This window comes from Amblyomma mixtum, chromosome 1 (assembly GCF_055824585.1).
Source record: "Amblyomma mixtum isolate Tamu chromosome 1, ASM5582458v1, whole genome shotgun sequence".
In the NCBI taxonomy this organism is placed as follows: Eukaryota; Metazoa; Arthropoda; class Arachnida; order Ixodida; family Ixodidae; genus Amblyomma; species Amblyomma mixtum.
The window spans coordinates 324,051,308-324,194,176 of record NC_143012.1 but is presented as its reverse complement, the minus strand read 5'-3'; the positions used below and the strand labels follow the sequence as shown (position 1 = coordinate 324,194,176).

Below are 142,869 nucleotides of genomic sequence, written 5' to 3'. Positions count from 1 at the left end.
ATATATATATATATATATATATATATATATATATATATATATAGACGCGTGTTAGATTCCGGTCGCATTTCGATGGCGGCGAAATGAGAGGTCTGTGTACTGTGCAATGTCAGTGCTCGTTAAAGGGCCCCAAGTGGTCGAAATTTCCGGCGCCCCTCACTAACATTACACACTCATAAACCTCTTTCCGGTGTATACTGCCTTTGATTTCGCTCCTCGTGAATAAATAGTTCCAAGAGTGCGCCCGGGGTGTCGTTCTCATGTCTTCTTCAGCCCCTTGTTTGCGCAGATTTTACTTTCCTGGGCCTTTTGTCATGGCGACAACCTTCATCCTGCATCACTACCCTTTTTTCAACAAAGCTTTCTTTATCCTGTTCACGTCTCTGATCTTCAGACACTCGCACATCCTCTCAAGCAGCTCGTGATAACTGCATCTCAACTTGAGCAGATTACGCAAGACTTTTCTTCGTGTGAGAACCTGTCCCTCTAACCGTTATTTGCACCAGCCGCGCCCTTATTCGGCGCCACGGGAAACATGTGTTCAAGGACGGCGCGAAGAGATACTGCGGACAAAACGAATACGAATGACACTGACGGCATCTTGGCATTTACCACGTTGTCTCATCTAGGTTTCCTTCATTTTGACTCCATTTGTGAGTCCTTCTCCCTTTCCCCAGTCCGCTACCCCTTTTAGGGCTGTGCAACCTATGAGAATCAACTTAGTAAAGACCTAAGCCAGGCATCGCGTGCTAAAAGCTTACAGGGCAATTTTGGATATTGTAAAACGCGAGCGAGAGGCTTTTCCCTCTTTTTTCCTTCTTGGGAATTCGTCGGTCCACTCTGTCGCGTCCATGCAACGAAACTGAAACGCGCCCGGTGTGCTAAGAGAACTCGGCTTTTGACAATATCTTCAAAACTTCACCGAGTGTATCGAACAGGGGATATGCCGGGCTCTTGCATCGAACAAGCAATAAACACAAATATTCTTTTTATTTTGTTTTGTAACCTTCAAAGAAATTAAACAAAAACATGCAAAGAACGTTGAGCTCATCACTTGAGCCGGACAGTACAGGTTACAAGTTTAGAGAAGCCTTGCCCTTGAGTCATCACCTTAGCCCGTATTACCCGATTCGGGTATTTTATCTCATAAAATCTCAATAATGCAGCACTGACGCCACATGCACTCGCATTGTTCTTTTTTTTTCTCTCTCTCCTCCATGGTTTGCCCTCGGGCTCGCTCAATTACCTGGATAAAAGTCGGGTGTTCGGCTAGTTTAGCCTCCTCCGAGCTACATAGAACATCTGCTGCGACCGTACGTAGGCTTTCGCCACCTGCAAGCCTCGCAGCGACACGTGTGTCCCTCGACATTCGTGCTATTGTAAAGTTGAAATTGAGTCATGTCACCCAAGGCGTTCATTTTTTTTTTTTTTTTTTGCTGCCATTCTTGTCTCGCGCTTCCGCTGACAGGAACCACGTTCCTTCATAAGCTGTGACTCTTAGCAGTCATTTCTTGCTTTTCTAAACCACAACTAACATATTTTTAAAAAGACAGTGTTGTATTATATGTTGATACGCACTGTATACTGGTTGGTTGGTTTATGGGGTTTAACGTCCCAAAGCGACTAAGGCTATGAGAGACGCCGTAGTGGAGGGCTCCGGAAATTTCGACCACCTGGGGTTCTTTAACGTGCACTGACATCGCACAGTACACGGGCCTCTAGAATTTCTCCTCCAAAGAAATTCAACCGCCGCGGCCGGGATCGAACCCGCGTCTTTCGGGTAAGCAGCCGAGCACCATAACCTGTGCATTTTCGTTCTTTTCGTCACCACTATAGAGTCTAAATAAAGTGTAATCAGCAAATAAACTAATATTTTCAAGCACGTGCAATGTACCATTAATTTGCTGCTTAGAGCGATACCTCCCCACTTCCCTTTCAGGTTAAAGTAAGAGGTCGTCCGCTCATGAATGAGTCAGCAAAAGCCACGTGTTTATAAACGGGAAGTTTATTTGAACTCGAAACAAGAACCTCCAGTACAAGCGGTGATGCTTCCATATCAATGTTTAAACCGTTTCTCAAGTGGAAAAAAGATGAAAATCGCAGACGCACTGTACAACTGTGCCGAAATGGAACAACTGTTTCCTCTTCGCGAAACACATACAAGGTGATAACAAGTTAATGTGGCATCGCTCGCTTCGTATATCGCTATACGAGCGGGCGCAACAACAACACGCGAAAGCCACGCAGCGCAGTCTTCAAGTCCACATTGACAGGTTTGTCAAGGCGACCAGAGACGCGGACATAGAAAGCATACACAACATAGCGGTACACGTGTGAAGGCACAGCAAAGCGAAAGGCACAACTTCGGACAAAGTGGTAACAAACTTTGTACAACAGCGGCGTCCGAAGAACACCTTACAGGCAAGAGTGGGACATCGTGAATTTTCAAGACACGATCTCAAGAAAAGTTCGGAGAAGTGCTCTGGCATTCTGGTGGCTCTACAAATCTTGAAAGTGTAGAGCCCTTTAAAAACCATCTTTTGTGAGAGTAGTTTCACTTGAAACTGCGTACGTAAACATCTCTACTAGAATGTTGATATGGCTTGATAGATTATTTTATGTAATGCATTGGTAATGAGAGCGTCACACAAGCACAGGTATGGAGTGCTCTGCGTGCTTCATTACGCCTAGGCATACGTTTAAAACGCTCAGAACAAGATTTTCGTTTTTTGAAGGGGATTTTATTTTTCAAGAAACCTTTTCACACAAATGCCAGCGCTCTTCTCACAAATCGTCCATGCAACGCATTACAGTGCGAACTGGCGAAGAAGAAATGAAAATCAAACAACAGTACAAAACAGCTCGGCGTAAGAAAAATCTTAAAAGCAGAGCAGACACCTTTGCGAACCCATTCCTATTTTCACCGCAAGTGGATTGACGACAGCGACATTACGATATATTTAAAATATATATTAAAAAAGGGGGTGGGGGTTGTTCTCAGAACATACTGCCCGCTATATCACGGATATACGGGATCCACTTTCACGTCGGCGCGGGGGGGCTTCAAGAGTCCTCGAGCGCCGCTTAGCTGGCGATCCGCATCCCCACATAGGGCGCGTTCGCGGGACGCTCGGGACCTGAACCTCCCCCTGTCGGAGGACCGAGGGAACTCGGGGACGACCTCGTGATTCACCGCAGGTGACTCCTGCCACGGGTCGCTCGGCCCGCGTCACCGCTCCCTCGGGTCCATCCGCCGCCTAGGCGAAAGACTTTGTGCATACATGAAATATGGTATAATGGGGAGGAGCTACACACATAACGAAAAACACTGCGTTCATGGTGAGGTCTGCATGCGTCGGCTGGAAACAGGCGTGAGACGGTCGTCGGGATTCCGCACAGAGCGCACAGCTCTCGTTCGACACACCGCTAATCTTTTCCTCTCTCCCTCTTTTACTCTCTTTTCCTTTTTCTCACAAGAATAAAAACTGGTGAATGAGGTGGTGGTGGTGGTGGTGGAGGCGATGATTGCGCGGTGGCTAACCGTCAATCCCATGGTCTGACTGATGGTGGGAAATAAATAAATGCTCGAGAACAACGAATGCAGCGGGGTGACATTTTCTTCTTTCTTCCCTCGCTCACTTCTGTGCTTCGCGAGCGTGGAACGGACGTATTGACGTCTACAGACAAAAGAAAAACGGAACCAGGCGACTCGAGAAACAAGGGGGAAAAAAATGCGTTTCCAAGTCTAACTTGCTCCTTTGTTTTTCTTTCTTTAAAAAAAGATCGCGATCCTCAGGCATCACCACAGTGTGTGTCTGTGTGACGAGAGCAAGAGATCTACATACAAAGTGTCCGCGCCGTCAACAACAGTTCGAGGAGCGGACAAATAAATAGTAAAGTCAAAAATAAAAAACGGGATAAAAAAACGGAGGATACACGACATCAGTTAAATAGCAGCGTTTGGACAGGGAGAGAAAACAAGCGTCGCGGGCGCGCAATCAGTGCAGCTCGCCGGCGCAGGAAGACCTCAGCATGCACGCTCTGAGAGAAAGAGACCCCCGCGCGATCCCGGACCAGCCGGGCGGTTGCGCGGGAGTTGGCTGGGGAGGGAAAGTGAGAAGACAGGAGCAAAAGCGCGAGAATGCGAAGAAAGTGCGTGGGAACATGGCCACATGGGGCGCAAAAAAAAAAAAAGAGAGAAAAAGCTGAACAAATAGCGGAGCTTTTAAAGTAAGAAAGAAATGAAAGCCTCAGCATCTCTGTTTCTCCGAGTAGTCCGTTGTGCCATAGGCGGTGCGGGCTGGGCAATGTTATTTTTATCTGTTTTTATTTTGCCCACTTTGACTAATGTATCCCGGAGTGCAGATTGAAGACTTTGGATTATAGATTCCACCTGAGCCTTTGTGTGACATCGATACAGCGCAGTTGTTGAATGCCACGAGAGCTCGAGTGCGACAACGCAAGCTGCCCTCGAACGCCGTGCTCGCGAGGCGGAGGGATCTAGCGGCATCCCTAGTCTGGGATGCCGCTAGGGACCTAGAAGACGCCGACATTGGCTATCTGCGCCCGTTCATCTTCTATATTTGTTTATTAAAGGTTTGCACTCTTCTCTCTACTGAAACTTCGCGAAAGGCGACAGATGAAATCAAGATTTTTAACGACTTAATCTTTTCTGTACCTAACGAGATTGCTGCTTTTTCTATACTGCACCCCTGTCTGCACTAGATTTTTTTTTCCCCTTGGCTGGTTTTGGTTTACTGGGGTTTAACGTCCCAAAGCGACTCAGGCTATAAGGGACGCCGTAGTGAAGGGCTCCGGAAATTTCGACCACCTGGGGTTCTTCAACGTCCACTGACAACGTACAGTACACGGGACTTTAGGGGTTCGCCTCCATCGAAATTCCACCGCCGCGGCAGGGATCAAACCCGCGTTTTTCGGGTCAGCAGCCGAGCGCCGTAACCACTGAGCCACCGCGGCGCACCTAACTCAGACTCCGGATAGTAAGTTCAAACCCAGTTCATGGCGATGGGTCCGCTTAGCGGTTTTGGTCACACAAATGCACGCCACGAGCACATCTAGAGGAGAGATGGAGGCTTTCAAGGTACGGAGAGCGACAGATAGCTCAAAGCATGAGCAGTGGGAGGGAGTACAGCAGAGCTGGAAGCAAGAAGGAAGCAGGGAGAGAGAGCGTGACAGTCGGGGGAAAGGGGGCAGGAAATGATAAGCGACGACGTACGACAAACAACAACGCACACTGTTTGCGTTTTGTTCAAAAACGGGGGGGAACCCAGGCGGCCGCGGCACCGGCCGAGGCCCAGAACCAGCTGAGCAAGCCTCGGGTGCCGGGCCGCCCTTACAGGGAACCGGGATCAACAGCTGTAGGGCGCGCAGAACTGGTAGACGAGCCGCTGGGAGCGCTCCGTCTTCTTCATGATGCCCTTCTTGTAGTACTGGCGGATGGAGCGGCTCAGCTTGTCGTAGTTCATGGCGGGCCGGTTCTTGCGCTTGCCCCACAGCCGGGCCACACGCACCGAGTCCTCGATCTTGAAGACGCCCCGGTTGCGGTCCAGCCAGCGGATGCAGCTGCCGTACATCTGGGGCTGCGACAGGAGCTCCTTGAGGAACTGCCACAGGTGGATGTGCGACGAGGACGGGGCGCGACCGGCCGCCGCGCCGGCAGCGCCAACAACACCAGGCGCCACGACGCCGCCCGTGGCCAAGCAGCGCTCGTTGATGTCGCTGCTCGTGTCACTCCCTTCGTCTGCGGGGAGAAGAGGAGACGAAGGTCAGAAACACGAACGCTGTCGGTACATGAACATGCTCACACGAAGATAAAAAGTTCCAGGGTTTTTTAGCAAGAAAAGCCCGCAAGACTCCAGCACGCGATGATGCAGCCAGGACGTTGTTTTCGCACGATTTTTCTCCCTGAATGCGGAGGTGAAGGGGTGGCTATTTCACTTAGTTGAAAAGGAAATTAGAATGTCCGTCCAATATGCGAGAAGGAGAAAAGTAAGAATTTCGTGAGGGTTGACATTTCTAATCTAGCCTCTTGGTCACTCCAGTCCCCTACCTAAAGTGGCCCCCATAGGACAAGCCGCTCCTGGTCCCAAAAAGGTCTTCTGCAACTATGAATGAGAGGCACGGCATATATACCGGTTATTTGTTGCAGACGAAATAACGCAGACGAATGTAATCCATTTGCAAAAAAGTTTTTTTCCAGAAGTCATAGATAAAGATGAAAATGAGATAACTTTTAAATCTTCGTTTTTGATCAGTGTTCTATGCTGGCTACTTATTAGCCTTAAGAGCCCTACTTGAAGCAGCGCATTGGCAAGTGCAGCGTCGTCTAAGAGTTCTGATCACTGCTAATCTTCTGCACCCCCACTTCATAAGCCGCAGTGAAAGCTCTAACGGGTCAAGCTATGCGCATCCAGACAGCAGCGTAGACGAAGGAATGGAAACAGGTGCCGCGGAGATAGCGAAAGATAAGGGCAAGCCCGTGGAAGAAGAGACGCGAACGTGCTGAGGACGGTCATCGTCGAGATAGCCAGAAGGGTTTTCCTAGGATCAACGTGTATTGCTCCTCGTGCCTGGTATATTGCCGCAAGAAGTCGGGCCATGAGAATAAAACCAACGGAAAACAGCCTTCGCGTCGTCCCAGAGGCGCAGGGACGAGCTTCTCCCAGCTGCGCAGCAAGCCCAATAGTTCAAGCACATAGCATGAGAAAACAAGGCCGAGTGAAAGTTATCCAGTCGATGTGCAAGCAAAACCTCTAACATCAATGCTACTATACATTAATAGCCGACTTACTCAATAGTTTGGCGCTTTTACTTCCAAAGGGAAGAGAAAACTATTAATTTCGAAAGGAGAGGGCACCGCAAAGCTAAGAGCGAGAAAAGGTAATAAAACTTGTTCCCGCCATAAACTTATCCTTGCGGGATGGGCTGCAAACATATGGTACTCAATATCAGATCAAATAAACACAGACGCGTGTGAATAAGCGAGAAACCACACGGTGAACAGTGTTCTACAGGGCTACAAAAGCGATGACGATATCGGTAGTTATGTTTAAGCAGCAATACCGTTAAAATAGCTTGGATTTCACTCACGGCATAGCTTATTGGAATGCAGGAGTTGTGTCTTTCCGCTAACATTTCTTGGCAGTAGGGATATAAAAAGCAAGAAAGAAGAAAACTTTGCAAAAGAAAGATAAAAGGCGAAGCACAAGGCTGACCCTCGACATCGTAAGGGCGATTCCCAGCCTAAAGTACACGCATAGTTCCATTTCAAAGCCGCTGCTAAACAGAGCTATAGGTCACTACCCCAACGTGAGAATCCGTGCAACATCAACGGTTTTCCTCGGCAACCGCAGCAGCGCTTACAGTCGAGCGCAACCGCACCGGGGCACGCGAAGCAACGGTTCAAGAACGTTTCGGCGGCAGGTGTGCTACCGTTCAAGGTTCGCTGCTCGACGCGGCGAACCGTGAGCGGCTTGCACACGTGCTGTGGTGGCTTCTACCAGTTCTAGCCTCGCCTCGCCGGCCATTCTTCCCTTTTCCGGTCGCCCCTGCAACTTCTCGCGTCTCTACCAGTCAAGCTTGGCTCCTTTCTTTTTTTCTGATTGCGTCTAAATAAAACCGCGCTTATCACTCGATTACAATAAGGGCTCAAAGGTGAGTTGTTGAAGATCGGTTGAGTTCCCGAATTGGGGCAATTCAAACGATTGTGTCTTAGACGCAATAGGCCCCTTCTTGTTGCTTTTTTAGCTATGGAAAGTCAACATTTCGGTGCCACCATTACCGCGCTAAACGCTAAATATGAGGCGGTTTTAGTAATTCAGACCACTAGGATCCGATTCGGAACACCTTGAGCGGATAAGCTAGTAGCAGCACGCTGCGCGCCACCGAAATAGGCGATGCAGTCTGCTCCAACGGCGACGGCAGAATTGGCAAAAGCATGCACCAAGCGCGCTAATGACGCCATGCCCTCTGCGAAGCTCTAGTGCCTCAGTACACGGTGCCTGCGAGTCTCAAAGCCCTTATCACCGCTCTGGATGTGTCGTGAAAGTATACGGTTTCGTAAACTAGGCTCTTCTTGTTCTCTCTGAAACAGCACCGTCCGACAGACGCAGCAGCGGCCGCAGCACTCGACCAAAAATAAAGCGGTGAAAAAAGCGACGAAGCTGGAGAGAAATGAGCGGGTGCAGTAACCACTATCCACCCGAAGCCGTGGCGAACAGAGGGGGAGCCGCTGTGTACGTGCCTGTATGTATATTCATTCCTTTCGAAGCCAAGCGGGGCAGAAGAGATAATGAAAGTCCGCTCCCGCTTGTTTCGGGGCCTGCCGAGAAGAGGCACCACCATCGGACAGGCAGGTGCGCCGCCAGCCAAAACCTGAAAGCCAACGATCAATTCGGCTCGGCCTGTCCCGGGACAGGCCGCAGGAAAGGGGGGGGAGAAGAGGCGGCGATGAACGGAACGGGAGGAGGCCAGAAAAAACACAAGGAGCAACGACGACGACGACCACGGGGGAAGCAAGAGGGGAGAGAGAGAAAGGAGGAAGGAGATGGGACCGGCCGCCGCTCCAGACCGTTGCCCCTGCGACTGAATCAACGAGCAGCATACAGGCAGGTAAGGAAAGGAAGAAAAAACTCGGCGGCGGCCAGGACTGAGTGCGCGCGCGCGCGCCGAACGCACCCCGAAATGAAACTTTTCTTCTTTCTCGCCCTCCGCCGCCTCGCACCGGCAACACCCGAAAAGGTAGGCGGAGGAGAGGGCGAGCAGGCTCGAGTAGCTCCGGAGTAATCCACCACGCCCTGTTCCATCCGCGCTCTGGAGAAGAGACGACGCGGAGAGGTCGAAACAAGAGGGGGGAGATGCCTCGGAGAGGGGGCTCGGCTCGAAAAGTGGAAGAAGCCAAGCGAGAGGAGCCGACGCCCATCGCCGCCGCCGAGGGGGAGGCGAGCCTGAAGCGGCGGCGGCGGCGGCTATAAAGATTCCAGGCCCAATCGCCGGTAGAACGGCCGCATTCCAGCGTCGGGGCCTCCTCTGCGCGTCCAGCGAACTTCTTGGCTCGGTCCCCAGCAGCAGCAGCAGCAGCAGCAGTACGAGCATCGTTCGAGCCAGTTTCCAGCTGCCCCTCACCACCTCTCTCTCCTCCTCTCGCCGCGATGGGCGGGAAGTGGAAGAACAGGTTGCCGTTCGGGAAGAAGGTAGTAGCAGCGGCGGCGGCTCTGACCCGAGTCAGGTTAGGCTTCTGGAGAAGCCGATGCCTTTTCCAGGCGCTGTTGCACCGGTTCCTCTACCGGAGGGAGGCAGGGGGGGGAGCAAGCCAGTTCTTTCTTTCCCCCTTTGTTGCTGCTTTGCCGGTCGCCGCCACTGCCTCCGAGGCTCGAAAAGCTCGCCGGCTCCAAATTGGGAAATTTTCGTGCCTCTCTGGCCTGCGTGTGTTTGTTTTTGCATGGGAGAGCGCGCGCACGAGGGATACCTTTTGAGGGGCAATAGCTTTCGCCCTCTCTCGTCGTCGCACTGCAGCCCGCTGCCAAGTACCAATTCCACCTGCCTCTCTCCTTCCCCCCGATCGAACAGGCCTACGGGGCTCGCGTTATCTCATCCCTGCAGTTTCGAAGCCACCCTCCCCCACACCAGCCTGCTTTCTCAAGGCATCCACCGCCCACCTATAGTAGCCTCTTTCTCTGCATCTGCTGACTTTAGCGGCCTTTTGTTGAGAGAGCAAAACAAAAAGAAGCTACGAACGCAGAACCGGCGTGACTGGTAGCCCGTGTTGGGCGGCGTTGAATGTGTAATTTGGAAGGCCTCGAGAAAGCGGCCGAAACGCTGAAAAAAAAAAAAAAAGGCACCGCGCGCGTGTACGCATCCGAGAAAGCAAAGCCCAGCAGCAACGTCAACCACCGAGTGTGGTAGTAGTGGCGGCGCGGCTCACTACGTCTACGCGGACGCGACAGCGAGCGGCCGCGCCATCAGCGCGCTATACACTACTATCAGCGGAAACGTAGAGGGCTGCTGCCGCCGGCGCTGAGCCATGCGCAATTCTTCTCTTTCATTGTTGTTTTGTTCCTGCCGTTCCGTCGCCGTTGTGGTAGCAACAGCCACGCAGCCGTAGGGACGCCGGCGGAAAGGCGTCATCTAGTGGGTTGCGTCAATACCTCCTAGAAAGACTTGAAGTCTTTCTAGGAGGTATTGGTTGCGTCCGCGGAGCGGGGGTTTTATGGCGCGTGGCGCGACCCACGTCGCCGTCGATGGAAAGGGTCCTTTCGTCTCGAGTCCGCTGATGAGTCACGTCAAGACGGTTGTCCGCGCGCTGGAGGAATTCGAGGTGTCCAGTAGAGTAGGCAGACAACCCGCTCTGTCCTGCTACCTTTGGTAGAGCCATCTGCGAGTAAACTATTCCCTTAGCCCCGGTGTCCCTTGTCCCTTCTTAATAGCTTGATGGCCTGTATTTCTCTCCTGACAGTGAGGGCTTCTTACTTCATAACCACACCCTCTCTCCTGACCGTAAAAAAGGGTGTAATAAAGCAGAAACTTCGTAATCTTTGCGAGTTTGTTGTGTGCAAGCTGCAAAACCTTAGAAGAAAGGAAACGGATATGACCTCCGTTGGAACGGCTTACGAGTACATAGGCTTGTAATTCTGGCCGGAATGATACAAGGATTCTATTCCAATGCTCTCTTCTGCCCTTCGTGACTATGCAGGCTCTAACACGCCCTCGTTATGACCGGAAACAGCCACTAGGCGCGGAGAGCATAAATAAAAGAAGATACTGTGAAGGAAAGCAACTGCTGTGTTACACAGGCTTGGCTTCGAGACTGCTAGCTTGACGCTCTTCGCCGTTAAGCGCATTTCTCTGAATAAACCTCAGCAAAAAAAAAAAAAGGACCACTGCGTCAAACAGCACAGAAACGCGAGCCGTGGCAATCTGTCTTACAAGTCCAGCTTACACAGAGCGACGACTGCTGCAGCGGTGGACAGAGCAGTCAAGCTGAGATAAGATCGGTCGCCCTTTGCTCAACAGCGCGTTGCTCGAAAGAGTGCAATGCCGTGTCGCTTGCTGTGACGTCAAAAATAACTGCGACACGTAGATAGTCAGGAGACTTGCGAGCTCGCCGCGGTTTGTCGAGGTACAAACAGGAGCTCATTTCTATCGCTAACGGAGGGGAATGCAGAAAACGAACTACCTTGGTCAGGCGCATGCAAACTGGAGGCCTCTCAAATTGGGGCAAGCTCGGTTCGCGCCAACAGTACAGTGAATCAGCCAACATCTCACTCCTTTGCTGATGTGTCGAGAAGAGTCCTCCTCACGTAGTGCGTTCGAAAGCGTTCCCGTCTTCAAACAAGTTTTTTCATCTGTTGCGGAAGTTGCAGTAGTCATTTTCATCTTGAATATGTTGTTTGTTGCTCTCACTCGCCAAATTTTGCAGATTGCTTGCTCCCTTGAGTAACAACGTGAAGAAAATTCTAGCTGCTCCTTGTTTGAGCAGCATTTTAATAGTTCAGTCTTGTGAATAACTACAGAAGATACTGAGCGCTGCATGACTGAGAGCAGGTGTAAATTGTACATGTGCTTTATTTTCTGAAAGTATGAACATATGCGAGCCAATCCTGCAGCATTTACTCTGTTCGTCCATAGCTTGGAGTGGACAAAGGGTCATTCGCGCAATGCCCGCTAGCGGAGTTCCAAGGCGCCGCCACTCACCGTCGCTGTGGGTGGCGTCGCTGTGACTGTCGCTGTGGTGGCTGAGCGGAGACGTGCGTGGCGGCGAGGCGTCCGGCGCCCCGCTGCCCGAGATGGTCTGGCCCAAGAGGCTCGCCAGGTCGAGCACGCTGTCCTCGGGGCAGAACTCCGCAGGTGACCGCTGGCTCGGCTGTTGCTGATGATGATGGCTTTGCTCTGATGTCCTCAGGTGCGCTGCTGCACGGAGACAGAGGAAGAACGGCACAGCAGCGTCAGTCAACGCCCCTGAGTTCGCGGATTTCTGTCGCCAAATTTATCCGTTCGCGACCACCTCCGATAGGTTCCATGTAAGTAAAGAAGTCCTACTCAGAATACAGAATATAGTAAACACCCCCCCCCTAACCACGATACGCACAGACAATTCTCAACTGAGCATGTGACATCAGGGACGCCATTTTTGGACGCACAGGCTAGCTTCCCCAATACGCGGGAGCCGGTTGGCGATAAGGGGCTTAGTTAAACACCCAGGCATTCACCGTGCTTTCGGCGCCCAAAGATGGCGGCCGCTATGACGTCTGTATACACTTTGTACCCGTAGCCCCCCGTCGTGCAAATCATAAGGCATTGTCTGGCCCACACGATGTAGTCTCGTAAAAGCAGAGCGGCCGTTCGCCTTGTTCCGTCCGCATCTATACTCTCTATATAGTTATGTACTTCTGGCGAACTTTTTCTACTTATCTGCTTTATCCAAGTCGGCGTACAACCTGGCGTTACCCGAGCCGGGGTGTCTTTCTTGTCAGAGTGCCACTCGCTGTTTTATGACAGACAACGGCATGAATACCCCGCACGTGACGTCACAAGTGCCACGAAAGGGCCCTACTGTATGCTGTCGGCAGCGACGTTATGGGCCTGTTTGGAGTTCACCCACCGATTAAGTGGCGGCGTTGACGTCTTTCCGAGACAGCCCGTTACAATCTCGTTTGGCATCTGGTGCTGTGTACACACATTTAAGCTGATCATAAAAAGGAACGCCGTCTGTGTTGTCTTTTCAGCAGGCGCACGTGGCATGAGCGGAGCAGAAAAAAAAAAAAAAAACGAAAGACACTGAACGGGGATGGACCCGGACACTTTGCTTTCCTTCACGTCTGTTCTCATCAGTACCATACTACTTCTGAACCCTAAGCCTGTTTTCAAGATAACAAAACACTTTTTGGCATTTCAACTAATACTCCATGAAGCACCTAACTTCCAACGAGCACCCAGCTGGTGTGCAGTGGCTAACTTCTCTCAGTAGAAGCAGATCCTGCTCCAAAAGGAGCAGCGTTTTAAAGCTCGACAACATCAACACGTCCATGTTCATTTTAGAGCGCTACTATGTCTTTTCAAAATCTGCACCAAAAAGCCCAGCTCCAAGTACCCTATTTAATACAAGAAACAACAGCTACCAAACGACAACGCCGACAGAGTAAATGAGGGCAGTAAGTGAACTACGAACACAGTAACGCTAAAGTTCCCTTGAAATGTAGAACGCGAAAGTTCTGTCACTTTCCCACATGCTTTCTCCTGCAAAGTTGTATTTATGGATAGGGCACCACCCCTTCTTCCAATTCAACAGAGAGACCTTTTCGGGTTGGTTAGATGGTCAGTGTTATCGCCGACACTTAACGAAGCTGCCAGGCTACTGACACTGGATAAAAAGAACTCTCTTCTATCGGGCGGCAGCAGACGCGTTGAGTCGGAGGGACTTCTCCCAATAAAATATGCTTTTTTGGAAAAGGACACTATGCGTTAGCGAATATTTTAGTCCTCATTTGAATCAAGCCTGCTGCTCCGGAACGAGCATCTGCAAAATACATGACCTACGATACAACGGGAAATAGTTTTTACCCAAAGTAGAAGGGTGGAGAATCCGCCATATGTCGCAGCTTATCTGATGACAGATGTCGACAGGTGGAGTAAGTATGACTGCAGCTGTGTCGGCGCTGCATCGTAAGCAGTACCAACGCCTCTAAAGAGGCGATGAAGACAGTTTTTTTCTTTGGGTCCACGGTTGACATAAGCATGAGGCATGGCACACATCAATGCAAGGGCCGAGTTGATTGCGAAGTAAAGTTAAGCGTGCTTTTTTTTTTTGCATAGAATGATGCCCCTTCGTTTCTCACAACTTGAGGAGCACAAGTGAAGCCAGCCAGCAATATAAGGTTTCTCACCGGACTTCCATATCTCCAGCTGGGCGCACAAGATGTCACCCGACCCAGGGGCGCGAAGTCTGAAGTCTTCTTCGCTGAGCGAGCACAGTGCGGCGCCGTTCATGTTGAAGTACTCCGCTCTGAACGATGGGCAGCCATACTGCTGCTGAGTCCAGACCAACCAGGAGTGGACATTGGCCACGCTCCACTGGTACGGGTCTGAGTGGGCGATACAGAAAAAAAGACAGAGAGGCCAGGGTTATGGCGCCTTAACTGCACAAAGATCGCATTTTGTCACAATAAACGTCTGAAGATGCACTTCTGAAGAGACCAAAGCGAAAGTCAGAGTACAGTTTATGCTTCGTTCTTTGCGATATTCAAGAAGCGACGGAACCTTGCTGACACGAGGGAGGTCTTCCGTGCTGTTCTGAGAAGGCGCCACACGTCTTTTGTAACTGTACAAACGGGCGCAGAGAGATTGACAAACTGACTGGAAAGCTGACGTAGTCGGCCTTTCCAGCATGCGACCTCCGAGCATGGCACGGGGATGTAAAACATTCTTGAAGGTGTACCACACCTGCGATACGGGTCAACGATAATCAATGCAAATAGAGGGAACGCATTGACATTTCGAAAGTCTTTACCACGGGGACGCCCAGTAGGGCGTTACCCAGTGAAATGAAACACGACAGAGCAAGCTTGCTGAAGAAGGCGTCGCTTGTAAGAAAAGATGCGTGTGTCGCAGAAATGCAAGCTCTGTGCCTTTCTTTTAACTGTCTTGACTTTCGAGTCATTTTGTAAAACGCTACAGGCATCTAGAGTCAGCAACGACTATATATACATATAAAGATTAGGAAAGCGGGAACCCGTCGTTGTTCTGTATTCACCAGTAGTTTATATGCACTGATAATGAAGTTTGGAAAGATATCAAAGTGAGGCACCCAGCTTCTTTAAAGCTACTACCCAAAACACTTAGCTCCATCACTTCGACGGTTTCATGCCATTTCGGTTGCTTTACAGCAAGATACACTCTTTCTCATCACCTATGGTCTGAGGGAAAGCTTCTCCGCAGGAAAAGCTCATCTCACTATCTACGTCAATATTGAGAAGAAAAAGAATCAGCAGAAGGTTTCAGAGAAGGGTGGAAACTTCGCATACTCCGACGCCTACTTTGGGGGGGCAAATACGCATAATTTGCGCGCGATGGTCAAAACCGGTGTTGATAAACTAGAACTGGTTGTACATGATACAGGCAACTGAGCAAATGGTTCGTCATCAAGACTGTACGTGGTCCTTACAGCTTCGGCAACAGAAAGGGGCTTGAGTCTGCGGAGGCGTCATGGCGTCCGCGTACAGAACGAAATCAAAATGTCCCGCAATGTGTTGCCCAATGTCGACCCTTCATAAACAGCATTAATCGTTCCTGAGACATCCCAACTAGAATGCGGTTCACAGACTGTGTAGGGCAACCAGCCGCCTTATAAAGTAGTCATCGTTATAAAATTACTAATAATAATGGAACTGCAGCATGCATGATTTAGTGCTGGTTTAGGAAGTTAAGAACGTCAGTAACTTGAAAAAGTAGTAGCCATATCTTCGGTATCCGTTCATTGATTGAAAAACTACACAGGAGAGCAGCAGCGTCCTCTTGCTGAGTTAGTGACGCTGTTTTCGGTTCTGGTATGCTATGAAGTCAATGAAGCCATTTTTCAAGTGTCTAGGAAGGACAGTGGAACCGGTAAAAACTAAATGTGGTGTTGGTTTTTATGGCGCACAAACGGCTAAATCTCGCGAAGAAAAAACTAAGCGCTTAGTTGCATGACCACAATTAGCACGCTGCCCTTATGTAGCTGTTTACGCAAGAGCTACGAGTTCTCTTTTTTACTGCCTTTAATTCAGACAAAGTGGATCGTTTTGCATGCGCATGCATACAAGAAGCGTTACGACTTTGAAATTTCATTTAAAGTAAAGCAACTGGCAGGCGAACTCCAGGACCTCGGCAGACATCCAGAACACGCACAAAAATATCTGATGAGCGTAATTAAATCCCCTGTCTGCTCAAGAAATTATTTATGCACTCAATGTGCAAGTACCGCCTGAGAAAAGCCATCGCAAAATATGGAATCTTTGCAAGTGCAGCAAAAGTTCAGACGATGACAGTTGGCACCGAACACGGTGTCCCCATACGCCACGTTTTCTGAGGAACAAACAGAATTACCGCGGCAAAGTTGCAAAGGTTAATCACTTGCTTTCGTATCCTAATCATAATTTTGCCCGTATCATGTGTTCTGCTAGGTTCCTTCTCATTCATGATGCGCAAAATCTTCCTCCCTAGCTCGAGCGTTGTTGTTTAATTAACAAAGCCCATGCTCCGGGCACATTTCTCAGCATGTGATCTGGCTGGCATTCGCGGTGTTCTAAAGCCCCTGCTAAGCTCTCATGGCACCGCGGGAGAGCATGGACAGCGGTTAAGAAGAACACATGACACTCACTCGGCGAGATGTTGAGGATCTGGCAGGCGACGTCGATGTCTTTAGACGCCTGTTGCATGGCGAGCCGACGAATCTGGTCGAGCTTGTCAGCTGACAGGGACGTGCAACAATCCGCAGCCGCGTCACTCTCTGCACACTCCTCTGTCTTGATGGCGAGCCGCTGGTCGTACGAAGGCGGCGGTGGACGGCACGGCTTGACGGAGCCGGCCGCTCCAGCCGCGCCATACATGGGCGCGCCGTGGCAACGCACTAATCCGGAGCAAGGCTCATCGTACATGCTGGGACTGCCCGGCTGGGCCACCACCGTTGTGTTGGGAGGCGCGGCGGCAGCTGGGGCTGCGGCGGCTGCTGCCGTAGGCGCCGAACGCGCAGGCGCCACGTAGTTCTTGGTCACACTCACGAAGTCTTCGAGTAAGATGGGATAGTCCATCACGCTGGCGCCGCCGTGGTTCATCATGCACGACGACTGGGGCGACGAAGGAGCCGACTGCGGCTCCTGCTTGATCCTGCACGGGAGAGTCCCGGCGTTGTTCTCGGAGTCGTCGAACCACACGCCCAGCTCGTTCATGCCCCACGTATCGGCCATGGAGACGGGACTGGCGATGCCCGTGGAGTGGCTCGGACTCGGGACCAGTTGGTGACGCTGCGAGAAAGGAACACAGTGAAACATCAGATTACAAGCATTACAAGCAGATTACAAGATTTTTGCAGAATCATCCGCGAACATCCCCTCACTCTAGGCGCCTGATGGTGCTACCGAAGACACCAGAGCTGTCCTGTCGACCACTGCCTTCATGCGGGCTAGTTCTACCGACGAAGAGGGACGTTAGCGTAGGGAGGAGTTTTACCAGGCTCGTCATTGAGGACACTTGGCGCAAAGGTGGTGGTGATCAGAGAGTGCGTCTTCTGGGCGCGTTCAGCACAGCATCGGGTGGTCTGGGCTGGCCGGCGCGGAGGGAACGACGGTTCGCAGGCAGTCTGGCAGCCGCCGGCTAGCGACGAAGGGAATGGGTGTGCGCGCGAGACGAATTCGCCATTAGGAGGAGGCCTCGCGAGCAGCCTCTTCACGAGCTGTAACGCCGCCGCGCCACTGTGGGCACATCCTCGCCAAACCGGTTGCCACGGCCCTCGTCGTGTAGTCGTGTGATGCTTGCTAAGCTGTTGCTGCCACTCTCAGCACACGGCGGGGGGAGGACGATGAGAAGAAAAGACTAGCAAAAACCAAAGGAGGGCGTAAAAATGGGCTCCGCTTATTCCGGACGGGACGATGGCAAACAAACAGGTGCAAATAACGCGATCGCGACGGCGCATACGAAAGATCTTTCCAGGGGGTCCGCTGCTGTTGGCGTCGCCTCCCGCCGGCGGCACTGCCCACACGTCTACTGCGGAGAAGTCATCGCTCACCTGACTGCAGAGTTTGTATCCAATGGTGCCATTTGTTAGCAGAAGTTCGCACGGCAGAAAGAATTAGGGAAGATGTAATGACTCGCTTCATGAATGCGCGAAGCCGCCAAGTGGACACCTCATAAGAAGTGTCCGCACCATAGGTAACCGTGGCTGTGATTACACCAGCAATTAAAGTCCAGAAACTGAAGCAAACACGTAACTCTTGCCACACGTAGACTAACAACGAAACAACAATAAACCGTCAGTGTTAGTTAGGCGTCTCTTTAGGCAAAAAAAAAAATGATTTATGCACACTGCATGTATGTGCGGAGAACCCAACCGTTAATTAAAATGCCTCAAAACTACTTCGACGGTCGCTTAATTTGCGACAGCGGCACCTCAAATGAGCGCGCCACAAACTGTTCCGATCCAACCGAACAAACGCCGCAGCTGTCGCACGCGTGTCCGCAAGCGATGTACTTACGGGTTCCACGGCTGGGTAGTGCGGCGAAACGAGCGACTTTAACATTGCTACCTCACGCACACATCACGCAAAAGAACTATGACGCCGGAGAGCCGAGCAGGTTTTATACGAGGTGGCTGCGCACGTGACTCCAACACGGCGTGACGTCACGCCTATCGACGTCGCCACCGACTGCCGCGCGCGCGAAAGACTCGGCGGGAGGGCGCGCTCTCTCTCGGCGCGGGGAACGCACTACTTGGGGGAGGCAGTGGATCCCGCTGAGACCAAGCGCCCCATTGTCGGCGCTCCGTAATGCCACGGTAAAAGTCCTCGCATAGAGTGGGAAAGTTTACGACGGTGGTCACGCGATCTGGGAGGATCCCCCTGAGAAAGAAGACTTTAAAGAGAGCAGAACAACAGCGAGGAAAAGAGTAATAAATTCTCCCGCGCGCTTTGAAATTTCTTCGAGTCCCTCAGAAGCAGCAGTGATCTTCGTGAAATCAGGAGTATGTTTCGGGCGTAACAGACAAGCTGTGTATCTTGCTTATTCATTTCATTCTTAGTACTCTGAAGTTGAGAGCTTGAGTCATTACCATGTTTTGCGTTTTTTTTTATCGCATGAAGACTTTGCTCTCTTTCTCTCCTAGCAGTGGCTACGGATGAAAAATTGTTGCTTGTATCGACATGTGGACATTTTTTTTTTTCATTCCTTCTGTGTGTAAAGCAGTACAAGACCAAGAATCTGATCACAGGTATTTAGTTCTGTAATTGAACGTTAACTTAGGCATTGAATTTAAATTTAATTTCAGGTCCACAGCTTGTACGACTGCAGTTCTGAAACAGAATGTTAGAGCAGACTGTGGAAAAACACATCGGAAAACAGCAAGAGCGCAGTGATTTTTCTAGAAAATGAGAATGATCATTCATTTAACTTTGACACTGAGTTTCTAACGTATCATGAGCTCCACCCGCTCTTTTTTTTTGTTTGTTTGTTTCAAGGGGCTTATGACGTGGTTTCGTCGTATTCCGAGTACGAACAGCAGCGCACGGACTATCGGCATCGAACTAACTAGCAAATAAGAGACTGCAAACAGCGCGTCGGTTATACTTCTTAATACATCACACGCGACAGGTCTGCATTTTCTGGTCGCTAGGAAAACATGAGCAGGCGCGCTGGCCGCAACGTTTGCAGCGCGCCGTCCAGCGCGCTTGCGAGAGCAGTGGCGCCACCTGTTCTCTGCGGCGAGAACGAGCGCAGTGATAAGATCGGCGCTTCCGCTACTCCGATGCTTCACGCTCGCTCCGCGCGTTGCGGTGTTACGCGCATTTAATTATAGTCGCGTGACTTAGACGCCTTGCGAAGCCCAGGATATCGTCTTCAAGACTAAAGGTTTCGCGCTACTATGCGGTGCACGACTGTGCGGCACAAATGCATCGGCGAGTAGTTCGTCGCCTCCTGAGAGGCGAAGAGGGGTTGGATAGTACGAGGATATTTTGCGCACTGCAGAGTTAGCATATAGGGAAGGGCATACTGTGCAGGTGCGCTAGAAGGCAATCGAAGATTTTCAACTGAGAAACAGGGACAAGTTGAAGCACGGACTCATAAACAAGCTGACTGCTAGAACAAAAAAGTGTACAGAGAGTTTCAGAATCACAAGGTCGTACCAGCGGTGACAAATAATTTATCCGAGGTCAGCATTAAAGCTCCCGACAGCTATCAGGAGCACACTTTTAATGGTCCTCATTCGTGGTGGTGGTAGTGGTTTATTTAAAAAAATAAATAAATAAATAAATAAATAAATAAATAAATAAATAAAAAGTGAAGCAAAAGAGTGTTGCCGGCCGCGGCAATTGCTATCTAATATCTTAAGCACCCGAGCTGCAACCGGCGGAAATGAAAGGGAAAGGGAGAGGATAGTGAGGAAAAATGCATTACGTGATATCCTATAATTCTTTTCCTGCGCCAGCCGCGGCTACCATATCGCCACAGGCTTTTAAATCTAATCTACCCACCTGACTCCCAAAACTATACCTTTCCCTTCGCTTCGTGTCCACTCTGTCTCTCTAAGAGACAAGTGGTTACCGTCCATGCATATTGCGTGTGCCTCCTAAATTCATTTCCTCCTTCTAAAGATCGCCAACTAGCGTTCATTCTTTAATCCCTGCTGCCTTCTTTCTGAATAATCATGTCAGCCCGTTCCGTCACAGACGGCGTGGGCAGGCCATTATTTTTTCCTATCTACGTTTATTGTCCACCCTTAGCAATATATATTGACGTCGCGTCAATCATTTTCTTATCCGTAATTAAGAAAGGAATAATTACTCAATACTTTGTTTTGAAAGCTTGAAAGTTTTAAAAGTTTATTCGGCCGTACTTCCAATATGCCCCCGCGGAGAGGCAAAAGGAGGCAGGCAAAGCATGCCTCCTGACGTGGCCTGCGCCCCGGCTTACACATCAGGACACAGGTGAGTACACGGCAAATCACATATGCAATGAAAAAAAAAAAAATCACTTTACAAGAAAAGAACAGCATACTTTAGGGTAGCAAGCCTAATCACAAAGAAAAAGCGGAAGACATTCCTAAAATCATATCAAAAAACAGAAACATGACACCGTTACCCCCCAACTGTCTAACCAGAAAAAGACAACACAGCTAATAACTAGCAAAACGAAAATCATTTGCAAAATTGATAACAGACACTGTAGAATAAGTATACAGGTAACAGAAAATCCACAACACTTATAGAAAGAAACAGTGCCAGCTAACTCAAATAAAAACAAAATTACAAAACAGGAAAGAGCAACTTCAATTTCTTCTTAACGGCAACAGAGCTCGTAGCTTCTTGAGCTATTTCCAGTAAAGATTGATGTGCATTACATAAAGCTGCAGTTTGATTAATTATACTTTGCTTTCAATAATTAATTCTGCATCTAGTGGTGGGTAGGTAAAACATGCACAATTCATATTTAATGTTTAATTTAATTCATATTTTAACATATTTTAACATATCTTAACATATTTTAAAATATTTTAGGTCATGCTCCTTCATGCTCCGGTGGCGTACAGAAACGCGGCGGATTAGGTGGGATACCGACACCGTCGTCTGCTTGAGTTTCCGTATGGTAAGTGTGTTTTTCCCGTTGTTCTGGATGTGGAGGCCCAGTACCCGGAGAGTGTTTACCTCCGGGATGTGCCGGTTCTCCAGTGTCACGGTGATGGGGGCTGTGGGGCAGTTTCGGGCTGTGGGGCGGATTATGAGGATCTCCGACTTCTCCGGAGAGCAGGAGAGTCCGATACTCCGCGCATGTGTTTGTGTTTGGGTGAGGGTAGCTGCCGACTGTAGAATATTCTCTATGTCTCCATCACTGCCATGGGTGGTCCATAGCGTGATATCATCGGCACAGAGTGTATGTCGAAGGTGAGGGATGGTTTGTAGATTGCGGGCAAGGGGAATGAGTGTGACATTGAAGAAAAAAGAGGAGAGGACAGACCCCTGGAAGGTGCCAACCCCACTAAGGGTGTATGGGGGGATATGTGGGGACCGAAGTGAATTTCGGCCGTTCCAAGGCTAGGACAGCTTTGGTGTGACCCGGAATGAGGGGGTCCAAAATGTCCTGCGTGAGTTGGAGCATAGCGTCCTGTGCCGACAGATGGGGACGGAAGCCTACCATGCTGTGCGGGTAGAGGTCTTGCTCCGCCATGTGTTGTGTGAGTCGAGCAAGTGCGACGTGTTCAAAAGCTTGCCTAGGCATGAGGTTAGTGAAATGGGACGGAGATTTGAGGGTGTAAGAGGTTTGTGGGGCTTTGGTATGAATAAGATTTTAGCGTGTCGCCAGGACTGGGGAAGAGTGCCCTCCTGCCAGCATTTGTTGAAGTAGCCCGTGAGCTGGGCGATCGATTTATCTCCCAAATTGCGGAGCATGGTATTGGAGATCCGGTCAACTCCTGGGGCGGAGTTAGAGCGGAGAGTCAGGAGGGCCGCTCTGACTTCTGCTTCCGTCATCTCTGCGTCGAGGTTGGCATTCGGGTCACCTGTATAGGGGGGCAGGGGGTTTGAGGCGCCGGGAGTTGTATGCGTGTTTCTAAGTACATTGATGAGTGGTCTTGTGTATAAGGCGTGTGACGGGGTGTTGTGTGGCAGTTTTGGATTCGTAAAATAACCCGCATACACATTTCACCGTTTTGTTACGCTTTGACCAGCTTCACTCTGACAGCGTCTGCGCTGCTAATGACTCAGATCCGCAGGCCATTCTGGGCTCGGTCACTCCTGTTGCTAGTGTCGCATTCACCCCTGCCGCTTTCGCCCCATCTCATGCGCGACAGGAAAGAAACGCCCTATTCAGGGTACTAGACTTCAGGTGCTTTTTGGTTGTATCGGGAAAACGAAGACGTTTTCGCGCTGTCTTCTCGACAATGCAAATCCGGCATGCTGCCTTCAACGGTTAAAAGTGTGCGAGATTCTTTTAGTGGCGTCACGGCTGCTGCGTTGCATCATCCGACGTGAGATCACAGCAGCTCAGTCGGTAGGATGTTATGTGGATCGCAAGACTTTAGTCTATTCGAGATATCTTTTTGGATAAAGTGAAAGTTGAAGCACTCGGAAGTATCGGTGCATGTGTTGCGCACGGATTCATTTTCCATAGGATGATATAGTAACTCATCGAGTACGTGCTTTGTGGATGTTGAAGGGCAGGGCTTGGTCATTTGAGCGTATCCGAGCCTGGGATGTGCATGTGGCAAAGAGGGCCCGCGATGCAACAGCCAGATCTCGTAGGATGGCAGATGGCATTCATTTGAAGCAGTGCGTCCTACTCACATCACGCAGGCAGTGTTTGGAGCACAGTCCACTGGCATTCGTACTGAGCGCTGAAGAGCCGCTGATGGTGCATAAACTGTCCTTTCCAGCTCCGTCCAGAGTTCTTCAGCGCTATAGTTTTGCGTCTTTTTCTAGGGCAGGGTGGACCCAGCCACCCATAAAGCATTTATGCGTTCCACTGCGTTTAAACCTTGAGGAGAAAACATCGTCTTAACCTGCTGCAATCCAAGCGGCAAAAGTGCGGTCTGCAGAAGACTGGCCCGTGCAGTCTGGCTGATTATAAACTCCGCGAACCGAGCTCGGCCGCTTAGCTCTGTCAGCCAACGAAACAAAACTTACTTGCTTTTTCTTGGCTCCCGTTAGTTTCTCTTTATCAAAAAATGAAAAATTTGTCATTCAATCTGTCAATCTTGGTTCATGCCCTCTGGGACTAATTCGTGGCAGCTTTGGTCATTTAAACTAATGTTACGAAATGATCGGAAACATTTCAGTCGTTTTGCTCTGGCTAGCACCCTTTTATTCGCCTCAAGTTACTAAATTATACTCTTTCAGCGTATACCCGTGTGAAAGTATGTGTATTTCATTTTACCCCGGATTATAACGGATACTGACTTTATGCATGCAGCTTCCAGTTAGCCTGGTTTGCCCTTGAGGCGGGCCCAGTGTCGCGCCTACCGCTTTTCGACGCCGCCTTACAACTACAGTCGGCACTCAGTCGGGAACCCGTGTTTGGGCCGTGCACACTAGTCGGCCTCAGCCCATCTTGGTAATTTGCCATTCCTAGGCCAATGGACCGAAGCCCATTGGTTGATCATGTTGGCTGGCGACCAAAAATAAACTTTTCCCTATCGCTTGGCATCTGGCCAGTGCCGCTTGGTAAGATAGAAGGGTTACGTTATGTGAGCTTGCAAAAGAAAGATCTTGGCTATCTTTTAAGCTTTCCGGATTTTTCAGTAGACATTATGTTAGGATCCAGCGAAAAATAGTGTTGTGGCTTCTTTACTGGTGCTATTTGAAGATAAATATTTGATTCCCCTCCATATCAGAAACTTTCAGCCATCTCTTCTTTGAGTCAAAAGCAATCAGCATGACTTTTTTTTTTCGGCATAACTTTGCTTAGTTTGTTTACTTGTGGCGCACAGCCGACGCGTTTCGAGAAGTGTTACATGATCTCCGCGTTAGAAAACAAACATATTGGCAGGCTCTTTAGTTAACTATTTAAAAGCGTTTACTGCTTCGAAAATTGCATGGGAAGAAACCTTACTTAACTTACTTAAAAGATACCTGGAGCAGACTGGTGTGTGAGGGTTGTTTCTGTGGGTGTGCCGGTAGTGCTTTATCGAAACCGAATCGAAAATGAAGAGGCTTGCTTTGGTTCCGAATTGAATACAAATAGCGTAGTTAAAAACCAAGTCAAATATGAATCGAATAGTGAAATAAGTTAAGGGAATACTCATACCAGAGTTCCTCATGCTAATACTAAGTAACTGTTCGCTACTTGTGCGAATATTTATACAGAACGAATATTCATACGAAACAGTGAGGCGCTAGCGGCAATGCTATAGGTCGTGAAGTTAAACTGTGGCTGTCGAAATACACAGCACAGATTTCCACTAGGGGACACGAAACACGGAATCAGTATATTCACTCTATGACTGTCAAATTATACGCTTAAAGGGAAACTGCATAGGTTTTAGAAATCAACGAGCTTACGAGGGTCGAATGTGTGAAACTTACAGGTAAAGCATGCGAAGTCTTTTTGGGCTAGCGCTTTAAATAGTGAAGTAGTCACTGATTAAAATCCGGACGCCCTTCAAGCGTCTCTGCCGCGCCAACGCCAAGTGGGGGGCATGATGACGTCATCGAAGGTATCGGTATAACGCGCAAACGCCTGCTTTGAAGGAAAAAAGCAATGCCACCGAAGGCAAACCCTGCCGAGAGTTGTTTGGCAGCGTCTAACGAGTCAGGGCAGGGTGTGGCTGACGACAGCGGTAATTGGAAATTTATACCTTCCGTGACGTCACGCTGAACTTTCTTGCACACCTCCATTGCATTGAGCAGAAGCGCAACATTTAATCGTCGATTACGACACTATTTCAAATGCTAGTGCAAAAACACTTGGCATGCTTTACCTACAGCCTATATAGATTTGAATCCTTGAATATCGCCAAATTCTCAAAAAAGTACTGCAGTTGCCCTTTAAGAAAATTGCCTTTACTACTGATGACGACAGCGAACAAATTTCGATAGGACTGAACCTTGTCAAGCCGACCAGTCTTGAAGGTCATATGTATGTTAATTAGGAACGCCGCCACACGAATGGGCCACGACGCGGCTCTGACCCCTCCTTCCTATGCAGCATGAGGTTGAGCGGCGTCGGTGTGGGTCCTGTTTTTGAACAACCTCCGGAGAGAACTATGGCGTTCCCCATTCGAACTTTGTTCCGATGAAAACTATTCGAAAACTTGACAATGGATTCGATTCGTTCGGAATAATCTTGAATACGCGCTATTTGATTCGTTAAGGGAGTCGAATAGAATTATATTGGATTTGCTATTCGAAAATTTCAATCATTCGCACTGTTTCTGAATAAAAGAAAAGAGAGAGAAAATAGCTGTGAAAGAAAAAGGGGTTGCTCTGAGAAACTCTCTCGTGTTCTTGGATTTTTAAAAAAATATGGCGTCACGATTAATGTATCCGGTTAAAGAATTCGAAAGTAATTAGTTATTACTATCTACATGAGCGCAGCCAACGGTTACAAAGGAGTGCTATACAGCTTCCTCAGAAACTTTGCAGCTGAAGCAAAATTCAGACCAGGACGAATTGTTCTCCCACTGTGAAACTTCTGAGAAAGCGGTATTGTATATTGTTTCTGAGAAAGCTGTAGGAGGATACTAATGAATGATTACTCCCTATTTGAAATCTACTCCACACTGGGGTTTTCCCCTAACTACATTGACTATTGGGTCCAACAGCAAGACTAAAGAAACCTTTTTGCTAACTAGAATTTCCTCTATATTTCAACAATTCTGGAAGCACACATAAGTTGGTGCGCCAGTACAAAATATTCAATCTTTAAGGAATTCTATGAATGGGTATTATCGTGAACTGTGACACTTTATGTGTGATTGCTAGATGTAAACCGTATGCACGAAACCAAGACATTTACATATGTCTGCTGCCTTTTGTTTCCGCCCGGTCTCTAATTAGCATTTTCTTAACCTGACTCCAGATTACAAGCGACGGCAGAAAGGGGTGAAACTAACGTTAAACTTTAAAAGTCTACTTTGTACGCATGACAAAAAAAAAGGAGCGGGGGGGGGGGGGGGGGGGGCGGGTTAGATGCTTGGGTACAGATACACAGGCCACGTACAGAGTTTGGAGACAGCCGATGATACACAAGCGCGTGAAAGAGTTTGCCAATGCGTCCCGTGGCTAGTTCTGCATGCCTATGAACTTCTTTGAAGATGTCGGTTTCGCTTCTGTTGAGCGGTCTGTTCGTCTCGACTTTTTTCCCCTTTCGCCGACTGTTGCAATGCAGCGCCGACATTTCTCGCCATGGACAAAGACCTTGGATATTCTATCGTGCACATCCACCGAGACGGCGCCGGCACGTCCACCTCTTAGAACAAGCGATTACCACAGCCCACGTTCCACAGCGAGATATGATGGTACAGACGAGCGTGTTCGGCGTTCAGAAGACGCTCTCACTCAACCAAAAGCTTGCGCGTCTGAAGCGCGCACGTGAATTTCAGTAAAATATTGCGCGTCTAATAGTTTTTCTTTTCTTTCTCGTTGTTACTTTCGGCTAAGGCTGTAGCTTCTTAACACGCTCGCAACTTTTATTACACGTTTGTGATCCTCCTTTCCGCGCAGAGAAAATTCATCGAGTTCGAATTTCCCCGCCGCAATAGATAGCGAAATAATATTACCTCTTTTTTGTACGCTTGCACTGTAACAGAGGTTGAGAAGTTGGTTAGCTGCATAAAAGACGAAAGGACGGAGGGTTCTTTTTTTTCTTTAGTATAGAAAAAGATTGCCACGGTAGTTCACATTGAAACAAGCCAGTGAAACCGCACCCGCCGTCTGGCTCTCCGTAAGCCGTCAGCACTTCACTGCGGCTGCGACATCTTTCCAGAGCCCATAAAAAAACGCGGACAGAGGAGAGCAGAGACCACGGATGCTGGACATTAACTGTATATTATTCCCCCCAAAAAACAGGCCCTTATATACAATAAGCGGCGCTGGTGGCCCCTAGCGCTCGAATATGTCAGAAAAAAAGTTTTTACAAGAGGTGCTACTCGACAAAAAGTATTGTACAGCGCAGAGAAAAGCAAACATGTCATGATGCGCGTAGTTCATGAAGCCTTAAAGGAAGTAATTACTCATTATCATCCACCGGCGGTCTTAAAAAATATCTGGCTACAAAAGAAGCTATGCAGCTTCCTCGGAAACTTAGAAGATGAATAAAAATCCGTACTTGCCCGGGAATCATACCCGGGACCGCCACCTTTAGGGGGAGTTGCCTTGGTGGATGCTAATGAGTAACTGCTCTCTTAATTGAAATCTACTCTTCTTTAGGTCCTCAGTACATTGGGGACTCTAAAGACGCGTCTTGGACTACGTCAAATTTAGTTGACCTTGAAGAAGTTCAACAAAAAAAAAGTAAATTTTCAAATAGACGCCCACACTGTTTCCTCTGTGCTTCGGCACGAGCGGGGCGCGTGAGCTAGTACACAGCTCTGGCGACATAGCGTGCGGTGTCGGCCACCCGCTAATGGTCTATGCATGCCAGAGAGGCTCTCTGGACTTTCCAGTGCAGAGCAAGGAAAATCAGTTATGAGTCAACGCAAGAGGAGGCGGGCGTTTCTCATTGCAGCGCCGGTTGGATGGCAAAGCGCAAATTGTGAAACTTGCGGCGTAACGACGACAAGCGTAGGTGTGGCTAAAGGGAAAAGGAAAGCAATATACTCTGAGCATTAGGAGGACAACCACCTATGGGTCTCGATAACATGAGTTATGTTGCAGGAGACGTTGTAGTCAGTCCCATGAGTGCCGCGTAGAAATATTTGTAAAATATGGTGAAATGAGCTCGAAGGTCACGCCCGTGATCAAGCTGTGCCCTCGAGCAGAGCCCACACTCTGGACTGCTTAGTGCTGTTAGTCTTTTTTTTTCTGATTTAATGTCTATGAAATGTTACGACTGATTCTCTCAGGTATTGGGAAAGGCTTTCCTTCTATTCCCTCAAGCAGACATCTCTTGTGAGCATCTTTTTGTTACGGTTGTTCTTATCGGTGCTGCTGATGATACGAATCATAGTGACGTATAAGGGAAGCTTGGCATTTTGCTGTGAATGAGGTATGGAATAAGGAACAATTTGATCGAGAGCTTTGCAGGAAACTGCTGTCTCGCCGTATTCGGGAGTGCTTGACGCTACATAAGCATAGAATATGTTAGTTCCTTTTCGTGGAATGCATGAACGCACATGTAGTCGGCACACGAAAAAAACCTTTCTGGCTTTCCTCATATGGGAAAGTTCAGCAAGGTAGCAGCTGTCGGTGTTTTATATTGTTCTTTGCTTTGTTTTGACGATAAAAACAAGGGCGACTGCACTACAGATGATGTAAACTTTGCTATAACATAACAATGTGGCGTCAAATTTTGCACACCAATAAGAAAAGAAAATGAGCAGGCAAGGCTGGGATGTACAAAAATCAGAACACAGCAAGTCCAGTGTACCTCTCGATATTGTGTTCCATTCTAGTCACCTCATTACATGCTTCAAAGTTTTTGTTACAGCAAAATCGAAGATCACTGTCACTGCAAGTAAATCGTATTGCATGTCCTAATATCAATGCCAGCACACGGTCTATCAAGTACTGAAATCTCAGCATACACATTTTTGAAGAGATATCTGGGTCTGTACATCAGAAGAATTATTTTTTCATTTTGTTAAGGCGAAAGCCTTACTAGCCTGATTACGACGAAAGCCTGCAGCGTGTATTAGTATGTTAGTGTTTGTGCGTGGCAGTACTCGCAGATGGTACAGAAAATCCCAACGATGGCAAGAAAAATAGGGCGACGTCATCAAGCGGCCGAATAGGCGCATACAGCACGCCAAGCCCCGCAAATTCAGACAATAATATACATGTTCGTACGACTATACAGGGTGTTTTTTTTTTTTTTAACCGTTTACAGATGTCTAAAAAAGAAGGCGCAGATAGTATCGTGAATGCCGCCTTCACGGAATGTATATTCGGCTCGGCGGACAAAAGCTAAGGAAATAGCGGTCAAAGTTAATTAGTTAGCAAATTTCGTTCATTATTTTTTAACTCTTGACATTACGCTGCATATTGCAATCGCAGTTTTGGAGGTTGTAATGATTCAAAGCAAACAAAATTTGCAGCATGCCCTTAAGTGCAACTGGTACTGAGATATTCACGATTGAATTTTCAGCTTTTTCGCATCCGATTCGGGAACTGAACGCTCAGAGTGCGCCGGAAATCCTGACCAAGATACTACGTAAGAGATTGACGAAACAACGACAACCGACGGCACCAAGCCTATAGCTGCTACTTCGACTGGCAGGCGCTCGAGAAGAGCCCATAGTCACTGGCCGCATTTGTTTTTCCAGTCCCGGACTACTTGCTGGCAGGTCTCGGCTTCCGCTCGGACAGGAAAAGCGTCATGGTCACATGACCCACTTGCCATAGGCTGCTTTCGAACACGGCGCCAGAGTCGGGCTCCCCCTCGGTTACCGTACAAGGACGCTGTCATCTGCTAGCAGACGATGCAAGCCACGGCCACTACGACGCCGAAGCAACGCCGTGCGCTCGATCATGATACTGAGTCGATTTAAAGACTGTACTGTCAGCTTAGCGTAGGTGCATTACAGAACTCAGCTTCGGAGGTATGCTCGCCGCTACTGCTTGCGGCGAAGTTCGCACAAAGTAGCCCAACTCGTTGCGGAAAGGCGGATAGACGAAAGCCTCCGCAAAAATGTTGACAACAAGCTCTATAGCTGCTCCAGTATACGAGTGGTTCACCTGCGATGCTTTCAGGTAAGCGTACAGACAGCATGTGGCAAAACAAGCGAACAAGAACCTCTTGACGACACGAGCAAACAATACGCGCTCGCAGCTCCGAACGCGCGTCCGTGTGCGGTGGATTTCAAGAAAATAAACGAAGATGCAAGAACAAAAAGTCTTGCGATGGCTCAGAGAGGAGCTACGGAGCTCATGTGACGGTTTAACGCATGATATCGACCTCCAGGGACACGAAAAGCACTCAAAATGCACACGGAGTCTAACTTAATATGGCTGCCAGCGCGGCGCGCAGCTATCGTCTGCTGCCTTCTCAGCAGCCCCAAGCAGCCCGCGGACTGCCATAGGCTAAAAACGAACGCGTTGCTATGGCGATGCAAGCAGGTGGGCGGAGCTTTCGGGCTGCCCGAGAAAAACAAATACCGGACTCGAGTCCGCAAGTAGTCCCGGACAGTCCGGGACTGAAAAACAAATGCGCCCACTGCCTCCGTGAGCAGCACGCGCTCTTTTTTCGTCATTGGCATTGAACTTGCAGGCACGTTTCCTGCCGTCAGCGGCTTCGAAAAAGCAGCACGGTGATAGCACGCAAGATTTGCCTTTCCGCTCTGGCTCGGCCAAGAGAGGAACGGTGTGCAAGTTGTTTGCTTGTGCTTTATTATTTTTTATCCAAAGTAATTTTAAAAGACGTGAACTGATGACTGTTGCCCCGTCGTATCTCGGTGGCTAGGTTTTACGAATCAGTAATGTTCAAAGTGCTTGCCTTCAACCGCCACGCATGCCATGAATCTCTCCTTCATGGACTGCAGCACTCCTTTCACAACCAGCGGGGGTATACTCGTACGTGCCTTGATTCTCTGAGGTCTGCCACGTCTTCGGGTCCAGTTGCATAGACTTCGTTCTTGATGTAAACACAAAGAAAGAAGTCTAATGGAGTTAGGTTGGGTGACCTAGGTGGCTAGTACATGATTCCACCGCGCCCTATCCACTGACCGGGTAAGTTGCTGTCGAGCCAATCCCTTGCACGCGACGAGAAGTGCGCAGGCGCCCCGTCGTGCTAAAACCACGCACCGTGGACTTGACTTAATGGCATCAAATCGCTGACAGCGCCACTTAGAATGCTCGCTGTGTATGAGTTTGCTGTTAGATTTTTTTCCAGAAAGTACGGCTCGACTACTCGATTGAGTGAATGCCACACCAAACATTCACTGACCACCGGACTTTGTGGTCGTGTTCCCAAAGCCAGTCCGGGTTCTGATCAGACCAGTAGTCGGCGTTGTGTACATTGACTACCCCATTACGGCAAAAGTGGGTCTCGTCCGTCCACGGAACTTTCCTAAAAAAGTCTGAGTCATCGTCACATTTGATCAACGCTCAGTTGCTGAATTCATGCCGCTTTTTATAATCGTCTTCACTGAGTTCCTGATGCAGCGATATGTGGTAAGGATAAGCACTATGCTTCTTGAGCACTCTCCAGACAGAATAGCAGGGGGATCCAACAGCCTCGATGATTTCACGGATGCTGGCTTCGGGGTATGCACGAATGTAGGCGAGAACACTTATCTCGAATTACTCACTCAGGATAACTCTCTTGGCCTTCCTTGAATGAAGCACAGACCCTGTGGTCCGGAACAGTTTGTGCATTTTAGCGAACATCGTATGTGATGGAACCGGGCGGCCAGGATTCTCGTAGGCGTATCTTGAAGCAAGACGAGCGTTGCCATGCGTTTTTACACAAGCGACACCCATCTGCACCTTCTCGGTCAAAGAGTATACCGCGGTTGCAGCTGCCCTGCCATTCCAGCTCGCATTCAGAGTTCATATGTAAAGTACTGCCGCAGCCTAGTTCGTTCTATTATCAGAATCGACAGCCGGCATCGGACCAGTGGAGATTCCGGTGAGAAATAATAAATCGCAAGCCGATAAGCCACCAGTCCTTTCTTGTCCTAGCCAGAGCGGAAAGGGTTATTTTGCGCGTTATCACCATGCTGCTTTTTCGAAGCCGCGTGCTGCTCACGGAGGCTATGCGCTCTTTTCGAGCGCCTTCCTGCCGTAGACGCAGCTATAGCCTTGGTGCCGTCGGTTGGCGTCATCATTTTGTCCATCTCTTACGTAGTATCATGGGCGGGATTTCCGGAGCACTCTGAGCGTTCATTGGTTTATGGGTTTATTGCGGTTTAACGTCCAAAGCAATTTGGTTATAAGGCACGCCGTAGTGAAATTTCGACCACCTGGGGTTCTTTAACGAGCACTTACAACGCACAGCACACGGACCTCTAGAATTTCGCCTTCATCGAAATTCGGCCCCCGCGTCCGGGATCGAACCCACGTCTTTCGGGTCAGCAGCCAAGCGCCATAACCACTGAGCCACCACGGTGGGTTCTGACTCTGAGCGTTCACTTCCTGAATCGGATCCGAAAAGACTGAAAATTTCATGCGAATATTTCAACATATGTTGCACTTAGCTACATGCAGCAAATTATATTAGCTCGGAATCTTTACAGTCTTCAATGTTGCGATTGCAGTATGCAACGTAAAGTGAAAAGTTAAAAAGGTACCTAACGAAATTTGGGTAATAAATTAAATAAATTTGACTGCTATGTCCTTATCTTGTGTCCGCCGAGCCGAATATACATTCCATGAAGGCGGCATTCACGATACTATCAGCGCTTTCTTTTTAAAGATCTGTAAACGGTTAAAAAAACACCCTATATACTCCCCACTAAATGGCGTCGATGTGGTGCCAGTTTTCCCGACTATATTCGTACCAAAATTGTGTCGCAAGCGTTTGTCGCACAGCCTTCCGGGTGGTGTCACACGATTTCTCGTAGCATTTAGCTTACTGTGCTAGTCAAGTTGCAGGCCAACTTATGACAGTGATTCGAACCGACGACATATGCACATTCAATTGTAGGCCTTCCCAGACTACCTCTTCCCTTAAGGCGCGGTTGAAGTGCTCACAGGGATGTGAGACAGTTACTGTGCCATTTCCTTTCGTCAAAAACCAGTTTTCGTATCAAAATTGTGACGCAGCCTTTCATCGTACACAGTTGTGGGTGGTATTATATGGTTTCTCGTTCCATATAGCATACATTTCTTAGTCATGTTTGAGGCTAAGTCACAGATATTCGAGCAGAGTTTCCGAGTGCTTCTTTCGGACCTTTGTAGATTCAACTTTGGTGGAATCAGCGTGTGGAATCAATCTTAACGTGTGCAATTTTTTTTTCAGTCGGCAGCGTTGTAATATAAGCACGTCTCAAGAATGATCTCATTTTCACCGGTCCATATGATCACCTTCTGGCGTGTGAATGTGTGCCAGGTCGTCGGTTTGAAGGACAGGGTGTGGGAGTGAAGAGGTGCACTAGGGATTATCGTTGTTACATGTTCGCCTCAAAGGCAGGAAAAATTAGGCAGTGGCTTAGCTCTGGTTAAGCCTGGATATACAAGCGAAAAGTTTCAGTTCTGCTTGGTTTGACGGCCGTCCACACACTGCCTGTACGGAGGCGGAGGAGGAGACGGAAACCGGTGCGGTTAAAACTGCCCGCAGGAATGCGGAGAGGAGGGTTGCCGGCTGCGACGCGGGCAACACGCGGCTGCAACGAGAGGTTACAGAGGCTAGAAGGTTTTGTAGAGAGGTCAAACCGTGGGCGAGGAGGAGAAGCGCGCAGTTGTAGCGATAGCGAGGAGGCGACGCACATGCGCAGTAGCGCGCGGCTGCGCCGAAAGGTCAGGCGACCATGGAGGAAAAAAAAATCTGCAGGCGACGGAGCAGAGTCGGCGGCGGCGACGGCTGCGGCAGCGGCGAGGAGCGACCACCTGCGCGGCGCGTGACGTCACTCGGTTTCGCGCATGCGCATAACTCACCAGTTCGGCTCACGCGAAGCTCGGCTCTGACCCGCGTAGTGAAGCTTTTCGCTTGAAAAGTACTCGCGTTTCTTCTTCGCTTTGTTATCATCCCCATATTAATCATGTTTTAGTTCTCCCGGTGGTGATATTTTCGCAAGAACTCAAGGTACTTCGAGCTCTGCAGTATTGGCCTGTAAACGCACTCTCTCCACTTATCTCCGTAGATCAGCCAGTGTTAGTCACAAAAAACGGTTCATGCAAGACCATTCCTCCTAAGGAAACATCGGCAACAGTTGTCCAATATTTAATAGAAAACCACTTGTGAAAACATTGCCTGAGCGTATACCATCACATATAGGAACAACACGGATTTTCGCAAAAAAATAACCTGATTCTTCCAGCCGTCAAAAGAAATTAGGATAAACAAGCGTTGGCTTTTGCTGGGATATCTATTAGGAATAATTGTAGTTATGTTGTTGTTGTTGTGTTGGGTTTTATGGCACATAGGCAGCTAAGGCCATCATGCGCCAAGCACAATTGTAGTTATAATAAGAACGTAGAATCAGTGCCTTTTATCTAGTATACTGTAATATATTTGTCACTAGTTGAAATCACGAGCATGACTCTGGCATGTGGTCCCCGGAGAGCAACTTAGGAGGTAGGTGGGCCACCTAGGTCACGTGACCCTGCGCCGTCATCACAGCCTGCCCAACGTGGCAGGTGGCAGTTGAGATAATGATTGGCCGCTCGGGAAGTGCAACCTGGGTCGCACAGGCCCACCGGTGGGAGCACCTGCCATTGCAGAGTGGTGGCGCGTAACCTCTCCACCACTGCTCCAGGAGGGGCATGAAGACTCCCAGGGATATATGAATGCCAAATGGAGACTGACATTCTGCATATGTGAGAACTAACCCAATGCGCTATCGCGTCATACGCATAAAACGAAGCTTAGGTGTCCCCTCCAATATTTTGTCTACAGTATTGTATTAAGATTATTGGTCGTTTGCGGGAACGAATTGTTTTGTGCCTTTTTCGTGCTGTTGGGTGTCTTCTTCGATTTGAGAAAAGTGAGCTTAAACGCGTAAATATTCTGTTTATGTTCGAGCAATGTATTGTGCGTTCACATATCCAACTTGCTTAAGAGGTCCTCCGCAATTCCACGTTGGGAGCTCCTCCTCAGTATTATCCTCATATCTATTTCAAGTCACGCAAACAAAAACAACTGATTGATTGACATACTGAACAGGGGCGACAACTCTAGAGGAGCCTCGCCATAGAAGTTTACGCCCAGCACACATAAAGCAGGTCATAAAGGCGCCTTACTCCCTGACTTACGATACAAGGAATGCAAGATGTGTAATATGCCTGTACGTGGGAGGGAAGCATGTACAGGGTCAATCACACTTAGAGGGAACACGGCTCCGCGTGTCTCCGCACACGTGGAGCACTTGCGACCAAGCAGGTGGCAAACCCGTACAAAGGGGCAGATGACACGAAGTACCACGACGAGGTCCCTATTCTCGCGCGCCACTCTGCATTGATTCATGAACGGGTTAGATGCAATGGCACTCTGCATGCAGGTACGTGGCCACGCGGAGCTGTGTTCCTTCTAAGTGTGATTGACCCTGTACAACGGCTGAGGCAAAGGAAATGGCCGCACCGCAAACAGCAAGAAGCTCCGTTCACGCAGTAAGGTATCACATCACCTCGTTCCGTGTCAACGGAAAAAAGGGGTCCAATCCTACGTCTTCTTACTACGTCGTCATTTAGGTAGCAGGTCGCCGCCTACGCTGCCTATGTCGCGTGGTGCCCGTGGAAAAGAACCCACAGCGAGCCGACCATCGTGGAAGAGGGGAACCGGCCGGCCGCTCCTGTACGGTGTGCGTATATGTACAGGCAAGCTCCCTCCTTATCTACCAACGCGGTGACGCCAGTGCATTATCGCTGGGCAAACGCAGAGGGCTAGAAACAGGAAAAACAAAGTATACGAGGCTCCGCAGTTTTTTATGTACAGTGAAGGGGCGGCAACCTTACGCGCCTCGTCAACGGGAGCCGCGCTGGCGCACACGAAAGGCGTACAAGGATTTCAAGCTGCGCTGAATGAAACGTCGATAAAGTGTCGCTCGCATTGTTTGTTGACCCGTGCCTTTGTTTGTTCTCGTTTACGCGCAAAACAATTGCGGGAAGCTTAATAGGTGCGTGCGCGCTCTTTTTAAACGATGTGATGAGAAACCATAATGCAGTCATGAAGTAAAAGCACGGGCAACTCGGCTGTTCATATTGGGGATTAGCACTCCTGTCGGTAACACTTTTTGTCGGCTCCGAAAGAGGGTGCACTCTGTGAATGGAACAGAGGGGTGAGAGGAGATCTATGAGATACTAATCTTGCGGCTTAGTAAACTCATATCTTTTTTTTTTTACAACTGCCTGTAATTAGTTCACCCTCGCCCTTTTGCATTCTAAACATGGATGAGTTGTCCAGAACAGCTTGGCTGCCGGGCATAGATAAGAAATAATATTTTCATGTTAAAATATCAAGCTGCATGTCTTCGCATATGACATGCAGGATGTTTTTTTTTTAAAACCGTTTACAGGTTTTTGAAAAGAAGGCGCTGATAGTATCGTGAATGCCGCCTTCACGGCTCGGCGCACACAATATAAAATAGCGGTAAATGTTAATTAATTAATTAATTGGTCAAATTTCGTTCATTAATTTTATAACTCCTCACTTCACGCTGCATATTGCAATCGCAATTTTGGAGACTGTAATGATTCAAAGCAAATACAATTTGCAGCATGTCCCTAAGCGCAACTGGTATTGAGATTGAATTTTCAGCCTTCTCGGATCCGATTCGGAAACTAAACGCTGAGAGTGTGCCGGAAACCCCGCCCGCGATACTGCGAAAGAGATTGAGGAAATTATGACGGCAACCGACGGCACCAAGGCTATAGCTGCTACTGCGGCAGGCAGGCGCTCGAGAAGAGCGCATAGTCACTGCCTCCGTGAGCAGCACGCGCTCTTTTTGAGCCAGATGACTCGGTCTTCCTTTTATGGGCTGCCAGAATTTTCTCAGCATGGTACTTAGGCAAACGTGGTACAAGCCAGAACAGCGCTTGTTTCAGTACATTCGTCCGTTTTGTTCAAGCGATTCGTCCAGCGTGGCTCAACACGACGTCAATGAAACCAGTGACCCCCTTCGTGCACCCTCAAAGTGCAGTATTTTCAATCCAGAGTAAAAAAAAAAAAAAACTGGAGCAGGCACGTAAGCTCCGCTTTAAAGATATAACGCGGTACTTCCCCGTGAATGTGCCTGAACTACATGCGGCTGTCCGGTTTCACGGAAGCGCTGCTGTCATTGACTGCTATCCGAGCTTCTATCCCAGAATCGAGGGGAACTACACACGCGACCAACTTTCGTCGCTGCGCCTGTTTTCTCGGCCGGCTCGAGCAGCGCTAACAAGCACAGCTTCCCAATTAAATTGGCATTCGTTTGCGACGTAGTTTCGTGTGGCTCTAGAGCTAGGTGACTTATCGGCCGAATTTCCGATGCACGCGGATTCCAAACGGCAGTGTGAATGCGACACGCGAAGAAAACGTGCTTGCGGAGCAGATCGTCTGCTAAGTGCACCTAAATCATGGCGTCCGGCGGCGGCGCACCCTTGTCCCCCCTCGTTTCGCTGCGACACGCTTTTTGGTTTACACTCTTTCTTCTTATCTTTAACTCTCCTCTGTCTGCACGTGGCAGCGGTGGTGGCTCGGCTAGAGCCAGTCGGCAGGCCCGTGCACTTTCCTTTCTCTCAGTCGCAACAACAACAACACGCATTTCTAAAAGGCGCAGTCGGGACTCGGTCCACCCGATGTCGACGTGAGAAAAACCGGTCTCGCTGCGACTCTGTCGAATCCATGTAAACCCCACTCATGTAAACGCCGCTGCTGCATCCCTTCGGTGAAATACTTTTGTTCCACACCGTACAACCGCGAGTGCTCAGAGCAGGGCATTTTGTACACAACGCCTAGGGCCTTTACTTTAGGATGACGGTCTTTCGGGCGGCCCAGGAGGCGTCCGATAGTGTGAATCGACTTGAGTATTGTTCGCACAGCTTCCTTTCCGAGAATACGAGCCGAGGCTTCGCAGACGCCTTTTACGCATGGAATGCATTACACGCTGGCGTGTGCTTGGACCTCGCCATTGAAGGACTATGGCCACGCGTAGAATTTTCGTCGCGTCTTTTTTTGGTTTCAGGTGACACGTAGAATGAACGAACTGAGGTAATCTTTTCTTTGGAGGTCAGCGAAAATACAGTCGTCATAATCGTTGTTACAACACCCGAGAGAGCTCTAATCTGCACTCAACGCCGCGCCGGATCCATATCGGCAGCTTCTGCTGTGGTCAGTGTGTCGTCACGACCTCTTGACAAATCACAGGCGGCGACGCGACCCATGGTGTGCCCCACGACGCCGGCTGCAAATTTCTGCTAAAAAAGACAATTGTTGCTTGTTTTTGCCTAATTTGGGTTCGATATTCGAGTACTCAGAATGAAAAACTGTAGGATGCCGCTGCAAGCCTGCTTTTCACAAAAAGTCCTTCAGTGTCCCTTTAACGTCATGCTGTTAAAAATATGCGGTGCCGCACAACGTACACACACACGTAAAACGTAGAACAGGCACTCATGAAAGATATGCCTGTACATACTTCTATTTATGTGCTTCAAGTGAACTGCGTAGCACAACGTACGGAAAAGGGCTTGATGTGTAAGTTTTGAGCTCCGTGGAGGTGGCAATGAAAATTATTTTTTGCCCCAACAATGCATCTCAAGCCGCAACTTTGCCGCTCCCCGTTATGTCCCAAAAATTTACGCTGCAAATTTCACCGCAAAGTGCACAAGCGGTGGTCTCTATTTTTTGTCGAACATCTAATGGGTTTTCTTCGCAATAACATATATCTCTTGCTGCAGTGATTCTCACATGCCCAATGGCTGCAGTTGTCTCGAAACAGCGAGTGCATGTGCACTTTTGCCAGTGCAAATCCCGGATAACATTTTCGAGAGCACCCTCGGTCCTGGCACTGCGGCGTTTGAGTAATAGATTGCGCGACAAGACCGATACACACTCGACCACGTGTACAATCGCTGGGCAACTTGTGCAATAAGTGTGCGTGCACTCGTGTGGTCGGGCAAACCAGACGGCCATATCTCACGGTCACAGGAATAGAGGGCGAGAGAAAAATTAGGTTATCGACGAATCTAGACGAACACAAGCGTGGTTTATAAAAATTGTGTACGTCGCCTTCACGGCAAACCAGACATGCTCTAAAAAGAGCAATATTTTCTGTTGCTTACGCAATCATGTGCTAGCATTAGTGTCTCAGTGGTGCACTCGTTTCCCTATTGTCTGCTAGTATAAATGTACTGTCTTGGGCAGTCGTCTTTTTTGTTAAGCTATCGTCTTCAGTCGCACCTCCTGAGCCTCTCGTAGTTTCAAACGGTACGGACAAATAGAACGAAACGGAAATGTATTCTCCGCGATACTTCTGCGAGCCTCCCGCTCTCTTTTTGCATATGCTGGCAGCTTAATCGACCAATATAAAACATCATCATTATCAGCCTCATAACGTCCGCTACAGAACAAAGGCCACTTTTATATTCCTCCAAATGACCCTGTATTGTGCCAGCTGTAGCCACCTTGTCCCTGCAGACTTCCTAATCTCATCCGCCTACACTAACACATGCAGCACATATGCCTTGCTTTTCACACCTCACACTCTCTCAATCTCACACTTTTCACACCCTCCTGGGTGGAACACGCCGGGCTACCAGATGAGTCCAAGGACAGACCGCGAAGCGATTTGAAAAAATAGCCGAAATGTAGCCTATAGATGTGAAATATTTATGTAACCCCAAAATAGCTTGACATAAATTCTGTGTTGCAAGGCAATATTGCACACTTCGAAACAACAAGTGGAAAATTCGGAGAAGAATTTACAATATTTTTTTTTTTACTTTGTTCTACATTGCGTTTCTGCGCTTTCAGTTGGGTCCCCTTATCTGTATAGCCTACAAATCTGCTGTATGTGCGCTGAAATCGCTAGCTAGTGATACGCGCTAACAGTGACTGTACATCGTATACCGTACTTGATCTGAATAGCAGTGTGAGTGACGCATGGCGGGAAACTGCAGGTTCATTTCCCGTGCAACAATGTTAACGACAATAATTCAGCAGATATGACGTACCGCAGCGTCACGGGCTCAGAGTACACTTTCGACTGTGTGGACCTGAGTCAATGAGAGGTTATTATTGCGTGCAAAGCAAACGAAAATCACTCTTCTGTTTCTGCAACGACGATACGATAGGCTACAATCCAAAAGGGAGTTCAGTAACTTTTAGCCCTTCAATTTATTCAAAATAAAAACAGCGCATTATATCTGGAATGTGTACAGTGAAGGTTGCGCAATATCGTTCGTGCTCGGCGCGAAAGGTAACGTTTCGTTTTCGACCTAAGCTTCGCCTCATATGCGCGATGAAAGCATTCGGAGTTTTCCGTTATCCCCAGGTTGGACGTCAAAGACAGACAGACGGGGAGGCCGTAGCTTTAAATTTTCCCATAGTCATGTGCATAATATCCCTCCGCGCGTCGCATTGATTCCTAGAGTGCATTGAGATACATTCCGGAAATAAGAAAGGCACCCATTGCCGCTGGTGGCTCTAGCTGACCTACCCGCCGGAGTCATTCCGGGCCTGAACATGGAGGAAATGCAAAAGACACGCATCCCTGTGGGTCTAAGACAAAGAAAGTATAGACCCACGTCTATACTAAATAATCCCCAAACACATAAGCCTCTCTGTCCCAAAGCACAGATGCCATCCCCTGGCGGGTGACCGAAGGCTTTTAGGTCTCGGGATCATGCTTAAATAACTTTTTCTCAACCAATGCCTGAAGGTTAACCAAAGAACTCGCTTGACCTGTCGCAAAATGCTGAAAAATGGCCTGAGAAGTCGCCACGCGTTCATGCTTCCGGTTAGCATAGAGGCATTTGGGGACCCCGCGCTTTGCAGAATCCTTCGTCATGACTAGCACATCATTTAATAAGTAACTCATGCGCTCTCGTGAAATGTTTAGAGGTTCTGTTATGCAGTTAGCCGATATCCCCCTGTTCTCAAAAACTGCTCGCACAGACGCAAAAATAAACTCAGCCTACAGTGGCGCCATCTGGTTGTCAGGACGGGCACCATTACTGTAAGCAAACCGACTCTCCTCTTTCGCCTAGTAGCGGCAAAATCGCCACTCTTAATAAAAAAATAAAGCAAATATATCACTAATACGTTTTCTTAGAGGTGAGGTGAGACGAAGCGAAAGACCGGTGCCCCATCCATTTCTGGCCAGTGAACACAATGAAAAAGGCAGCGACAACGAGAATTCAGTCCGAAGCGAGGGGTCCGGCTTCGAAGAGCGCCGTCATGTTTGTCGCCGCGCGGCGGAAGTCGGTCTGGGCCGATTGGCTTCTGTGATGGAGAGCATAAAAATAATTCGCTTTAAACCAGACCAATACAATTGTTAAATTATTGTGCAGACCAATGGTTTACTGCTTGCATTAAACTTTGAGAGAATAATGTTTGTTCATGTTTATTTATCGTGCACAAAAGTGCGTGTTGGTGCCGTTCGAAGCAATACTAGCAACCTTGGGCAACGCTCGAAGGTCCTCGAAATCTCGATAGGGTTCCGGGCTGCTCCGTTGACTCGATAGACTATTGACTCGATGGCCATTAAACTGGCCGTGTAGCAGCGCTCGATCACCTTTGAGTCGATAGACTATAGGTTCGAGGGCCCTCGAAATGCCCTCCTCCTTCCACGGTAACCACCCTCGTTATGATTCCTATGGCAGCACACCAACCGGTTAAGCCGACGAATACTACGACAAACTTCTACTTACTACTACACCCACGCGAAAGCCAGGAACGGGTGCTTAACAGCTGTCACTATAAAATTCCTCACTTGCCACACACTGCCCAAATCCTGGCGACGTTCAGCTGCAAAGGCTGAATGGATAAAGTAGGTTTTTTTAATCACGCACGAGAGAGCAGCTTTGTTTCACAAGAAGAGTAAATTTACATGGGTGTTCAAATCTTGCGCAGATGGGAAGAAGGCAAACGAAGAGAGGCAAACAAAGAGTATGTTCCGCACCGTACATGTGTACTTGTTGCCATTCGTTTGTCCTCGTTCATTTGCTCAATACTCGCCTCCTAGACTGAATCGACTAACGCTGGCGAAAGTAATGTTCGAACCTACATCACGTAGCTGTCACTGTCAAATGAAATGGAGGCGAAGAAGCGCTGTTTTGCCATTGCTCTTCCTCATGCACTGTGGCCTCGCTTTGTGCTGCATATGTTAGAAATGAATGTTTTGCGAAAAGTACCATTTGCCTTTCTCTCAACGCCGCCCATTCACTTCGTGTAGACGCATGTAAGGAGGAACGCACACGGGCTGTTTGCAGACGCCATTTCAGCATCCAGTGTCGGCGACAGAACGAGGTTGTGTCCTTATCGCTTCCGTATGTTGACAAGCTGCGCCCCGCATTCATGCCGAGTGAGTCTCCTGACGGCGCAGTAAAAGTCGTCGGAGGCACAGGCTGTAGATAGCGCTCAATGCCGTCTGGAATTGTACGTATGACGATTGCTGCCTACGCCTGGCGACGAATACCCTACTGTTATTTTGTTTACTAAACGTCGGAGGTTCTGTACATGCGAACGACGCATGAAGAACCCTATACGAGCGTTGCGTTTTCATGGTGCTAGCTAGCCCTTGAACTCTCGAAGGTTGAAAGCCTCGTCGGCTGTGTGACACGCACGCGGAATTCTCTTTCGCCGCCCGTTTCATACGCACACCTCAGCGTTCCATAGTTGGCTGGGGTCGCCGCCGCGTGAAACCCTCACCGGTTTTTTTCTTAGGCCTAGGTTTTCGATTACTAGCATGAAGCTGTGCACAGCTTGCGCGAGAAGCGCAAAGGCCACATAGACCATGAGAGGGGAGGGGGCATTACATCAGCCTTAAAGAAAATTGTGATTACTTAAGTTTGCAGCCTTGAAACGTTCTAACCAAGCGTCAGCATATGTAAAGCACTGAACAGTAGTGGTAGTAATAGTAGTGGCAAGTGTGAAGATGACGGGCACGTGGCCAAGAAGTTCGCAGAAAAGAATAGACTCCTGTCTTGCGGTTAACTATTGAAAAACCCTAGAGTCACCCTTCGCAAGAGAAAAGCGCGGAGTAGGCGCGGTGTATGAAGGCGAATAATGTTTATTTAAAGTAACTGGCTCCTCGCTTATTGACCGGAAGAATCCTGGACAAATAAAACACAATTCCACTGATATTTCGGGATTTTGGTGGCGTACGTTAGAGCACTGCGAACCTGGGGGCTCGGCCCGTAAGAGGCCGCCCGAAAGCAGCACTTATTTACCAGAGAAGTGCGCGCTGATGTGACCCTGGTTTCATCCGGGTTGCCTTGGTGCTCGAAGAGACCTACGTCTGGCAAGACACGGGAGACCGAATAATCCCCCTGTTCACCACCACCTGCTAGGTCTGGAGTTCAACAAAAGAACCACGCAAGTGCCTTCCCAGACCTGGCGAGTCTTCGAGCAACCCAGCCAAGACGCACAACAGGTGTCCGGGTTGGGAAAACCCGACACCCACACCCCCTCTTCGGGAGCCCGCTGTCACCTGGCCGTCCTGCAGCTGTGGTTTCGTCGAACCACCCATGGCCTTGCTTCGACAACCTCAGTTCCGCCGTTCCTGGAGGCTAGAGGCGGATGCAAGAACCGGGCATGCATCTCCTTGTCCCTGGTGCTGGCTCGCTCCCCCTCATGAGTCGAGGAAAAGAATTTCTAGCCGTGGAGAAAATTTTTTTTTTTTTTTTTTTGGGGGGGGGGGGGGGGGGGTCTGGAAGGACCAATTAAACCGCGAAGAAAAGTCCGGGGAACCCGAAAGAGGCTCAAGCCATGAACAAGAGTCACCGAGACTCCTGCGGTCCTCCGATTGTTACAAACCGGACCCGGCTTCCGACGTGTACGCGAGCGCCAGTACCAGCGCCTCCTGCACGGACAAATATTAACGGCTCGCCGAGGTTCACTGGCGTCTCCTGCAGTGCGCATACGCAGATCGGTTCTGGCGTACGTCAAGCGCGCAGACGATGGGCGCATACGCCCATGAAGTCCCCCAGCAACATCTTTGGGACAATTTTCAGCGTCACGAACTCTAAAGGCAGCGCCCACGAAGAAGCCCCGCTCATTAGCCGCGGTCACATGGCAGCGACAGAGTCGCAGCGGCCGCTGCGATAAGGCAATGTTTACATCGGAGCGCATCGAAGCTTTCGCGATGGTAGTGCCGCCTTGTGTCGCAGTGGGAGATAAGCCCCACCTCGATGGACACTTCCGAGGCGTACGGGCGGAGCGCCTATGCGCACGGGCGTACGCTGGAGCCTGTCTGCGCATGCGCAAGGCGCGAAGCGCTAGCAGGCGCGAGCGGGGCGCAGATATCTGTGCATGTCATATATCGGCTCTTGCGCACGGGCGCTAGCGCGTGCGTCGGAAGCGGGGTCCGGTTTACAACAATCGGACGACCACGGGGGTCTCGGGGACTCTTTTCTTCATGGCTTAAAGTTCTTTCAGGTTCCCCCAAATTTTCTTGGAATCCTTGAAGCTCCACAACCATCTTCTGTTCACGGCTTGACATTTTTTTCACACGGCTCGCGAGGCGGAGCGAGCCACCACCAGGAGCATGGAGGTGCATGCCACTTTTCGACGCCCGTTGCTGTGCCTGCTGGCCGCGCAGGCGCTTAGCGTGTACGCCTCGGAAGTGTCCATCGAGGTGGGGCTTTAGGCCGCTGCGGCTCCCCCCCCCCCGTTTCGGGCATCTGCGTTTTCGGAAACGCCACTATGCGCTTACAAGTGTTACTACTTTTGTCCACCGCCCCAACAATGCCCGCAAGGCCCCCTCGCTTCGCTGTAACGCGCTTTCGGTTCACCTGCATTTCTGGAAGGCGCAGTTGGGACTCGATACACCGCCTGCTGGCGCAGCCACTTCGCTGCAACTCCGTTACGACATGACACGAGCCTGTATGAAGCGAGCCACGTACATGACGCCGATGCGGGGAAAACCGGCCTTGCTGCTACTCTATCGGAGCTGCAAGAAGGCGCGAAACTGGAGGCGAAACTATTTCGTCCATAGTATCCCCCTAATTGTTGTATTTTAAACTGTATCTTCTTTCTCTCTGTATGTAAATAATCTAGATAATGTGAATATATTTGTCTTGTTCTTTTTCCTAAACTTCCTTGCCTCCTCGTCCTTAATCCTGAGGGCACACCACTGCGGACCCGAGCCACACCTGCTGGCAGCGGTGAGATAGAAGCCTAATACCAACGGTGCGCCGCGAGGCACCCCCACAGTGAAGTAACAGTGAAGACGCATGCAGCGCCACCACACTAATCCGTCCTTTTGCGATGTTGGCGACGTCTCTCGAGTGAGGTCTATGAACACATTACCCATTATTCTAAAAAGTTCCTGATGATATTAAAAACGTTAGTTAGAAAAAAAAATATGTGAGCCTGCCGAGTGGAGATCTGAAGATATACTGACTGTTATACAATCGTATACAACTCATGAACGAAGCAGCAGATGCCCCTCAAAGCGGGCCCTTCAGCCGATGGCGGCGACCGATATTCATGACTCCGCGGTTTATTTAGCGCTAGCCGGACCACGGGGGAGAATCTGCCGACGCCATTGGCAGGAGGGCCTTTTGTTGCGAAAGCAACGCTACGCGAATCGCCGAGCCATTTCGCGGTGCTGGCGCAAGGCCATACTGCGCATGCGCGAGGACGGCGGACAGCTGGTGCGCCGCCGCCGCGCTCGCCAGTTCCGCATGCGCAGTAGCGGCGCATAGCTAGCGTGCCGGGGCCGCCGCCGCTGCCGCGCGCTCTCCATCGCCTCTCTCTCCTCGTTGCTTTCGCAATCCTCCAGGTTTAACCAGAGCTAAACCACTGTCAAATTTTTTTGAGTGGCATCTGCTGCTTCGTTCTTTAGTTGTATCTGACGATAGCGGAATCTTAGCATATATACTATAAAAAAAAACTTGAATCCACAAAGAATTTCTCGTTGAAGAATATCCTTGTCCAGAATTTCTGGGTATGATAGCAAATTATCGCTTTAAACGGTGCATATATCCGCGCTTTTGTTGTTGCATATGGTGGTGGAATCATTTTCTCGGTGAGTTTGGTGAACCTCGGTCAGGTACTTTTTCTGTCTCTCTCTCTTTCTTAAGTTCGCGCAAATGATCAAATGCCTAAGCTGCGGTATAACCCCTTATGCGCGTGAAACAGGCAAGCGAGTAATAAACAGTCAGCGAGAGGCGAACATGGCCTTCAAGCGCTTCTTCAAAATGTACTCCTTTGACGCAGTTTTTTCTAGCTTCAGCCTCGACCGAATTTTTAGTTCTGACCAAACGCGCAAGAACAGCATAAATCATTTTGCTAAGCAAATACTAACCCTATTTCCGTCAAATTTTGGTGCTTTTAAAAGAAAAAAAAATGCCGCACGATCAAGCGTGGCTCGGACAATGCGAATCAGGAGTGCTAAGCTACTTCCGTTTCGGTTCCAGGCTTGGCTTTCAAGGTCAAGTAAGCTCCAGACAAAGATCGGCGAGGTCGAACTCGAGCTCCGTCTTAAGGGTATGGTGAGACAGTGTTGATGGGTTAATGCCCGTGTATGCAGAACTGGTCGTTCTGGACTTTGCTTTCATAAATACCTGGGAGTCCCCTCGTGGTGCAGTGGAGAAGCGGTCTCTCCTCGGCAGGCTTAATTAACCCATTAATGCTATTGCGTCATACAAGTGTCCCCTTCAATTTTTTTTTCTACCTGAATTTCGTAACTTACTTCTGTACAAGGGCTGAAAATATGCAATGGCGAAACCTCAGTGCACTGAAATTCCATCGTTTTCAGTCCCTGCTTATTGACGGGTTAAAGAATTACCGAGACGTTGCTTTCGGCTGCGTTTGTGCATCTTGTTATAAGCGTTTGTATTAGCAGCAAATGATCCAAAATCTGGTTCAGCGCCCGCTGAGGAAGAAACGACAGGACGTTCGCGATAAACCACGTGATGTGCATCAGCAACAGCTGTCAGCACGCGCATCACGCCGATTGTGACTTTTGTTATTTCCCGAGCATGTGCTCTCGCCCCATGCTCTCTAGCGCGCTCTGTTAGCGGCAGTGATGTTAGCGGCTGCGCGCACCCCGGCCCGCTTCCCCTACAGCCGCCGCTAATAAATTCTAACTGCAGCACCGGGGCGTTGCTTTGGACACCAGCTATCCGACTGCGAGCGCAACAGATATATCATTACCTGCTCTTTTCCCAACGGTGTAAAAGATGCCTTCTGGTCGCCCTTTGAAACAGTAGGATTATCACATGCATGCGCGCCCATATATATATATATATATATATATATATATATATATATATATATAGGTTGCGAAATCATAAAGTACTTGACTGCTTACAAGAGTATATAGCGAAGTATACGCTTCATTAAAGGAAACATATTTATTCGACTCGACGTTTCGATCGGCAGACCGATCTTCTTCAGGAGTGATTTTACTTTGTTAATGCATCCCCTTTTATAGGGGTGGGCACAGTACAGGTAAGTGGGAAACACTAAGCACATAGCAGGAAAATACACATAAAAAATTATTAGAGGCAGTGCGACGCACACAAGAAAAAATTGCTGAGGCTCAGCTTGGCTAAGCCTGGGGAATGCGAAGCATATTAGTGGCTAGGCTTGGTAATACATGGCTTTCCTTGGTTGAATACTTGGTCATTTTAATACAACCACTAGAAGCCTTCGTCGTGGGGGAAGACAACGGCATGGCTACAGCGGAACGCCGACTAACCCCGAGACGCGCGTTGGGTGAGCGTCTGCCTGCCCGGTGGAGCGAGCGTTTCACCTACACCGCTAATGCGCGGGAATGCGCGGGTGTGACGGCTAGGGGTCCCACGGCGACGGCGCGAGGTGCAGGCCGGCTCTCATCCGATGTCACGTGGTGTGACGTCACGGTGTCACGTGGCGTGACGGCTAGGGGTCCCACGGCGACGGCGCGAGGTGGAGGCCGGCTCTCTCATCCGATGTCACGTGGTGTGAAGTCACGGTGTCACGTGGTGTGACGTCACGGTGTCACGTGGGGGTCCCACGGCGACGGCGTGAGTGGTAGCTCTAGCAATATGCTTCGCATAAAAAAAAGAAGTAAGAAAATACAACGGCCTCTGCTTTGTTAAGCACCACAGGCTTGCTTATTGACAGGCGTGTCCAGCTCGGAGGTGCTCGACAGGTGCGCGGAAGTGCAGCAACTTTCGTTGAAAAATGCGAAAACATGTTCCTTCTCCTGGCTGCGAGGGCAAGAAAAAAAATAAAAAATTAAAAAATATATAAATCTGACCCTCCAACAGAGAGGGCAGACAAGAGAAAACGAGAAAATGAAAAGAGCAGGGAAGAAACCTCGGAAGGAAAAAAAAAAGTGAAATAGGTTACAAAAAAAAAAAACCTTTTAAAGAAGCGCTTTTTCTTCGCACCCAGCAGTAATGCACCCACGCCCGGTTGAGCGGAAGTATTGGAAGGAATGTAAAAAAATGCAAGCTTACATAGTAAAAATAAAAAGGAAGAAAAAAATTATTATGTGGCATTCGCGGGACGACAGGTGAGCACACCCGTGGGGGGGGGGGAGGAACGGCACAGGTGTGGCATGCAGAAAGGGGTAGGACCTCAGACGACATAGTCAGTGGCGCTTTGTTTAATTTCGTAGGCCTCTGACCTCGGAAGAGAGGTGAGAGTGCCGTAAGTTTCATTAATGCCATTTTGCACTGTGTTAAATTTAAAAATAAAATAGGATTCTCGTTGCTCGCGCTCACGAGTGTTTTTGAAGCCACTTTGTAGTATTGTTACTTTAAGTTTGTCAAACGCGTGGCCTTTCTCGCGGAGGTGTTTCGAAAGAGGGAGGTTGGGGAGGGATTGGGTATGTGAGCGGTGGTTATTAAATCTGAATCGGAAGGAATTGTCTGTTTGGCCTATGTATTGCATTCGACAGTCGCCACACTCGAGCATGTAAACCACGCTGCTGTAATCGCAATTTAAGTCTTCCTGGATAGAATGCTTGAAATTTGAGTGGGTGCTTTTAGCCAGTGCCGTGGTTTCCATGTGTTTGCAGACTTGGCATCGGCTTTTTCCGCATGGTGTGCAACCTACAGCTCTCGATTTATTGACTGTCGAATGGACAACATGGTTTTGCAGATTTTTTGGTCGTCTATAGGGTGTATGCACGAAAGCCGGCGGCGCGGTGCATTGTGGGTGAGCGGCCATCTTTTAGTACTCCTTAGCAGACGCCCGCTGCAGTCTCCGCACCCGCTACTGCAGCACGCTGCCACGGTGCGCGTATAAATGTGATAACCGCTCCAGTGACGCGCTACAAGTTGCCTGTTCGCCAAGACAATGGCTTCAGTTCTTGAAGATTATGCAGCAACGTTATCCGAAGTTGACAGACAACGTTACGAGGACAAGACAAAAGCGATCGGCATGGACCCATTCACGATGCCTGCGAGCGACTGCGTCAAAGACATTGACTTGTGGCCATGCGTGGATGGTTCAGACATCTACGAATTCTTGGTTCTGAGGACCAGCTTCACGACGCGTAAACAACTGAAGTCGCGGAAGGCACTGGAGGCCCATAATTTTGTGACGAGCGGCTGGGTGCACGAGCCGTCTGTGAAGGTGGTGTCGGCCGATACCGTAATCATGATAACAAAGGTAAGAAGGCGGCTTCTTTTGCATCAATAACATGTGCTGATTGCGCCTTTTATTCGCAAGTAAACCACTCGCAGAGCCTCAACCAGGCTCCGCTTACAGTGTGGGTGCTGGCCAAGAGCGACGGCGACATAAACGCTGCGCACTGCACTTGCATGGCAGGGAACGGCGAGGCCTGCGCTCATGTTGCCGCCGTTCTTTTCTTCATAGAGTACGGTGTGCGTGCGCGGCAAGAGCGTTCTTGCACCGACAGCGCGAATGCCTGGCTTCCAGCCCACGTGCGAAAAGTGCAAGTGCGGCCCATTGCGGCCATGGATTTCGCGTCCAGTGCGCTGAAGAAACGTCGGCTTGACTGTGAAGGCACCTCAGTTTCTGCGCCCAGTGTGACCGCGCGTACTAGGGCCTCTGCTCCAACCAAAGAAGAGTGGAACGGCTTCTTCGACGATCTTTTAAAGTCCGGACATCGGCCAGTTGTGACTACCACGGATCCTATGTACAGTGACATGTATGTGCCTGCGGCAAGAGCCTGCAGTGGTGCAGACCTGCGTCGACTGTACGCCCGCAGTGCACAGAGCTTGTCATACGACCAGCTATTACAACACTGCAGTGATGTTTACAGCAAGCTGCAGATTAGTAATGATGCAGTCAGCAGCATAGAGGCAAGGACTAGGCAACAGTCGATGAGTCCTCGGTGGTTCGCATACAGGGCTGGCCGTATCACAGCATCAACATTGTACGACGTCTGTCATACAAGACTGGAGATGCCTTCAATCAGCTTACTGAAGCGCATTTGCTACCCACATGAAAACAAGGCATCATCACCTGCTCTTAGGTATGGCCGGCAAAATGAATCAAATGCACTCGGAGAGTACAAACTGACTGCCGCACAGTTTCACCAGCAAGTACAGTTTAAGGAGGCAGGGCTGCTAGTTTCACAAGACCACATTTACCTTGGTGCCACTCCTGACATGCTGGTAGAATGTGCATGCTGTGGTGAGGGCCTAGTTGAAGTGAAGTGTCCCTGGAAAGTCAGGGATGGGAACTTAAATGACCTCCTGTGGGATGCAAACAGCTGTGTCGTCCAATGTGATGGTGCACTTCAGCTGAAAAGTAATCACCGGTACCATTACCAAGTTCAGCTCCAGATGTTTGTGTGGCAGAGAACTTACTGTGACTTTGTGTTGTGGAACAAGAATGAAATGAGCGTGCAAAGGGTGAAGGCGGATTTTTCTTTTGTTGTACCTTTATTGGCAACAGCAGAGAAATTTTTCTGCAAGGTGCTTCTGCTTGAGCTGGTAGGGCGTTGGTATACAAGGCAAGAGGAAAATCGACCTCCAACACTGGGTCAGTCTGCTGCAGCCTCAACTGCTAACATGCCTCAGGACAAACTGGATCAGTCCGCTGCAGCCTCAACTGCTGACATGCCTCAGGCCACACAAACCCAAAACCTGTCGAAGAGGACTGAAGGCACTGACAGTACGGAGTACTGCATATGCAAGGGACCAGAGAAAGGCAAAATGATTGCCTGTGATGGCTCGAACTGCCCCATTACGTGGTTCCATTTTAAGTGCATAGGTATTACAAGAGCACCAAAGGCTGACCAATGGTTTTGTCAGTTTTGCAAGCAGTGAGGCCTGCCTCACTTTTGGGAAGCGCAATGTGTATATACAAATTATGCATCTCAATAATCCTGTCCATATTTCTTATTATGTATATAGTATTTGTGTATATTACCTCTCCCCCTATCCTCTTTTCCTGTCCCGTAACCTCTTTCATTTCATTTCTCCATTCTGCCTGCTATCCTTTATTTCCGCTGCCCCAGCTCAGGTGCTTCAGTACCGATGGCAGATGCTGGGGCAAGCAAAAACCTTTTCTTCCTTTTTATTTTTATTTATTAAACTACTACTACAATAAATACGTGCAAATGAACTGGTCGTATTTGGCAGTACTTTTAGTTCAGTGCAACATCGAGCGATGCTAGCCCATACCCTCTTTCTAGGGAATTGCCACAGCTAAGTCAAAAACACATTAGACCTGAGTACAGAAGTTTCTGTGTGCGCAACTTCCCCATCCAGGTTTTACAAGTTTGATCTCTACCTACGACAAACTGCATGCACCTTATTTTTGTCATGTAAACTGACTAAAGACGACTGTTTTGGATTTTAGAAACCTATTTTTGGCAACTGTGTCAGATATAAGTCGCACATTCTTTGCCAGGACCATCTTTGACTTCTGAGGTTAGACAGTACAGCAACGTAGCCTGCAGGAGCATAGCCACCCTTTAATCAAATGGCACTACAGAGTTGCAAAGATTTGTAAGGGCACAACAAACACGAGCAATTTTGTCTATTTGGCATTCCCCGTGCTCATTTGCTTTCAGGGCTTCAACAGGAAGGCTCCCTTTCAATATGGTGAACTTGTTTCTCACCATTCCTATCACTCTCTCCACGTGAATTCTTACATTTGCTATCTCTCTTGTCCGCTCAATGTCACTGCTACTCAACTGTCTTTTTCCTTTAGTGAAAGCAGGTATAGCCAGTGATGCATGGCACAAACCCACACTTTCCGCTATCAGGAAACCCCTGTCGGCTAGCACAACATCCCCGTATTCAAGCAGGTTCAGTACCCCACATTCCTCTGTTATGGCTTTGTCACTGGCTCGACCACGAAATGCCTGTGACAGAAACGTAACTGAACCCTGTGGACATATCCCTAACAGAAATTTCACGGTATTATTGTGTTTGTATGCCGACCATGTCTCTGCTCGAGGCAGGTACGAGCTTGGTCGATCAATGAACACTTCAAAGCAGTCCAATATCACGCGTACTTTCAGGCCAAAGTTCTCCACAAAGGCCATTGGCATTGTTTTCATGATTTCTTCCTTTTCTGGCCAACGCACCAGTGGTCCAAGTCTGTCAAAACATACATCCAACCACCTCTCAAAAATTCTTGAAGCTGTCGACTGTGCGATGACAAAGCGATAGGCAAGATCCTGGAATGGGCAGCCTAGCCGCATTCGCATTAGAAATAACACCATTTCTTGGAACTGGGTCAGTGAGTGCTTCCTAGAGTATGAAATGTGGCCTTTCAAAAGATCAAATACACGAAGCAACATTACAAATGTAGGAAGTCCGGTGTAGAAGGCAACCTTCCCGTCGTTTCCCTCAAGACCTTCCTCAGTGAAAGTCTGTGACCGAAGAGCTCCCTGGCATTCATCCAGTTGTCGTTGACAGGTTGAGAGTTTGTCCTCTAGTTCGGCGACATCTGTTGTTGCCATATCTGTCTGGCTAGCAGCATCTGCAAGAAAAGAAAAAAGTGCGGGAAATAAGTTTCCTGACCTACAATAACACATATCTGACCATGTGGCATGTGCAGCCTTTCCAAGTGATGAATAATAATGGAAGGCTGCAACAGAATCATCTCAAAACAAAATGACACTAAATAGCCAGAAAAATCAGGCTTGTCAGGCTGGTCCAAATAAACAGCTTTACATACCAATTCGTGGCTCCACACTCTTGTCAGGCTCAGCCTCATTCACATGTGGAGAGCTTTCCATGTCCATGGAAATTCCATTGGTAGCTCCTGCATCAAGCTCATGTACAGGGCTGTCTGCACCTTTGGAAGCATCTGTGATGAAAGACACCTGTAGCAATGCTACTTCCACAGCATCATGACAAAGGAAAGGGACGGTGGTTTGTCCTTACCGGGAGCAAATGATCGGCGTTGCGCGCGTGCGTTTTGGCGGTTATATCGCTCGTTGTTCGCCGAAATGGTCCCATAACCTAAACACTGTGATGGGGCCCAGTCGGGGTTGCAGTCGTCGAAGAGGTCCGACGGCCGACCTGAAACAAACCAGTAAAAAAGCGCCAACATTCACTGAAACGAAGTATGCATGATACCCGAGGCCAACCATACTTTATTTAAATAGAGGCAAACGTAGTTGCATGGAGCGCTGTTAGCGCTGATCGCTAGAAGTGCCAAGCTTCTGTAAACACTGGCAAAATCAAAAGGCTAGCTAGGTGCTACAACATTACGCCAGAAACGTTCTTTTAATGGTTATGCAGAATCACGTACCTGACAAGAAGTGCCGCGAACAAACCCAGTATTTATCCGGGTTGTCGTCTATTCCGCGCCTGTTGATGCGCGCGATCCATTCACGACGCCTCCGCACAGCTCCTTTGTTTTTTCGCATTCACGACTGCGCACTTTCGGGATCTTGAAAAACCCACAGTCCTTCTCATTCGTCTTGAGCTTCTTGGCCTTGGTCTGGGTGCGGCTCGAGCACCCCACAACGGCGCAGTAAACCATGGTGACCCGCTATACACGCTTCGCGTCGTAGCGGCGGCAGCGACTGCTAAGGAGTACTAAAAGATGGCCGCTCACCCACAATGCACCGCGCCGCCGGCTTTCGTGCATACACCCTCCGTTGTGAAAATTTTTGAAAGCCGGTCACTCTGTTCTATGATACCGAAGTGTTTTTTTTAGGATTTTGTTAATGTTCGGGAGATTATTTGTGAAGGTTAGTATGAGATTACAGCGCTGTGATGTTGGCTGAGATTCCTTAATGACATGATTAATATTAGTTGTTTCTGCCTTTTTAATGGCATCGTTGATTATAGAAGCGGGTAATGTTGTTTGTTTAGAGTGTCCCGCATGCGATTAGCATTTTCGTGAAAATCTTCCGAACGTGAGCAAATTCGTTTGAATCTGATGGCCTGTGAGTATGGGATTGAAGTTTTGCAGTGGCGTGGGTGGCAGCTGTTGAAATGAAGATACTGTTGTCTGTCTGTGGGTTTTTTATAGACACTAGTGATTAATGTACTTCCTTCTACTCGAACCAGAACATCCAGGAAGTTAATTTCATTGGTTGAGTAGGCGTGTGTGAAAGAGATATTGGGATGGATTTTGTTGAATGAGGCGATAAAATGGATGAGTTCGTCCTCGGTTTCTGTCCAAATTATGAATATGTCATCCAGAAAGCGTTTGTAAAAAGCTGGTTTAGTCTGATATGAGGAAAGAAAGCCTGATTCAATTTTGTTCATAAATATGTTGGCGTAATTTGGAGCCATTTTTGTATATATATATATATATATATATATATATATATATATATATATATATATATATATATATATATATATATATATACCAGACCTCATATCGTTTTCTCTCCCTCACTCACAAACTGGAGCGCTTGGCTATACACTGCTATACACTAAGCGGCGCTGGATAGCAAGAGTACAGTGGCCGAACAGGCGACCCGCCTTCTGAGGTCTTTGTCTGACTCCACAAATAAGTTACTTTGAATGACTCACACACACTTGTGAATAGAAGCGAGAATCAAGGAACCACTTGTCGCTCTGCGAGTTCCATTGGCAGTAATGTTGCGAAATACCTTGCTTGCTTTTGTCTATTGGCTCGGCACGAAAACATTGTTCTGCAAATGATGGGGGGGGGGGGGGGGAAATCCTTTATGAACCATCCGGCTTTACTGTCATCGTTTGTGCGTGAGCGCGTGCGGCAACTAAGTACAACCCCTGCCGTGGAGACAGACCGCTCGGCGTCCCTCCAGGATGCGCGAACATGCGTGAGCCCCAACCAAGTACCCCGCACTTTCTCGCACTCGGTGTCCACTCAAATACGACAGGGGCAACGTCCTCCACAGCAGCGTCCGCACGTATTCCTGGGCACGCCAATCCGAGTACAGATTAGAGTTTCGTCCCACATAACGCCTCGCTGCATGACGGTGCGGCTTTGCGCGATCTTCCATCAAACGCAGGGGCATGAAAGACTGCGCACGGACAGTAAAAAGTGACATCGCCGAGGGCAACTCGAAACAGCGAGACGAAACAAGAACAGAGACGAAGAAAGCGGGAGATGAATGTGTGCAAGATAGAAGCGCCAGTGAGACGTCGTCGAGAAGCTTCGGTAGCTCTCGCCGTCGTTGCGACGCCGCAAGCGTGACACAAAGGACGCTTTCTCCGCGAGCGCCCTCTCTCGGGCGAGACAAGAAACAGAGAGGCACAGGTTCTTTGTCACGCAACATTCAAGAGCTTCTCCGCCGCAAGAAAGAGAACCACGCGTCGCGCGTGGACCGACCGACGCGTGAACATCGAAACCGAGTGATACTGAGCAGGGATGATAAAGACGACCACGGCAGAAAGAGCGTGGCGCGCTCAGTGCGTGGCGGCTGGCGAAAGGCGAATGGCGCGATCTCTCGACTTGGGCGTGCAACTCTGTATGTTCTCGCTGCTCCGAGAATGAGAGCATGACGCGACGTGCGCGTCGGAGACCGCCAGCTGGCCGTGAGCGTCGTGCTCGCTGTCTCTTTTCCGCGGCACGTGAGGCGGCGGCGAGAGACTCGGTCGCGTCCATTCAGGCTGCGACCGCACCAGCAGCGAAGACGCGCTTGGGCCTCCACAAAAGGGCGCCATGGTCCGTGTCCTCCAAGGTTGGTTTCCATAGTCCCCCACACCACCACGTCGTCGGACACTGCGTGGCAGCTTTGTGGGGCGGGGCCTATGGCGCCTAACCGCGCGGTTCTTGAACCCGCACTGACGTAGCATTTTCGCTTGTTTCCCAAGGGACACGAAGGATCCGAACGAGCTGTATAGGTCGAGCGATGGGCAACGCCCAATGTCTTCCAACTTCGTGTCTCTAAGACACCAGGCTGGTATGGTTCGTCAATGTGGCTGTCAGACTGGAGTTTCCTGTGAGCTGAGCACTGTCATCCTCTCTGCGCATTTATGGTCATGTTTATAGTCAAACTTATGGTCATGTCGACCAAGGAAAGTACACAGGGGGAACTGAGACTCCCTCCTGCCCCTGAAAGCTCCACACCTGCTCGAAGCGCTGTCATGCGCCATCGGGCTACTCCCTCCTAAAATAAATAAAAAAGTCCTGACTGTTTTTAGACCTAAGGTGTCATGTGACAGCGACTGCGCGAGATGTTTCGCAATTTTTTTTTTTTTTGCGTGATTGTGTGCACTTCTGCACACCTCGCATCGCGGCATTGCAGTTAAAATCGCGTGCTGGTCGAATAAGCATGCCCCATTCACCGCGTGTCAAGTCCTGCAACGGACTCCATTGACTGCGAGGGTTGCGTTTCTTCACTTAAAACTTTTAGCGTTGAGCGAGACCTTCGCAAATTTTCTTTTATAACATTTCAAAACAAACTACGGAACGTCGTGAACTTATACGATCCAATACCATAGCGCGGAGCGCTATGATAGACTTCTTGCAGCTTCCCAAGATAAAAGCGGGGAAAGGAACGGCATGTGTATACGACACATGGACTACGATACCATTTTTATGCTTTTTAGGTCGCACTGAATAACTTATACGTTCTTTCAAGTACCCTGTGGATGAGGACGGTTTCAGGACGACAGAGTAAGTAAGGACCTGTAAGTCCTACCATTCCAGACGTCTGGGTGTCAAAACTCTGCATCGCATACTTGGATAAGCACAAGCACCGAAAAGCTCCATCTGAGTCAATGAAGACAGAGACATGCTCTAACGTTTACGCAGCGTTGGAGGCGTTAGGGCCGTTTCACATGCTGCGACTAGAACGAAAATAGTCGGCCTAGTCGGTGACGCCGCAGTGCGATTTTCGCACAATGCTTTCACATGCAACGCGTACCCAGCGAATTCGGTCGGAGGGACACGCAAGGTTGCTCGATGTTCGCATAGGCAACCCACGATTAAACCCGACAGAAACACTGCACGGAATGTGTTGATGATGTAATGACCAGCTTGTTTTTAGATGCAAGGCAATATTTCGTATGTTTTGATTAGAATAAACAGTTTTGCTTACGCCGCGGGAACAGCTCCCACGTGACCCCACGCCGAGACGGCGCGTGACGTCACGTCACGTGCGAGTTGTTGCCGCGGCAGGTCTCGACGCACGTGCGCTCTCGCTCGCGCGCCTGGAGACCGGTCGTGGCCGCGGCAGCTGCTCCCGCGTGACGTCACGTCACGTGCCGACTCGGCGCTGCCCATTGGTCAGTCGCAGAGCGACCACACCGACGCTGCGACTGGATTCCAACCGGACGGAACTTGGTCGCAGGCCGTCTGCGGCTAGACCGACGGCCCTCCCCAGTCGCAGACCGACCGAATTCGCAGCGTCGCAGGCGAGAATCGCATGCATGTGAAACGGCCCTTAGACGGTTTCTGTTCAGGCGAGCTATTAGCAAGTGGCGCACATGCTGTCATTTGCTGGTCTGTAACTCGGGCCTTTAGACGCCTCAGACCATGCACGCCATAGTAACACGTTTTGAGGTCCTCTTCGTGTACTTACTGACGATTCAGCCAGAAAAAAACGGTCAGTAATGGCTGACATCCAAGGAGAGGGCTGAGTCGGGCTGGTTGGTTCATGTTGAATGGTACGGCAAAACAGCGCTGACGGACGGGCATGTGTCTGTCTCATCTTCTTCCGTCCCGTCCGTCAGCGCTGTTTTGCCGTACCATTCAATGGCTGACATCCTTTCTCTTTAGATGCAGCGGTATGTGATATTGGCCGGTGAGTGCTCGACGCGATCCGCTTCTGCAGCCGAAATCATGGCACCGAAGAGTAGGAGTAAGTCTCACGAACTTTGAATGAGTTCGTGCGCGAAAAAAATAAAACATTTTCTCTCTGCGAACGTTTCTGTGATTTCTAACATCTCATGACTTTTCGGCATGCTCTGGTGTAGAAATGATGCTAGTATTAGAGTGTTAAAGAATTTGATCGTAACTAATCTTCCAAAAAGACTGCTGATAACGCATCTGGTTAAAACTTCCAAGCTTCAAGAATATGTAGGGTTCGATTATTTACAACTGAAATCATTTTCGAGTATCAGAGCGCAGAGCAGTCTACCATCAGGAGGCGATGGCTACGCCTGTCGCTGAGGTGGCATGTTGCGTGCAGCAGCGTTTTCATCGAGGGGCGATCTTGTTTGCGTTAGTTTATTAGTGTCAAGAGTTGCTTAAGCCGCCGCAGTGAAATAGCTGGACGCCAATGCGCAGGTACCGAACACAAACACCGTTTGGGTCTTCGTCAACCCTAACTCGGCAAAGTTTATTGTTTAGCAACATAACTGCGTCCGTCGAAGCCGTCGCTTCAACACCCACCCACTCACTCTCACATTCACAATATCCGTGCTTCGCAGTCTACAGCAAGATTGGAACTTGCTATAACTGTCGTGCAACAGGGCATCGCGCAGGCGTTAGCCCCAAGCCAAAGACAGACTCGTGTCACCGCTGCACGGAGAAGCATCCCGCCAAGAATCATCCCGACTGCAAAACACAAGTGCGTCATCTGCAACGAATCTGACTTCACCAGCAACAGAAAGTGCAAGCATAATTTTATTCGACCTCCATAAACGAAAGGTAGCACTAACGGCAACTCCCAACAGCAGGCAACGCAAAAACAACGCACATCAGTCGAGATCAGGATCAAGGCTCGGGACCAACACTAGAAGATAGAACATGTCTCCCAAGAGAAGAAGAGGAAGATGCAGCAGCAACAGTGGCTATGTGTGATGTTTACTGACGTAAACAGCAACAATCCCGGACCCATGACCTCCTCCGAAGAAAGAGCCTTGGGATCACAGCCCAGCCAGAGGCCGACCGAACAAGCAGGCGAGCTAGGCACAGGTCACCTCTCACTCTGCTGAAGATTCAGGCAGGGACAAAAAGAGGGTAATGGACATAGAGAGAGAGAGAACAGGCAGCTCAAATCTAACTTAAATTCAATACAAATCAAACTTAAAGCTCTCGAAGAGAGAATGTTTTCACCCCCTGCCTCTCCGGAGAGCGTGATCTCGCCGCAAGAGACAAATCTCCACCACCACCCAAAATGACTAGTTCGAATAACAATCAACAAGGCAGTGGAGAGCGAAGCCCCACCAGCCGAAAAAAAAAAAGCCCCCCTCCCCCCGAAGATCAAAACCCAGATAATAGAGTTAATTGCGTAACAAGGAACGAGTTGGAAGAATTCGGGGATAAATCATCAGACCAAATTATGAACCGGATTACAACTTGTAGATCAAGTCGGAGCCCGAGTAACGACTCAAATCGTCAAAAAATTGTGGAACAATCCCATCTTTGCTTCGAAGCTAAAGAAACTGCAGTAAGCGCCAATAAGGAGAGAAGGATCACCTATAACAGATTATAAAACCCGCTCCCAAGCAGGTACAGGTCATAGCTCAAACACTGCCCGTCATACCGCCACGCGGTAATCTTTTAGCCTCAGCAAGCCTTCAACATGGAGGGCAACACTAAAGAAATTGAGATCTGGCAGTGGAAGAGTAGAAGATTTCGCAGAAAACGAGATCTTCTCCAACAGAGCGCCACAAAGATGAAAAATAGCTCCGCTTCGAATGTGATTGCGATACAAGAAATCCTGTGCAAAGTAAAAATGTAGGGATATAAAACCTTCAGATTGACCAGTCTTGAGAAACCAAGGACAGCAATCCTGTTCAAGAGAAATCTAACAACTATCACCCACCATTGGGACAGCAGCCTTCTAATTTAATTGCTAGCTCAGAAGAGAGGTAGACCATCTTTATTTGTACTAAATATATACAGTAGCCCTAAGGGAGAACCAGCACTGAAAACTGGAGCATTGAAAAATTCAAAAACGCAGCGGGACTGACATCGCCGCTCCTGGTAGCCGGCGATTTTTATGGCCATAATATGGTGCGGAGTTACAGACAGAATATAAAGACGGCAGAGAAACTAAAGACTGCTAACGTGAGAAAAGGCGTAAGCCCGCCCGCCCGGCAGCTTTGTGAACTCAGTCGTCGCGCGCTACCGCGCGATGTAGCCCGATGCCACGCATCCGGCAATTCTATACGTCTGCATGGCTCTACGCAGCCGCCGGCGCAACGTCGCCTTCTGATCTGCGCGCTAACTTCGTGACAGCCAATGGGTTAATGCCCATATATGCACAATCTGTATTTCTCTACTTAACATACATAGATCTCTGGGAGTCCTCGCACCACTCTTGGCGCAGTGTTGCAGCGGTTAAGCGCGGTGCGCCACTGCTCTGGGATGGCAGGTGCTGCCACCGGTGGTACTTGCGCGATCCAGGTTGTTCCGAGCAACCTCGAGTGACCAATCAATAATTTAACCGTCACCTGCCAGGTTAAACATCCCCAGAATCACCTGGCACAACACAGGGGCAAACTTGGGGAGTGATCATTATATCATATCAAAAAAGATAGAGACTAGACACCTCAAAAGTAAGAGCAGGAGCTCAATTCACATTACGGAGATAGATTTCGCACACTAAGGGAGAAAAAAGCTCCACAAGGCATATCAGACTTATATTATTGAATCAAAAACTTTAAGGACGATACCAGCGCTAATGCTGAAGAGGTCTTTGCTTTAGAGGAAACGGATTCGGTAGAAAGCCGCTTATTACGCATGTGGAAGGCCTACAATAGCCTTAACAAGAGATGACAGAGTAAGAAGCTTAATAGAAAGCTGCCTCTCAGAATAGCTAATAGCCGCACTCCCATACCTAAAACTAGACAGCACTGAAAGAGCCAAAGTAGAGGCAGTAATTAGACACGCATACAAGATTGCACTAGGGCCTCCGAACTGCTCCACCGAAAGACTCCTGGGCCTAGGAGTATACAACACCCTAGATGAGCTTAAGGAAGCACGCTAAACAATGCAACGAGGCTAGATTCCCCACATCAAAGCCGGAAGGGCCGTACTTGGTCGCCTAGGACAAGGCATCGAGCTGCCACCGCTAGATACCAAGACACAAATACTTAAATGCATCGTTCGGGCAGTACTAGTCACGCCACCGAATGTGCATCCTGCTCACCACGTGGAAAGAAGCAAAAGCTAGGGCAAAAGCTCTACACAGAATGTACAACCAACATGAACAAGCGGTATATGTAAATGCCGCAGAATACCCACTGAAACAAGCGTTCGCACTAGCGGCGGTGTACACGCAAGGCAGACTGAGTCTCCGGCGCTACTAAAACGAGACCCTCAGAAACTGCCGAAGAGGCGCCTATCATGATACTAAACTAAGCGACTCTAAATACGCCATCAGTTATGCGAGGAACAGAATTTCTCAGGCAGCAATGGACATATTGTGACGAAGACGAAGCTGGCAGTGGCGCAGGACGGAGCGCCCGCGCTAGGCCAGCGGCCATTAAATCATCTCATAGCCATCGTTCACCACGTCTCATTCTTCGGCTGGCCGCCACGTAACATTTGGTGTGAGGTGCTGGGGTCCCTTCATCGCCATCCTGGTCACGGAGCTTCGGCGTCCTGGGCCTGCCGTAGACGTCGGCCGTGAGTACCTGGTCAGCGCCGCACGGCCGTGCCCCAGCCCGCCCGCCCTGAACCGACCTCGACGCTCACCCCAGCCCCGTCCCCCGCCCGGACCACACTACACGACGACCCAAGACCCGACGGACCCAAGACCCGACGGACCCAAGACCCCACTGACCCAAGACCCAAACGTGAAGACACCGCCCCCTGCCCCCGCCGTTCGGTGCGTCCAGAGACCTCGGCCGTCAGCTCCTGGCACCCTACGGCGCGGATGCTTCGTGGACCGGGACTCATTCTCTCATCTTTCTCATCGTGGCGGCCAGCACTGCACCATCTTCTACATATTGTTCGATCCTTCACTCAAGACCATCGCCATTTCGCCGTCTGTTCGTCACCGATCGGGACGATCGCTCGGAGGCCCCGGGTAGTGTGACGAAGACGAAGCTGGCAGTGGCGCAGGACGGAGCGCCCGCGCTAGGCCAGCGGCCATTAAATCATCTCATAGCCATCGTTCACGTCGTCTCATTCTTCGGCTGGCCGCCACGTAACAATATTCAGTCAAACAATCAACTTAGAACTAAAAAGTTGACGTGGGTCCCTGCTCACTCTGTGAACCCTGGTAACGAAACAGCACACATCAAAGCTCGAGTATTCGTCAGCCCAGCAGTGTACCATATCAGTGCTGGTGCCTGTCAGTTATCGTAAGCTGCTCATACGTGTCACGTTTCCTTCTCTCTTGTTAACCACTGACCTTCTCTCCCCACGGCCCTATAAAAGCACGGACCGCAATAAAGCAGTACTCATTGTTTCCTAACTGTGCCGTTCGTCATTGCGGCGGACAGCCGATACAAGCAGGGGACGCGGCAGTTACTGAGAGTTTCTCGAAGGACGGCCTAGCATCATATAACGACATTACTAATCATTTTATATAGAAAGGAGGCTATTCCCCCCTCCACACAAAACTTATGTAAGGAGCAGGAGACCACCCGGAAGCGACTCCAGACGCGATCCTTCATGACTCCTTACTTACTATCAAAATTCTATCCCGCTTATTACCAGCCAGAATGCACACTATGTGGTGAAATAGCCACTTAAGACCACTGTAAAGAGGAGCCACCACGGAATCTCTAATACAAGTTCCTACTCTGGAGCAACGAGAGGCCGTGTTGGTCAGCTCAGACCTGGGCGTTCAAACCCCGGCCTTTGAATGGGCTACTCAGGTTAATTGCTGTCAGCCGTACACTGATAGCCACCTAGCACGGATCATCTTCATTTTGCCTTTTTTGACGAAATAAATGTTCTGCAATCTAATGACTTCACAACAATGATTCGAATGACAAAGGAAACCTAATCTACGAACCGAACGCGTATACGCAACTTTCTCAGGTTTAGGGTGATCAAATCACATTTGAAGCCCCCCTCTACGGCTCGTCTTTCTCTGCCTCCTTCTTCCCTTTCCTCGAGGCGCGGTTCCCGTGTACACATTGATGTGTCTAACCCTTCCTCGTAAAAAGAACTAACATTATGCATTCTTTCATGTGAATGGCAAGCACGTGTTGTCCAGGTTAAATAAATGCCTCCATGCTCCGGCCGCATCCTTTTACGAGTCTGACGCTGCTCCTGTGCACAGATTGGGCTGGAAAGGGCCTCGGTCCTGTATCGATAGAAACGTCGTTTTGTGGGTGTCTATGAAAGGTTTCGTTTATGGGTTTTAACGCCCCAAAGCAACTCGGGCTGTGAGGGATGGCTCCAGATAATTACTATCACCTGGGGTCCTGACATCGCACAGTACGCGGTGATATGTTTTGCCGTGCTAGTAGCGTGTCCCACCAGGCATCGGGTCCAGGAGCACCGCCGCAGTGCCGAAGGAGGAAGGGAAGTGGGCCGGAGACGAGGAGTAGGAAAAGTGAATGAAAAACTGTATTCACATATTTACATGATTATTTACAAAAATGACAAACAAAGTAAAAACTGAGAAGTCTCAGGGAAACGTTGAGGGAATCGCTCAGGGAGTCGCTCCGAGAATGGCTCCTCGATGCGAGATCTTCCCGCCCTTTTCAACCAATCGTAGGGACTTCGTCCGGGTGCTCCAAGGTCGTTCACCGCCTCGTCGTCTTCCTCGGCTGAGGCCCCTGGGTACTCGGAAGTGGCCCGTCAGGCCAGGTGGATTCCGTATCTTGTTTCGAGGAAACGTCAAGGGCGAACACCTACAGCGTCGTCACCTCGCTTCATCCGCTGAGGCCCGTGGATACTTGGAAGTGTCCAGAACAGCGTGTTGACGGGCTAGTCGCTTCCGGCCAGGTGGATTCCACATCTTATTCCAAGGAAATGCCCCAAAGGCGAACACCTGCCGCGGCGCCACCCCGCGGTTGACAAAAGAGCGAGGACCGGTTGAATGGCAGGCGCTTGGCAGATGCTCGTCTCCGCAGGTGGCAGCTGGCGTTGAGACATGTCACGCTGACAGAGGCACACTCCGGAAAACACGTGGTGGCAGTTAGGCAGAAGTGGTGGTACCAGGAATCCAGGAGTCGAATACGTCCCTCGTGTTCGGTTCTACCTGTCATGAGGTTGCATGGGAGCGCGTGCATGAAAGAAGACCCCTTTCGCAGAATCACGCACTGCATCATCTGGGCATGGCCTAAGTGGAGACAAGCGTGACGGGAACACACAAAGGGAGTTAGAGGGGGGGGGGGTAGAAACACAACAGCTGGCCTTTAGCATCTCGCTTCCATCGAAATGCGACCGCCGCGGCCGTAATTGAACCTGCGTCTCTCGGGTCAGCAGCCGAGCAGCGCATAGCCACCGCAGCGGCTGCATCTACAAAAGGAACGCGTAAGCTTGCTAAGACCATACATGGCTCACATTCGATGTGGGTAGTTCTGTGGGAAAGTTCTTCACTGAAGTGGATTATATCATACGCGATAGTCGGATACAGCTCAAGAACGAAGCGGCAGAGGCCTCTCAAAGCCCCTGCCCAAGATGCCCAGGATGTCCCAGCCAATGACCTTGACCGATCTTCATGACGTCGTGGTTCGCGGTGACTCTTCCTTGGACCTACTAGTGGGACACCACAGGGGATGGCAAATGAAAGAGGTTTGACCACGGCTTTATCGGATTAAGCACGGCGTCATGAAAATCAGTCGACGTCATTAGCGGAGGGCCTCCTTTCACGGGTATCTGGCCCTTTTTCTTTACTTATGTCCGACTTAACGAGGAAGACAGATAGCGACAGTTAACGTTATCTTAAAGCAACGCCCCCAGTTCAGCGCGCCCGAGGTGGGGAGAGACGTAGCAGCCGGCAAAGAGTAAGGGACCTCATAACTAGGTGAAACGCACGAAGCATTCGTTGGACCCTGATTGCAACAACCCGCCGCACGCCCCGCGTCTTGTTTATCGAGTCTTCAGCACATGGCACTTCACGTTTCCACACCGCAGTGAGCGCTGCAACCTACTCTATTTTTGTACAACGAATATTTTTGGCTTATCAATCACGTTCAATTAATAATTCTTGTACAACATGAACTTTGTAGTGCCTTGTTAGCTCATTGAATAATTCATTTGAATGAAGGTGGGTGGAGTGCTGGCGTCTTTGAGTGAAGACATGCCGAAAGGTGCACTTACATTCCTAGTTGTCATAATCACAAAAAGAATGCGCTTGTGTAAACATATCGTGGTTTTAGTAACAGTTCATCACGCTCACACCAGGCCACTACAGGCGCGGGAGGAAGGGAAAGGAGGTGCGATGGGCACGCACACTGAGCGGTGGGAGCTGCGAGCGCTGCTTGTGTTCTTTCGGCGCCAGTTCACGTTGCCAGGCGAGGTGCTTTATTTATTTCCGCGCTCTTTTTATAACGCCGGGCCCACGGCAAGCGCAGAGGAATTCATGCCACGTATCTGGGCCTCCCCCAGCCCCAGGATCCATTAGCGCGGTTCGGCGCTTCGCTGCGAACCATTACTGCAGTTGAAACCGCCGGTGAACATTTTCACGCGGCGAAAAAATGTGGTATGAGACAGAAGTCGTGTCACTGGCCATGTACCAGCAGGTCTAGAAATCTAGCAACAAAAGAGTTGCTTTCAAGAAACTCGGTTTCTTTTCGATAATAAAATGTGGTTTTCTGTTTTTCAGACATAGGAAAACGCTTTATTGTGCGCGGATGAACAACGTTGCTAACTAATATTCGACGGGAACAAACACTGGCTTCAAGAGCCTACTAAACCACCATGCGGTAGGGTCATTAATTGACCGCTGAAAGCGGTGCTTGCGTGTGCTGAGTGACACTGAATGAACAGCTATGAATCGATGTGGCAGTTGGCGGTTTTGTTAAGAAACAAGCCATTTCGACAATTTACAGTCACTAGGCGTTGGTATAGTACGTGAGGAATTAGTACCACACTCCAAGATAGACCGGCGGAGTGTTACCACCACCCCGCAACCCACGCACTCATGCGCAATCAGCTACGCCATGACGTTTAGCAAAGAGCTGACCGAAAGTGATCGGGAAGGGAGGCACCCCAGGGCAGAGGCTTCATTCACCCCATACCTCCCATCACTTTCTGTCGGATGGAGGCGATGCCTCACCATCTACTGCGCAAAGCACGCCGCACTGGACCGCACGACGTGGCGAAGAAGAAAAGCCTCCCCGCCGAGCACAACCCGACGACGTCCGACTCGCAACGGCAGGAGCGGCGGCAGCGGTGGCGGGCGCAGCCGGGGCGAGAACACGCGTGCGCGCGTTGCGGTGAGCTGCCGGCGTGTCTGTTTGCACGAAGCCTTCCCCGACCCGTGGGGAGCGCGAGAAGAGCCGGCGGGGGCAGCCAGGGCTGTCACAAGATGGCGTCGTCCAGCCCCTGCCACCGAGGCCCGCCGTCCGCTTCCCGCGAGTCACAGGTGTTGTCCAGACGGTCCCCCGGGTGTGGCGACGTACAGCTGCCTCCTGCGGGGAAGGGGACTCGGTGCGTGACATCGCCGCGCCGCGGACGTCCCCGCTGCCGCCGGGCGGGGGGAGAGGGGGAGGCGTCCTCAAGCGAGGGGGCGCACGACCGCCGCCGGGGTCGGCCCTAGCGGGCGCCGCGGGAACTAGACCTCTCCTCCAGAGCCCAACATGGCGCACACGTCGTCCGCAAGCAAGACGGCGCGACTCAGCATGCGGAGCAATGGTCACAACGTCGACTCCGACGCCGTGGACGACCGGTAAGCAAGTGACGAACGCTGTGTCCAGCCTTCTTGGATCGAGTGCACCAGAGCGCGTGCACGTAGCGGCGTTGAGCGCGATAAGTTTCTTTGTGCCCGTACGCGACGCCTCGTGGGAGTCGCCCTCGCTCAACGCGTCTTCGCTGTGTCTTCACGCCACGACCCATGCGGGAACCGGGCGTCGTGCACGGTTCTAGCTTTGTTTCTCCGTCGCAAACAACCGCAGCTCTGGCGCGAGCGGATGAAGCGAATGCGGCGCGAGTGGGCCGTCTCGGCGCTGCCATGTCTTGGCATCGCCGCCGCGGCAACCTCCGCGGCCGCCGCTGTCCGGTCGATGCCGTCGCTCGTCGGCACGGGTGAACCTTCGGGCCTTGTCGCGCGCTCGGCCGTCGCTGCTGCCTTCCTCCGCTCGCGCTCTCGGGAGAGGGGGAACTCCGGCGGCGTGGCGGCGTGTCTGGCTGGGCTTGGCGTTCTTTTCTTTGCTGCGCTTGTTGCTGCCGCCGCCGCTGCCGCGTCGTGGGTGGAGTTGTCGCTCGGCGCGGTCTGCCGCGCGCGCACCGGGGCTTCGCAGCTGCTACAGCAGGATGGAGCCGCGCCTTCGTGGACTTGGGGCCTCGCGCGCGCCTGCGTCCCCGCCGGCTGCTGTGCCGGTTCGCGCGCCAGGTTTGAACGATCGCGATGGCGCGGTCGTTGAGCTCCTGTCGCCTCGCGCTCGCCGCGGTCTCCGTGCACGTGGCTGGAAGGCGAGAACCAGTGGGCTTCTATCATGCAGGACAACCCTATCTTTTGCTGTCTCTGAAGGACGGCGCAATGTGTTGCCCCTGAACTTTCGTTCCGGGCTGCGATGTCCATTTGTCTTCACATGCTGAACACATCAGCAACTTCCCTCAGGTAAAGTATTGGAGCATCGTTTGTGAAGCTCAGTGGAGGATATGTCGTTTCGGAGCGTGACCAATGAATGCTCTGGCTTGCGGCCGTCTTCCTTACAGGGATTGGCCTTATTTGGCACATTCGAAGCGCGGTCTCGTTAGCAGGCGCTCGGAGCACAAAAAGGGTGGGCACGAGAAGCAAGGTGTCAGTCGTCCTTCAGGATCTTTCAAACCCGTACAGCGGTCGATCCCCGTGGTGTCACGTGCCGGCCAGCTGCGCGCTCGCCTGCCGCATCGGAGCTAGTCAGCGCATGCACACTGGCGGTACGGGCTAAATATCTGCTCTACGGGTGAAGGCCCCCTTTTTATTTTGCGGTCTGCTGTACTGTCAAGGCTTAACTTCGCAAAGTAATTGCATCATGATGGGCTGCGCCGTCAGCACCTCCCTAGGCACTCTAGGCTAAAGCCAGACGGGCTTTACTCTAGACTAGTGGTCCTGCGTATGCTCCCGCAGGGAGCACATATAGAAACACTGCCCTAAAGCCCCAACTCCATGAACCCGTCCACAGCGTGCGTGCGGGGCGCCTGCGCGCCCAGCACGCGCCACGACGAGCGTCGAAAAGGGGCATGCATCTTCATGCTCCTGGTGCTGGCTCGCTCCCCCTCGCGAGCCGACTGAAAAAATGTCAAGCCGTGAACAAATGATGGTTGGAGAGCTGCAAAGATTCCAAGAAAATTTGGGGGAACCTGAAAGAGCTTTCAGCCATGAAGAAAAAAGTCCCCGAGAGCCCTGCGGTCCTCCGATTGTTGAAAACCGGACCCCGCTTCCGACGCGCGCACCAGCGCCCGTGCGCAGGCCCCGATATCTGACACTGTCGGATACGAGCGTCGTGGACGCGTTCGGCGGCGGCCGACGCGTCGCGCTTGCGCAGACCTGCTCTTGCCGACGCGTGGGCCCCCGATGGAGTTGGGACGGCGCGGTTCAGGTGTCCGCCGATATATGTGAGGCAGCGCCATTTCCTTCCCTCAAAAACCAATTTACCAATTTTTACGCTCGTATCCGGCTGTCAGATATCGGCGCCTGCGCACGGGCGCTAGCGCGCGCATCGGAAGCGGGGTCCGGTTCTCAACAATCGGAGGACCGCGGGGCTCTCGGGGACTCTTTTCTTCATGGCTGGAAGCTCTTTCAGGTTCCCCCAAATTTTCTTGGAATCCGTGCATCTCCCGAACCATCTTTTGTTCATGGCTTGACATTTTTTCAGTCGGCTCGCGAGGGGGAGGGAGCCAGCACCAGGGGCATGGAGGGCAGAATAAGGGAACCCTGTCGGTTTGGGGGCCGAGGAATTGCGGAGCGCCAGTGAGTGAGTGATCAGAAGAGGGAAGGCACGAGCCTATCTACTGGTGGCTAACCACCATGTGCAGAACAATAGCGACCTTAGAATAGGGTGACGTCATCGGTTAGGGGAACAGCAGGGGGCCAGTGAGCAAGTCAATAACCGGAGGGAGGGGCGTTATTGTTCTGCGCCTGCGCACTGGCGTCCCCCGCTATTCCCCTAACTGATAGCGTGACCATATTCTAAAATTCTCTGAATATCCCAGGGGAGTTCTTGTTCTGCGCTTAAACACTCCCCCCCCCCCCGGTATTCCCCTGCGTTCCTAACCGATAGCGTCATCCTATCCTAAAATTCTCTGAATACCTGAGGGGCGTTATTGTTCCCCTAACCGAAAGGGGTCCACTGTTCTAAAAGCCTCTGTTACCTAGTTGCAGTGTCGACTCACGCATTCAAGAACCATGCGAAACGAATTCGGTTTCTGCTGGTGGAGTAGCATTTTCTGCAGGTGCAGAAGACACGTAGTAGTCTGCCATTTTGTACAAGTCAAGAAAGCGATGCCGACGTGTGAAGACGGAAGCTTAGAGGTGGGCAGTGACATCGCACCGGGCCTCCTCTGTCCATCGGCAAGACATAAAATGACGGTTCACAGTGCTTTAATTTTCTTGCTTGTTTTCGTACATGACTAACGTCGTTAACAGACGCTGGCCGGACACGTTCGGACGTGCCGTTCCATAGTGAAGCAGTCGCCGCGGTCTGCAGCGCTGAAGACCAGCTGCTGTCAAGAACCCGTCTCCACACTACATGTACCGTGGGCGCCTGGATAGACCTCCTCCACGTTTGCAAACAAGCGAGGTGGCGCCGCAGTCAATAGTGGGCTCGCGGTAGGCAAGAGGCCAGGGAGTGGCGTCGAGTTCTGGTGCTGCAGCGCCGGTTGCCAAGGCTTGTAGGCGTGTTTTGAGCGTCTGAAATTCATAGCAATGGTTGATGCTTTCAACTTAGAATTCCTCTAAGTACACGGGCTCGCGTTTGCCATGTACGGAGTATTTCGACTCAGTATTATGGCTAGAAACCGTTTCTGCCGATTTTACCTCGGGTCAGTAGTGAGGGAAGCACTGGCGTTTTTTCAGCAGAGCCGACGTGCGCTCATCGTCTGTTGACACACGTGTCGCTCTGTGCGAAAAGTGGAGACAGCGTCGATCGTGTCCCGATCTCATCTGTCTCGCGTAACCGCTGTTTTTAGCCGTCAGATCAGGCACCAGCCAGGCCGACTTCTCCCTTTCTTAAACTGGTCGATTTGATGAAAAGTTTGGATTGCTGAAATTATATTCTTTCCTAGCCCTGGGTCTTATGTCTGGTGAGGAAAAATTATAGCAAAATATTCAGTAGAAATTCATAAACTTACGGTTTTTAGATCTTTGGTCGTCAAAAATTGTGAGGTAATGGGGTTTCTGATGGTCCTCGCACGTCGCGAATTCTGCGGGTTTCCGACGACGGAGCAGCACAATGGTAGCATCACTACGAAGAAGAGGGATCAGAGGTTTCGTTGGTTTCAGTGCCGCCTTTATCTGACCAGAGCGAAAGCGAAGAGGCCATAAACGAGGGAATAAAACGCTTGTTTTGTGATCTACCATATTTTTTGCGATTGGCATCACTCACCCCTTCGTAAATTTGGAACGAATGGAAATAGAATGATTCTATTTGTCGCGAACGATTCCAGAGACGTTGAGGAATGCAATGAATCTCGATTTTTTTTTTCTACAGGAGCAGTAGTATGTTAGTTATTTTTATAAGAAAAGTTTGCATGTGACTATGCATGGGGTTACATGAGTGGTAGGCCTGTCGGGCTCGAAACTGGCTGTTGGGGTCGGGCTAAGCCACTGTCGATTTCAGCTGGGTCAGACTAAAAGCTCATAAAGGGACTTTAGGTCAGACCGACTGCAGGGGTTAGGTTGGCTCGGCCTGACCCGTTCCTCCTCTCTGGTCGGGCTGGTGCTGCGGATGGAACCGAGAACTGTTTCGTTTGGGTGTTCGTCCTCGACGATACGGCGATCTCGATTAGACTGGGTCGCGCTGCGTCAGCCCGACATCTGGAGCTACCAGACTCGACCCACTAGCGTCGGACTCATGAGCTGGTCCTACTTGCGAGTTCACCCGAAACGCCGCGATATGCTGCGCTTGGGCTCTTGCCGTCGTCTTCCTTGAATTACGCCGTGCTTTTAGGAGATAAAAAAAAAATAATAGGAAGACGCGTGACGTCGTATGATGAGCCTCCGCAAGCTAGTCCGTCTTGAAGACGAGACTCGCTACAACAGCCCCTTACGTAGGACCGACTTTCTCTCGTGATTTTATGATGAGACTTCCAAGTTGTCACATTAAGCTATCAATTTTCTCTCCTGCTTGTACACTACGAGTCTGGTACGTTTCTGCGAATAATACTGCTGCTGTTGCTACAGCAGCAATAATAATAATAATAGTATTTATAAACACAACTTTGTTTTCAGAGTGCCACAATACGCTCCGAAAGCCAAGACGACGAGGGCTTTCTTTTTTGTGTTAACGGACCCTTTTGCAGTATCCTCCTGCGCATGGGGCACGCCTCCTCGTCCGCCATTTTAGTGTGCCATTCCGGTAAAAATGGCATATGAGTTCTCTGCACGGAGTTTTTCTAAAAAAAAAAATTGTGTGGTCAACCACACGACGAAATGTGGGTAGGCCACGCCGATGTGCGCGCATCACCGTTCAACACTCATCGTAAAGAAAGAAGACGCGGTCCGGTTCGCCTACTTCTTTGAGTCTTGGATCAAACGAATAGAGTTCAGCGCTCACAAAGCAAATTGTGACATTTTTCCGCAGATGCCCATGGCTATCTGTTTTGGCTAGACGCCATTGTAAACAAATTTTCGCAGAAAAGGCGGGAGGGAGCCTAGCCATATCTGGTTTGGGAGGCTTACAACCCTTTCAAGCCCGCAAAATCAAGTGGACTTGCGAAGAGTGACACTTATAAAAGTGCACTATAGCACTGCTAAACGGCGTAACATAAGTGCACTCGCCGAAGTGCGCACTCAGGTCTGAGTGCGTTCACAAAACACACTTTGAGGGTTGAGTACGTAGCCAGTGATTTTTTGGCATAAAATGTAACATATAACAAAACGCGCATAAAAGTTGATTTCACCTGTTACAGATACTTGTTATTTGTACAGTAGTTATATGATAGCGACCAGCATAACAACACGTCACTAAAACGCACTGCACTCCGCCATGTTGTTTGTTCGAATTCCGGATGAGCTAGGAACTTGCTTGGCTTGCTAACTATTGCCATGAAACAGATTTAATGTGGTTGAGGGTAAAATTTAGTTATGTTCATTTTTATGTGCTCTAATGTTCTGAACTAGCGTAATTCTAAAGGTTACGCTTACAGATCGCCAGCTGGTTTTGGTCTGTGAGAAAATGAAAATGCGCAGTAATTGTACCCGCCGCGGTGGCTCAGTGGTAAGGCGCTCGTCTACCGAGCGGGAGTACCCGGGTTTGAACCCGACCGCGGCGGCCGCGTTTCGATGGAGGCGAAACGCAAGAGGCGCCCGTGTGCTGTGCGATGTCAGTGCACGTTAAAGATCCCCAGGTGGTCGAAGTTATTCCGGAGACCTCCACTACGGCACCTCTTTCTTCTTTCACTCCTCCCTCCCTTCCCTTACGGCGCGGTTCAAGAAGTGTCCGCCGAGATAAGTGAGACAGATACTGCGCCATTTCATTTCCTCAAAAACCAAACCAGTAATTGTCTCACATCTCGGTGGACACCCGAACCGCGCTGCAAGGGAAGGGAGGAAGGTGGGAGCGAAAGAACAAAGAGAGAAAGAGGTGCCGTAGTGAAAGACTTCGGATTGGATTGGATTGTAAAACGTTTATTGCCAACAGTCTGAAGGGCATATAGGCCCCCCGCCTAAACGACGGCCAGAAGGTCTTGGCTCCTGGCGGCGTCTTCGGCCAGTTGGACGACTTTTGTTTGAGTCTCCGGATCGGAGCTGAGTAGGAGAGCCTCCCATTGTTCAAGTGACTTTATTTTTTGTCCCTCCAGGGGGGCAAAAGGGCATTTCCAGAGAATATGGTTGAGATCCGCTTTGGCCTTACATTGCTTACACTCGTTTGAATATTGTCCCGGATAATAACGACTACACATAACCGGGTTCGGAAACGTATAAGTTTGGAGACGGCGCCAAGAGGTGGCCTGACTCTTTGTCAATGATTTATCAGCAGCGGGGTACTTTGTTCGATTGAGCCTATAATGTTGTGTGATTTCTCTGTAACCTACAAGACGATCCCTGTCTGCGAAGCCCTCGGTATGGCCACTGGCTCGGAAAGCAAGACCTCGAGCCAGTTCGTGAGCTGCTTCATTTCCAGCCAGGGATGCGTGTGCAGGTGTCCAGACTATGCGAATTTTGCGGTCGTCCCTTGCAGTCCGCAGGATTCCGTTCGTCAGAGGGGAGACCCTCCCCTTGGCAAAGTTCATCACTGCTACCTTTGAGTCACTGACTATCATTGACGCATCCGTGCCCACTATTGCAAGTGCGATGGCGGCTTCTTCTGCAATTTCGGGACTGTCCGTCGTGATCGAAGCGCCGGCTCGGAGATATGTCTCGGCGCTAGCTACCGCTATCACCATTCTCCCCCTCCCGCAATTAGCTGCGTCCACGTAGGCCACGTCTTCTATCGGATAGTTTTTGAAACATTTGCCGAGGGCTTCAGCCCGTTTCTCTCTGCGATCCTTGTGGTGGACGGGATGCATGTTTTTCGGTAGTGGTGGGATAATTTCGACCAAGAACTTTGTTTTTAGCCAGCGGCTATTTTGGTATCTACGTGCGTTTTCTGCTTTCGCGTCTAGCACCGGGTAGCGTAAGTGCACTCGAAGGGCTGAAGCGCACTCTCCGTAAGTGCGCTTTATTAAGGCGAAAGCCTTTAATGCCTCATACTGTCGTTAGCAGACGCGTCGGCAGCCGTGTCGACAGACGCGTCGGCCGGAATGTCGACAGATGCGTCGGCAGGAATGTCGACAGACGCATAGGCAGGAATGTCGACAGACGCGTCGGCAGATTTGTCCGCCTTTCGGCGTCACTGCTTAAAAAGAAACTGCGCCGAGGGTGGGAATCGAACCAGGGCCTTTGGCATTTGAAGAGACGCTACCACGAAGGCTCAAGGTTCCAGCATGAATAAAGGCGCATCTAGTAAATGCATAGGTTTCATAAATAAAATAAAAGGAGTAAAGTCACGAAAAGGAAAATAAAAATAAGAAAATAAGCAAAAAATAAAAACGAAATAAAATAGGATATGAAAATAAAAAACAATAAAGAAAAGGAGCAAAAAAAAATAAAAAATATGAAAAATACGCGGTGGCTCAGTGGTTATGGTGCTCGGCTGCCGACCCGAAAGACGCGGGTTCGATTCCGGCCGCTGCGGTTGAATTTCTTTGGAGGAGAAATTCTAGAGGCCCGTGTACTGTCTATGACAGTGCACATTAAAGAACCCCAGGTGGTCGAAATTTCCGCAGCCCTCCACTACGGCGTCTCTCATAGCCTTAGTCGCTTTGGGACGTTAAACCCCATAAAATCAAACCAAACCGAAAAATAAGAAAGAAAATAAAAACAAACAGTGCGCCAGGAAACGCTTTCGCCTTGCAGCACTTTAGAGAGCCAAAGTGCCCCCTGAATTTTTTATTTTGAGCGCTTGACAGGGATATTAGTTCGCCTGGCGGCCACCAGAGAGGTGCGCTGATGTAAAAATGTCCTATTTTTATGGAGCCCAGTCCTGAACAGTATCGCGACGCTCACTGCACTGTACTGTATTGAAGCTGCTGAAGCGCGACTCCCGCTTCATTCACTTCCTGCACGCTGCGGGCCATATTGATCGCGAGTGCTTACGTTCAAGCACGGGGCAATATCGATTGTTCAAGCAGCAAGATTGACCGACAGCACCGAGGTGGTCGTTCGGACGCCTCTCGCATACCGCCGCATGTTTGGCCCTTCCGGCTTACATTGGATAGCGACGAGAAAGATTGGTCATGCATTTCAAGCTGCTCTCTGCTGCGCGCTCTGAACGAGGTGGGCAAGAACACATGCATATTTCTCGACAGTGGCTCCCTTTAGGAAAGTGGAGAACACAGGTGCAGTTTGGCAGCTGTAATAACCATTTCGGTATTATATAATAAGGGAGTAATTACTCATTGGCATCCACCCGAGCGCAGCCATACGGCTACAATGAGAGCTATACAGCTTTCAGAAACTTCGTAGTTAAAGAAAAATTGGTCCTGGTCCGGGGTTCGAACCCGGGACCACCGCTTCACCGGTATTCCGGTATTATTCCGGCCTCCGGTATTATATGCTTGTGATCTCCCGAAGGTGTAGTGCCCCGCGACGGAGCCAATACAGTGCGTCCTTTTCTCTGGAACCCTTGGATGGACGTGTGTGTAGTGTTTTACTGGTTTGTTTGCTAACAGTACTTTATTCATTTTCTCATTTCTGATTTTCCCAGGTCATCCTCGCCGGACCAGGGCTCGTATTCCAGCTCTAAATACGAGAAGCCTACCCGGAATTGCAAGAAGGTGGACACAGAGTAAGTCACGGGTCGCTGACGTGATGTCCTCTTTGCCCCTGTATTGTTGCACGCACTGTTACAAAAGCGTCCGTCTTGGCGAGTGCAATGAACTTCCTCACTTTCTGTCCTCATGCTGGCAATATACTGAGCGATAAATCTGCTCTGTTCTCAAAGGGGCGTTGCAGTGGTGGCTTTAGATGTGCAACCCTAAGTGAGCTTCCAATGGAGCAAACTAGCCGCCAATAGCGAACTTTGCGCAACTCAAAAGTTGCGAGCAAACTACAGAGTAATGTGAGAGACGGCGCAAACATGCTGACAATAGACACTTTTAGTTGGGCGTACGCAGTGAGCTAGCGTATGCAGCGACTGTGCGGGTAACGGATGCGCATGCGCAGACAGGATGCGTTGACAAGATGGCGGCATCCTGATCTCCCGCTTCGGAATAAATACATGTCGCCTCTGGATTATTCGACGCGATAGCTCGCTGATACGGTAGCGGTTCGCTTTTATTTCGCACACTCTCGCCCACACGTAGAGGTATAAGCGATAACAAGCCTCTGTTTTTCAGATAATTTGGTGATTTTCAAGCTCTTAGGCTTAACTAGATGCAGTGTGTTTTCAGCGATACCTGGTGAAGCAGTTCTCTAGGTTTTAGTCAGGTGTTACATTTTGTTCTGTTTTGAGAGCTTTCTTCTTAGAAAAAAAAGAAAGGCTCTCAGTGCACCCAACCTCGATATCAGTAATTACGGATCTAAATTTCTTCAAACCAGCGTTGATGTGCTTTGACGTCTTTTCATATATGACGCTACTGTTTACACGCGCTCCTGAGGGCCGCTACGGCACGGCCAACTAGATGCGTGCGCAAGCTTACTGCGTACGCCCAACCAAGAACTTGTGTCTAATGTGTCTAATGGTGACCTGCTTTTCCTCTGCGCTGAAAAACCTGACCCGTAAGGCGGCTCTTGCGCTGGCATCGAATAGTTATGGCGGTCATGCATAGAACATCAATCAGTAGCACAACACGTTCAAAATTTCTTCGGTAATTTTTGATGTCCTTTGTCCAGATCCCTTGTCCGGGTTTTCCGGGCTTGGGTAGTACGGCTGGCGTTATTCCTTAAAAGCTTTTGAGAGAGAGACTGGTGCACACGAAGTTATGAATTACGTGCAGTGCACTGAATTTGCATAATGATATTTTTATTAGTCCCGCAGTTTCGCATTTTATCTATTTATTATTATATTTTTTTGGTGACAGGCGGAAAGTGACACTTCCATTCTTAGCGGGTGAGTGGCGTGTATGGTATGAAAATAGGGGGACCCAGTCGGTTAGGGAGATAAGGGAATAGCGGGGTGTCCGTGAGCATGCGCAATGCATTAACCCGAGGAGCGTTATTGGTCTGCACATGCGCACTGCCGCTCCGCTATTCTCCTATCCCCCTAACCGATAGGGTCCCCCTATGCTAAAGCTCTCTAATAATAACGTGTCGGCGTAATTTTGATGCCGTGTGGTTCTATGCACTGCGCATGATGACTGTGAGAGCTTACCTCTCCTGTCACCCTGCGGGTGCATATGTCACGGAGTGCTCGCAAAACCACCGAACCGCTGCCCTCAGTGCGCCTAAATTGTGGCTGCGCATGTTTAAAATTCTTCTATCCACTTCCTAGTCTCTTCAAAAGGAATGCTGATAAACACCCCGAAGTGGTTGTGTAGATTAGGAAATTTCTTTACAGCACAGGGGCTGCATTCAATAAGGGTTCAATAGTCCACTGTCCATTCATTTGGCGGGATGTCAGCGTCACGACAGCATAACACGAAAGCAGCAAGCGGCCAGTCACAGAAATCACATTGTAGCGGGTCTTCACATCGACGGTGGCAAAGTAGTTCATGAAAATAAAAATAAATGAAACATGAAACAAAATAATAACAAAATAAAAATTAAGTAAAACCGACATAACTAAAGTAACAAAACTAAAGAAAAACATGATGGGGTACAACCTACCGTTCAGGGTACAACGCGATAGCATTGGAGACCTAAGCGGTGGCCTTGTAGTAGAGCATCCGCCTAGTGTTCGTGAGGTGCTGGGTTTGATCGCCAGTGATTCCGGGTAGCCCGGATACCCAACGGTTTCCTATAGATGTAAGATTTCCCCCGGTCTGGTGCTGGGCTCTTCTGAGGTGGAATGCGTGGAAAAGAGCCTTTGGTCTCTTCACACCCCCTCGATGGAAAATTCATCCACGATTGACCGATCAGCCTTGTGCGGTATAGCCCATTGTGGCCCTTTTAATGCGGAAGCAATCTATGGCTCATCGGCACCGAAACTGGAAATGGCGTCATAAAACCCAATGACCAGGCGAAGATAATTTCTTCCGATGGTGCGAAGATTACGAGGTGAACAAACAAACTGGTAGGCCACAAAACCGCGTTTCTCTTGGCGAACAAAGTTCAATCTAGTATGTGCATTCCTTTACGACTGCGTTCTAATGAGCCAGTATGTCATTAGAAAGGAAGGGAATAAAATAAAAAGGAAAGGAAAAGTAAGAAAAAATAAGGAATGCTTTTGCATTCAAAGCACTGGTAGTTTTTAAGTGCCCTCCGTAATTTTTTCTTTTCACAAGGTGAGGTGAGATACCCATTCCCCAAGCATTCACCTAAAGTATTCACCTCAAGTATTCATCCCAAGTATTCACCCCAAGTATTCACCCCAAGCATTCACCCGGCGCCACGAGAGATCGAACCCCGCACCTCCAGCATGCGAGGCAAGATGTTCAAACTCCCAATCAAATGCTCCTTCTCTGTTGCCTCGCTTCTGTCTATATGCCCATATATGGTCATTCTCTACTCTACATTCATACATCTCTGGGAGTCCTCGGTCATACCACTCCAGGCGCAGTGGTGCAGCGATTAAGCGAAGCGCCGCTGCCCCGGCAAGCGGATGTTTAAAACAGAGCCACCTGTGGAGGTTCTTAGACCCGGGTTGATCTTCCCGAGCAGCATGTCGCTACCAACCCTTGATTTAACCGCCACCTGCCACTGTGGGCTGTTTGTTGACAGTCCGGTAGGCAGGTTTTCACCTGCCACGGGGGACATGCTGCGACGGCATCTCAAGGTCACGTGACCTATGTGGCAGGTGGGCCAACTGCTTTTCTTGACACGCCGACAACGCCGGGCTTACCGCTGAAAGGGACCGTTAACGCTATCGCGTTAGAATACTCTACACCATTGTTTGCCGCTGGCTGCGATATTCAGCCAATTACGAGGCCCGATTGCCAACCTGCCAATAATCGGGTCGTTTGCCACAGACGCGTGAAAGCCGCGGCTGCGTTACCGAACAACAGTGAGCAATGCCATTGGACCAAACGGACCCATGTAGAATACGGCCCCTTTTCGTTTGCCGGTTGAACGTCGGTGCTGGTTTTTGGTGTTCTTACTAGATCACGTGACAAGTCCGAGCGCTCCTCACGCGGCCGTGTCCGCATCTCCTTTGCGGCTCAAATCGGAGGCCGCTCGGGCACTCATCGAACCCGGCCGCGGCGGCCGCGTTTCGATGGAGGCGAAACGCAAATACCCCTTTGTGATGTGCGAAGTCAGTGCAAGTTAAAGATTCCCGGGTGGTCGAAATTATTCCGAATACCACGACACCTCTTTCTTCTTTCACTTTCACCTTCCTCCCTTCCCTAACGGAGCGGTTCGGGTGTTCACCGATATGTGAGACGTTACTGCACAATTTCCTGTCCTCAAAAACCAACCAAAACCAATGCTCTGTACAGGAAAGCGTTGCGTGCTTTACTCTGAATGCAGACGGGGCTAATGGCTTGCTCAACGTACGGTGGGGTCCCCCCGCCCAAGGGGATTGCCTGTGAGGCCTGCAGTCAGCCTCGTTATGCACCCTCAGCGACCGTGATCTCTCGAAAGAGGAATGGCTATGCATCCCTAATTTTCCAAAGATTTGGGCTGTTAGGAATGCTAGGGGGCGCCGCTAAACAGCTTAGAAGCAAACCCCTTGGGCTGTATACTTTTTACGGGGGCTGTACCTGAGGTATGTACAGTATGACACCGAAGGTCAACAAAATTTGTGTCAGAGATAAGTAAGCGCTCTACATCTGAAGGGCTCGCAGCAAATGGTTCCTCTAACAACTGTCGCGCTACCGGCCGTAACAAAGGACGAAGCAGCTCTGCTGCTGCTGCTGCCATGACAGAATCATTTGCGCAATTCGAGGCTGCTGTAATTCCAGCGGCACGTCGTTGAGATATAATCGAGAAGCTGCAAAAGACAGGGTGCGTTCTGACGTCACTGAGTAAAAAGAAACAAAACTGAAGACAGCGAAGCCTTTTAAGACCCGTGCGGGCGTAACGACGAGGAGGGAAAGGCCAGGATGAGTCGAGCTGACGTCCCGTTGCCCTGGCGGCAATGAGATAACCGGCCGACGCGCGAAAGCTCTCCTGTTTCCATAGCTACGCCTTCTGTCTTCCCTGACTTGCCCGCGTCAAAGCAGCACCACGCAGCATCCTATGCGGCGGTTTGCGATTGCGCAAGCGCTGAAGGAAACTGTATAGGCCGGACAGCAACGAGATGGCGCGCTTTTGCTCAAGCGTCACTATGCCGAATATAGGCGACGCGCGACAGCCATAGTTCCCATTCGGAAGTGTCTCGCTGTCGCCGCCGTTTCCGTCGTTCGCCCAGTCTCCTTCCGGAGCAGGCGTCGCTATCTCGAGGAGCACCGAAGCGGGGTTCTTTTCAGGATGTGCTGCAGCCCGCGTTCAATTTTGTGCCGGCTGACTTGGGCATCTTCGGAAGCATGCATCGAGCACGTGGTTCGGATGCCACGATTATATGCTTCGCTGCTTGCCACACAATTTCCGAGCGCTGACGCGCAGCCGTTATCTAAGCCTTGCTCACGTGTTGAGAGGATTTCAGCGGCGTTACAAGCTGGTTGCGCGGGAGGCGTTCTTTTTTTTTCTTTTGTTGCTTTTGTTTGGCTTTGGCTTCTCTGCAGGCTGGGGCTTTACCCAATGTCACGGTTTCCTGACTAGCAACGAGTGCGAGGTGACGGCTTCCACGCCTCAATGCTGAGCACGTAATGACAGAACACTTGCTGAGGCCTCTCCGCCCACAGCTTGTTCGCAATGGAGTGGAAGCTGCGAGCGCGGGGTTATGACTTGAAGTCATCTATGACTGGCTGATCAGCGGGTGAAAAAGTGAGCGGAGCAAGTAATGAAGACAGTACCTTGAGTGGGGCTGTCGCCTCACTCTCGCATAGCTCACACTTCACTGTAAGCAAGCGTTGAGGCGGAGTACACCCATCTAGCACGACTTCGGGTCTCGTGACCAAAGAACAGTATTTCTTTAGTGGCTTGAAAATATAAAATTACTGCGTGTGGCAGATTCTAAAGGCGTGTTGGCATGGCGAGGTCTTCGACCCCGTGGCAGTACAACGGCCTGCAGCCGTGCATGGGTATGCTTGGCAGCGGCAGCAGCCTGGCTACGCCCACTGCAGGGCAAAGGCCCATAGTGCAAGACCTTGTAACAAAGATCGCGGTGCCAGAATACAGTCATTCTCTTCGTTCTGAGGCTGAGGGCAAACGCGCTTCCGTGTTGGTGTTCACACGAATTGAACTTTTTTTATTTATTGGTGCGTTTGGTGCTTGGTGCGTATTTAGCTCGTAAAGCGGCGTTCCGTCACCGTTCACTGGTGGAGGTGCGCGAATATTTGAGAATCCGAATTCGAGTCTAATTCGAATACATGCAACCTCGTCGTTCAGCTTGCATTCAATTTATGCGCCCCCCAGTGGTGGCTCAGTGGTTACGGCGCTCGGCTGCTGGCCCGAAAGACGCAGGTTCGATACCGGCCGCGGCGGCTGAATTTCGACGAAGGCGAAATTCTAGAGGCCCGTGTGCTGTGCGATGTCAGCGCACGTTAAAGAACCCCAGGTGGTCGAAATTTCCGGAGTCCTTCACTACGGCGTCCCTCATAGCCTAAGTCGCTTTGGGACGTTAAACCCCAATAAACCAAATCAAACTAAACCAAATCAATTTATGCGCCTGACATTCGGAATCATCGAACGTTCTCCAGTATCTAATATCTGCACGCGCGGTTACATCAACCCGGCGATATCCCTCCTCCGCAAATCCTATCTTTGCGTCACTATAGGGAGGCGCATTTGTTTTTTCCGAAAGTAAACCCCAACCTGTTTTTGAGTGGCGCTAGAAGTCGTTTGCATTGCTTTCGTCGGTGCAGAATCACGTTTTCTTTCTGAAACCTCTCGTACGCACTTCTTGTGTCTTATTATTATTGTCATAATGTGAAAATGAAGAACTGTAGGGACTTTGTACTCGTTGCTAAATTACTGCTGCCCACCGACGGGCGCTTTGTATTGAAGGAAGCAATCTATTTGAATGTAATTAGAAGCGTTTACAACGAATATTGACGGTTTTTACAAAACAATAAACGGTGAAGCGACTGATGTAAATAACGTTTGCCGAAATGAAGCCCTTAACGAAGTGCATTACTACGGCTGGCAAGTCTTGTCCTTTAAGTCTGGTCAGTGCTTGTCCTTCTTTCTTCGTTCTTGTCCGTCGTCTCAGCGCTGTTTTTTAATTCTTCCTCTTCGGTAATGCTGAACGAACTGTTAAGCTGTCGTTCCCTAGAAACATCTGTTCCACGAAAGCCATGGAGATCGCCTTAATTCATTTTCGTTCATTTCGTGAATTGAAGGGCATAAAATATCTTCGTTGTAATTCGCTGATATGTTCGTTATGCAGTCGATTGTAAAATTTATTTATTTGGTCACCGCTGTATGGAAGGGGCGTGGAATGCAGAAACGGCTCTACACAATGAAGTTAGGGAGCAGTGACGCAGTCAGGAATTTTTCTAAAAGGAAGAAAGGCGAAGAGCGGTGCAGTAGAGGGCTTCGGACCTTTGACTTGGGGATAATGAGGAATTATGACACTTGCAGTGTCCGCCGCTACGGTAGTGTCGCCATGCTCGTTGTCATATGCACCTGGCTGCTTTATCTGCACTCTCAACACGAATACACCTATGTGGGAGTAAAAAGCGTGTAATGTTACTCCCTTTAAAAGGGTGTTACACCCTTTTCACTCCTTTCTGTCTAGAGTGAAACTTCCCAAACTTTCCCAGACGACGGCAAACTCTGCTGCACTGAGCAGGGTGTTTTGCTTTTACTTTGTTTCGGTATTGTACGCCGTCCATGCCGCACTATTTCTTACTTTCCTTTTATTTAAAGTGTTTTTTTTTTTTATACTTGCTCGAGGCCCGAAAACTGTGTGAAAAAGGTGCACTCGTTTCGGAATCATTCTCTTTCCATAAGCGAACGTGTTCTTTAAAGAGGTGGAGACATCGAATTTTTGCTTGGCGTGTTATTTATTTCAAACGTTGCGTATTGAGCCAAGACGCGTGATACACGCTGCGAAATTTATATATGCGCGGTAAAAAATTTATTGCAATATTTATATTGAGTGATTTCGGTTTCGGTTTCTGAGCGCCGGGGTATCTACGACGTCACTATAGGGAACCCTGGGGCGCGATTACGAGAAATCGTCTCAATTTTGAGACTCTGACGTCAAAATGACGACACCGCGAGTTGTTGACCGCGGAATCAACCAATTAGCAGCGAGGTTGTGGTGTCTAATAGTAGGGTTCCACCCAGGAAGCATTTAGTTGCGCAATAAGGGACCGTATACTAAAGTTTTGCTGTAAACACGCCGTTAATAATTTGAAGAATGTTTTATTTCGCTAACAAACTATGTTTCAAACTCAACGACATGAAGCAAAAGAAGAAGCGTCCTCAATTTTGCAATTAAGTTTGCTCTTCAGTCACTTTTGCTGCCGCGAGGGTGCGCTGACGCTGGAAAAGCGTCGGTAGCGGCGGCTAGGCGGCGTGAGCTGCCGCCTGATTCAACCGATTCAGCCTTATCCCTCCACGCACATATTCAGCCATCGTAAACATGGCAGCCAGAAAAAAAAATCAGCTGATTCGACGGCTGTCCTCTTTTTTTACACATTACGCAGAATCAAAGTACTGCGCAGACGTCTTAAGTGCGCGGAAAAATCTGTTTAAAGGCAGTGATTGCTACGAGTCTGCCGAGAACAATTTGGAAGGAGCGCTTGGCTCGAAAACCGGCGAAGGCAGCTTCAAGGCAAGTTCACACTGGCGAGTTGCAATCGTCGCGCTAATATTCTAGGCGACCGATTTCGGTCAATTAGTTACGGTTTGCGAAGCACATGTAAAGCGGGGAGGGAGCGTAATAAATCGATTTAAGCCTGTCGCGCGACCTCCGCGACTCGCCAGTGTGAACTCACCTTGCTGCTATCGATGGCGAATGTGCTCCAAGGGCGATGCGTGATTATATTTATTTTTGTTCAGAAAATACCCGGCGACCATGAATAATCACACTGCAGCAACTGCCGACACACGGGAGCAGACCGGTGCAGCTGCTGGGAGCTTGCAATCTCACTGCGGGAATTAAGGCCGGCACGCGCCCGGTCACTGCGCCAACAATCACTCACGACGCCTCGTAACCAACACATGCCGCCCGCTTCGGGTTAAGCACTTGACATTCGTGTTGGTGTTGTTGCCGTTCCGTTCGGATGATGCTCGGATGACGCCGCCGGGGATACTGCGGTGGCGAAAGTTTATGCGAAGGAAGTCCTCCTTCGCCGCCGCCTTGTCTTGGGGGTCTCGTCGGAAAGCGCGCACCTTCTGTGACTTAACTTTGACAGTGGTCTCCGCAACTCACCGCAAACACTTCCACAGTCGGTTGGGCTACGCCGACGTTTACTTCATTTCCTACGGTGTCTTGAAACCCACCGGCGGCGAAGGCGCGCACAGGCACTTGCCGCTCCACTGACCGCGCACTCACCCGCACACCTCCAAGTTGAACGGCAAGTTCGTCGCACAGCCATTATGCTCCTTCCTATGTCAAAACGTCGAAACAACTCGTCCGGCACGTCAAAACCGCCTTCATGCACCCTCTTACACCGTTGCTCGCGCGGCCACCGGCCATGTAAACAACCGCCATTTTCTGTCTCGAGCGGTTTGAGATCACTCGTTCCAGTCTCAAAAAATCGTCTCAATCGGCTCGCATAATTAGGCAAGCAACGTCACCACTTCTGGCGCACTTCTGACGTCGGCCGTTGACGCAAAAAACCAATATGGCCGCTGGTCACGACCGACCAATAGGAACGGGGCAAATGAGACACTTTTTGAGACACTTTCCGATTGAGACGATTTTGAGCAACTCGTAATCGCGCCCCTGGTCACACGGCCCCAAAAGCTGTGACGCGCGGATTCCTGTGTAGTCTGCTCTCGTACGCATGCTGTGCACCATAGAGTTCCTTCTGTGCACAGCAGTGCCTTTCGAAATCACGTGCCGGCAAACTTGGTCGCCACTGCGATATGCTGGGAAAAGCCAAACGAGCGAGGGACGACACCGAGTCCTGAAACCAAGCGGCTCTCTTCGGCCGATCTCAGTCGGCATACCGCGTATACGCCAACGCGGTTTCGGCGTTGTATTTCGCTTTGCCACACCGACGCCGATGCTCGGCGGACGTCTTTGTCGGTGGCCCGTAGCTGAGAGCGCGTCAATCGGCCGATCTCATGGTCACATTACAGCGACACAATGCTTTACTGTTCGTACCGATCAATAGTCTGTATTTCAGTCCGCCCGCGCAGCCGCGCTGCGAGTCTGCTTAGGGTCCCGTGGCTGCTGATTACGATATCTGCTGCTTATTTAGCAGTCCATGTATTCGCTAAATGAATGCTTCCAGACAGTTGTACAGGATTCAGCATTTACCCCACGAGTACGTAACTCCGTAAGTGAATTAGGGTGGTATCGCTGTCCTGCTAAACGAAAATGAGGAACAACCGTTTTGCGTTTTTTGATCTTTCTTGCGAGGGGCATAATTCTTTCTTGCTGGGCTGTAATAAATTGTGTTCGCCGTTTCATGTTTCAGAGGTGTCAAAATGCTGTGTGATCTAATAAATTAATATCGCTATCGGCGGCCGCGAAAATGATGTTTGAGAAGTATAGCTTGAACCATTAATGCCTAAATTATCAAGGAATCAAAAAAATTCTATTACATCCACGTTATGCTAGGTGATGTACTTCCCACATTCAATTGCCAATATCAAAATTTTGCTGGCGCCGCTAAAATTTGAGTGTTATGTGGCCGATTACCATTAGCTCTTGGTCCGTTTTTAGCAGCGGTCTTCAGGTTATGTGATAGGCCAGAAAATTGTTGAGCCATCTCGAAGGCTCTAGTGAACAATTTTTCACCCAATAAATGTCTTTGTATTTTCCCGCAACAGTTGTCAGAAGATGAGAGAATCAATTATTGTTAAACGCTGACAGGAAGCCGCAAGTTCACGCCCTCTTTTTCTGTACACAGCGACCTCACAGTGATCGAAAACATTATGACCGGAAAACTTGTGGCTACTGAGGACATGTTGACATCAAACTTTACGTGGAAGCTCCTTATGAGGGAATTAAAGCCAGATGTTCTAAGATGCATGTTAATTAGTACGCGCTGATACAGTCCCTTCGTTCGAAACCTGTTAGGAATAAGTTATGGGCGCAACTGCGCTTTTGAATTAGGCCACGTTCTCCGTACGTCAGTCCCTTTGTCAAAGCAATAAGCCACCGAGATGCAACCCTGGCCAATGTACCGAAACTCCGGGTATTCACGTTTGCTACGTGCTTATTGGTCGCAATTCTAAAGGTAAAGCAATCGATTACGAGATTCTGCGTGTGCAGACATAATACAGTACAGGAGGTGGACAAACAAAATTTGTGAACAGCAACTATAACTGCATCTGCATAACAATTAGGTTACAAAACGCACACGTTACTCCTTGAAGCCTTGGTAGACTTCAACGACAGTCAGTTGCGGTTTCGTAATAAGAGGGTAATCAGCAACGAAAGCTCAGCGATCTTTGTTCCGCAGAGCAATGCAGATGAGCAAGCTCGTAGGCGTTACGTAACGCTCTATTAGTCCGAGTGGACGTCAGAGCGCTCATAGCGACAAAGGTCCTTTCACCGTACCAGGGCCTCAACGTTTACTGACGCAAGAAGCCGCCCGTCTGCTGCTGCAGTCTGTGAAACCAACAGCCGACAGAGCTCGTGTATGAGTTTGCGTGCGCGCCGGCATGTGCGCCTATTGTGTACGCCCTGTTCTCTGTTTCTGTCGCGTCCGTGTCCCCCTTTCCCTTGTTCTGTGTAGCCAACGCTCGTGCACTCTGGCTAGCTGAGTTGACATAACCTGCGTGGACAGATGCCGCATTATATCATCTACCCTGCACTGGCAGGAGGGGACGCAGAAGACAGACAAATAGTGAGCACATTCGCGCACAGTGAACCACATTCAAAGACTTTCGGACAGTCTAATCGCTTTCACAAGACGCGTAGGGCTTGCAATGCATCATTTTCTCGAACATGGACCAGTTCAGACGTCGTAACGCTCTCTGCAAGAGTCTCAATGATTTTACTTGGACAGGTGTTTTTTCCTTGTTCGGAAATAAAAGCGAATCCCCAGGCGCGCGATTGCTTTCGCTGTTCCCTCTGCATGCAAAGACAATAATCACATTTGACGTCGGCCGCGGATCACGAAGTGTACCTATGCATTGACCGCTCATTATTTTTTTTTTAACGTCAGTCGCACGAGAGTGAACGCGTCCTTGCTACGATCGTTGATACGCCGTACAAGGAAGGGCAAATCGGGCTACGCAAACAATGCCACGCATATTCTCGTCAAAAGATGCAGCGCGTCGGGCCGCCACTAGCGAACCGTGCGAAACCGAAGCCGTCGCCTTCATCTGAGACGGTTGTGGTGATTCATTCCGTGCAGTACCGTTCGTGAAGCCCGTGCCTTCGAGCATATCGCCTTTCGTCGCAGATAAGAGGCCTCGAGACGCCCCCTGCAGAGAAGTCGCCCGAAAAATAAAAATGAAAACAAACTAGCAAAGACTGCTGCTGGGGAGACGTTCGCGGCGACGCACGGCTAGATGAGGGTGGAAGCGGGATGGAACACGTTCCCGAGATTTGGGATCGCGCGCGTCCGAGATCGCCGCTCTTGCGCCGCGTCATCCCTGCGCACGCGTCGGGACAGGCGGCCGCCGCTTGATGTCGACGACGCCGCGTCCTGCTGGCTGTAGCACAGTGAGCGTTTGGTAAAGTCACGTGACAGTGCCCCGGAGGACCAGCCGCGGGAGCAAAGCTGGTAGGTCAGGGAAGGACTCGTGGCAGTCAGTCGCCAAGCGCTCCGGATATGGTGGCCGATAAAGGACCCGACAGCAAGGCGGTCGAAGAGGAACACTCCTCGATGAAGCCGGCCGGCAAGAAGTCGGACGCGGCGGGTAGCTCGAGGTAAGATGCCGCGTCTTCTTCATCACCTCAACGGTCTCTCTGTCGTACGATTCCCAGGGCGAGCTGCTCGCCTGAAGGCGTCGAAGGGAACGCGCGTCTTCAGAGGGGTATTGCTGCTCTGCGTAGCCACGTCCTTGATGCTCCCGTTTTGCGGTGCTGTCCTTGTGTGTAATTGAACTTGTGAGCTGCCTACTGAGTTTTAGGAAGCTTGGTGCTGAGAACCATGCAGTAAGCGCGGGAAAATTCGCCTGGCTCGACAAGCCTCAGATCCGGCACACATGTTTTGCCAGTCTGAGCTGTCCCTGGCAAAGTGGCAAGACTTCATACCGGTTGAGCCTTCGTAACACGCCTTTCATTCTTACTGGTTGACCGTCGCCCGCAAGAAAATGGTGTCCGCGATTTGCGGGTCGATGGGGCGTTCGGCCCTCTCATGCTTGAGCGTGGACAGTGTAGACCTGAATACCTAGTGCTCTAAATTTTTTGAAGACCGCGCGGGTTGGTTCTCTCGCGCACCCTTTCGGACGAAGTGGAAAACGTGAAAAGAGTGCTGTTTTATAAGCTACTTTCGAGCTTCTATTTTTCATGTGTTCTCCGATGCCGTTGTGGGCGCCCCTGCACACAATCGTATACGACATGCCTTTTCACCCTCGTCTTCGAGCAAGGCCATCCGCCGTACTTGTATTTCGCGTCTGTTACCATCTTAGATGGCCACTGCGCTTTTTTTTAGTGATACGCTCACCTATCTTTGCGCCTTGGATATGATGTAGCGTTGTTTCGTCTACGGCTGTTTTCCGGCGTTAGCCTATTCGCGGTCGCGTTCGCAGTCGCTTGCCTCTGTGCTTACTATTAATAAACGCGAGTGAACTGCGGCTCTGCAACGAGCGTCGCGTGCGCGCGCTTTGCATGGTGGCCCCTCCCACGCGGGAAATTACCTGCGCGACGCGCGTCTTTTTCCTCCTTTGGGACAGGCCTGGTTTCAGCGCGCGACGCAAGGCCGAAGCCATTTAGCTGCGCCTTCTAGTACATACTCCTGTTCCTGCGACCGCTCGCGCGTGCTCTTACTCTCTTCTTGCTGGCGTCCCGACTGTTCGCTGTAAAGGAGAATCATTTGCGCATCCACCGACGACAATACGCCTCCGCCGGCACAGCGCTGCCGAAGGTCAGCCGTCGGTTATCCGCCCACACACAACTGACGCTGTGCTGTGACTGCTGGTTATGCATACCATTAGCGTGCGGACATCAAAACAACCGTGCGTTTCTCATGGGTGGTGTCATTCATGTGACACTCTGAGAGCTCTGCGTCGAATCAAGCCACTACACGGGATGAGAACCAGAAGTATCGGTACCCGGCTAAACTCGCTCGTGCCTTCACACACGTTAGCTTCCTTTAGCTAGCTGCATATACGCCATATTTTGGGAGTCAGGAAAGCAATTCAAACCGGGAGCAGTTAATTCCAGTTAAGGTCAAGCAACACCCCTTTAGATTATCAGAAGCATCCTGATTACAAGCAACCTGTTCCAGCTATTCCATTATTTGCCGCCCTTTATAACCGTCTCCATCCCTGATGCATTTACCGTGCGACGCCTTGATCGATAAGGACGGGACGGAGCGTCACGAAAAGAATATATTTGTGAAATATATGCCGGCATATAACTTTCTAAAGCAGCTTATATCGCCGCTTTCGCGTGGTGCTGCCGAGCAACTGCCGACGAGTGACCTCACTGGTTCTGGCGACGCGATTGCCGCGAGTAATTGCTGATTACAAGTTGCCACTCGGCGCGCCACATCACTTGCGTTGGCACGCTGCCCAACTGTTCACGATCGCCATGCTCTCGGACCGCGCGGCGGTGTGGCAATCCGCGCGATGCTGAGAATTGACAGCGCACAAACGCACGCTTTGAAAGACGTTTCAACGCACAAAAGCACGCGCGCACGGACGCTCGCGTTGCCGCGCCTGAAAACGCGCGTCTCTTATTTTTGATTGCACCGCCTCGGCGACGCGGAGTCACCGCCTATAGTGTACTACCTGCGTCCCAGCGCGCACCCACGTTAAAAATATATAAAAAAATAGAAATGTCGCGAAGACGATGCGCGCCTTTCATGCCGCATTGGCCACGCCCCCTTCCTGGGCCGAGTGACGTCTTCTGGCCTCCTGCACGCGTGTCTTGGCGTACAAATATAGCCGCTCTCTCGCGTTGATTATCAGTTGGGGCACGCGCGCGCCAACCGGAAATTGTGTCCGACGGGAACGCGGGTGCCGCGCGCGCCTACCGCTCGGTACCGGGAATTCCCTTTCCTGCGCCCAATCGGCTGTGGTCGCAAAGGGGCGCCCGAGGCTGTGACCCGCGCGCGCTGCTGTGTTGGGAGTGGACGAAGGCTTCGCGCTCCGTACCTACCGTGTAGTACAATGAGACGCGATTTGAAGGGGATCGCTTTAGGCTTAACTTAAGGAAGGTAATAGCAGCGCAAAAAGACGGGGACACAAGAGAGAGACAATTAACAGGACTGGCGCTGAACAGTCCTGTTGGTTGTGTCTCTCTTGTGTCCCCGTTTTTTTTGCGCTGCTATTACCTTCCTTAAGATGAACCACCGACTAGCCCATACAAAAATTTTGATTACGCTTAACCTGTGCACGAAATAAACTGACCTAATGCTGGCAATTCTCGCAAGAAGGCTGAACCAAACCCGTGCGATTTGTCAGCCGCTTAATTCCGCTAACGGGCGGTGTAATTTGTCGTTGTATGGTAACTAAATATCCAAGGAGGCCGCGGCTGGCACAGGACAGTGTTTATGGAAAGTAATGAGTGGGGCCTTTGTCCGGTAGTTGCGCTGATGATGATGGTGAAGTAACCATCATCACGCCAGGTACGTTGTTTTTCTGTCCTGTTCGTGCGAAACGTCCACGATAACATTTAGATTGTGTTAGGGTGTACCGGATGCCTGTACCCCTGGAGAGATATCTTTGCAATTAAACAAAAAAAAACAAGAAACATGAACATTCGAGAAGGACCCGGCACCAGCAAGCTGAAGCTGGCTTATTGCCACAACAAAAATAAATTAGGATTAATATAGGAACAGCAAACATCAGGAAGCAGCGTTTGCCGGCCGATTATGATGATGATGATATGTGTCTGTTCCCTTTGTATCGGATGAGTGTAGGACTGCTTCCGAGTCGAGAAAAATAAAAATAAATGAAGGAAAGAAAGAAAACGGGAAAATTGAGAAAAGGGGAGGCGGGCTGCTTTTACGCACAAGCGCCCACCACTTCTAAGTATTGGCAAGCGGCACTGTTAAAGTTCCAGGTCGGCACAGTTTTGCTGGAGAAGGGGACAGGCGCTAGTCATTGGTTAGTGGTTAGCGGCTCAAGTCCTGGATTCTTGGACATCAATTCTGAATATTGTAAGGGACTGTTATGAAAATATTGACGGTATAATAGTCCATTCTTCCGATGACTAGCAGCATCTTTCTCTTAAAGTTTGTCCATCGCTCGCATCGAGTAGTTAGGACTGCCATAGAAACCAATAGATAACGTTTTGTACGATAGCAAAAACGTGAATTGCAAAAAAAAAAGAATGCCAGCAAGCCTAAAGCAGATATGCAAATATATATTGTTGTAGTGAAATCTTACGATATATTAAAAAATTGCGTTCATAAACCTTTTCCCGTCCAAAAATGCGCTTGTCCATGATTTCTGCGTATGTTTGCCGTCGCCGCGGAAAAGTTTCTAGAAAAACGAATGATTGCGAGACGAATTTTTGCTCAGAACAGAGCTGGATTGTAGTTGCCAAAACCCCCTTCGCTTTGGACGGTTTTTGCACATCGATCATGGTATAAGTACAGCGGCCAAGAAAGAATTCTGACCTCGCGACATGACACTTATGGAAGGTGTGACCTGCGGTTCCATCTCGGTCCTCCGTGAGCAGTGTTGTTGTTGTTGTCCTCTAAATAATGGCGCGTACCCACTGTGGGGTATTGGCCAAGACAGTGTTCGGCGTGCACAGAACGCTGCACTACATCGTTGGTCACTGCACCGCCAGCCTGCTTTCCGCGAGCCCTGCTGTCATGTGCTGGGCTCGAGAACGAACGCTGAGAGAGACAGAGAGAAAGAGAAAATAATGAAGCATCATAGCTTCGCAGCGCGTGCGAACTATCTTCATCATCGTCTACACCGCTCCTCATGGCGTGTCCGCAGACCCACGCCCGCTCATGACCTCGGTCGAGTCTGCCCTCAATCATGGCCGCAGAGGTGACAGTCTACACTCTTTACGGAAGCCCTCCGGCGGCCCGATAAGCCTTCCACCTGTTCGATGCGAGACCCGATGTCGAGTTCCGCGGCTCCGAGTCCCGTTGTGGGGACGCCGGGCGAGGGCTGGCCCACTGCGCCACAGACGGAAACGCGGGGCGCTCTTGGACGGCTGGCGGCGAAGACGACGACGTCCCGTCCCCGCCACGTGAGGGAGCTCTTCGCGTCTGGGAGCGCCTCGCGGTCTCGGCACCACCGCCCGTGCGTTCCATCCTCGCCGGTAGACTCTTGAGTCCTGAGACCTGCACCGCGGTTCTGTGCCGTCTTCCACCAGCTTCCTCTGATAACCCTTCGACGAATGAACGAAACCCAGCGGCCCGGTATGTCTGTCGCCGAGATAGCCATGGCGCTGGAGGCCGTCGTCAAGAATGGCCGTCGGAGGTACGTTATGCGCCTTTCGATTCTTGACCGTCGATCGTGACTGCGGCGTTTGGCGACCCGCCCGCCCAGGCCTATTTGGCAGTCCCTGCTCTGTGTGCTCCCGATATAAAGCGACCCGTGAAAGAGTATGCGGATACGAGGCGTCAACACTTTGGCCCACTCCTCTACGCAGGAAGGCAGGACGTCGTTAGGCCAAATTGTCTTTTTATTGTACCGAGCGAATTTCGAGCCCTTGCGTCGTCTTCGGGTGAAAGCGCGCAAGCCAGTCTGCAGTATACCACTTTCCACTTTTTTTTTGCCGGTATATTATCTGCGAAGTGGGACTGCTGGGCTACTGTTTCACCAGCGAGTTGCCGGCTAATCTCGACAATGAAACATTGCTGCGACTTCACGTTCGTTTTTTGCATTGCCTTCACAGAGAAGGGTGTGCAGAGCTTCGCTCTAGAATTTTACGAGGCGCAGGGAAAGTTCAGGTTGTTTAACGGGCGTCCTATCTTGAGTTTCTTCCTCGGTTAGCGATTTTCAGCAATCGGACGTTCACTCTCGGGTATGTTTTTTGACAGTCTTCACAATATCTGCTTACAACGGAAGCAGCTGAACGTAATTCTCACGCATGAAAGATTAAAGCTTCCTTCGGTGTTTTCACCGTAGTCAAGCCATAAATTACGTATTATTTCACCGGTACGGTAGTGAGAACGTATTATGAGCAATATGAACTTTCACATTGTCGTACTATTACTATCATGTTACCGTAATATGAACTTACCAGTGTTTTCTTGCTTTCTTAAAGGCTACAGTGTTTTTGTACATTACGTGTTTCTAAGCTTTTCCGAAGAGTTTCATATTGTGTTTCCAAGAAACCACGGAGGCTTATTTGGCTGCGCTTAATGTGAAGTCCGGCGCATTTATCAAGCCGTCAAACGGTGCTTCAAGAAGTCAACAATACTGCTTTCCCGGTGGCACGGATGTTGCTGTTTGATAAACGCCCCCGCTTTTCGGTAATCCATTAAGCTTATTGCTTCACTTGCTTAGGCGTACAATTTCGAAATATTTAGTTCCTCTTTGAATTAAGACGCATTGATTGTGAAATGCGTGATATGCAGCCTTTCCGGTCTGATTTAGGGATTCTTGTGCTTTGTCTTGAATACAGAATTACTTGTACGCTTCATGTTCTATACACTTTGTTGCAGCAACCGCACTTCTTACCGAAAAAAAAATCCTGGCTACACATTTTGTGAAGCGCTGTGCATGCTGAAAGTTCGCGTCCTGTAACGGCAATCAACTAACGTAGAGATTATGTTTCAACTCGCTACCCAGTGTATATATACATCATGAAGTAGTCCGTGCTGCGCCGCAAATTGTTTCTGAACATCCTTTGGTTTGGCATCCTCACGCAAGAGGATCGAGTCAAAGGTCGGATTTGCCCAAATGCTGCCCTACAACGTCGGTGCTGCGTGATCGTTCCCAATGCTTGTCAAGCGATAGATTAAAAGCGACAAGCTGCTTATAGACCTTTTTCTCTGTTTACAAAATGACATGCTTTCTGGACTGTGCTGTGTGTGCGCAGTAAGTTTCACTTGTCATATCCGCCAGTCGGAACGCTGCTGCCACTGTCCAGTGGCAGTATGGCTGCACCCAAGAGGCTTAATATGCAAAAGGTACGATCTTCCGGATTGTTTATAATATCGCGCGACCGTCGACGGCGCGGCATGCCAGCGCCTCGTAACGGTGATAAGCAAAAAAATTGGCGGGGGCTTAGCTTTGGTTAAGCCTGGTAGGTTGCGAAAGCAGGTGTTTTATACTGCATATGCAGCGCCTCTAGTGGGAAGAGCGCGGCGTGCCGTGGCTAGCGGCCGCCGTTACCCGACGAGCCGAGTTGGTAGCCCGTCTCGCTCCTGGCATGACGTCACGCCAAACGTCACTAGCGCCTCTAGCGGGAGGAGCACGGCGCGCCGTGGCTAGCGGCCGCCGTCATCCGACGAGCCGATGTGGTAGCTAGTCTCTCGCTCCTGGTATGACGTCACGCTGTGACGTCACTAGGCATGTTATGACGTCAAGGGTCATTCTAAAGGTCAAACGTGGCAAGTAGCCGCCGCTACGCGAAAGGCCGTTCTTGGGAGTATTATTGCTTTCGCAATAAGAATCGGCGAGAGTTCGCGCAAGCGCACAAAAACCTTTCCAGGACCAGTGTCGTTTGCTTCGCTGTTCCGTTCAGGACACGTGCCGTGGCGCACCTGTTTGCAGAAAGTGGTGCGATTATGTGATCACCCCGTGATTGTGTTTCCACTTCGCGGCGGACTACGACAAATCAGAAGTTTCGCATGTGAGGCAATGTTTCGTGCGAGCTGCGAGCCGATAACATCTTTTACTGTGTACTGTTATCTTTTTTTTTTGTTCTTGTTGTAGTTGGATTGCTCCATTCTGCCGAGCACTTCCCCACAAGCCCATTGTTGGCTTGGGCAGGCTCGTACGTGTACAATGTAATTTTCCAAATAAATATTTTTTTTATTATTTATCATTTATTTATTCACATGTGTTGGCTTCAGTAATACGCAAGAAAATCGGAACGGTCGTCACATTGACAAATTTTGCTTAAAATGGAAGGATGCGTGTCCTCATGAATGGAACAGCACAGAAGACAACACCCGGACTGGAGAGGACTTGAAGCGCATTCGCGAACTTTCGCTGGTTTCCCAGCTTATCGCCGTTATAGGGCGCTGACCTGCCGCGCGGTGGACTGTCGCGCGGTATTGTTAAACATCCTGAAGGCTGTACATAGCGGCCACCACCAAGAGGTACTGAAAGCAGACTGAGGACAATTTAATGCTCAGGATGCAGTGCTGTGGCAGGGCGATTCATAAAACGGAGCCGGTTGAGGAGATCCATCGGCTCATTTCGCGCCCTCTCCGTGTTGCTGCGCAGCGGCAATGGCGAGGAGACGGACAAGCGGAAGCGCCCCATGCGCTTCTCCGGGCAGCACGACATCCGGCTGCTGCAGGAGGTGGTGAGCCTGAACCCGTTCAAGGACACGCCGCCCACCACCACCTGGGCGTCCATCTCCAAAAACCTCGAGCACCTGTTCATGATCAGCTCGCGGCGATGCCGGGAGCGGACCATCCTGCTGCTCGACCAGTTCATCAAGGGCGACTACCCGAGCCTGCAGCGGTACTGCACCAAGGAGGAGTTCGCCGTCAAGGAGCAGCTTCTGCAGCAGGTACGTACGTGCACCGCTGTAGTGGGCGCATCTATATGGCCATGTCCGCGTCGACGAAGTGCTTGCTGCTCGTCCGAGGACCGCTTCTAAAGAATGATGGTCTCTCTGTGTTGCACCTGTACTGATGAGGACAGAAGTAAACGGGGCACGTTCTTTCGCTCTAGGTCCATTTACGTCTATCCGATAGCAAAAGTTAAGAAAGTTCGTTTGTCCGTCCAAGACCGCACCAGTGGTGCAATATATTATACCGTCCTCGGCAGTTATAGGTCTGTTGCACGCACACTGATTGATCTCCTTGCGCAGGAAGAAACACGCAAAAAAAAATGAAAGGCAAAAATAGAGGAAGCCGCTCCCTACCGCAGCATCGGTGCGCGAGTGTGAGAAGCGCGCGGTGTCAGCATGTCAGCATGAATTTGCACCATTTGCAACTCTTTTAAGGCAAATAAGAGCCACCAGGTAACTGACGGGAATTAAATCGCTGTGACTCCGCATTCTGGCTTCCAATTTTTTTTTTTTTTTTTTGCTAGTAGAATACATTTGGCAGCAGTCAGCGTTTAAGATCACGGGGCGAAGTTCATAGTGTGCATGGTTTACCTCTGTTCGCGCCAGTACGACCCTCTGGCATCCAGGAATCGGATGTCACGGGGCCAGTGCTCATTAGGGGTCCGAATGCCGACCGCTTGGCCGTCATCTTTATTCCCACGCCGACAAGCATTCAACTGGTCAAGCACACCCCGCAAGAGTGACAGGGGCGCCGGCAGGAGGGGAACAAAGACCAGAGCCCTGGGAAGTCCGAGGAAGACAGGGAATGCCGCAGGCGCTGAGAGGAGGGCGAACTGAGGTTACCGGGGGGGGGGGGGGTGGGGGGGGGGGGGGGGCAAATGTGAAGTATCGTCGGGCTGTGATGGCACTGTGGAGCGTCTATTCACTGGACAGTGGTAAGATATGGCATATCTTCGTGTGCAGGACAAAAATTCCATGCCCCAAGGCCTGCATCTCGTTTGTAAATTTTGTTAACACTTTTGTACCGCCTGTTGCGAAAACTCCTGCTTAACGCTAGCAGTCAAGTTGGAAGCCAGGAGTTCGAAGGAGCAGCAAGCTTTCTGATTCTTACTTTATCTTGACCGCTTGTGAGGTTCGTCTCCAATAATTTGTAACATTTTGGCTTCCATTTCGACCTGTTGCGCTGATCCTTGCATATATAGTTGGCCAGATGCTTTTGTCCAAACGGACCTGGCTCCGTAATTTGTTTATCAGGAAAGCAAAGGCACAGTACCGTCTTAAGGTCGGTGGACACCTGAACCGCGCCGTGGGGAAAGGGACGATGAAGGGAGTTAAAGACGGAAGAGAGACAAAGACGCCGTGGCAGAGAGCTCCTGATTAATTTTGACCACTTGGGGTCCTTTAGCGTGTGCTGACATCATAAAGAACACGATCTTTTTTTTTTTTCTTCTTGTCTCGCCTCCATCGAAACACGGCCGCTGCAGTTGGGTTTGAACCCGCGGCCTCGGGCACAGCAGCCGAACGCGCTAACCGCTGAACTGCCGCGGCGGATAGCTCCCTAGCACCGTGCTTCTTGCGTCTAAAAACCTTGCCTTATCGACACACGTGTCTCGTCTCTGTAAAAACTCTGGTGCGTGCGAACGCCAGCGGAAGGTCGTGACCTTCCTTACTTAGTCTTCCTCGTATAACTCGCAGCTGGCTGCGCCGGTTTGTTTCCACCGTGTATGTCTGCGTTGTGGGATCCCCCAAGAGAAAGGTAGAGGTGGAAGGCATCGTACGATTTCTGAGGGAGCACGCAGAATGTGAAAGCTGCTGTTATCGGCTTTTCATTGCATCACTTTGTTATAGCCAGGTGTGTAGAGGCATGTAGCCGCATATACTGTAATGCTGAGTTATTCCTTGATCAAATAACAAGCTGATTTCTTAGTTAAAAGGTGGCTTCAGTGGTACGCCAGGTTGCGGTCCTTTCTTGACAGCCCCCTTCAACTCTTCTATTTGCTGTCGTTTCGCACAAGATTGCCCTTAGTGTATCCTAGCTACGTGCCTGCTATGTAGTACAGCGGGCAGATATGGCCCTGCAGACCTGGCACAGTTCATTAGCACTTATTTATTAAGCTTTCCACGTTGTCTCTTTCTTGTCTTCTACTTTTTAGATAGCGGGTTAGCTCAGGTGGCCACTGTTCAGTGAGGAAGTTATGGTTCCCACGACCAATTTCAGCAGCGCTACCGCCACAACCACTTTAATACTGCTACTGCTACTACTACTTCTACTCTACTACTACTACTTCTACTACCACTGCACTACTACTACTATTAATACTGATCCTGCTAATGCCAGCACTAGTACTCCACTACCACTACTGCTGCTACTAATATTGCTATTGACAATATTAATGCTATTACTGCTACTATTTGTACTACTACTACCTACCACTGCAACTACTACTAATAGTGCTTTTAACATTATTGCTCCTATTGCTGCTACTATTACTACTTCTACTGGGCAGCGTATCGAGCAAGACCGAAAGAGTTGGCACTAACCCTCACATGTGTCCTCGCCGCGCAGGTTCTGCAGCAGTACGAAGACGGCGCGGGCGGCTACAGCTCGCGCATCGGTGGCGGCTTCGTGACAGCTGCGGCGGCGGCGGCGGAAGAGGAAGAAGAGGATGATGACTTCGACCCGGAGAAGATCCGACCGCGAGTCATTCTTCAGGAGGACTCCACGTCTGATGCGTACACTGCTAGGCAGGGTGAGTGAGGAACGGGAACTTTTGATTCTGCCTCGTCTACTGCGTTTCTTAAAAAAAAGTCCTGACACTAGCCAACAGACTACAAAGTCGGTGGCAGAACTGCTGAGCCAATTGCGCCAAACTGCGCCATATGGCAGATCTTGCGGCATGCTGCTACATAATCTAGTTTTCCCTCGCTTTCGCTCCACACCTGCGCCAAAAGGTAACTGAAAAACTTTGAAGAGAACGAAACTGAAACCGGTACTTTCACTTGTTGGCTACGTGCTTTTTCTGCGTCATTGTCGCACGGAGTAGCAATATTGGAAGTATTCAAAATTTCGGATAGTTCGTGAATAGGATCTGCTGTTTGATTTGTGCCGTACAGCGCTTTTCGCGTTCGAAGTATACGAACATCTGGCAATTACTGATTTTCATGCACCTCCAAACTTGCGGTCAACAGTTATTGCATTTCTAAACAGCGCTCACTACCTTGAAATGCGCGATCTCGTGCTTATCACACAAACCTCGGCAAAATCACTAGTGCTTACTCAGGCTCACTCACAAAAGTTTGGTCAACCTTCGTGATCACTCGAACTCACGCTCACAGAGGCCCGGGCTCACTCGAACTATGAAATCAAGCTCATTTAGGCTCACAGCTCACTTGGGCCCACTCAGACTCACCATTCAAACGGGATCGACCGGGATCAACGTGAGTCCGGACTCACTCACGTCTCAGATCTTAATCTGAATATGAGTCCGGATTCATTCACGACTCGGACCATGATCTGTGTGCGAGTCCGGACTCACTCAGGACTCAGATCATGATCTGAAATGTGCCTCAATGGGCCCGAGTGAGTCGACTCAGGAGTGAGTCCGCTCACTTATGTTGTCACATAATCAGTCCGCGATTTTTTCGTGGGGTCGGTCGCCAGCACGCGGAAAAAGCGCACGACGCAGCTGACAGTTGCTAGGCCTTGCGTGAAAAGTTCGTCGATGGTCATCGAGAGCCGCCGCAGCCGCGCTCCAGGATCGGAAAACGGAACTGCAGCTCCACGAGGCGCGTCATTGCGTCGCGCCACGGCGCAGCCGACTGTTCGCCGTGAACTCGCTTGCGAAGAATGAGAACAGGCGCCGGTGCTGCTGCCTTTCTTGACGTCTTCGATGCGCGGCGGACACGGAAAGAGGGCTTGCAGAGGACAGCGGTGCGGACGAAGCTGCGACACTCGGGCACCCCGGCGGTGCAATCGCTTCGGTCACTCTCACCCTGCGCAGTTTCAATCTGATTGAATGGTCTTTCAGGCCATCAACATCAGCAGCCTGACTACGCCCACTGCAGTGCAAAGGCCTCTCCCATGTCTCTCCAAATATCCCTGCCCTGTGACAGCTGCGGCCGCCGTATCCCCGCAAAACTTCTTAATCTTATCCGCCCAGCTAACTTTCTGCCGCCCCCTGCTACGCTTGCCTCCTCTTGGAATCCACTCCGTTACGTTTAAGGACTAACCGTTATATTGCCTTCGCATTACATGCCCTGCCCAAGCCCATTTCTTCCTCTTGATTTCAACTAGGATGTCATTAACCCGCGTTTGTTCCTTCACCCACTGCAGCCGCTTCCGATCTCTCAACGTTACACCTATCGGTTTTCTTTCCATCACTCGCTGCGTTGTCTTTAACTTAAGCTTCCGGTCATATGAGATTGAAACCGCAGGACGGAAACAAAGGCCGCGGACCCAGCTCGCGCAGCTTCCCGCGCGCGCTCTCTTTACGGCATAGTTTCCCTTTCGCGTGTTCGATCGCATGCGCTCGCCTTATTGCTACGATGGACCCGCATCGGCAGCAGCGACAACATTCAAGCCTTGCAAGAGCACGCGGAGCATCATTTGAGAAATTTCCTGAAAGTTTCTGAAACAAGTTTTCTGGCGCTGTCGTTGAATCACGCTTCGAACGCCTTCGAATGTGACAACCACTTTTATGAACGGTTCAAAGCGTCATGAAAATTTTCACGCCGAGTTCGAACTATAACTGCCATGGCTAAATAAAGGCTCATATAAATCGAGCGCTGTTGATGTGCTGAGGAAAAACTATTACTTCCGGAAGCAGTGTGCCGATTATCGTTCGTATACGACGGCATTTATCAGCCCATCGCAGAGCGCGGGCAGCAGAACCGTTTCGCGAACGCTAAGCGGGCTGCGTGTCGTCGAGCACCCAAATGCGAGTGCAATCCCTCTGCCAGTGCTGCTCTCCGCGCATTGCGAGAGAACGTAAGTGGGATGGTTTTTTTGGTCTATTGGGGTTTAACGTCCCAAAGCGACTCAGGCTATGAGGTGCCGACTCAGGCTATGAGGTGCCGTTGTGAAGCGTTCCAGATATTTCGACCACCTGGGGTTCTTTAACCTGCACTGACATCGCACAGTACACAGGCCTCAAGAATTTCGCCTCCATCGAAATTCGACCGCCACGGCCGGGATCGAACCCGCGTCGTTCGGGTCAGCAGCCGAGCGCCGTAACCACTGAGCCACCGCGGCGGGTCGTAAGAGGGATGGAGCCGTTCACTTTGCAGCCTCCAGCTGCTGCTTCTCGTTCGTTTTGCGAGCAGTCTTTTGAAGCGAAAAGCTTCACTACGCTAGTCAACACCGCGCTTCCCGTGAGCCGGCGTATGTCGGAGAACGAGTGACGTCACGCACGGCGCAGGCTACTGCGCATGTGCGCCGCTGCTTCTCCTCGCCACTGTTTGACCTTTCACCGCAACCGTGCGCAGTGCGCATTTGAAAGGAAGGGTATATAAGGCGCGCTTGCCCATAGAACAGGCGCACGCTGCCGCGCGTTATGCGTCATCGTTTGACGTTCGCCGCAAGCGCGTGTTTATCGCTGATCACCGCAGCTTTTCGCTTCGAGATATCCAGGCTTAACCTTAGCTAAGCCCCAGCCAATTTTTTTTTTCCCGTTTCGGCAGCAATGCACCACTTCGTACCCCTTTGATAGCGATCTCTGATTGGCGTGGTCCAAACTAGAAGCATTTAAAAAAAGATAAGAAATAGCAGCTGCGGGCTTTCAGGGACGTTATTTTTTTATTTTGTGAAGACTTTTTTTTCATACACGAGGCTGTTTTTCGCTATGAATAAAAACTACATCATTCAGCAAAATCTTTTTTGTTTTCATAATTTACACATTTTTGGGAGTTTTTTATTGAAAGAGCGCTATACAGGGTGCTTAATTTTTGTTTTACTTAGACCAGACTGAACATCTGAACTTGATGGCTCCAAAAGTCAATATTTTGCTACAACTATTTTTTATGTGCTGCACGAAAGTAGGCACGAAAGGGAAGGCCAGGCAAGCTGGGGCAACAACAGCGACAGACTCCACACGGCGCGAGCCCTACTTCGTCGTCGTCGCCCTACTTCGTATGCGCCACCTGGCAATACTAGGTGGCATTATTCCCCCCCTATGAAGAAAAAAAAAAAGAGCGCTGTCGCTGTCGACGTAAGGGTGAAACAAAAAATAAACAAAAAAAACAAGCAAACTGCCGCAACTGAAGCGCGCGAAAACATCAGCACGGTTGCGTCACCGTGTATAGTACGGCTTAAGCCGCACAACGTGCACAGTGTCAGAGTCGGGCTGTCGGCGTCGCGGTTGCGCAGCACCGTCCGGAACCACTTCATAGTTAACCTCACTCACACGCCGTACCACTCTGTAAGGGCCAAAATAGCGGGAGAGCAGTTTCTCACACAATCCTTGGCGACGAACAGGAGTCCACACCCAGACTAGGTCACCGGGTTTGTAGTCAACCTGTCGGTGGCGAAGGTTGTAACGGCGCGCACCCGAGCTCTGCTGTTGCCCGATGTGCACGCGGGCCAGCTGACGGGCTTCTTCATCACGTTGGGCAAACTGTCGGGCGTCTGGGGCGAGTTGGTCATCCTCTGGGCACGGGAGCATGGCATCAAGCATGCTCTGGACTTCGCGTCCGTACACAAGGCGAAACGGGGAGAAGCGCGTAGTTTCCTGCAGGGCGGTGTTGTAGGCAAAGGTGACATACGGCAGGACCTCATCCCAAGTTTTGTGTTGAACATCTACGTACATGGACAACATGTCCGCAAGGGTCCTGTTTAATCGTTCGGTCAAGCCATTGCTCTGCGGATGGTAGGCCGTGGTCTTGCGGTGTGTTGTGCAGCTCAGCCGAAAGATGTGGTCGATTAGTTGCGCTGTAAACGCCGTCCCTCTGTCTGTAATCACGTGCGAAGGAGCGCCATGTCGCAGGACGATGTTGTGCATGAAAAACTCTGCGACTTCTGAAGCTGTGCCACGAGGGATCGCCTTGGCCTCGGCGTAGCGAGTCAAATAGTCGGTAGCAACTACGATCCACTTATTGCCGCCCTGCGACAAGGGGAAAGGGCCGAGGAGGTCCATGCCGATCTGGTCGAACGGAGCGCGAGGGGCAGTAACCGGCTTGAGAAAACCCCCCGGCTTAAGTGGTGGCGTTTTCCGGCGCTGGCATTCTCGGCAGCTTTTAACGTATCGTTTGACATCAGCAGAAAGTCCAGGCCAGTAATACATGTTCCGCACTCTGGCGAGCGTACGTGAAAAGCCCAAGTGGCCAGACGTGGGCTCATCGTGGCAGGCGAAAAGAACGTCAGATCGGAGGTCGGCTGGAATGACGAGAAGGTAAGGTCTATCGTTGCCTCTCGAGTTCTTCTTGTACAAGAGACCTTGCCGCAAACAGAAGAAGCCAAGACGTCGAGAGAAGTGGCGAGGTATAGCCGTATCACTACCTGCAAGGGCGTCAATGAGAGGGCGAAGGTCCGAGTCCGCCCTCTGCCGAATCAGTAGGTCGGAGGCGGTGAGAGTACCAAGGAAGCCGCTGTCGTCATCGGGCGCTGCGTCGGCAGGATCAACTGGTGCACGCGACAGTGTGTCGGCGTCTTCGTGTCTGCGGCCGGACTTGTAAACAATAGTAATGTCAAATTCCTGGAGCCGTAAGCTCCAGCGTGCCAGGCGTCCAGATGGGTCTCGCAAATTTGCCAGCCAGCATAGGCAGTGGTGATCGGTGACCACTTTGAATGGGCGGCCGTAAAGATAAGGGCGAAACTTCATGGTGGCCCACACGACCGCAAGACATTCTTTTTCAGACGTGGAGTAATTGCTCTCGGCGCGGGAGAGAGTACGGCTAGCATAGGCGATAACCCTCTCAAGGCCGTCCTGGTGTTGAACAAGGACCGCGCCAAGACCGATGTTACTGGCGTCGGTGTGGACCTCGGTATCGGCATCTTCGTCGAAGTGCGCAAGAACGGGAGGTGTTTGAAGGCGCTGGCGGAGCGTAGAGAAAGCGGTCTGTTGCTCAGTGGTCCAGACAAAGGAGGTGGTATTCCTGGTGAGGGAAAAGTCCGCAATAAAGCGCCGATAATACGCACAGAGACCCAGGAAGCGCTGGACAGCTTTCTTGTCGGTCGGAACGGGAAAACGTGCGACGGCGGCAGTCTTTTCGGGGTCCGGCCGCACTCCCTCAGCGCTCACAACGTGACCCAGAAATTTGAGCTCTTCGTAACCGAAATGACACTTCTGGGGCTTCAGGGTAAGGTCTGCCGAGCGGAGGGCTTCGAGGACAGCCCGCAGGCGCTGGAGATGTTGGTCAAACGTTTCCGAAAAAAACTACGACATCGTCCAAGTAAACAAGACAGCTTTGCCACTTGAGGCCTGTGAGGACGGTGTCCATCATCCGTTGGAACGTAGCCGGGGCGGAGCACAAACCGAAAGGAAGCACTTTAAATTCATAGAGGCCATCTGGAGTCACAAAGGCGGTTTTTTCGCGGTCCCGTTCGTCTACTTCAATTTGCCAATAGCCGCTCTTTAAGTCAATGGATGAGAAGTACTTAGCGCGCCGTAATCTATCCAGCGAGTCGTCAATGCGCGGCAACGGGTAGACGTCCTTTTTGGTCACACTGTTCAGTTTGCGATAGTCGACACAAAACCGGAGAGTGCCGTGCTTCTTCTTAACAAGGACTACAGGTGAAGACCACGGGCTTTGGGAAGGTTGAACAACGCCATCGTCAAGCATTTCCTGAACCTGAGTTTGGATAACCGCCCGTTCTTTAGCAGAAACACGATAAGGCTGCTGTCGTATAGGGCGAGCGTCGTCATAGGTGATGATGCGGTGCCACCTAGTATTGCCAGGTGGCGCATACGAAGTAGGGCGACGACGACGAAGTAGGGCTCGCGGGGAGCTGTGCGGGTTCGGGGAAGAGCGCCGCGGAGAAGATGAGCGCGGCTGATGCGGCGCACGGGCTGAAAGTCGCTGTTCCGCGAGGAAGTCTTCAATGGCTGGAGGCCGGTGGCCAAACCGGGGTCTGGGCGAATCGGCGCGAAAGCCCTGCAGACCGAGGCGTCGATAAGAGCAATTGCGGTAGAGATGGCCTGGTTCTCCGCAGTGAAAGCAGAGTGGCCGGTTGTCAGGTGTGCGCCAGACATCGGCCTTCCGCAAGTGCACTCTGCGATCGTCGAAATAAGGGACTGGTGGAACTGGGGACAGCGCTGCAGGAGGCGTTACTGGAATCGGCGGTGGCGAAGCTGCAGCCGGGCGTCTCGCAACTTCGGCATAGGTGGGGCGGCTGTAGTCTCCCGGCAGAGGTGGTGTTTCGACGGTAGGACCCCTGAACTCCTGTTGCACCTCCTCGCGAACAAGAGCGGAAATCGAACCAAGTGCAGACTGCGAAGGGCTGCAAAACTTGAGGACCTCTTCACGCACGATGGTGCGAATCAGTTCGCGCAAATCGTCAGGGTGGCTCCCGGCGGTGGCAAACGATTCGGTGACTGCAGCAGCATGCACGGGCCGGTTGTAAGTCGCAGAACGTTGTTGAAGAACCTTTTCCATCGTCGCGGCCTCGGCAAGGAATGCAGCGACGGTCGATGGTGGGCTGCGCACGAGGCCTGCAAATAGCTGTTCTTTGACGCCGCGCATGAGTTGGCGCACCTTTTTCTCTTCGGGCATGGCCGGGTCAGCTCGCCGGAAGAGCCGAGTCATATCCTCCACGTACATGGCTACAGACTCATTCGGCATTTGAATGCGAGACTGCAAAGCCCGTTCAGCCCGTTCTCGGCGATCCGCGCTGGTGTAGGTCTCCAGCAGGCGTCGGCGGAACTCATGCTATGATGTTAGCGCATCTTCTCGGTTCTCGTACCACGTACGTGCCCCATCCTCCAGGCTAAAGAAGACGTTTCGAAGCTTGGCTGCGTCGTCCCACTGGTTGAACGAGGCCACGCGTTCAAACTCGACCAGCCAGTCTTCGACGTCTTCGAGCTGACTGCCATGGAATGGTTTGGGCAGTCGCGGATTCTGCAAGGTATAGTAGGCTGCAGCTGGCATAACAGGTCGATGGGTGGGTGCTCTTGCAGACTCCAAAAGCCCGTGTTCGGGAGGTAGGCCTTGGTTTCTGCACGGTGCACAGGGGTGTCCACCAGCGAAGGACTGGAGCCCAGGGTATGCGGAGGAGTATTAGACATACACAGGGATCTTACCCCGCACCTCCACCAGACTGTAACGTACTTGCTGACGAAGGGGGGCTTTATTAGCAGGCACGAAAGGGAAGGCCAGGCAAGCTGGGGCAACAACAGCGACAGACTCCACACGGCGCGAGCCCTACTTCGTCGTCGTCGCCCTACTTCGTATGCGCCACCTGGCAATACTAGGTGGCAATATTTCAGTTTCTTCTGCTACAAAAGCTGGTACAAGAAGCCTGTTGTCATTTACACCACTGCAGAGTTAATACATGTATGCTGGTTATAGAGCAAAAGCGGCCCCCGCAGTTCCATGCAGACCCTCTCTACACTCTGTGATGAGCCAGCCACTACTGTGTGGACTAAATACAGGCCATGCTAATCTGGCGACAATGGTGGCGTGATTCGATCCGGTATCGTGATGGCCGCTATGCAGACAGCATTTCTGCGACGTATTAATGATATCAGGGTGCTCAGAAGTGAGAAAATATCCTCTTTAAATCTCGTCACTAATTTTAGCTGTGGGTACGAGGTACACATGGTCACATGATTATGGGCGAGCGCGCGCTTCATCCGAAGATGTCAGAGATAGCGCGAGGCATGGGATGGTAACGCCATTGTGAGCGGACGTACGCATTCACACTGGGGAGCGTCGCAGATGTAGCTCCGGCTGATTGGTGATGAAGCACAGACAAAATGTTTGTGACAGATAGAAAATTGGAGGCCGTCTTGCATCTAGTAGTGTGGTGTAACATATCAATTTGTGTCGTTATTTTACTTTGTTTTCTCTGAACTACGTTGTCAGTGAAGCATCGACCTATTACTTTAGTTATACGGCGTGATGATTCGAAAGTGCAGGCCCAAGTGATTAATACTCTTGGGAGAGTTGGTGCGGCTTGTTGTCGAAACAGGACACCTACAAAGATGACAGAAGCAGCCCACTGTCAGGGCTTTGCAGCACAAAGGGCCTTGCCCTGTGTGCTTATATCCTCCTTGTCCCTGCGCTCTTTTGTCAGCGTCAAGGTCACAGACGTGTCGATATTTTCCTCTTCGTTTTCGCATTTTCCCCTCCCTCATGTTTTTTTTTTGTCATAATAAACTGGAACGGAGTAGCTAAAGTTGTACTGTGTTATGCTAAGCAGAATTCGCTATCAAATCATAGGGTCTACCCTTATGGGGGATATCTAGAATAGTCACTGGAAGCTTTGCCAGAGTGCAGGAATCCTCCTCTCCACGCCATCGGATTTGGAAGGTACCTGACTGCTGCTGCTGCGCAGTGTTTCCACACAACAATCACCTTTATGATGCCGTGCAAATCTGCCTTCGAAACGTCGTTATTTCATTTTAAAACTCCGCAGAATTTTTGAACCTCGTTTAAGCAGAATCTTGGGCATCAGGTCGTAGAGAAAAGCCCAGAAGCTTTTGAAGGATGCCGCTGTCTCTAATTTACTTCTAAAGCCTCTTTCCACCTGTTCTTGCAATACTGGGCGCTGGCAGCCGTGTAATGTAGGTACCTTCCGTGCCCGGCGGCACAAGGAAAACGAATGCGATACCCGGAATTTTTTTTCGCTAACTCTAAAATGTAGCAAATCTCAACGCCATCTCCCATCGCAAATTGTGCCTTCAGCTTGGCATCGAAAGCAACCTGCTAACCCGAAGCGGCACAACGAGTTCACAGTTCATTGGCATTCCCGGTTTGCAGCGGCGTAGCCAACGCCGGTGCGTGTCGCTTAGAATCGTGGGGTGAATGACAGACTTGTCGGTCGATGCTGACGCACGGCGTGACTTAGTAAATACCAGCTTGTGTCAGAGACCTTTGCGATGTCGAAAAATTGTATAGTGCGTTTGTAAGCCTTCTTCCACTTGCTAGGCTTTTCAGCGCTAAACCGAACACGACGCAGGCGCGTAAGCCGCTCTCCGTCGGGACACTATCGGCGAATTTGATCGCTCAGCGGACCTGGAAGCTCTGCTCTTGACAAAGATAAATGGCACGTTTTCTTCGCATAAGGCGAATAGCCTAAACTTAATCGTCTCCGTTGGAGAAATCCCTGATGTAATCGCCGCCCCACACTGGGAAAGCAAAGCTGCTTTTGTAAAAGAGTGTGTTCCGTTTCTCAGTTTCATATACGCCTGTGAGGCAGGCTTCTAACGCACGTGGGTAGGTTAAGGCCGATTCACACGACGGACCGTTCGTCCGCGGCCCGCGCACTACGTGTGCATACGTCAGCACTTTGAGAGGCGCGCTGGATGCATGGATGGATGGCGGCCGACAGCGCGCCCCTCAATGTGCTGACGCATGCACACGAAGTGCGCGGGCCGCGGACGAACGGTCCGTCGTGTGAATCGGCCTTTAATAGACGAATTTAGGTCGGTGCCTTAGGGGCGAAACGCCCGTTTAACAGTATGTATTAATTGTGATTCTGCGTTTATAAGGCAATATTGCCGTTCCGGCGGCGTGGGCTCCCTTCTTAACCGTGCAGTGGCCCCGGCCTGTCGCATACGATACAGGGCGTCAAATTCTGAACAATTTTCATTTGGCCCCGCAGCGGTGGCTCAGTGGTTACGGCGCTCGGCTGCTGACCCGAAAGACGCGGGTTCGATCCCGGCCGCGGCGGCCGAATTTCGATGAAGGCGAAATTCTAGAATCCCGTGTACTGTGCGATGTCAGTGCGCGTTAAATAACCCCAGGTGGTCGAAATTTCCGGAGCCCTTCACTACGGCGTCCCTCATAGCCTGAGTTGCTTTGGGACGTTAAACACCAATAAACCAACCAATTTTTATTTGTGCTAGCAGACGTCTATATTATTTCATCGCATTTTGACGGGTCCTTTTCCAACATATTCATCGTAGCAAGGATCAAGTTCCGACCCAGAAATGCAGGCAACCTGTTGGCAGAGAGCTCGGTTCAAAAGTTAACCCTAACGCAACACAGCCTAACGTTTCTGCAGTCTTACTGCTGCATTGGCAGGTGCTGGAACAGATTTGCATTTTTATGTTGATTTATTATACGCTCCTTAGAACTTGTGCTTCGATTTATTGTCCTTGGACTCTCGGGAATTCTCATAATCCGCTAATTTGATAGCTGTGGTAATCGTGCTTTTCTTTAAAAATCGAATTTTTTTATTCCTGAAATGCTGGGTCCTCTAACGAAAAAATACTGGAAGTTCATAACTCCACTCCCACATACTCGGTGCTTGGACATTACAGGGTCTAATAGGACTATTGATCGCGCAAGCGATACGAGTAGGCTACTACCACTCAGTGTTCCGTTTGCCGAACAAACTTCCTTCATAGCGTCCGAAAACGAGCGAAATGTATGAGTAACAGGCAAAGTTTTTGGATACTGCCAAGCATTCCTAGTCTAAAAATTAGGCTGTCGTTTTATTGAACAAATATGTTGGACATTTATTGAACGTTTTATTGAACAAACCAAACTTTTGCTTGCTAGTGGCTTCTGCCCAAAGCCTTCAAGTTGCTCGCGCTCACAGTAACCTCGTAATATACAAACGATGGTATTAATTGTAGCTATGCTGATGAGCACACTGGGTGAATTCAGTGATGCGATCCAGAAAGCCCGAAGATTGTTCGAGTGTTTCGCGTGCGTTTTTCACAACGTTCGTCACTCGTGGTTAAGCGCGGCGCACCTGACTGACAACTTGGCGCGTGCTTCAAGGTGAAGCAGAGGCACATTAGGAAGCGACTGAAGGACGTCTGGGCCGGAACGCGCAGCTAGACTCAAATATTTGAATAAACTTGTTTACGTGCAATCTTCGCCTCGTGCTATGATTTGAGCTGTAATAGCTCCAGTCCTTTTGAGTGCGTTTCCTTCTCCCTTTTCCCGCCGACTGCAGTTATTCATAGCTCGTGCTTGTCGTGGTGTTTGTTGAGTTGCAGGTAATAATTGGTCCTGGCGGAAATACACCACCTACCAGACACTTTTATTTCACTTCCAAAAGTACATTTCTTGTGTAAAATGGTCAGGAGAAAGGTTATATTTCTCCCTCATAACCTCATAAGAGCTGCATAACAGCGGCGAGAGTAAGAGAACTAAACTCCGGTGGTCTTTTATACATCACACTATTTTTTTTTTTGTTAGCTAGGTTCTCGTGTCTGATCATTACGGACACACGAAGTGCCAGCGCGCAAATAGGGAGACACACCCAGCCCAGATATTCTGATTTATTGCTTTCGATGAACAAAGCACTACCACTGTAGCATAGAAGGGTGGGTTCCAGACCGGAAGGTTGTAGAAAATCTGGAGACACTTTGGCGACTAAAGTGGTGTAAGGCGAAAGCCTGAGTACAGCATTCTGCCACGAATGTGGTTGTGAATGATGATTGAAGTGCTGCCAGCGAATGACGCGTCCATTGGTTGTCTGCTTGTCTAACTGATGTGTTGTTAAGATGTTAAGATTCGCCTGTAGAGTGGAACGCGACAGCGTCTTGCAACGCTGCGAGGGAGTCCACAGAACGCCATCGCCCATTCGGCTCTGCGCCTTGCTGGACGGTGAATTTATTTTAAGCATGAAATGCTTTTAGCCCCCGTTGTCGGCAGTGTGGTGACGTCACGCCGAGACCGAGAGCCATCATCCGGGCACTGAAATCCACTCATCCGGGCATTGAAATCCACTCATCCGGGCACTGAATTCCAGTCATCCGGGCTCTGAAACGAGAACATCCGGGCACCGAACGAGACTTAACGTGATTTAACGAGACTGTAAGCCCTCCTACGCGACCGGCATGCAAGCGCCGGTTGGTCTCCAAAGGAGTCACAAAAAATAAATTCTGCCAGTGCCTTCTCAATGTTTGTCAAGATATCAGTCGCTGTGCGTTTGATAATGCACGGAATTATAATTTCCGATTTCTAATAACGCGTGCAAAAAGCACATAGATGCCACGATACACTTCGTTGTCATACGTGATCTCTTAGGGGCTTCGCGCATCGAAGCAAATCCGCGCAGGCGCACAGGGGCCCGGGGGAGAAGCGCTGCGTTCAAAGGGCAAGACATCGCGCCGAACGGGTGGTGGCGTTCCTCCCTTCTATTACGGTGCGGTTCGGGTGTCCACCGAGATGGCAGAGAATTACTGCGCCATTTCCTTTCCTCAAAAAACCTTGCGTTCAAATGGCAAGGCATCGCGCTGAACGGGTGGTGGCGTTCCTCCCTTCCTGTACGGTGCGGTTCGGGTGTCCACCGAGATGACATTAGGCCCGCAAACATTTCATGCTTACTCTACTCTCGGTTACGGGAGAGGCAGAGATTTTTTGAGGAAAGGAAATGTATCTCTCTCGCATATCTGGGTGGACACCTGAACCTCGCCGTAAGGGAAGGGGAAATATGGGAGTGAACGACGACGCCGTATTAGCTAGACACGCCTTTGTTCATTCCAAACCATTCAGCTGGCATGGCGGAGTGGCTCGCACTCCGGAGGCCCTGGTTCGATTCCCCAACTCGACCAATTTCGTACTCGATTTTATTGATTTATGCGGTCTGACTAGAAAGGTTAATTAGGCTATTTGATATTTACATTATTGTAATTATATCCATCGTGTTCTGTCATTCACCTGTCAAATGTTGGAACTGTCTTGGATGTTCGACACAATGTAAATGAAACGAGAAACGTCGGAACGAGCAACGTCGAACTGGGTGGGGAAGTGGGTGGTGGTGGTGGAGCTTCGGCCGCTTATGTTTTTTTCAGCAGCGTCTGTTTCCGCGGACGCGGTTGTTGCTGGGACGCGCGTCTTTCTTTCTTTTCTTTTCCTCTTTCTTCTGACTTCTTGATTCTCCTATATATTAATTAGGCTAATTGATTAATTAAGCAATTAACTAAACTCAGTCCCACTTAGTTGGAGCATCACTATACGATCCCTTTAATGGGTTGCATGGTTGCTAGCCAAAGTACAATTGGCCCCATTTGAAATTCGCGCACTGTGACGTCACGAGCATTTTGACCAATTGAAAAGCATGACATTTCTGTCGACAACTCCTGCTTACAACGATGAGGCATTAAAGGCTTCCGCCTTAAAAGCTGCGCACAACCGGATTGAAAGTTCACAGAAGAGCAGGAAGAACAAAGAGGAACGGGTCTGCGTTTGTCAGTTCCTGGGTATGTGTCATCCGGTTGAAAATTTAAAATTGGTTTTGAGGAAAGGAAATGGCGCAGTAACTGCCTCACATATCTCGGTACACACCCGAACCGCGCCGTAAGGAAGGGATAAAGGAGAGAGTGAAAGAAGAAAGAGCTGCCGTAGTGGAGGTCTGGGGAATAATTTCGACCACCTGGGGATCTTTTAACTTGCACTGACGGTTGTGAGCAGCGCTTTTAGCGCTATGCTTTTCTTCGGCAGATCAACCTCCCTTTTCACAAAGATTATTTATTTATTTACACAGAACTGCTAGCCTCTAGGTGAGGCTGTAAGAAGGAGCGGGAGAAGAAAAAAAAACATAAGTGACATGCGCAAAACTAAATAATGGCTTACTAAATACTAATGGCCTACTAATACTAATGGCTTACTAATTACTAATGGCTTACTAAATAATGGCTTAACCGCACGAATCGTGCTGTGTCCTGTGCTCACTGTAGTGTTCTCTCGGACGCAGGTGGCAACGAGCACGAGCAGCAGACGCAGAACGGCACGCCCTCTACGAAGGAGCACGCGACCCCATCGGCCAAGCGCGCGCGCATGTCTGCCCCATCACCCTTCTCCATCAGCGGCAACGTCAATGGCAACGGCAATGGCGGTGGCAGCAACGGCGGCCTCACCGACGATGACGGGGGCCTCGAAGAGCTCGCCATGGCCGCCGCCATGGGCGACGTCAAGGCGGCGGACTTCCCCAGCCAGGTGGTCTCGTTCCTGCTCACGCGCCAGGCCAAGGAGATGCGCGTGCGTGAGAAGGAGCTCAAGCTGCGCCGCGAGGAACTCGACCTGGAGCGAGCCAAGCTCAAGCTCCAGGAGGACAGGCTCGCACTCGAGAAGGCGCGCTTCGAGATCGAGCGACAGGAGCGCGAACTGCGGCTCCGCTCTGAGCGCCAGGAGAGGACACTCTTCATGGAGGTGCTCAAGAGGGTCGTCAGCTCGGGGTTTGCGGACTCCTAGCCTGTTCACTTGTTCACCACTCGTTGCCTGCCGCTTTCGGCTGCTGGCAACTGTGGTGTGTGTGCATGTGAGTGTGTGTGCAACGTGCACTGTGTGCCTGTTCTGTACGCGGCAGTGTGAGTGTACATGATGTAAACATAGAGACTTTGTCTAGTTGATGCCTAGTGTCTGCCACTTTGTCGATGGCACATGGTACCTGAGTTGAGGGGGACCCAGAAACGAATGGCTTTAGAGGACGAAGGTGAAGGCCATAAGGAAAGGACCTGAAGTCGTGGATCAAATGAAAATGGTATTACATTAGCGTATACATCAATTCTGTGCCTCAGCCCACCCTGATTTAACTGAAACTTTGTGTCGAAAATTCAGATTAGCTTCCTTTAAATACAGTAAAGAAGTGGGTCAGCAAATGCAGTAAAAGCAGTGTCAAGCTAAAACAAATTCTTTATTGCTAACATTTTACTGAGCTTCTAGTCGTGACGTTAGCTTCTTGTATGTTCAGGACTATATGCATTGCATTCAACACACTTTAGTAATGTGGACAAACTATGAGGAGCGCCCGCTTCACAGCCCCCTGCCCTGCATAAGCTTACTCGTTCAATCCGCAGTTGAAGTTGCGGCCAAAGCGATCGGCATAGATGCTGTCATTTTTGTCCAGGGCTGAAAACGGATCTTGACCGCAGACTAGTCCGGCAACATGATTAGACGGTAATCTTGCGCTTTCAGCGAAACACCAGCTAGCCACGAATTGTCAATGTGGGACGCTGGAAGTCTGTTCCCGTGGTGTTTCCTTCATTGTCGTCACCTTCGTCATCTCGTTTCGGGGCCCCCTTATTTTGAATGGGAGTAAGAGATTTGCTTTTCTTCGCACCCTTGCAATGTGTATGCGTGCTTCTCTGTTGTGCTTTTGACGCCTATTAAGTGAGTTTTGTGTGTTGCGCAGTAGGGAGAAACTGCATTCGAGACTGGCGCCTGAGCCATTCGGGTTGTTCAATACAGTGGATGCGACCTTCGCGTAGCAGATGGTACAGCTTCGCCCGAGTCTAAGAAGGTAGTATCCTGAGAAGTGTGCACTTTAGAACAAGAAAATGCCTTCTCAAACCACCTCCACGTCGTCATCTCTCTTATCATCGCACATTGTACTTTCAAGTGATGAAAGGCAAGCGTGGGAAGCCTTCGCGTCTTGCTTGAGAGCGTCATAAGAGTCATTATTTGCTTCGTTTCAGAAACGTGAGCAGCTAATCCACTTCATTGTGCCATCAGCAGCTTTTGTTCGCAGTAGAAAGTAGCCTTTTGTTTTGTACTAAAAATAGAGCAAGACCTTTCTACTATTTAATCTTGCCTGGAAGGGCCCACGTTTGTTTTCGAGCAGATTGCATTGAAAGCTGCCAGCGGGCCCAGAGAAGCTGAGGATGACTCGAAGTTTGAGCACTAAATTGAATTAGCAATATTATCTTCGCGCTTCTTGCCGTTACATGAAAAAACTTTGTGTTGCATTTCTTTCCTTGCGAAGAGAAGAAACAAGCAAATACGCTTGGTTGGAATGAATGGCGTTGGGGGTTAGGTTAGGAAAGTGCGGGCGAGAGAAAACGTGCGCCTCACCATTCATAAGCATTTGACTCGGGACCACCGCTATAGCATTTTCAGAAGCCTCAGTCACCCTTGTATTCTATACCATTCAGCTTTGTGACCTTTCACTGCGCAATTGTATCTTGCCAGACTAGCGTGATCCGCGTTTCACAACGACCGAGTGCATGTATAGATGAGCGCGGACTGCACAGACATATCTTGATACTGCACTGCACCTAGAATTCAATCACACATCACTTCCCCCTGCACACATCGCATCCGTAGAGGCAATACTGGATGGTGCGCTCATTCTATGCAGCTTGGAAGATGCTTGGAAGTTGCAATCGATAGTGGCCGGTTCAAGCCTTATAGTGAACTGCACGGCTGGGGAACTGCTTTGCAGTGAGCACGCTATGTATGTGCCAGGTGCAGGTGCAAAACTCACTTGCTAGCTGCGAAGAACTACGCCTAGACTGTCCGGCCGCGCGCAATGTAACTACGGAAACAAAAGGAATTCGCAGGCTACCAGGCATGAACGGAGCTTGCTTCCCAAAGGTGCACTTGAAGCTCACGCGATCCTACTTGTACAAAGGGCAAAACACATGCCTAGAACAACCAAACTCTGTGTTCCGGAGCTCCCAAAGTCGCTGCAACCAAGAAGGCAAAAAATTACGATAAAATTCTGTGAGTTTAACAGCAAGTGTTTACATCCAGACCATTTTTAACCATATCTTATCGCTAGTTATCGCGTGATACGCCCGAAACACGCACAGAGCGTGTTCTAGACATGCGTTTTGCCCTCTGTACATTTGGCTTCCAAAGTTAACAGGACAGATTAGTTGTAACAATTCTATTGCCACCTTGACGAAATTCAGGCGGAATTCGCTCTTAGCAGTTCTGACTGCAGTATTCGTATCCGGGCCTAAGTTGTAAAAGAAGTCTGGTCTCTCACAACTTTACTCATCCTTGCCAGCTGTGGTGTCATAGTTTCAGGTGAAGTTATGTTCTAAGTCAGCATAAAGTACAATAGGTGTCTCGCGTGTTCAATTGTGTTGCGTTCACGAGAAAACGCAGGTTAAACGTTCTGTGCAATTCTTGTCTAGAGCTCAGTGTTTCATCTTGAACAAAATTACTTTACGCTGAGTGAGAAATAACGTGGAGTATTCGGTGTCTTATGCAAACACGAGCGTGTGAATTTTCCCATTGTTTCCTATAGGTAAGCACTATCGCGAGTTCCCAAACTCACGCGCAGTTTTCCGTTTATTTGGCAACGGACACCAGGTTCGGTCTTTTTCTGGACTCCTCTAACTGCGCAGCACCATATTTTCCCTTCGCACGTCATCCGCACGTGACGACGAATCACGCAAGCCTTGTACGTAACCTACGCGGTCTCAGAAGCAGGAACACTTTTGCTTCAGATCTGTTGCTTATATCACCATCATGTTTCACTCCTAGCTCTGCACTCATTTGCAGAGGGTGGCGCCGACTTTAAAAGGTGGTCCATAGATTGCACCATGTTGCCGGTGGTGTGACGCCATCTGTACCATTTCCTGTTAAGTACTAAAAAATGCAGTGCCGTTGCTACTTTCAGCAAGTGTCATTTCAAGAACAAAACCGAAGAATTGGGCTGGCTCTTGAATGGCAACTTCGCCAGTGATAGCGTTATGGAACGACACATTTCCTCCCTGCTTGCGGTCTTCCTTGTCACGCCGCTGATGACGGTGTGCCATTTTACGCGCTGATCAAAGACCCTGGTTCCCCTGTGTTCCTTTTTTTTTTACGTTGGTGTGCTCTCTGCCCATTTGTGATCCACTGCGCAGTATGCAGTGTTCTGTGTTGCTTCTTTTTGACGTGTATACTTCTCTTTTTCAAGCGAGATTACCTTGTTGCAATGTCTCGACTGTGCCCTATGCAAAGCTGCTTTCTTGTTTTTTTAATTGCTCTGGAACAGAAAACTGTTGCCCCAAGGTTGTGCATCTATATCTATTCACCCCCCCCCCGTATCTTTTCTTTCGTTGCCGTTGTTATCATGTAAGAAATTTCTTTCCCTTTTTCCAAACCTACACTGCCCCTGATGCTCAGAGATAGCTGAATGTCTCCTGTTTTCAGCGTTGTTTTTTTCATGCAGTTCTGTTACAGCCGCGGCCAATGATTGCCTTTGTGTTATTTGTTTCCGGCATTCTCACAAGAACGGTTGAGAGCTTCACTTCGCACTATACATTCCAAGACTGAAGCGCCATGTTTTATTAATTCTTTAACTGTCGGTATTTTATGGCTTGCCTTAAAAAATTTGAATCGTTAGCCTTCTGCAACGTCGCCCTCTAAATACCTAACATTTTGATTCCTGAGCTTATCAAACAGTTTGGACATCTCTATGTATCAGCAAATTGCTACGTCCCATGCGGGACCCGCATGAGTGTAGAACTAGACAAATCAGACACTAAGCACTGAACAGAATTTATGTTGAAAGGACTTAAAGCATCTTAAGCTGTTTCCTTCTTGTTCTTTGTTAATGTAGTTTCATTGCGACATCCAGCATTACCAATAATATAACTTATGCAAATTGCTAGTTTACTGCCTTTTACGCTGAGCAGCGTATTTCTATTGCATTGCGGTAACGGACAAAGTTTATCGCCATTTTGCTCCACCTTTATTGCGGAATTCGGGCGGTACAAGCCGTTAATATTTGCGCTGTTTCCATCCCAGAGGGCCGTTCTGAATATCTGCCAAGATTGGCGTAAGTACAAAAGATTATAGACGTAAACGAAATATAATATATTCCGAAAACCGCGACTGTAGGGACGAAATGCGAGTTAAGCCCGTTTTTGGTGTTGTACCAAGACTAACCTTTTGGGCAGCGGGCGGCAGAATCTCTCGCCATGGCGTGCAGTTCCCTTTAATTTTTTCGCTTTGCTTCTGTAAGTTGGCACAGAGCCCGTGTAAGCGAGTTCCTAGTATCATTATTGATTTGTGTTGCACACAAGCGCTCTTGGTGTATTTTCAAGGTTGTCCTCAACACGCGCAGTTGCTGGGGCGTCACCGATGCCAAAGTGGGTATCCTTTTCAACAGCGTTTGTTGCACACCGTCGCGCCTTTGTGATATAAATAAAACCGTATTTATTGATTACGTCGTCTCTATTTCTGCCTCGGCGACGTTTTATTTCTTCGTTTTATTTTTCTATAAACCCTGAGGTTGTCAGTAACAGTACAGAAACTGTTGTCCCATACAGTAACGTGCATTACAAGCAACTGTCGCACACCACATATATTTATCGTGCGCGATTGGCACAGAAGTAGCTTACAAGCAAGCCTCATATTCTTTAAGCAAAACACTGACCGCCCAACTCCACAAATTAAGCCATCTCAGTGGTATCTATCGGCAGATAGCAAGGTAGTGCTGCTAACTGACGAGCTCGTTGCACAACGAGATTTCTGAGGGAAGCGTGGAAATGTTGCACTTTAATGCAGGCCATATGGTCGCAGGAAATGCTGCTAAAAAAATAATGCACTTCAAAGGCCTTTAAATTTTCTACTCAACTGCTTTCGGCATGGCGATAGTGACAACTCCGAATGGACGCAAAGCACTCGTGACTTATCCGATAAACTGTTGACGCGCCTTGTACGTAACGTCCACTGCGCTTCTCCTGTTCTTGGGGTGGTACAGCAGCGATGTCAATTCTTCGGTTCAAGGGGAGGGGGGGGGGGGGGGGGGGGATTTTGCTAGATTCTACATTAGTTGCCTTGTGAACGCATAACGTAACTGGCGCTGCACAAGTAAACGCACTGAATGTCGCCAACGGAGCTGCTTTTACGCAAGAGGCTCCTCAAGGAGTTATCGCTGTGCGAATCGACGCACATTTGTCTGCTTGATGGTGTATTTTTGCTTTTCTAGCCACTTTTTCTCGCTTCTGTCGAATATTCAGTAAACAAAAAGAAAAACAGAATGCTGACAGAATAACATATATACCAAGATCACTTGGTGTCGTTTGCACTCGGTTCAGTTGTCACGTTGAGAATTCTGTGTTGCCCCAAAACTCACTAACGGTAAACAACTTTGACTCCTCCTCGGCACGTTACACCGTTCGCAGTCATTCGTCATTCGGGTTTTTCTCTCTTGCCAATGAAGGTCATTGCATACACACATCTCCATGTGTGTTCACAGTTCATGAAGCCGCACACCCAAAAATTGCAGCAAGGCGAAGCCGCCGAGAACGTTGCGCGGTTTGCTGGCGTACTTGCGCCTCATGAATAACATGGTCGCAGAGTTGGTGAGGCGCTCATGGGAGGCACTTATGACGCAAACGCGCATAACCATGCAGACCGAAACAGGACTGCATAGCAAATAAAAAAACTAAAGCAGGCGAAAAGTTTTCGCCATTCACGTGTCCCGACGAGGAACGCGGACCGCCGATATGTACCCAGCACTTCGTGCTGGCGTGCATGCGCGAGGTTTTTTTATTATAGTAGAGATGGCTCCACAAGAAACTCTGCATATAAATTACTGAACGAATTAAATGCACTGTTTTAATACTGTTTTCGTGTTGCATGCAGATAAACCAAACGTATGGAGCAATAAACAACTTTATCTCTTACGCTGCCCTTAAAAATGGTCTACAGACTCTCAGTAGACTTTTTATGGACACTATAACCACCCTTTAGACTTTTCCTGTTGTCTGTAGACTGCCTATAGACCATCTATAGCCTAAAATCTATAACCGCTTTAATTTCTTTTTGTCTGTGGATGGTCGATTGACTATTCGATTGACTCTCTATAGACTAAAGCCTATAACCACCTTAATTTAGTTTTGTCTATAGAACGTCTACAGACTATCGATACAGTAAAAGGTATAACTGTGTTAATTTCCTTTCGTCTATAGACATTATATAGGCTATAGATTAAAGTCCGTAACCGCCTTAATTTTCTTTCGTCTATAGGGAACCCAAGCTCAAGTTTGGGAGCGCGACGCCAGCGCCGCAGCGGCAAGCAGCGGAAACTCGGGGCGGCGCCGTAGCAGACGCCCTGCTAGCTTTGTGTGCACGCGCGATGGGAGAGTCGCGCGAGGCGCAATCTTCGCGTTGACAGACGCGGTCTCGGCGAAGCAAAAAGGAGGTAGTACGAAGGCCGTAATGTAAAAACCAAAGCGTATGTACACGGTGATCCACTCTTACCGCGAACACGCGAGTATGCGGCCGCGCTCTTCGGAGAGCCAGTGAGTCTGTCCCTACCATCCACGAAAAAAGTGGCAGACGACGCGCAGGCAAGTCGCTCGCTGCTCGATTTTCCAGCCTTGCGACTGCGAGTCGCAAGCCGCTGAACTAATCGGCGAGACAGTCGAGCTTTTGGCAATGACGCCGTCCGCGGACAGTCGAGCTTTCGGCAACGACGTCGCCCGCGGCCACGCCGGGCGACGAGCTGCGCTGCTCCCTCGCTGCCGTAGTCGTCACTAAGCCTAACCATTTCGCATCGATGCTGCAGCTGAGGGCACTTCGGAACTGGCCAGCGCTGTAATAAAGGTGCTACTCGCGTCACCGTTTTACTATGTTCACCGTCACATAATAAAACAAAGACGTGATCGATTTCCGTAATGCCTTTAACTGCGGAGCCAGGTGACAACAGGCGAGCAGCACTGGGCATCAGCAAAGCGGCTTTGGAAAAGAAATATGCTTGTATCGCAGTTATCACTTCTACCAGCAGCTCGGTATTGGCCAACGATCCTCAAAAATGATTCATTTTTGACGTTGCTCTACTCCAGGGTTTGGTATGAACGCGAACAAACAATATTAGCGTATTTTTCTGACGGCGGCGGCAGGCCGGCCCTGAGAAGAGCGCCGCTGTCGCTGTCATCATGACGCTTATACGACTGCGGTGCACATCAATACCGTCACGACATCCTCCTGGTCGCCGTAGTGCATTGCGAATCGCACCGAGCGCGAGTGCAGGAGACGCGGTCAAAGCAGACGAAATTCTCGAAAGCGCGCAAGCAATGTTATTCCGGAGAGTTTTCGTTTCAAGCGAGAAGGCGACCCGCAGGTCGCACTTGCAAGTGTGAACAATGGTGGTCAAATGTTTAGGGGGTTCCCCCAAGGTGGAGTAGAATGTTGAACTGTTGCCTGGTCGCATGTCCTTTCGACTCGCACGTAAGTGGATCGCCCTGCGCATCGCATGCAACTGACAACTACGATCAACAAGTGTCTCGCTTTATTTCGCAGAGCTGATATACTTCGCATATTTCGAGCACATAATTATACAGGGGACTTACCTCTAGTTACATGTCATACAGTGCGACGTTAATACTCACTCGAGAAACGCATTTTACAGTCAAATGGGCCTCCTCATCGTCGATCGTCTGCTTCACACAGTAGACGCGACTAATCAGTTTCCCTCCTTTAATTAAGTTTGCATTGCAGTACTGCGCGTCAGTCTGAACGATCGTATTGTGGCTCATGCAGGCGACACATCGCGACAGCGCTGGCGCGCGCACGTGCAGGAAAGCGCGCGTGCAAAGAAGCGTGGTGAAAGCAGCGCGAGCAGCGAGCAGCGCCCCAGTTTTTACTTTTCTCCCATAGATGGCGCTGCCCATCAGGCGCAGCAGCGCCACCCGGCGATGCTTTGGGAGCCTATAGACTAAAGTCTATAACCACCTTAATTTCCTTTTGTCTAGATGGCCTATAGACTGTCTATCGACTGAAGTCTATCACAGCCTTAATTCTCCTTTGTCTATGACGGTATATAGGCTATCTATAGCCTAAGTCTATAACAGCCTTAATTTCTTTTCTTCTATAGATGGTCTATGTACTATATACAGACTAAAGTCTATAACAGCCTTATACTCTATAGACAGCCTATAGTCTAAACTTTATCGACCAGTCTATAACAACCAGAATTTCTTTTCATCGGACAATCTCTACGCTGCCTCTCGACTAAGTCCAGAACGATGCCAGTTTCTTTTTGCACTGATATTGCGATGGCGTTCCAGGCCTTTCACAAGAGCAGCCGCAGATTCCAGCACCGATTACTCGCTCAGACACGCGCATATATGCATGGGCTGAACGTGTTTTGCGAGGTGATAGTTGAGCGCGATACAAGAGCGTATGGCCCTCATTTGAGTTCGGCGCAGTGCAGAGGCTGATATGCTTTGAGAAACGCTTGACTGAAACATGTCCTTTTATTAAAAGCCCTCATGAGCACATTCCTCGAGGCATCTCTGCGGGCATATATACAGGGTGTCCAGGCTAACTTTAGCCAAGGGTTAAAAAATAAAATATTTGAGGTAGGCCAGGGAAACCACTTACATACATCTACAAACCGGCTTGCGCATCATAGGCAATTTTTTGTTTTGCAATTAATTAATTAGCAATTAAGTTAATGTTTCTTAATGCGTAAATATTGACTTTAGACAGCAGATGTGGATAGCAGAGTTGGAAAGCACCTTCAGAAACCCCCATTCCTTTTATTTGCGATAAAGAAAACCTCACGTGTATCTTTTTCCGAGCTCCAAAGAAAGCCCGCGAAATACAAAAAAAAATATCACGTGACTAGCGCATTCGCGCGCCACGACTGTGCTGCTCTCAACCGTGGCTTGAGTGAACGAAATCAGCTGCTCGCAAGGCGCGACGACCTCGATGCGCCGGCAGGCCGATATGTCAACGGTGGTTGCGGCGCCCGCTAGAGCCAGTCTCCAAGCGTGACGGTGCAAATTGCAGCGAACGCGCCGGCATTGTGAGCTATGAAATCGCCAAAGGTGACAAACACAATTCGACGAGTTGTATTCGCCACTGAGAGGCAAAAGACGATAAGTAAAATACTTGCCTGCAACTTGCACCGTCACGCTTGCAGACTGGCTCGCGCGGGCGCCGCAACCACCGTTGACATGTCGGCCTGCCGCCGCATTGAGATCGTCGCGCCTTGCCAGCAGCTGATTTAGTTCACTCAAGCCATGGTTGAGAGCAGCACAGTCGAGGCGCGCGAATGCGCTAGTCACGTGATATTTTTTATATTTCGCGGGATTTCTTGAGCTCGGAAAAAAGATACACGTGAGGTTTTATTTATCCCAAATAAATGGAATGGGGGTTTCTGAAGGTGCTTTCCAACTCTGCTATCCACATCTGCTGTCTAAAGTCAATATTTACGCATTCAGAAAAATGAACTTAATTGCTAATTAATGAATTGCAAAACAAAAAATTGCCTATGATGCGCAAGCCGGTTGGTAGATGTATGTAAGTGGTTTCCCTGGCCTACCTCAAATATTTTCTTTTTTAACCCTTGGCTAAAGTTTGCGTGGACACCCTGTATATGTGGCCACACAGTCGCCACTTACGGCAGCCGATCAAGGCGAGTGTGGATTCTGTCGTCGCCAGCTGTTGTACAGCTTGATGCTCGGGCCTTCTGCCACATATGCTTACAATATCTCAGAAGTACTGTGAATATCCTCGCGTTTGGCTCATTAAAGAGATAAAAAGAATCTTCGAGCGCTGATCATCATACAAACACAAGCGGTACGTGAGGCGCCGACACACAGGGCTTGATTGTAGCGCCTTTAATTCCAGTGCCATTTCTATGCGGTAAAACTGTAGCATTACAGATATGATATGCAGCCTAATTTGTACAGTACACCCGCTTGTTCTAGATGAACACTCAACAAGCTGATATGCGCTTTTGTCGCGATTATGCTGAATTCCTTGCCCGCAGCAAAAGCCGGCGGCCGACAGAACCAAACGTGTCCCGATTCTTTCCTCATTACATTTTACAGGAAGCAGTTCACGAGCGTAGAAATCGCAACTGCCACAGCAGAGTCAGTCACCATGCAGGGTCGATCGTCTGCGGTAATACCAGTCATACTTACTGCGTAGTAAACAAACACGCAATAATCCGAGAGTACGGCGTGTCGTTTGATAAGCAACGGACGGGCAGTTTTTCCGTCCTATGTGGTGTCGACTGAAACACGTTAGGTTGCGATTGCTCATCGCATGCTTTTGAGGATTTCTCGAAGCTTACGCAGCACTCTGTGCACCGAAGGCACACGGTCGCGTTGTCGCCGATGTATACGTGTGCAGGCGCGATCAGCTTTGTTCTGCAGCCTGCGGCAACCCTCAATAACTTCAGGTCGTTGTTTTCGATCTCAAGCAGCCTATTTCTGCCGTACGCGTGTGTAGCAACGCAGTGGGCGCCCAGTGGGCGCGTTAAGTTAGCCTGCTCCGAGCTCTGAGGCGGAGTACTCGAGCGCGACACCTAGGAGCTCAGTCGGAGCGCAACTTAACGGCCATTTGATTCCCGTGCACGCATGAGCGCGCCACCTGACGTTTCCACCATTTCCGTTTCCGGGCAATACTTCGCGCGCATTTTGACCATGGCAGCAGTCAAGCGCAAGTTACTTCAATTCTTGCTAGACGACGACGAACTCGACGAACTAGACGCCCGTAGGCGCAGGCAGCAGCAGCGGTTTACCTTCATGCTGCAAGCTGCCCGTGTTGCCATTCAAGGTAAGATTCCACTGCTTTATCGCATTACAGAATATTAACTTTGCTCTCTTCGTATGAAGACCACAGAATCGCCGAGAGGAGCATCCGTGGCATTGAAGGATACGTACTCAACGTAGTACCTCGGTACACAGACATGCAGTTCAAGGAGCATTTCCGGATGACCCGAAGCACCTTCGAGGTAAACGACGCGATCAATTTTGTTGTGCAGCGCTAAAGAACGACACACAGAGAAGCACAGGATGGTGCTGTGCTTCACTGTGTGCCGTCCTTGAGCGCTGCAACAGCTTTTAATAACTATAAATCAACAAGTCCAGCTGACAGTTTTGCTACAATTTTGTTTGTCCACCATGGCGAATACGAGTGTATGATTTGGGTGACCGGCGTCGCGGCCAACCAATAGGAGCGGGGCAGCGAGAGCGGTTTTGAGATTATTTTGGACTGGGCGCGATCCGTAATTCGGCCCCAGTGGCTCCCTAAGCACAAGCAAGCACTAAACACGCTCGTGAGTTACTTTATGACGGTAAAAGGGCAACACTTTCTATACATTTTGTAACTGCAGTGAGCTAGTATCTTAAAATGCACTGGCCCATTTTCTTGCTGATGAAATTCATTATATCTAAGCTCATATCTTGAGCAGGAGCAGCAACCACTGGACATTCAAAACTTTGTGGTTGCCATGCAGGTGCTGCTGAGAATCACGCAAGAGTGGCTCATCATGGAGAGGGCACCTCGAATACCTCTGCAAACTAAAGTCCTGATGACAATGTGGTTGCTGGGCAACCAGGAATCGTTTCGTGGAGTGGCAGATAGATTTGGGATCAACAAGGGCTTACTGTTTTATCTAACAGATCGCATTATAGAGGTCTGGGCACGTGCTGCAAAAGAACTCATCCGTTGGCCTGCAAACCTGCAAGATGTTGCTCGGGAATTTGCCCGAAAATGGCGCTTTCCAGGAGTTGCTGGAGCTGTGGACGGATGCCACATTGCAATCAAGGCCCCCGAAAACGAACAAGATGCATACTACAACAGGAAGGAATTCCACTCAGTCATCTTGCAGGGTTGCTGCGACAGCAATATGATATTCACTAATGTACACGCAGGCAGCCCAGGACGGATGCACGATGCCAGAGTTTTCGCCACATCTGGCCTTGAAGAGGTAGTAGGCAACTTGCCGCAGAATTTCCATATCCTAGGTGATTCGGCTTATCCCCTGTCAATGGGTCTCATGCGGCCCTACAGAAACAATGGCCACTTGACAACACAGGAGGTCAAGTTCAATGAAACGCTAGGGGCGGCAAGGTCAGTAATTGAGCGAGCTTTTGCTCAGCTGAAAGGAAAGTTCCGAAGGCTTAAGTAGCTTGACATGAAACCCACTGTGAGTATGAGCAACTATATTGTGGCATCGTGCCTCGTTCACAACATAATCCTTCAATGCAAAGACACATTCGGTGACGACGACAGCACCATCGAGGAAGAGAGTGATAAAGATCCACCTCTTGATGATGAGGACACAGAGCCTGCGGACAGCCACGCTGCAATGAAGAGGGTTTCAATAACACGCTTTCTGTGCAGAAAGTAGTGTTAAGGTTTACAACAGGTAGGGTACTTCCAGTCCCGAAGTTCATGCAAGATGCATCACACGCACAAGCTCTATGCGGTGAAATTATTTATTGTGTACATGAGTTGATCATTTTTGGCCAGAAGAACTCTCACTGGCAATAAAATGTTGAACACAGTGTCTGGATGTTTTCTCTGAATAAAAACTAAAGTGGGCGGTACTGGCCTGTACCACATTCACTGACTAGAATATAAACTGAGAAATTGCACAGTATACAAACAGCAAACGCATACAAAATTAACAAAGTTTTTGCCCCAACATGACACACAAAAAGAACACCACAAAGTTCACTGCTGCTTATCCAGTGCTGCGAGGCGTTTTAGCATACCCAGTTTAAGCCTCTGCATCTTTAATTGCTGCTGGCATCTTTTTCTTTCTTCATCCTGCCATGAGTGCAAGTTCAGCAGAATTTCCTCCAATACACCAGCCGGTGTTCGACGACGCTTCGCATTTGGTTTGCTTTTCTGGTCCGGAGCACCATCATTTCTTGAGTTCTTTTCGCAGTGCACAGTTTCTTCTGTTGTCGGTGGTTCATTCATGCTGCCCGGGGTGGCCACAGCTAATGCGCAGGCAGCTGAGGTGGAGGGCTGTGGGAGCTGGCTTGACGCCACTGGAGCCTGGTACTCTATGTTATTTGCAAGCAAGTCATCCATCACCTGAAAAAATGGCCACTCCTTTCTTTCTCTTCCACTCTTCTTCTTGTGCTGGCGGTGCTTGTCATACGTGCGTTTGAGACCTTTGAACTTCGTTTCACAGTCCGCAGCAGTTCGCGTGTACCCGTGCTTGCACATTTCTTCACTAATTTGTTTCCAAATGTCTTTCCTCTTTCTCTTTCTATCACTGAAGTCTTCTTTATGATTCTCATAAGATGAAATCAGGAGAAGTACCTCGGCGTGTACCCAACTTGAACTTCCTTTTGGGAGACCTACAGCATAAAGGAGAGCTACAGCTTAAGCCCCCGCATAAGAGATTAGTAACAGAGCATGAAAACCATTTCAATTCAAAGAAAAGTGGCTTTACTCACTGTTGTAGTTATGGTCGTAGTCATCACTTTCAGCAGTCCAGAGGGAAAACTGGTCCTCTGTAAAAGTCATTCAGTCATGGTGTACATCAGCCTACATCAGGACTCATTTAAGAATTGACGCTAAAAAAGTGACAAAAAAAAGAGGTCTTCGTCACCCTGTGCGTCAAAAATAGTGGCAGTGAATACCTCCAATAACCGCCTGTGTGCGAGTACAGCGGAGAATTAACCCGGCAAAAAGTGAAAATTCATATCATGTCACAATTTCTATCACATTGAAAATGCAACTCATGAAATTTAAACAGATTTCATATATTATAATATTCTCTCAAGAACCCTACTGTTGCAAGCACTTTGGCAAGAACGAGCGTTTGCCTGCACCAAGTACAACGTTTGAAGGAAGTACCGATTTCATGAATTTCCGAACGCGCTTTGTACTTATTTTCGCTAAGTGCGGCGACGTACAACACATCGCGCTCGACAACGTGCCATAAACTTAGCTACAGCTTTACAATAAAGCTGGCTGCGCTACGCCAGCAACACAAGGCAAAAGCAAGAATTTAGATTTTCAACGCAAGATTCCCGCAGTTGTCGCTCGTAACTGCTCGTTTTCTGGAAACGAACAGAACACTCTTGATGGCTCAAAGAACGAAACAAGGCATTAAAAACTCATACACACCTGAGTCGTCGCATTGAGCGGTTTCCGCGTAAACATCCGACCCTGTGCCCGCCGCATCTCCGCAAAGCTCAAGTAAGTCAGGTCCTACAGTCGCAGCAGCCGTATCAAGTACGAACCCTGCAAATGCACCAACGATTAAAACAAGGTCACCGACGAACTAGCAACAGTTCACGTACGTACCTGTGTTTGTGTTCACGACGAGCACAGACCGCGCAGCCATAACTGCCGTTAACCGCGAAAGGCGCCAAAAAGGAAGTAGCACCATAGTACCCGGAAATACGTCACGTCGCCAGACGAAACCAGACCCGCGCTCCCGCACACCGTCGTCGAGGGCGGAGCGCGTAGAGCGCGCTCTGCAAACACACACCGGAAGTCAGTTGTGGTCGTTTAGCTTACTTGGAGCGCACTCTGACGACTCGAGCGCGCTCGAGTCCTTTAACTTAACGCGCCCACTGACAGCATATGCCCTCCGTGATCCGCAACTTATCTGCCCCTGCGATTGCCGGCGAGCCGGTTCCGGTGGCCGCCAGCCCATGTGACCATGATGCGCTTTCCTGATAGAGGCGAACTTTCTGGCGGCCAGCGGGCTTCCCGAGCGCGGTAAATCGAAGAGGCCCACTGTGTCAGCGGATTTACCGGTGTCGTCGGCGTGTATACTCGTGAATTGCGTTTTCATCGAAATCCAACTTAATCATCCACTAATGTAAGTCTACACAAATATTTTTTTTATTCATTTGGTCTCCTAAACCACTCTAAGCAGAGCTGTTTGTGCAGATCATATTATTTGCGCAGCGACAAAGTTCCTATCCTCGTTTGTTAGCGCCGTTATAAGCAGCTAAAGCCGTCTGGTTCTCGATAAATGCCGATAAATGTCTTTCCTAACGCGCGGAAAGGCAGTCGTGCGAAGCCCGTGATGGCAAGCCGCTCCTCGCTAGCTGTCTGCTGTCTTTTTCATGTTGCAAGGTAGATGCGCGGCCAGAAGTATCGCTTATCCCTTGAATGACGGCTGAAATGGAATAACTATTCGTTAGCCAGCGCCGTGTGAGCTCTATTTACTTGGCACCTCCGAAAACGCACACTCACATTCGGAGGTGAATTTTTTTAATCTTTGTGTCATCTCCTGTCTGAATCATGGTGTTATGTTCATTGAGAGGAGTGCATTGCTTGGTAAGTATGGGCGCTCGCTCGGTGCGCGTCGTGGACAGCGAAGTTTCACGAAAGACATTTTGTAACGCTGTAGACTGGAACCCGCGACATTTGTCAAAGTTGCAGTCAAGAAGGCGCTAGGGGAATGCTTATAATGTGATGATTGATGCCGGCGCGGATGGCCAACGTGCACAAAACACCGCGAAGAACATACGAGCTGCATCCCGTCTCCCCTTTCGTTGCACACGTATGGATTCTTCCATCCCTGTCATCCGAGCCGTTGGCCGCCGTGGCTGGCCTGCGGGCACTTCATTTTGAAAGCTGAGTAAAGGTCGCCTCAACAAGAGATGGCTTACAATTCGTTCCGAGGGGCTTGTTCATGAACCGCGCTCACGCGGCACTTATTTGCGCCGCAAAGGCAATTCAGCTTTCACGCTGTGTTACTATAGCTGTTTAATTGTTTAATTGAAATAGTTCCTACTTTGAGCACGTTCGTTGCTTTCCTTGATTCTTCTAGCAGTTTTAGGTTAGGGTACCTGCATGCAAGGACTACCTCTTTACTGCGCTGTTCGGGCTATTTGAGACGGTGTTTTATCGTGACAGTAATGCGTATGTTGTCTCAAGTTCACGACTGCTTTTGAAACGGCGCAGCTGTAGCCACTATGTGGTGGACGTTTCTGAATAATGAGCACGGCATTGAAGCGCTGCAACCCGCTTGTTTAAGTGCGCGCACTGCTGTACGAGATGCTGTTCCGTCTTTGTGCTTCAAGTTTTCGGCGCAAAGCTGTGGTGAACTGGTTTGCGTGTGCCTGGTTCTGCATTGCTTGTGCCCATTTGAGTATCGGCGTACCGTCTTTGTCAAAAGTAACCAGGCTGCCGCGACGGCTGCGGGAGCAGGCGCGCGGCCGTGGGGCGGCGTTGCGCTCGCTGTCGCTGGCCGCCGCTCGCCCGCTCCGAGGGTGCAGCTGCTGACGTAACTCTGCACCCTCACTCTCGTTTCTTAGATATGATAAAACTAGGCGCGTAAGATGTGCGCGCTGCGCTTTCGCGTGTTCGGAGCATGGTTGCGCCGAGCGAGGGCGCACTGTATAGCAGCGGTGCTCGTCTTTCGTTACGGGCAACTGCGCTGAAGTGGATACCTCGCGTTTTTCGCTGTATAATTATGCCTGCCTATAATTATGCCATGTTCTATGAAGTGTATAGGAAAACTATCATTTTTTCTGCTCGTTTCGATGCGTCTTAATTAAAGCAGGGTAACGGTCCTCAAAACTTAAATACGCTTTTTCTGGGTTGTGTTGCGTACCGCTGCTTGAGTGCACGCACATGGGGAAGCTTTTTAGCCTTTGGCGGTTTTCGAGGCCACTTATCTGTTTTTTATCCGCAAATCGTTTCTATTAGCCCCCCTGGTTACTATGCCTATAATTCACTCCAATCCTTCGGCTTGGTTTTTTAGGGTTTAACGTCCCAAAGCGACTCAGGCTATGAGGGACGCCGTAGTGGAGGGCTCCGGAAATTTCGACCACCTGGGGTTCTTTAACGTGCACTGACATCGCACAGTACACGGCCTTCAGAATTTCGCCTCCATCGAAATTCGCCCGCTGCTGCCAGGATCGGACGCGCGTCTTTCGGGCCGTCAGCCGAGCGTCTTAACCACTGAGCGACCTCAGCGGGGTCAGTGCAATGCTTCATTATAATAATTTCTTGCATTTGCTTGCTGCTAAGCTTTATTTAAATTTAATTAAGACGCATCAAAACGAGCAGAAAAAATGATAGTTTTCCTATACACTTCATAGAACATGGCATAATTATAGGCAGGCATAATTATACAGCGAAAAACGCGAGGTATCCACTTCAGCGCAGTTGCCCGTAACGAAAGACGAGCACCGCTGCTATACAGTGCGCCCTCGGTCGGCGCAACCATGCTCCGAACACGCGAAAGCGCATCGCGCACATCTTACGCGCTAAGTTTTATCATATCTAAGAAACGAGAGTGAGGGTGCAGAGTTACGTCAGCAGCTGCACCCTCGGAGCGGGCGAGCGGCGGCCAGCGACAGCGAGCGCAACGCCGCCGCACGGCCGCGCGCCTGCTCCCGCAGCCGTCGCGGCAGCCTGGTTACTTTTGACAAAGACGGTACGTACTATCGCGATGAAAAGAAACGCGAACAGCGGAAAGCGTATCAGCGCAGCCTATAGCGCTGTCGCTAGGGGAATCGGCTCTTTCAGTCGGCGCCGCCGTAGCGTTAAAATGTTCCCACCGGCGCTATCGCACCGCGTGTGTGTTCTGAGTGCCAGGCGTGACTGGCGGATGATAAGCCTTCCTTGCCATTGTGCCAAGCGAGTGAAATACGGCACGCTTCCGTGCTGTCACGATGATTGCGTGCAGAAGAGAACTGAAGCGTGAATGTCTTCGAGACCATATCAAATTTATTTTTCTAAGAAAGACATGAACAATTCAAACGAAAGCGCAAGCTGGTGCGAAATTTGAACTTATCAGAAAGCAAGATTGCTCGACGAAACCATACTTTGCATTAATTAATAATATTTGTTAAATTATCCGTCGGAAAGGGTGTGCCTTGACATGGGGGCGAGCAGTTTTGTGCAAGGTTCTCTAGCAAGGCTTCCACGGAATGTGTAGTACGAACTAGAGAAAGGTCAGGCTGATAATATTATGGTTAGTGGGGGTTTAACTTCCCGAAGCGACTCAGGCTATGAGGGACGCCTTAGTGAATAAGGGCTTCGGAAATTTAGACCACCTGGAGTTCTTTAACGTGCACTGACATCGCGCAGTACATGGGCCTCTAGAATTTCGCCTCCATCGAAATGCGACCGCAGCGGCCGGGAACGAACCTGCGTCTTTCGGGTCAGCAGCCAAGCGCCATAACCACCGAGCCACCGCGGCGGCTTCATGCTGATAATAAAACAGCCCATTCTAGAATGTTCCACCCAAAACATAAGGCAGGACAACCTGCTCAATTGCATTACAACGTTCTATTGCAGTGAACCGTTCATATAGTCGTTCATGTAGTCGTTATTAACATATCGCATGATCTTTCTTGGTCCACCCATATCACTGCCATTACTAATGAAGCTAATCGTGTCCTGTCTTACTTACGACGTAATTTGCCAGTAGCTTCTTAATCTATTAAAACTCTCGCCTACATAACGTTGGTTCGTCCCAAGCTAGAATATGCATGCGCAGTTTGGGACCCTCACATTTCTTATCTAATTAAAGCACTTGAATCAGTGCAAAACCGTGCAGCTAGATTCATCCATTCAGACTACTCTTATCATTCTAGTGTGAGTGCCATGAACTCAAAAGCTAACCTGCCTGACCCCGAGCTGCGACGCAAAATCTACCAACTCATCCTTTTCCACAAGTTTTATCACTTATCCCTCGCAGATCTAAAACCAGCTCATCACGTGTCCCCTCGCACCAGTCACAGCAAAGCCGTTTATTCCCCCGCTTACGCACCAGTGCGCACCTTCATTCCTTCTTTCCCAGACTGCAGTAGACTTGAATGGCCTGCCTGCCGATGCCGCACTCCACAAAAGTTCTTCTAAAAGTTCCTCTATACTCCACACCAGCCCCGTCCATTTTAAAAAAAGCCATTGAAAATGCTTTGTTTTAAACCCCATGTCATTCATTTCATATTCATGTTGTGTATTGTTTCCCCTCATGTAATACCCCTATTCAGGGGCATTTGAGGTGTACAAGAAATAAATAAATAAATAAATAAGGGGACCCAACCCATCGGCTGTAATGGCTCCCCGCACATTCAGGAGCAGCGCCCGCCGAGGCTTGTTCGCTTGAAGCAGGTGGGATCAAGGCTGCATAAAGTAAAAAAAAAAAAAAGTTAGAGTGTTTACGCGATTCAAAGTTGTATAATGCGCACAGTCCAATCGCTGCTGTACCTAAACCCTTTTCTTGCATATTTTAGCCAAGTAGGCACCTGGCACTAAAACAGGGACCGCATTGTAACTGCAGCATGGTTTTTTGTTCGTTCGCTTTGAATGCGCCTCGAGCCGTTAATTCATAGCGTGCAGCAGCCAAAAAGTAGCCAAGCTAGCCCAGAACTCTTATTTAAAACGCTGATTTGATATATTATGTCCTTTAAGAACTCGGAGGTCGCACCCTCACGCAACATTCGTCGTCGGGTTATACTCGCAAAATTTTAAAAGCAGCACTAACTGAACGAATTCGGGACCACATCCTTATAAAGGGCATCGCAATTCTAGAACACTAGGGTGCACAGGCTTACCAGTGATTGTCTTGACGCCACACTTTCAGTCTGTCGTGACCCTTCGTGGTGCTATCTGTGAACATCATCTGGCCCCACTCCTCCACAGTGCATTGCTGATGCGATTGTCCGAAATGTAGACGTGCGGCTTTGTAGTGATCTGAAAGCAAAGGCTGTCCTGCTTTGAAGGCCCGCTTCGTGGAGGCGCTGTCGAACCACTGGAACATCAACGTTTAGACCTAGCTTGTTTTTTTTTTTTTTTTTCTGTATGGCTATTAAAAAAGGGTTGTCTAGGGCGGCTGAAATAATCAGTAGTTTTTTTTCCGCGGTCGCGGAGCTTGGCCGCGAACCGTGAGGAAGGTCCGAGAGTCTGCTTTCAGTTTTGTAGGCTTTCAAAACTCTGTTCACTGTCGCAAGCGCTCTTCGGGTATTCCCCACAATTCTTCTCTGGGGAATTTCTTGGTGGTACAAAGCGATCACTCCGATCCTGTCGGTGTCCAACGCTCGCGGCATGATTTTATTGTCAAGCTGAAAAGACTCAAGCCATGCTCAAGCCGGTAGCTTAACTCCTACGGCGTTGGGGAACAGCACGTGCATGTGCAGCACCACTTCCAATCATCTTGTTTTACTTCCTGAAGCTTTTTTTCCTCCCATGCAGACCTAGGAAGCAGCGACGGTCAGGCTCGCACTTAACTCTTCAGTTCTCTTCTGCACGCAATCATCGTGACAGCTTGAAAGCGTGCCGTATTTCACTTGTTTGGCATAATGACAAGGAAAGCTTATCATCCGCCAGTCACGCCTGGCACTCGGAACACACACGCGGTGCGATAGCGCCGGTGGGAACTGTATTTTCCTGTGTATGTTCTTCCGTATGTATTTTCCTCTGCATAACGCTTACTTTTGTGCCTACTTTTCTTTGTTTTTTTTTTTCTCCATATCCACAATACTATTTTGTACCGGCCCGCCGGACTTTTGTAATTTTTATGTTTGTTTGTCATGTAGTAGGGGGCTGAGGCCCCGTCAGGCAACATTGTGCCTTTAGCCTCAGCCCCTTCTTAGGCAAATGTCTAAGCAACAAATAAAAAGAAAGAAAGAAAGAACAAAAAAAAAGAAAGATTTTAACGCTACGGCGGCGCCGACTGAAAGCGCCGATTTGCCTAGCGACAGCCAAGGCATATCGCAGTTATGCACGGATCCTCGTACTAGCGGGCCGGCGCTAGGCTACGCTGATTGGAAGGCCACGCTTTCCGCTGTTCGCGTTTCTTTTCATCGCGATGGTACCAGGATTCACGCAGGGTATTTTGGAGCGCTTGTTCAATAGCGGGTATAAGAATAAATGCTACAATATTCTCCTTTTGCGATCCCTGTGTAAGTCTCGAGCACTGCATGTGTATTTTATGGGGGTGGCATTATCAACAGCTCTTAGTGAGTCAATGCGGATATGTGGTACAATTCTTCGAAGTCGTCTGTTATAATTGATGGAAAAAGAAATGTCATACAGAGATCAGTGTTGTCAGTAGGTATTCAGTGTAGAGGTAAAGTGCTCCAGAGATTACGGGTCTTAGTTGCAATGTTTTATGAAAACCACTTAGAATTTGTCATGCGCATTAACTAAAATAATTAAGCCGTGGTGCGCGATGGATAAGTGGTTGTCGTGTTCGTCTGGTGACCTGAAAGATGCATTTTCGGTCCGGGCTTCGGCAGTCTCATTTTGAAAGAGGCGAAATGCTAGAGGCTTGTGTACTATGCGATGTCAGTGCACGGTAAAAACCGCCGGTGGCTGAAATTATCCGCAGCCTTTCTCTACAGCGTCTCTCATAGTTTGAGTCACCTTGGATCTTTGCACCGCATAAAACCAAACCAAAAGGTCAAGATTACTTTTCTAGATAGGTTTGGTTTAGTTTGTGGGATTTAACTTCCCAAAGCGACTCAGGCTATTATAAGGGACGCACGTGTGTAGAGATGGAGTGGATTTTTTTTTTCAGTTCTCCTTGTATTATTTTTTTCCTTTGTGCTGTACAGGTCAACGCGCCCGGATGATTACCTGCAGACAACCGGTCGCAATAATGCTTCTGAGGGAACTAGTTGGACGGTTACTTTCAACATTCATTTGTATAATGTGGTGCATTCTTATGGTGCATGTATTGCATATTCCCAGACTGGATAGCTTGGAAATAAACTAAATTTGTAAGTACATTGATCGCCATGTCATTTCTGATGGTCATACGTGTGGTGACTTTTTTCAAAGGTTGTAAATTGTCTGTCAATAAGCAGTCTATAGACAGTGGTCTACTGAAATTTTAATAGACAGAGGTATAAAGACTGTCTGTATACAAAGGGCTATAGCATTGCCATTCCATATACCTGTGGAATGTCTATAGACAGTCTGTATACCTCTGTCTACTGTACCAGTAGACTTTTGTCGATAGGCTGTCTATAGAGAGAAATCTGCAGGAAATGTATGGCCATAACTCTATAGATTGTCTATAGACCTGTCTGTTAGACTTTCAGTAGACACTTGTCTATAGACTGTCAATAGACAGAAATCTATAGGATATGCATGGCCATAAGTAAATAGATCGTCTAAGATCTGTGTGTATTAGACTTTCAGTAGACATTTATCTGAAAACAAAAATCTTCTAAAAGTGTGTGGCCATAAATATATAGACTGTCTATAAACTAGTTTATAGGATTTGTCAATAGAAAGCCTATAGATTCATAGACTAAAGTCTATAGAGAGCCTTTGGAATGTCTATAGACTTCTGCAAAAGTCCATAGACTGTCTATGGACTGTCTAAAGAAATTTTTGTAAGGATGTGATCCTTTTAATAAATAGAGACAACACAAACTCAAGTTGCCGATAAGATAACATGAGTAGAGAATAAGGAGTGAAATGCGGGCAGAATATAAGAAACCTAAAAGCAGCCGAGGACGGCGAATCGACCGAAGGACTGGGGGGTCTTCTTACCTTCCAACACCTTTTGTTCTTTAGGAAAGCCACAAAGGCTCCACTATACAAGCTAGAAGGAGACCATGCAGCCTGGTTACTTTTGACAAAGGCTGTACGTTATCTATAAGAAGCGCCATGTGGTGCCACCATCTTGTTGCATGTTCACGACAGTTCCAACAAGACTGTTTCTAATCGAAGTGCTGGATGTTCTTGTGCAGCGAAGTGCCATCATATGGGAGATGTTGGAGCAGACTAGTAAACGGATCACAGCTGTGCCTGCTAGCCATGTTTCTTCTTTGCCTGGTGGAAAGTGGCTGGTGAGGTAAGGTAAGGTAAGGTAAGGTAAGGTAAGGTAAGGTAAGTGTTGTGTCCCCTTAGTGCTTTTGTGTGTGTGCGCCCCCTCCTAACGACCACTCGCATTCCCCTCCTAACGACAGTTCGCATCCTCCTCCTAACGACCACTCAATCCTCCTCCTAACGACACTTGCCCCTCGTCGCACGCTGTCACCCGATGCCCCCCCCACGGTGCGCCCCCGCACCCTCCTCCTGTTCTGGGAAGCCACTCCCTCCCGTGGACGCTTCTCAGCTGCCTCCTTTCTTCGGGCGGCCAGTTCGGCTCCGGCCTCGGTCGACGCTGGTCGCACCCTCATCGGCTTTAAATAAACGAAGTCTTAAAGTACCGTGTGCGTCTTTCGCTGCATTCAACACAGCGACCGGACACGACAGTGGCGACGAGAAGATGGGATTCGACCCGCGCTACGCAACGCTATTGACAAGCCATGGCTACGCGAGGGTTTCCCAATCAGATACCAGAATTCAACGGCTCATCGTGGTCATCGTGGGTTGGACGCCTTCAGTTCTACTTTGAAGCTAACAACATCACAGACCCAGCCTTGAAGAGGGCCAACCTGCTGACGCTGTGCGGGGAGCAGACCTACGATACTGTCTGCGCCCTTATTCAGCCAAGCACACCAGCGGCAGTGTCTTACGACGACATCGTAAAAGCGCTGCAAAAGCACTACGACCCAAGGCCATCCGAGGTCTACAGCCGGGCTCGCTTCCAACGACGAGATCAACTGGAAGGAGAAACTGTGAGCGCCTACGTAGCCGCGCTCAAGAAGCTCGCTGCCGACTGCAATTTTGGAACGCTGTCGACAACAGCTACCGGGCAGGAGGGAGACGCAGCTTCTTCTGCTAACACCACCATGCTTCCCTTGGACGTGATGTTACGCGACAGATTTGTGTGCGGACTGAGTGACGAGTCACTGCAGCAGCGCCTGTTCGCTGAGAAGGACCTCACATTCAGCAAAGCTTACGACATCGCCGTTCGAGCGGAGAGCGCCGGTCACCAGCAGAGAGGGATTCGCCGGAACACCGAGCCGGTACACCAGACAAGCAACCAGGTGCGCAAGCCTTCTGTTGTTGTAAAATCGGTCAAAAAGGCACAACGCTGCTGGCGGTGTGACGACCAACACAACCCCCAGGGATGTCGATTCCAGTCAGCCACGTGTAATTTTTGCCACAAGCGAGGGCATATCGAAAGAGCATGCATTACGAAACGGAGACTTGCCAAGATAAAGTCACCTTCCCAGCCTAATCACAGCGTCAACGCCTCAGAGAATACGCCGCTATCTGATCTCCATGGAACAACATCAGCAACACCATCTGTGTTGTACGACCTGAACACCATGAATCTCGGCACGCGACCGAAGATTTTTACAGAAGTAAGCGTACATCACCAGCTGATTAAGTTCGAGGTGGACTCCGGCGCAGCCTGTACTCTGATCAGTGAGGACACGTTCCGAACTTCATGGCCATCTGACGCACCCGCCCTGCAACAAGACGACACGCACCTGCGAACGTGGTCAGGACAGAATCTGCCACTATTGGGCTCTGCCAACGTGCAGGTTAACTACAACGGCCAGACCCATACGCTACCTCTGCTTGTTGTGAAGGGCACAGGATCAAGCCTTCTAGGGAGAAACTGGTTTTCTCCACTAGGCGTGATGATATGCGGCATACACCAGACGCCGAGCCAGAACATGGTTGAGCAACTGCAAGAGAAATACGAAAGAGTATTCTCGGAAGAGATTCCAGGAAACGAAGGGCCCCCGGTCACACTGGAGTTGTTGGACAACGCGCAACCCAAATTTCTGAAGGCCAGGCCGGTGCCGTTTGCTCTCCGAGATTCAGTTGAAAAAGAGTTGGACAAACTGGAGCAGCAAGGTGTCATCGAGCCGACGCAGCATTCAGAATGGGCCACACCACTTGTCGTAGTTCGCAAGAAGAACGGAACCATACGCCTCTGCGGAGACTACCGGAGCACCGTCAATCTTGCGACTAAAGCGTCCTCTTACCCGCTACCGACACCTGAAGAAGTATTCAGTGTACTACGTGGCGCAAGAGTCTTCAGCACATTGGACCTCACCCAGGCGTATCAGCAGCTGAAGGTGAGCGAGTCAACTGCTGAATTATTGGCAATTAACACACTGAAAGGCTTGTACAAAGTCAAGCGACTGCCTTTTGGCGTAGCTGCAGCCCCGGCCATATTTCAAAAATTCATGGAGACAGTGCTTCAGGGCATCCCAGGAGTTTGTGTCTACCTTGACGATGTCATCATCAGTGGCACTTCCACTGAAGAGCATGCAGTGCGCCTAGAGCTCGTTCTCGAAAGGCTAGCAAACGCTAATTTGTGCATAAGCAAATCGAAGTGCTGTTTTGCGGTGCCAGAGGTGCAATTTCTGGGACACCGAATTGATGCGGAAGGCATTCACCCTACCGAGGACAAAGTGCGAGCGATCACAGAAGCACGAGCTCCAACAAACAAGCAGGAGCTACAGGCTTTTCTCGGACTCTTGACGTTCTACGACCGGTTCTTGGAACAAAGAGCTACCGTGGCCAACGACTTATACCAACTCCTTCGGAAAGATGTGACATGGACATGGTCGCCACGCCATCAGCAGTCATTCGATGCCCTGAAAGACCTGATTCGAAGATGTACAGTCCTCCGCCACTACGACGAAAGGAAGCCTCTGCTTTTGGCTTGCGACGCATCACCGTACGGAGTCGGCGCGGTTCTATCGCAAACTGACGAGCAAGGAAGGGAAGCTCCCATCGCCTTCGCCTCACGTACGTTGTCGCAAGCAGAACGCAACTACGCGCAACTTGACAAAGAAGGGCTAGCCATCGTCTACGCGGCGACACATTTTCACCAGTACATTGCCGGCCGGAAGGTGACCTTTATAACCGATCACCGACCGCTATTGGGCATTCTGGGACCACAAAGGCCTATGCCACCAACTTTGTCTCCGCGAATGACACGTTGGTGCATCAAACTCTCAGCGTACGACTACGCTCTGGTCTACCGCAATGGGAGTAAACATCAAAACGCCGATGCGCTAAGCCGTCTGCCACTAGACGCAACTGTTGACGAATCATTTCCACCAGGAGACGTTCTGATGTTCGAAGCACTGCCAGAACCTCCGCTTACAGCAGGCACAGTTGCAGCATCTACGCAGAAGTGCGCAGCTCTCCGGCTAGTTTACACAGCTGTTCAACAAGGCAACGTGCATAAACTCAAAGGGGACAACTTCGACGCTTACCGCAGGCGAGCTACAGAGTTGAGCACCCATCGCGGCTGCATCATATTTGGGTCCCGAGTTGTGATGCCGAGAGAACTACGCGCACAAGCTATGTCTCTCATCCACGCCGGACATCGGGGCATCGTTGCAATGAAAAAGTGTGCCAGAAGCTACATGTGGTGGCCTGGCATTGACAACGACATCGAAACAGTGGTGCGAGAATGCAAGCCTTGCCAGAGCAGCCGGAGCGCCCCGCCGAAAGCTCCTGTCCCAGAATGGGAAAAGCCAGACACACCATGGCACACACTGCACATTGATTTTGCAGGACCAATTGAGGGCTGCACTTTCCTTGTGGTCGTAGATGCCTACACAAAGTGGCTTGAGATAAGGCAAATGGGACAGACGACTTCGGCAGCAGTCATTGACAACCTCCGATCACTATTTGCAACGTTCGGCCTGCCGCGCAAGGTAGTGTCGGACAACGGAATACCGTTTGTGTCTGCGGAGATCCTCAAGTTTTATCGCGACAACGGGATCTCATCAGTTACATCGGCCCCCTACCACCCAGCGACAAACGGACAAGCCGAGCGCTACGTAGCCGAGCTAAAACGCGCCCTTGAAAGAGATCAGACAGGCTCGCTGCAGCGCCGCCTTGCGCGCTTTCTCTTCAAGCAGCACACGACGGTTCAGAGCACAACAGGCGAGACCCCCTCGAAAATGATGTTCGAGCGTGAAATGCGAACCCAGCTCACAGCCATCCTCCCCGAGCCAAAGGCAGAGACGTTCCGGGAAGAAAAAGCAATTCCGCGCTGCGGCACGCTTAATGAGGGGCAGCGCGTCCTCGCCCGACAGTTTCTGAAAAAGCCACGCTGGGAGGAAGCTACAATTGTCAGACGCATAGGCCTGCGCTCTTGGCTCGTCAACATACATGGCACAGTAGCACGCCGACATCTCAACCAGCTGCGTAGATTTACGACGCCGTCTGAGAGCTGTCCGCCAGCGGAGAGAACACGTGCACCATTTTCCCACATAGCCTGGCACCTCTTCCCGGAAGAAGAGACTTCGCCCAGGACAGACCTAGGAGACACAGCGAACAACAGCCAGCCTACAAGTGTTTCTCCCCCGAGCGCACAAAGCCAGCGCGCCTCCACGCGTGAGCGCCGACCCCCTGCACGATACCAGGCAACTTTCTAAGGGGGAAGGAAGTGTTGTGTCCCCTTAGTGCTTTTGTGTGTGTGCGCCCCCTCCTAACGACCACTCGCATTCCCCTCCTAACGACAGTTCGCATCCTCCTCCTAACGACCACTCAATCCTCCTCCTAACGACACTTGCCCCTCGTCGCACGCTGTCACCCGATGCCCCCCCCCCCCCACGGTGCGCCCCCGCACCCTCCTCCTGTTCTGGGAAGCCACTCCCTCCCGTGGACGCTTCTCAGCTGCCTCCTTTCTTCGGGCGGCCAGTTCGGCTCCGGCCTCGGTCGACGCTGGTCGCACCCTCATCGGCTTTAAATAAACGAAGTCTTAAAGTACCGTGTGCGTCTTTCGCTGCATTCAACACAGCGACCGGACACGACAGTAAGGTAAGGTAAGGTAAGGTCAGGCACACAAGCAATTACCTCGAACGTTTTCGCATGAGAAACGCTTCGTGACTTTTGCTACATGACGGTGGGAAACCACTTTGAACCTGACAGCATGCTTCATGTAGTTCCGCTCAAGCCTTTCTATTGCTCACAGCTCACCAACTACTGCAGGTTTTATCCTTTCAGGAGGGAGAAAAGGCTCAAATTTACGTACGAGCTGATAATTTCCTGACTGCACAGACGCGCTGTAAACGCGCACCGTACCGATCTAGATTCTCTGTTTGTCGCTATTTTCCAGATTCTAAAGAAAACTCAGTTTTATAAAATTTGGTCAAGACACAAAGTTATTTATTTTGATTTATTTTTTCTACCGTATTTGCGTTTGGCGTCTTTAGCAAATGTGTCTTGCTACCGGCGCCTCTCTTGACTCCCAGAGGAAGAACTGTTCCTATACCCGTTCAGAACCTTCATCATCGAATCCTCTGGTATGGAAAGCAACGAGGGTTGCACATGCCTCAATAAGTGGCGCAATATACTGAAAGGGTTTCGGATCCCAACTGATAGAGTCCCAAGCACATAACAGTCACTCAAGCAAATAACAATGGCTCAGTGAAAAGTTTACTCTATTAAAGAATATGACGACAAAGACCCTCGTAAAAAAAAAAAAACAAGAGAGGGAGAAAAAGCAGTCGCACATCGAGTAGCTTTGATAAGATCAAAGTGAAATTTCTAGGCAAGACAGAGCGGATAAGCCTGCCTGATGGGCTAAAGAAATGATGCACATAATGAGAAAAGAGACTCCTAAACTTTCCACTGATCTCAAAGGGGAAGAAGCGAAAGTGATAGCTTTTACTAACATGCAACATACAACTACGCCCCCTTTGCCACCAACCCACGAGAACGGCCACTCCAATAGACTTTTGAATCTTCATGCGAGCACCTGTCTACATGGGCAACTCCCGCTCACCGGGATATATTGGTAGCTGATTTTGAGACGACAAACAACTCCGACCGCGATGAAATTAACGCCGAAGACGGTACCCTGCACAGATATCACTGTAAAACAAAAGAAAAAAGAGAAAGAGCTGCCAGAACCCCCAACGGGCCCGCAGAGTCCGGCTGCCTCTCGCATACACCGGCAGTGCGGTAGCCACCGAGACAATCGTCGTCCGCCCCACCGCGCGGTTTCTCCGCTCGAGCTCGGCGCACCCGGGACGATCGCCAAGCGCGCAGGATCATCTCCTTGACCCCACCAAGTGTGAAGCTCTCCCGCCCTCTTGAGACACAGTCAGGTGCGCTGAAGCCGGCTCTAGCTACGCGTGCTCACCAGACAGCAGCAGACGCACCGGCCGCCGGAATCCCCCCCATCGCAACTCCGCTCTCTACCACATGCACACGACTCGAGAGATCAAAGGCAAGA

At 49.9% G+C, this 142,869-nt stretch overlaps 3 protein-coding genes and 3 pseudogenes across 5 annotated transcripts; 3 read left to right on the top strand and 3 right to left on the bottom strand.

Moving 5' to 3' along the window:
* Positions 1–1,987: 1,987 nt before the first annotated feature.
* Positions 1,988–18,385, bottom strand: LOC149372770 (SAM pointed domain-containing Ets transcription factor-like). Of its 2 annotated transcripts, none has more exons than XM_089567315.1 (5): positions 18,243–18,385; positions 16,373–17,015; positions 13,902–14,099; positions 11,713–11,928; positions 1,988–5,761 (listed from the first exon to the last, which is right to left on the bottom strand). In XM_089567315.1, exons 1-5 carry the CDS (start codon positions 18,285–18,287, stop codon positions 5,370–5,372), a joined length of 1,494 nt encoding a protein of 497 aa, XP_089423441.1. In that variant the 5' UTR covers positions 18,288–18,385; the 3' UTR covers positions 1,988–5,369. The 2 variants fall into 2 exon arrangements, with proteins under 2 accessions (XP_089423441.1, XP_089423442.1); XM_089567316.1 differs by lacking the exon at positions 18,243–18,385 and adding an exon at positions 17,221–18,212.
* Positions 18,386–49,358: 30,973 nt separating this feature from the next.
* Positions 49,359–51,054, top strand: LOC149372769 (uncharacterized; annotated as a pseudogene).
* Positions 51,055–52,011: 957 nt separating this feature from the next.
* On the bottom strand, positions 52,012–54,063 carry LOC149372768 (uncharacterized; annotated as a pseudogene).
* Positions 54,064–66,960: 12,897 nt separating this feature from the next.
* LOC149372767 (uncharacterized) lies at positions 66,961–118,284 on the top strand. 2 transcript variants are annotated; one of them, XM_089567313.1, is made up of 5 exons: positions 66,961–67,219; positions 75,942–76,022; positions 95,990–96,281; positions 98,851–99,034; positions 113,095–118,284. In XM_089567313.1, the coding sequence occupies exons 1-5, from the start codon at positions 67,131–67,133 to the stop codon at positions 113,589–113,591; spliced, it is 1,143 nt and encodes a 380-aa protein (XP_089423439.1). In that variant the 5' UTR covers positions 66,961–67,130; the 3' UTR covers positions 113,592–118,284. The 2 variants fall into 2 exon arrangements, with proteins under 2 accessions (XP_089423439.1, XP_089423440.1); XM_089567314.1 differs by lacking the exons at positions 66,961–67,219; positions 75,942–76,022 and adding an exon at positions 87,973–88,382.
* A 6,266-nt stretch (positions 118,285–124,550) lies between these two features.
* Positions 124,551–126,328, top strand: LOC149372766 (uncharacterized; annotated as a pseudogene).
* On the bottom strand, positions 126,291–128,401 carry LOC149372765 (uncharacterized). Its single transcript, XM_089587245.1, has 4 exons — positions 128,136–128,401; positions 127,956–128,072; positions 127,280–127,336; positions 126,291–127,180 (listed from the first exon to the last, which is right to left on the bottom strand). The coding sequence occupies exons 1-4, from the start codon at positions 128,218–128,220 to the stop codon at positions 126,543–126,545; spliced, it is 897 nt and encodes a 298-aa protein (XP_089443371.1). The 5' UTR covers positions 128,221–128,401; the 3' UTR covers positions 126,291–126,542.
* Positions 128,402–142,869: the final 14,468 nt, after the last annotated feature.

Bases quoted from the DNA above. Each gene is read 5' to 3' on its own strand.
- LOC149372765 (XM_089587245.1), bottom strand. From the start codon at position 128,220: ATGGTGCTACTTCCTTTTTGGCGCCTTTCGCGGTTAACGGCAGTTATG. The intron at 128,073-128,135 runs GTACGTACGTGA...GTGCATTTGCAG, and splicing joins CGTCGTGAACACAAACACAG to GGTTCGTACTTGATACGGCT. The intron at 127,337-127,955 runs GTGTGTATGAGT...TGACTTTTACAG, and splicing joins CGCTCAATGCGACGACTCAG to AGGACCAGTTTTCCCTCTGG.
- LOC149372770 (XM_089567315.1), bottom strand. From the start codon at position 18,287: ATGTTAAAGTCGCTCGTTTCGCCGCACTACCCAGCCGTGGAACCC. The intron at 11,929-13,901 runs GTGAGAAACCTT...GTCTCCGTGCAG, and splicing joins GCTGGAGATATGGAAGTCCG to CAGCGCACCTGAGGACATCA. The intron at 5,762-11,712 runs GTGAGTGGCGGC...TTCTCCCCGCAG, and splicing joins CGACGCCACCCACAGCGACG to ACGAAGGGAGTGACACGAGC.
- LOC149372767 (XM_089567313.1), top strand. From the start codon at position 67,131: ATGGCGCACACGTCGTCCGCAAGCAAGACGGCGCGACTCAGCATGCGG. The intron at 67,220-75,941 runs GTAAGCAAGTGA...TGATTTTCCCAG, and splicing joins TCCGACGCCGTGGACGACCG to GTCATCCTCGCCGGACCAGG. The intron at 76,023-95,989 runs GTAAGTCACGGG...GTTGCTGCGCAG, and splicing joins TGCAAGAAGGTGGACACAGA to CGGCAATGGCGAGGAGACGG.